Source organism: Schistocerca cancellata, chromosome 3 (assembly GCF_023864275.1).
Source record: "Schistocerca cancellata isolate TAMUIC-IGC-003103 chromosome 3, iqSchCanc2.1, whole genome shotgun sequence".
NCBI classification, from domain to species: domain Eukaryota; kingdom Metazoa; phylum Arthropoda; class Insecta; order Orthoptera; family Acrididae; genus Schistocerca; species Schistocerca cancellata.
This window is the reverse complement of record NC_064628.1, coordinates 384,615,731-384,759,909: the sequence shown is the minus strand read 5'-3', so window position 1 is coordinate 384,759,909 and position 144,179 is coordinate 384,615,731. Positions and strand designations below refer to the sequence as shown.

The following is a 144,179-nucleotide window of genomic DNA, read 5'->3' as shown; positions in this document are numbered from 1 at the left end:
ACTTGCTCGTCAGCACTGTACTTGGTTCGGAATCGATACCGCGATTACGAAAATGTGCTCTTCTTGCATGGTGTGTGCCGAACAACAATCAGCACCACCGCAGAAATTCTTTGCATGGCCAAAAGCCACTTCCCCTTGGCAACGCTTACACATCGATTTTGCTGGTCCATTCTGGAATGCTCGATGGTTGGTTGTGGTAGATTCATTCAGTAATTTTCCTTTTGTTGTCCAGATGTCTCCTACGACGTCATCTGCCACCATCCAAGCGTTATCTGCTACCTTTTGCATTGAAGGTCTTCCACAGACTATTGTTTTCGACAATGGCCCACAATTCGTGTCCGCAGAATTTCAGTCCTTCTGCAAGGCCAATGGTATTCAACATCTGACGTCCGCACCGTTTTCGCAACAGTCCAACGATGCCGCTGAACGATTGATCAGGACTTTCAAACCACATATGTTGAAGTTGAAAGAGTCACATTCTCGGGAGGACGCGTTATTGCTCTTTTTGTCCTCGTATCGCTCTCAGCCCCGAGATGGTCGCTCGCCGGCTGAGTTGCTCCACGGTCGTCCTCATCGGACCTTGAGGTTTTTGCTACATCCTCCGCATCAGGTTTCTGTGCAGCGGTAGACACCTGCTTTTGCCCCAGGCGACGTTGTCTACTACCGCAACTATCGAGGTTCCCGGCGTTGGCTCGAAGGGCGCATTCTTCGCTGCCTCGGCCGCGCTATGTATCTGGTTTTGGGGGTCTCTGGTGAGGTGCGTCGGCATCTCAATCAGCTGCGCCTCTGTCGTCGCATGGGATCTGTCGCTCGCCGTCTGCTTTCAGCGACGGTGCCGTCCGGTCAGCACCCTGGGGACCCATCTACTGGCTCGCCTCATCCCCAGGTGTTACCAACGCTGCCTTCCATTTTGCCCCATGGCGACGCGCCGCCGCCGCCGCCGCCGCCGCCGCCTGTTCTCCCGCTGGCGACGCCCGCAGTGGACACGTCGCTGCAACCGCCGGGCGCCTCCCTGGGTCACGCGCCGCCGATCGCTTCCCGTGACCAGTTGTCCTCCGACATGGAACTCTTGCCCGCTCCGGACCAATTGTCGTCTTCGCCCGTCGGGTGCCCCGGCCCGATGGAGGTCGACCCTTCGGCCCCTCCTGTCTCTCTACGGGCGCATACACCGCATGTTGGCGTGCACCCTGGAGCAGGTTTTCAGGCGTTTCCTAGCTCCCCGCGGTCCGAATGGCAGGGTGCGGGTGGCACAGCCTCGCCTGTTGTTAGGCTCCCCACCTCGTCGCATACGTCAACATGGGGTCCTCCCCACGGCGGGCGGAAGGCTTATGCCACAACCGTCCGCCGATTTGCGGGGGAGGAATGTGGTGTCACCGCCAGACACCACACTTGCTAGGTGGTAGCCTTTAAATCGGCCGGGGTCCGTTAGTATACGTCGGACCCGCGTGTCGCCACTATCAGTGATTGCAGACCGAGCGCCGCCACACGGCAGGTCTAGAGAGACTTCCTAGCACTCGCCCCAGTTGTACAACCGACTTTGCTAGCGATGGTTCACTGACAAAATACGCTCTCATTTGCCGAGACGATAGTTAGCATAGCCTTCAGCTACGTCATTTGCTACGACCTAGCAAGGCGCCATTACCAGTTACTATTGATACTGTAATCATGTACCGCCAAGAGCGACGCTCATCATTAATGGATTAAAGTTAAGTATTCCACCAGCTACGTCCTTTTTTCTAAAGTCTAATTTCCTTGTCCTGTTTCAGACCTCGCGCCCGCCTGCGTGAGCTAAAACGCGTGCCTTTCGGCTTCCTCTAATAATACGGTGTTGGCTCTCCTGCCAACCCACAACAAACACTGTGGCTGGGTGGCGCAGTGGTTAACGCGTCTGTCAGTTTAGCAGGAGATCCCAGGTTCGAATCACGGTCTGGCACACATTTTCACTTGTCGCCGCTGATGCCACACAAAGTCCTGATGCAACTGATGTCAATAATCCTTTCCCTTTCAATTCCTTTCTCTATTCTCCTTCAGTTTATAGAAAAGTACCAAATCAAATAAATAACCTACAGCCAAAGATTTATGATTTTAGCAGTGGTGCCCAGTGATCATGTGCTAATGCGCTACAACACACTAAAAATATTGCACTAAGATTATAAGATTTCCAATGCAAGCTGTAAATGTCACTAAAATTGCACCACTTCTCGTCGAATGCGAGCTGGAAATGCACTAAAATTACGACAGTTCTCTTTAGATGAGTGCTGGTCTGCAGATAACATGGACGAAAACGTGTTTTGTAACGCTGTCTCAAATGGTTCAAATGGCTCTGAGCACTATGGGGCTTACCTTCTGAGATCATCAGTCCCCTAGATCTTAGACCTACTTAAACCTAGCTGACATGACACACATCCATTCCCGAGGCAGGATTCGAAACTGCGACCGTAACGGTCGCACGGTTCCAGACTGAAGCGCCTAGAACCACTCGGCCACTCCGGCAGGCTAACGCTGTCTCCGTGATAACTAGAAACCAGTGTCAAATTCTGAGATGATGGTAAGACACAGTGCGATCAACTCGGAGAAGGGACGCAGCTGTCTGTTTTCGGCTGTGCGTGCTCTAATGTGACATCATCTTTGCGGGCACCGAAGATGCTACGTTGCTCACAGCACCAGGTCAGTATTGAGCAAACGTGGAGTCTGAGGGATTTTACAGAAACAGCTGCCATAGTCCAGTGGTCAAGTGCATGAATGGCAATTCTTCAGGTAGGATTTGATTCCTGCTGCAACCATCATTTTTTAAAATTTTATTCTTCGCAACACTAAACTATTAACTATAAAATTTAACCCTTTGACTGTTACAGACATGCTCTCTACATTCTGTGCTGAAAGCAACTTTGTCGTCGCTGTACTGATCGCCCAATGCTGTCACCTGTGCTGAGAAGCTACGTTCCAGTGGATATGAAATACTTACCATTCGATTTTAAGGAAACTATTCGGTGAAAAAATATGATTTTTTATCATCTTACAGTCTGATATCTTTCTTCGATAAAGGACTGAATTTGTCATATCTTTCATAATTACTATGCTGCATCAAGTTAAGTAAAGCATAGCACAAAATTTTCAAGAGTTTGTAGAGGTGGAAAGCCATTGCGGTAACTTTGTGGACGGCTGGTTTTAGCCGCACTTTGAGAGTTTAAAATTTAAATAAGGTATAGAAGTTTATTTAAAACTGAGAGCAGAACAATATCTCATTACGGTGTCCAGTAAGTGGTTTTATACACTGAAGAGCCAAAGAAACTGGTACTCCTGCCTAATATCGTGTAAGGCCCCCAACAGAATGCAGTAGTGCTGCAACATGGCATGGACTGGACTAATGTCTGAAGTAGTGCTGGAGGGAACTGACACCATGAAACCTCCAGGGTTGTCCATAAATCCACAAGAGTACGAGGGAGTGGAGATCTTTCCTGATCAGCATGTTGCAAGGCATCCCAGTCATGCTCAGCCGACCGGAGTGGCCGTGCGGTTCTAGGCGCTACAAAAAATGGTTCAAATGGCTCTGAGCACTATGGGACTTAACATCTGAGGTCATCAGTCCCCTAGAACTACTTAAACCTAGCTAACCTAAGGACATCACACACATCCATGCCCGAGGCAGGATTCGAACCTGTGACCGTAGCGGTCGTGCGGTTCCAGATTGAAGCGCCTAGAACCGCTCGGCCACACCGGCTGGAGCCGAGCGACCACCACGGTCGCAGGTTGGAATCCTGCCTCGGGCATGGATGTGTGTGATGTCCTTAGGTTAGTTAGGTTTAATTAGTTCTAAGCTCTAGGCGACTAATGACCTCAGATGTTAAGTCGCATAGTGCTCAGAGCCATTTGAACCATTTGAGACATGCTCAATAATGCTCATGTGTGGGGAGTTTGGCGGCTAGCGGAAGTGTTTAAACTCAGAGGAGTGTTCCTGGAGCCACTCTGTAGCAATTCTGGACGTGTAGGGGTCGCATGTCCCGCTGGCATTGCCCAAGCTGTCGGAAAGCACTGTGGACATGAATGGATTCAGATAATCACGAACGTGTCACCAGTCAGAGTCGTATCTACATGTATCATGGGTCCCATATCACTCCATCTGCACGCGCCCCACACCGTGACAGAGCCTCCAACAGCTTGAACAGGCCCCTGCTGACATGCAGGGTCCATCGATTCATGTGGTTGTCTCTATACCTGTACACTTCCATCCGCTCGACGCAATTTGAAACCAGACTCGTCAGACCAGGCAACATGTTTCCAGCCATCAACAGTCCAACGTCGATGTTGAAGAGCCCAGGCGAGGAGTAAAGCTTTATGTCGTGTAGTCATCAATGGTACACGAGTGGGCCTTCGGCTCCGAAAGCCCATACCGATGATGTTTCGTTGAATGGTTCTCACGCTGACATTTCTTGATGGCCCATCATTGAAATCTGCTACAATTTGTGGAAGGGTTGCACTTCTGCAACGTTGAACGATTCTCTTCAGTCGCCGTTGGTTTGCAGGATCTTTTTCCGGTCGCATCGATGTCGGAGATTTAATGTTTTACCGAATTCCTGATATTCACGGTACATCCCTGGAATGGTCGTATGGGAAAATCTCCACTTGTCTTCCTCGGAGATGCTGTGTCCCATCGCTCGTGCGCCGACTATGACACCATATTCAAAATCACTTAAATCCTGATAACCTGCCAATGTGGCAGCATTAACCCACCTAACAACTGCGCCAGACACTTGTACAATATAGGCACTGCCGACCGGAGCGCCGTACTCTGCCGCCTGTTCACGTATCTTGCCTATACCAGTTCCTTTGGCGCTTCAGTGTATACCCGGCAGACGACCACGTTGTGATGCGCCATTTCCATTCCTGTCCACCGCGAATCATACCGTCACAACAATCGTCATGTTTTCAAGATTTTGGAACGAGGTTTTATGCAAATGATAGCGCACAAAGAGGCAAGTATGCTATATGATAAATAGTCGGAGATTTTTTATTCAGCGAGATATGGTACGAACGCAAGCACTGCAGTGAGCGTGTCTGCAGGATGGGATGTGTAAACACGTCAGTAGTACTTAAGTTCTCTGAAGATTTGCGCTTAGAGTATGATGGGCTTTCGAGCAGTGGTTCATGTTTGAGTGCCAAATCCCAGCGGTAGAGTGCACGGACTGCCAATTCATTAGCTTGAGTTTGATTCGTGCAACTACCATTGCGGTTTCTTTCTTTTTTCATTATTCCTCGCAATGTTAAACGAGTATTATCAAAATTTAAATATATTCAAACTGTCCAATTTATATAAGCAAAATTAATATACTCCATTTCGTTGCGATAACTACCCTTATAATTTAAATAGCTGTAGGCCACCAACTATAGCACATTTTTTTTAAATTTTGCAGAAGCCACCATTGCGTTTTAGTACCTGTATGAAATGCGTAGCAAGGAAAGAAAGATTACATGTTAGCAAACTGCAGGAATTACTAATACGCTATGATAAAATGAAATGAAGCTCCCAATCGACGGAGTGATAAAACTACTACACGTATATGCAGTCCCATTAAGAAGGATGAGAAGATGAAGAGCTCCATCTGAGTAATGTTGCTTTCCTAGGTAACTAAAAGATCACCCTCCCGGCTCCGACAGCACTACCTGTGCACATCTTCATAAACCTCAAATGACTATTGGTGTACAAAATCACATCAACAAACTATACCTTCAAAATTCGAGTACTGGTTAATAAACGTCAGACGCCAGTTTTAAGTAGTGGATTGTGTTGATTCCTTTTCATTTGCTGAAGGGGTACCTTATTTACCGTTTGGCCACGGATGAGTACTTGGCGGCAGCCACACATTGAGTAATGTTGTACAGCAGCCTTCATTTAGTCGATTTCACAATCACTACTGCACCTAAGCACCACATTTGAGCATGAACCTCTCTACAGTGAGCTTTCACGAAGCTCTGCTCACCGGTACGGTGCAAGAAACAATGCTACCGCTATTGAATGACGTCATCTCTCAAATTTTTCGTAGTTAACAGCGTAAGCGAGCAGTGGTACAAGAATGCGGTTTACTTGGAGTTTTGTGCCTAGTAAATAGAGAGAAAAATGACTGATATTCGTTAAGTATTTTGTACATCGTAAATGAATTAAAACTGAAAATGAAAGTGAGGGACTCGAGAAATAAACTACCCGCAATGACGTGTCAAAGAAAAGGGTTAATCAGACTCAAATATCTCTTTTTAAAAACCGACTAATTGAAGTCGTAGAGAAAAACCAGACCTAGCTAGTACTTAAGATGCCTTCAGGTGCATTGATGGAAAGGATGGTAGTCACCTGGTCAATACTTATGATGTCTGAATTTAATTGAATCAATGGCGTCCTAAGAAATATTATAATTTCAAGACTGATGTAGATAGTATAAAGAGAACATTTCGATGGGACTTCCTGTCGTTATATCCATGCTTGGTTCATTGATGCCATACGCTCATTTACATTTTTTCTAATGCCGTTAAAGGTGCACTTTTTAAGGTTTGTGTGTCTACTATGCAATGCAATCATCAAGGCGCATTCATAAGCTGGCCATTTACAAATTTCAAAAAGTTTAACGTATCTGCAAAAATGCGTATGACTGCTGAATGGCATAAAGTAATTTTGTTAATGTTGTGATAAGCAAAGAATTACTCGTCGATCAGAATCTTATGAAACTGGTTCAAACTAACAGCGCATCGTTGAAATCAGTTGTTTCTTTCATATTGCTCTGTCCAGTTACACGGCTTGCTTTTAACAGAAAAACCTATTTCAAATGCTGTTTTTGATTATTTATTGCAGTTTCGAGTATAGACGAGTGAAAAAACAGTGCAGAAACAAATTGAAAGTGCCACCCATATTTCTCATAGAACCCGCTGTGTCGTCCGAACAAGACACAGCCAGAGCAAAACTACCACAGGCACAAAGATGCGAGCTGGTGACAGTGCCATAGGGACTCGCCACTTCTTCGAGCTCCTCCAGGGCCTCGGGCAGCGCTGAGGATGAAGATATCGACTTCGCCTTGACCAATTGCCAGCCGAGTACAGTCCACCAATGACCGGATAATGGACAGAAACCCACAAATAGATTGGAATTAAGATTTTCAGTGTAACCATGAAAACATTGAACCAAGAAATGAAACATGCATTGATCCACAGTTTGTAGAACACGTAAAAACATATACAAGGTGAGTAGTATTTAAACCGACAAACTCTGGAAGGTTGTAGGGGACATCAAAACAAATATTTTTCCCTAGTGTCATTTTTTTCCTATAAGGAGTATTTAAATCGGTGGAAACTGCTGTCCACCAGTGTAGTAGTGCATTGTCTCTGTTTACTAATGCAGCGATACACCTGGAGTGAGTACACTCACATGCTTGGTGCGTACTACGTAGCGCACCACAACGGACGAGCTGCACAGCGGGTTTATCAGCAACAATATCCTAATCGCCATATCCCGCATCATGCGACCTTTGCTGCTGTGTACCAACGGCTGCGTGAGACCGGGTCATTTAGCAGATTACCTGGACCGGGACGCCGTCGCACGGTAAGAACGTTGCAATTTGAGGAAACTGTCTTGCAGCATGTGGAGCGGGATCCTTCAATCAGCACTCGTGCAATTGCACGTAACATGGAGACGAATCAGACGAATGTAAGAACAGCCCTTCGAGAGCAATTGTTACGTCCATTTCACTTACAGCGTGTCCACAACCTGGAACCAACTGATTATCCACCCAGAGCACAGTTTTCGCAGTGGTACCTGGGACTCTGTGAAATGCATCCTACATTTCCATCCTCTGTGTTGTTTACCGATGAAGTAACGTTCGGTCGTGATGGAGTCTTCGACATGCACAATTCGCATGTTTGGAGTGAGGATAACCCACATGCCACAGTTACTAGCGCTCATCAAGTGCGGTTCTTCGTTAATGTGTGGGTCAGTGTTGTTGGGGACTGTTTAACTGGGTCGTATCTGCTACCTAGGCCATTAAATGCAGGCACTATTACAAATTTCTCACCAGAGCATTGGCAGAATTGCTGGAAAACGTCCCGTTCCCTAAAAGACAACGCATGTGGTTCCAACATGATGGGGCGCCGGCACATTTCAGTCGTCGTGTGCGTCGATTCCTGGACCGACAGTTTCCAGAAACGTGGATTGGCAGAGATGGTCCTGTACCATGGCCTGCTCGATCCCCCCCAGATGTGTCCCCTCTGGACTTTTTTGTTGGTTTAATTAATTAGTCGCTAAAGAAATCATCCTCTACCGGTTTAAATACTCCTCATAGGAAAAAATGACATTATGGAAAAATATTTGTTTTGATGTCCCCTACAACCTCCCAGAGTTTGTCGGTGTAAATACTTTTCACCCTGTAGAAAAATATACCAGAAGATAATAGCAAAGGCGAAGCAGCTATTTAATGACAGTGTAATCAAGAAGTCTGATAACAAATCTAAACTATATGGAAAATTGTAAAAAATGAAACTAATAGTATTCGTGAAGATGAAGAAATAGCACTCAAGAACAGTGAAAACCATAACATAGACAAAAATAAAATAGCATATTACATTAATGCCACTTTTTAAATGTATCACACACACTAAATTTAAATTACAAAAAAATAATAGACATTCCAAGGGTTGATTGTAACATTAACATACCCCCAGCAAATGAACAAGACGTAATTAGGATGATTAGGAGCCTGAAGCCTAAAACGGTAGCAGGTGTAGATGAAGTACATATTTATAATGGCTGCAGTGCAGATTGCAAAACCAATAGCTCACATTGCAAATTTATCATTTAGTGGAGGTGTGTTTCCTCAGCAGCTAAAGCTCTCAAAAGTGATACTAGTCTTTAGAAATGGAGACAGAAATGAAACAAAAAACTACTGTCCCATATCACTTCTTTCTACTTTCTCCAAAATATTTTAGAAACTAATGAAATTAAGAGTCACTAGTTACCTCAACAAAAATATACTTTAAAACTGCAATCAACATGGTTTTCATGCAAAACACAGCACAGAAGCTATAGTTGCAGACTGCATTCAAGAAATTATAAAAAATCTGGAAAACAACAAAAGTGTAATAGGAATGAATTTAGATCTGCCCAAAGCATCTTATTCTGTCTGCCATGAAATCCTCCTTGATAAGTTGGAAGCAATAGGTATTAGAGGAACAGCAAAAATGTGGTTTCAGTCTTATCTCAAGAACACATCTCATATCATAGAGCTCACCACTGTTAGTCTGAATCAAAAAATAAGGCTAGTTTCAAAAGCAAAAGAAGTAACCATAGGTGTCCCACAGGGAAGCACCTTAGGCCCACTCTTTCTTCTCTGTGTGAATGATTTGCATTTACCACAGGTTAAAGGAAAACTTGTGTTGTTTGCTGATGATGTTGTTGTTGTTGTCTTCAGTCCTGAGACTGGTTTGATGCACGTCTCCATGCTACTCTATCCTGTGCAAACTTTTTCATCTCCCAGTACTTACTGCAACCTACATCCTTCTGAATCTGTTTAGTGTATTCATCTCTTGGTCTCCCTCTACGATTTTTACCCTCCACCCTGCCCTCCAATGCTAAATTTGTGATCCCGTGATGCCTCAGAACATGTCCTACCAACTGGTCCCTTCTTCTTGTCAAGTTGTACCAAAAATTCCTCTTCTCCCCAATTCTATTCAATACCTCCTCATCAGTTATGTGATCTACCCATCTAAACTTCAGCATTCTTCTGCAGCACCACATTTCGAAAGCTTCTATTCTCTTCTTGTCCAAACTATTTAGCGTCCATGTTTCACTTCCATACATGGCTACACTCCATACAAATAATTTCAGAAACGACTTCCTGACACTTAAATCTATACTCGATGTTAACAAATTTCTCTTCTTCAGAAACGCTTTCCTTGCCATTGCCAGTCTACATTTTATATCCTCTCTATTTCGACCATCATCAGTTATTTTGCTCCCCAAATAGCAAAACTCCTTTACTATTTTAAGTGTCTCATTTCCTAATCTAATTCCCTCAGCATCACCCGACTTAATTCCACTACATTCCATTATCCTCGTTTTGCTTTAGTTGATGTTCATCTTATATCCTCCTTTCAAGACACTATCCATTCCGTTCAACTGCTCCTCCAAGTCCTTTGCTGTCTCTGTCAGAATTACAATGTCATCGGCGAACCTTAAAGTTTTAATTTCTTCTCCATGGACTTTAATACCTACTCCGAATTTTTTCTTTTGTTTCCTTTACTGCTTGCTCAATATACAGATTGAATAACATCGGGGACAGGTTACAACCCTGTCTCACTCCCTTCCCAACCACTGCTTCCCTTTCATGCCCCTCGACTCTTATAACTTCCATCTGGCTTTTGTACAAATTGTAAAAAGCCCTTCGCTCCCTGTATTTTACCACTGCCACCTTTAGAATTTGAGAGAGAGTATTCCAGTCAACATTGTCAAAAGCTTTTTCTAAGTCCACAAACGCTAGAAATGTAGGTTTGCCTTTCCTTAATCTATTTTCCAAGATAAGTCGTAGGGTTAGTATTGCCTCACGTGTTCCAAAATTTCTGCGGAATCCAAACTGATCTTCGCCGAGGTCGGCTTCTAACAGTTTTTCCATTCGTATGTAAAGAATTCGCGTTAGTATTTTGCAGCTGTGACTTATTAAACTGATAGTTCTGTAATTTTCACATCTGTCAACACCTGCTTTCTTTGGGATTAGAATTATTATATTCTTCTTGAAGTCTGAGGGTATTTCGCCTGTCTCATACATCTTGCTCACCAGATGATAGAGTTTTGTCAGGACTGGCTCTCCCAAGGTCGTCAGTAGTTCCAATGGAATGTTGTTTACTCCCGGGGCCTTGTTTCGACTCAGGTCTTTCAGTGCTCTGTCAAACTCTTCACGCAGTATCGTATCTCCCATTTCATCTTCATCTACATTCTCTTCCATTTCCATAATATTGCCCTCAAGTACATCGCCCTTGTATAGTCCCTTTATATACTCCTTCCACCTTTCTGCTTTCCCTTCTTTGCTTAGAACTGGGTTTCCATCTGAGCTCTTGATATTCATACAAGTGGTTCTCTTTTCTCCAAAGGTCTCTTTAATTTTCCTGCTGGCCGCGGTGGTCTAGCGGTTCTGGCGCTGCAGTCCAGAACCGCGGGACTGCTATGGTCGCAGGTTCGAATCCTGCCTCGGGCATGGGTGTGTGTGATGTCCTTAGGTTAGTTAGGTTTAAGTAGTTCTAAGTTCTAGGGGACTTATGACCTAAGATGTTGAGTCCCATAGTACTCAGAGCCATTTGAACCATTTTTTTTTTTTTTTAATTTTCCTTCAGGCAGTATCTATCTTACCCCTAGTGCGATAAGCCTCTACATCCTTACATTTGTCCTCTAGCCATCCCTGCTTAGCCATTTTGCACTTCCTGTCGATCTTATTTTTGAGACGTTTGTATTCCCTTTTGCCTGCTTCATTTACTGCGTTTTTATATTTTCTCCTTTCATCAATTTAATTCAATATTTCTTCTGTTACCCAAGGATTTCTACTAGCCCTCGTCTTTTTACCTACTTGATCCTCTGCTGCCTTCACTACTTCATCCCTCTGAGCTACCCATTCTTCTTCTACTGTATTTCTTTCCCCCATTCCTGTCAATTGTTCCCTTATGCTCTCCCTGAAACTCTGTACAACCGCTGGTTCTTTCAGTTTATCCAGGTCCCATCTCCTTAAATTCCTACCTTTTTGCAGTTTCTTCAGTTTTAATCTACAGTTCATAACCAATAGATTGTGGTCAGAGTCCACATCTGCCCCTGTAAATGTCTTACAATTTAAAACCTGGTTCCTAAATCTCTGTCTTACCATTATATAATCTATCTGATACCTTCCAGTATCTCCAGGATTCTTCCATGTATGCAACCTTCTTTTATGATTCTTGAACCAAGTGTTAGCTATGATTAAGTTATGCTCCGTGCAAAATTCTACCAGACGGCTTCCTCTTTCATTTCTCTCCCCCAATCCATATTCACCCACTATGTTTCCTTCTCTCCCTTTTCCTACTCTCGAAGTCCAGTCACCCATGACTATTAAATTTTCGTCTCCCTTCACTACCTGAATAATTTCTTTTATCTCATCATACATTTCATCAATTTCTTCATCATCTGCAGAGCTAGTTGGCATATAAACTTGTACTAATGTAGTAGGCATGGGATTCGTGTCTATCTTGGCCACAATAATGCGTTCACTATGCTGTTTGTAGTAGCTTAGCCGTACTCCTGTTTTTTTATTCATTATTAAACCTACTCCTGCATTACCCCTATTTGATTTTGTATTTATAACCCTGTATTCACCTGACCAAAAGTCTTGTTCCTCCTGCCACCGAACTTCACTAATTCCCACTATATCTAACTTCAACCTATCCATTTCCCTTTTTAAATTTTCTAACCTACCTGCCCGATTAAGGGATCTGACATCCCACGCTCCGATCTGTAGAACGCCAGTTTTCTTTCTCCTGATAACGACGTCCTCTTGAGGAGTCTCCGCCCGGAGATCCGAATGGGGGACTATTTTACCTCCGGAATATTTTACCCAAAGGACGCCATCATCATTTAACCATATAGTAAAGCTGCATGCCCTCGGGAAAAATTGCGGCTGTAGTTTCCCCTTGCTTTCAGCCGTTCGCAGTACCAGCACAGCAAGGCCGTTTTGGTTAGTGTTGCAAGGCCAGATCAGTCAATCATCCAGACTGTTGCCCCTACAACTACTGAAAAGGCTGCTGCCCCTCTTCAGGAACCACACGTTTGTCTGGCCTCTCAACAGATACCCCTCTGTTGAGGTTGCACCTACGGTACGGCCATCTGCATCGCTGAGGCTCGCAAGCCTCCACACCAACGGCAAGGTCCATGGTTCATGGGGGTAGGTTGCTGATGATACAAACCTAATAGTGAGTGACGTAAAAAGCTCATTACATATTACTTCAAATAACACCTTGAAAAGTACTGAGGCTTTGTTCTGTGCTAACAAACTTTCACTAAATGCAAAGAAAACAAATTACCTGCAGTTTGGTAAAATAATTCACGATGATGACATTACTCTAGGCTTGGATGATAGTCAAATAGAGAGAATGCAGTTTGCAAAAGTACTGGGTCTCCATATAGATGAAGCTTTTAACTGAAAGAAACCTTGTTGGATACCTTTCACACAAACTTAATTCAGCCTGCTTTGCCTTGAGAGTTATTGCAAAGAACTTCTGAGGGCATCAGAATGGCATACTTTGGATATTTTCTTTGTGTTGCTTCATATGGGTTAAAGTTCTGGGCCAGCTCAAAATCTAATTTAAAAGAAATTGTTACCCTACAAAAACGGCCTGTTCAAATAATTACACACAGCTCACTGTAGACCACTGTTCCAGAAACTAGGAATTCTCACTATACATACTCAGTTGTGTACTTGCAACCAAAGCGAACCTACGCAATCTCCACACAAATGCAGACTGTCACAATTTTAACACTAGGAACAAGAATGGTCTGCATGTAGAATATACAAAAAGAACACGAACTCAGAAGCATGTAAGCTATGTTGGAGTTAACCTTCACGCGCTCGCGCGGGCGGTGAAGTGACCGCCTTTTTGCAATTTCGCGCCATACTTACTCCACAAAGGTAACGAGGCGGCGGGAGAGTCATGTATTCTCTAGTTGCACCTTTTGCCGACAGATGCTGCACAAAGTTCGTCCAAGTCGCACCTCTGCCTCTCAGGACAAGTTCAAATAGGTCCGAACACGTTCGGCGGTCAGTTTACCGCCTTGCGAGCGCTTACGGCACTTACAAACACGGTCAGTTTACCGCCTTACTAGCGCTTACGGCACTTACAAAAACGGTCAGTTACCGCCTTGCGAGTGCTTACTAGACTTTGTTCTACTCGTCTACTTCGGAATGTAAGTATTTCTTTTTGTAATTCCCCTATAATTCCTCAATTTTATAGACTCTTCCAGTTGTGCATTACTTTCTATAAATTTTGCCATTCACAAATTCTGTTTTTCTTTCTACTTTAGCACTTCGTCATTCTAAGAAATTTCTGTTGGCAAAAGTAACAATTATTTTTATTTTTTAAAGGGAACGACGAAACATACATAGAATCTTGGCTGAATTGGAGAGAGAGGAAGCAGAGGGGAAAGGCCATGAGGAATCCCTAGAAGATGACGTTTTCGATGACCCAGATTATGAACAGGAAGGGACTCTACCAGGTCCTAGAGGACAAGCCAGACAATGTGAAACTCGACTGGAAAGTTTTCAGTGTACAATAACTCCCGAAATGAAAGAAGGGATCGTAAGGTACACGAATATTTTTATTGAAAGGAAAAAATTGGCACGACAAGCACTGGCAGAAGGAAGCAGTAACACTGAAGTACGTGAAAGGGATTATAAGCCGACAACAACGGCTGAAATGCTAGCATTGTTTGGTGCTCTGTTTTTGATTGCGGTCAAAAGAGGAAACCGTGCGAATTTCTCTGAATATTTCAATAGCAATGGAACAGGTCTGACAATTTTGCGAGCCAATTTCAGCCTAAATAGATTAGGATTTTTGCTACGAGCTATAAGATCTGATGACCTAAACACGAGACTGGAACGTCAAGCAACGGACGAACTTGCTCCTATACGAGAAATTTTGTCTTCTTTCATTGCTAACAGCCAAAAATCATTCAGTTTAGAGGAATTTGTCACTGTTGATGGGATGTTGATTGCGTTTAGAGGACGATGTTCATTCATCCAGTACATGTCTCAAAAACCAGCCAAATACGGGTTAAAAATGTATGCATTGTGTGATGCACGCACTTTTTATACATATAATTTAGAAGTGTACTACGAAAACAAGTGCCAGGCCCTAACGTACTCTCCAACAAACCATACGACTTGGTCGCTAGATTGGTTGAATGCATAGAAGGAAGAAATAGAAATGTAACAACTGATAATTATTTTTCAAGTTCCCCGTTGGCTGAATACCTCCTTAGCAAAGACCTCACTTTTTTAGGTACAATGAGAAAAAATAAAAAGGAAATTCCCCAGAATTTGTGACAGTAAATGGAAATGCAGTGGCACAAGACTACATGTTCGGTTGTCAAGATGACAAAACATTGATTTCTAAGATTACAAAAAAAAAAAAAAGGAAAGCTGTAGTAGTGCTCTCCACAATGCATGATACAGACATCATTGATGAAGATACCAAAAAACCTGTACAAATCATAGACTATAATTCAACCAAAGGTGGAGTTGATACTGTAGACCTCATGTGCTCCACAATTTCAACATAAAGAAGAACACAAAGGTGGCTTGCATGTATATTTTTCCGCTTACTTGACTTGGCAGGAATAAATTCGTTACGCATTTTTCAATTGAACACAGGTAATACGAAAGAAAAAACGAGAAGACAATTCTTACATGCGTTATCTTTGGAACTGGTGAGCGAAAACCTGAAAGAAAGAGCTAAATTGAAGCATTTACCGAAAGATTTGTTAGTAGTTTTGGAAAATTACAGAGAGAGTGACGTAGTTTATCCAGCTGTATCAACCCTTACAAGGAGAGGAATATGTTATTTGTGTGGCTCAAAAAGGAATATAAAAACAAAGCGAGAATACGGTGAATGTAGAAGAAACTTCTGCCTACGACATTCAACCACGACAGTTACGTGCAATAATTGTTGTCAGCCTCAAAACGAAAATGAAATCGATACAGACTGATCAGCATTTTTCATCTGACAGAAATGTTTGTAACGTTTTCAATCAAAAATTCTTTTTTCAAAGCAAAATTAGCTTTTCTTGTGACGAGTTAAGACAGTGAATAATTCTAGTCTCAAGTGTTACATTATATAGTCCCAAAACATGACAATTAAAGAAATGATCTTATATTTCATTTAGGTATTTGTCTTCCTTTTTGTATTCCATTGTATATTTTATTGTTAAATAAATAATTTTGATTACAAATGTGTTTGCAATATTTTGTGAGATATCCTATGTCGATATTTTATGGAAATATGATCTTTAAAAACGGAAAACCTCAAGAGATTAATGAAAACTCAAAGGGCGGTCGGCCGACCGCCCGCGCGAGCGCTCGGGTGACTATTTCTAGCGCGAGCGCGTGAAGGTTAAACTTCATAATGCTCTACCACAACACATTAAAGATTTAAAAGGTATTATAAAATTTAGATTATGACTTAAAAATACTTACTTGAAAAATGTTACTATTCAGTAAATGAATTTTATGAAGATCAAGGTAAAGAAATGGAAAACTAATCATCACAATAAATGTAATGGACTTGTTTGTTAAAAGTTTTGAGATGCCTTTATTTTGTTTATGAATTATATATTCCTTCAAAACTCCAACACTTTAGTCTTTATATTATTATTAATTATGATTAAAACTTGCAGCATCTTCAAATAGAATGTAAATTTACTGTTAATTTTATATAATCTCATTCCTGTAATATTGTTATTGTTATTGTTTATTGAGCACCCGTTTTATCATGTACAATGATATGGGATTTGTCATGTGTTACATACAGAAAAAATATGAATAACAACATATTATGTAAAAACTATCAGTGAACAATCTGAATTAAATATATGGGCAAAACAATTATAGCTTACATGATAAAAATTGGTAACAATATAGGACACAAATATGTTACATATATTCTGTGTATAATGGACAGCAACAAGAAACAATGATTATAACACTCTATATCGACAGATTAATTAATTTTTGTGTGTACATAAGAGTCTACCCCACGACACAAGTTTGTATATGAGTAACTTATAAGATAGGTGAAGGCACGCTATCTTTCTGAAGAATTCATATATTCACTAACACTGTAAAAACTATTACTGATTAACATTCTTTTGAGTTCACTTTTAAAACTGCTCAGCTGCTGAATTCTTTTTATTTTTATAGACCATAAAATTAATCACCACAAAAGAGGACGTACAATTATATGTTAATTGCTGTGAGAAGTTTTATATTTTGTATTTATTATGTTGCAGTTTATAGGAGTTTAGCCTATTATCTATAGTTTATTTTGTATGGATTCTATTTGTGGTAGTGATTAAATTTAACCTGATGTATCATTTGACAGAAGGTAAATTTACTGTTTTATTTTTGTATGCAATCAGTTTTTTACTGCATTTTTAACCTATTTTTGCTCATGACAAGTCCATAATCGCTTGTACGATGGAATGGATGCTAAATAAATAAATAAATAAATAGAAGAGCAACTCTCTCCTACTTGGTTATAGACCATCGTCCAGGGCTGACTTAGATAGGGACATTGTTTAGTGAACTTTTTTTTTTTTTTGCAGTTGTTGTAAACTGCATTTGTTATTTACTGTGAAGTTTACCTATGATTATTTGCATTCAGCCATTGAGGGCCTTTTTCGTGTTATGTTACAAGCAGTATTGCAGATTTCATTATTCAACAAGTCACAAAGATAAGTAAACATTTTAACTCATTTGTGTGACTTTGTTACTAAATTGTTGGAGTGTTGTGGAACCTTTGTTCTCCTATCCTACTACCTGACCCTGGGGCGTAGTTGTGCAATAGTGGTAGGAAGAAATTGTCTTAGCAGTGCACTGCACCAGAAACCGTTTCACAAACTCAGCCTTCCGTAATGACAATGGCAGCACGGCCTCCACAGCAGTAGCAAAAGGCCTTTACAAAACTGGCGACAAGGGTTTACAAAAGAATCCAAAATAATTTAGATTCTGAAACAAACTGTACAGTTTTATGTTATACACAAGCTGTGTATGAGCTGGAACAATATGTAGTTTCCCCATAAATCAATTTGAAAATCAATGTTAAACCTTGCAGTACTGTAGTGGTTCAGAAGTACAGAATGCAGGAAATGTTATCCATACATAATGTTTAGTGACAGGAAAAGCATAAGTGGAGAGAACAGAGCTTACAATGGGCAAACAAAAAATAGAATAATTGGTGGAAAAATGTAAAAAGAGGCATTACTATAATTATACTGCTAGCTCGTTTATAACATTGACCATCTAAAAAGTGCAGTGTACAAACCAAGATCAGAAAATAATGAGCAGATAACACTGCCCTCAAAATTTCTAAACCACATGTCTGGTGAAAATATTTTGCCCCTACTGATATGAAAATCTGTGAGGCTCAGTGTTAAACAACATAATGCAAACAATGATGCCTTAAGCTTTATGAGCAAACTCAGCTGTTATTTATTGCCCACTCTGCCATGTGACTGGGAAGTCTTGAAAGACACTGTGGGGTCAGATTATTGTTCATTCCGATCACTTTGACAGAAAACTTGTCTCCTAGATAACTGTGACAAGACTAATTGAGAATGTTGTCTTCACACCTCACTGGATGGATGGGGTAGGACTGGTTTTGGACAATAAAACAGCTCCCCCAACCATTTCACATAGAGCTGTCACTGCCCCTAGCAATAACAGCCTCCAACATAGTGGAATATGCATTCTCTCAGGCTATTGCTTTAAGACAGTCAACATAACAAAAATTTGGGCAACAGTCCACAAAAAAATGTTTCCCAAATCCAAACACTATGATAATATTCATGAAACAGTGCAAGGCATGAGAGTCATTCTGTGCTTCACTGGCATGCAGCACTACTGTGAAGTAGATTGTTAAAAAGTTTAGAAATGAAAAGTGTAGTCACAATAAAGGAGATAGAGCCACAAGCCGCATAGCAGGTTTTTCTTACAGAATTGTCCAGCCCATCTGTTACCTGTCAATCAATTGCACTTGATCCCACATTGAAGAATCACTTTCTTTGCAACCCTTTAACAAGGGAAGAATTTCAATGGCTAATCAAGGAAACCTCTAATCATGGACCTTTAATGAACATTACAAGACAAACATCAATGGGCAGTCCTCTGCCAAATATCACATACCACATAAATGTCCTGACACAGAAAATTCTCTATCATCAATATGGCTAAGCACATCAGACAAATCTCTTCGGCATACCAAGCATAGTCTAGATCATGCAATCAAGTTAACCCCCCCCCCCCCCCCCCAACTATTAAGCTGGCTCATACAAAATGGACTACCTGTATCACCTTTCAAATCACAAGTAGTTGCATTTATTCTCAGACGTGTAGAGATGCTGCTGGGAGATCGCAAAATATCAGTAACCTTAACTGCACAATTACTGGGACAAACCTACGGCTCATGACAGCAGAGATATGCTTCCAAGAATAAAATAAGTGATAACTGCTCTCCCTTTATTAGACAGTGCTCCCACCACAATGACCAATGGTGTGACCACAGCTGGAATATGATATGCTAGGCTTTTTTCAATAGACTCAAATCAGCACTCATCGTAATTAGATAAGACGCAGGGACTGTTGCACTGGTGTCTGTTTTGGAAACTACCTTGAACATGGAAAATCAAATCGGAGCAATGCTCCGCTCTTGGAAGCAACAAAATGCGTCTCATATTTGTTGCCTCCTCTTTACTCAAAAAATTATCTTTGCAGAGACTCCAGCCACAACTGTTTAGAAATTAACTAAGCTTTAAGAACTTCCTTGGACAATAAAATAAAATAATAATAATAATGTGCACTGCTGAATAGTAACATCTACTTAACAGAACACTTATGTACTACTCATTTGTTCTGACAAATCAGCACTTCAAAATACCTATTTTTCTGTTACTCACTTTATGCAATGGGTGAAACATAAAATATTACAAAATATTCAGGATAACTGTGTATATGTACTGACCAAGATATGTACCATTAAAATGTACACTAACAAATTGAAAATAACTGCTCAACAATATGTTCTTTTGTCCTGATCTCCATGAAGAATGGTCATTCTCCCTGCCTTAGAATCCATAAGTGTCTGTCCCCGAGGCAATCCCATCTTTCAGACTCTACAGTTCATCAGACCACTTGGACAAAACAGGTTGCTGACCATATCTGACTCATTAATTGTATCATCTGCACTTGGCAACCCAGACAATATGGAAGGACAATAATGTCTGTCTTGTGAACATAACATGAATGATATTCACATTTCAGCTGTATGGACTCCATTGCAGCAAAGCCTCCACAAAATGAGTATGTAGACCACCTCAAAAAAGGAACCAACACTCAGTGGACACTTAGCTCAATTTAATTTCAGTGCATCTATATTGACATTCTACAAGGCACCTGACAGTGTGTGACAGAAGGAACTTCTGGTACCACAAACTGATCCCCCCTTACTTGCTCCATTCAAGAATGATACTTGGGAAGAATGATTGTCAATAATCCTCTGTATTAGCTCTAAATCTTGTAAGTAGGCTTACTTGGGATAGTCTGTCTATCTTCAAGATACTTCCAGTTCAGTTCCTTCAGTATCTCTATGACAATCTCCCACGGATTAAACAAACCTGTAACCATTCATGCTGTCCTCCTCTGTATACAGTCAATATCCCCTGTTAGTCCCACCTGGTACAGGTCCACAAACTCGAGCAGTTTCCCAGAATGGGTTGCATGAGTGATTTGCAAGCAATCTCCTTTGTAAACTGAATGCATTTTCCTGGTATTCTACAATAAACTGAAATCTACCACATGCTTTACCCACTACTGAGACTATGTGATCTTTCTATTTGATATCTGTACGAAGTGTGGGTACTCATATATTTGTGGGAGTTGTTTTCACATTTCTGAACATTCAAAGCAAGTTGCCAGTCTTTGTACGACTTTGAAATATTATCAGGATCTGACTGAATATTTAAGCAGCTTCTTTCCAGACAGTACTTCACTATAGATAAATGTGTCATCTGCAAAAATTTTGAGGTTGCTGTTAATCGAGATAAGGGTGGTATTGTGGGCCCCTCCAGTTAATTTGCCCCCCCCCTCTCCCCCCCCCCCCCCCCCGACCCCTAAATATCTAATAAACAATGTGGTAACGTTCTGTTGGTGAATGCATAAGTTACTAGCACTAGTTCATAGTTTTGCCTGTAGAGTGCACCTAACGCAGTAGATAGTTTTGCCAGCAAACAGTGAGGTCATCGTCTTTTCACCACTAACAAAAACTTTGTGAGGTAGGCATTTGTAGCAATATTACTATAGTTATACCTATGAAAGTACTCATTATGATATTTTCCTTCTATTGCACATGTGTCAAATATTTATTATGTTCCAGTATTAATATTGTAATTTATGCTTAAACTTAGACGATGAGTCTACTCTACACCAAACCATTGCCGGTGTTGGTATTATGAGCCCCTTCTGTACTGGCAATAAGAGCCCTCAAAACAGTAGGGGCCCAACTATAATTACACAGAGCTTCTGTTCAATTTGTGTTGCCGATTCCCGTAAAGAGTTAATGTGTGGGTACAAAACAAAAATTAGAAACATGGGATAAACAAGACATAGTAACGGCTTTACAGGCACCATCACAGAAAAGACTGGGCCTAAAAAAGGGAGTAAAGTCGTTATCTGTACCTAGAGTAACCCTACAAAGGCTCTTTCATCTTGACTTGCTTCAGAGCAGCAGTTAGTTGAAAAATTGAAAGGAAGCCAATTTTGTCTGCTGATGTGGAAAGATAGACTTGTTAAATATTTAATTATAATAGAATCTAAATTCTATGGCTTCACAAGAGATGAGGTGCAGCATTTAGCCTTCCAGTTATGTGAGAAGAATGGAATCTCTCATCCATTTAGTAGTGAAGTTGCAGGACTGGTCTGGTTTAACAATTTTATTAATTGCCATAAAGATGTTTCTGTCTACCTTAAAACTCTCAGCAACTTCACTTTCTCTGTGGTAATGGTTCCACTAAGGAAGTGATAAACACATTTTTTAACATTCTGGAGGCTGACCTTGATAAACACAAGTATCTCACCTGATTGTATGTGGATGAAACAGGCAATCCATCGTGCACAGCAAGGTTCCTCAAGTGATTGGCCTTAGAGGCAGATGGCAGGTTGGTGCTTTAAGTGCTGCTGAAAGAGGAAGTCTCATTACTGTTGTGTGTTTTATGAGTGCTGAGGAACATTTATCCCACCACTGGTGATTTTCCTGAGGAAAAACATGGTTGAGATTTTAATTAAAGGGGCTCCACCTGGTGCCATTAGAAGATGCTGTCCGTTTGAATGAATTCAAGGAACTCTATTTACAGATTCAATCAAATACTTTATTAAGAAGTCCAAGCCCACAGCAGAAAGTCCTGTCCTCCTCATTCTTGATGGCCATAAAACACACACACCACACACATCACACACACACAAAATATTGAGGTTGTTGATCTCGCATGGGATAGTCACATTACCATCATAAGCCTTCCCTCATACAACCAATAAAATGCAATTCTTAGACAAGATATTTATGGGCTCATTGAAACACCACTACAGTGAAAATATTCGACAATGTATGCGCCACAATGAGAAGCCACTTGGGTGACATGACATTTCAGAACTGTTTGCAAGGGCTTACCTAATGTGTCAGATTGGAACAATTGCTGCCAGTGGCTTCAGAGTGACAAGAATTTAACCCTTCAACTGACTGGTTTTTGGTGAAGTCAGTTTTGTTTCCTCTGGGAGCAACATGGCATAGTTAGATCTACAAAGTTTCCAACACAACAGGGGAATGCTTTCTCCAAATGACAGAATTACTGTCGATTCTTCTGATGATATGAAATCCACAAATTCCACTGTCAGCACCTGACATAATTCCAACCAGAATATTTTGTCGTGAGCTAGGGATATAGAAGAATTGGTCCCTCTGGACACTCTGCATCAGTGAAAACGTAAAGTATCTGTTCACAGCAGACATTCAGTCCATTCCAACACCCAAACAAAGGCCCTGAGTCTGAAAATCTGCCTTAATAACATCATCTCTACATAAACCACTGTTAGTTACTGCAGAACAGAAGAGAGCAGAGAAAGAATGCAAGAAGAAATTCAAAGAAAAAACACAGAAGAGGAAACAAAATGACGTGAAAGAATGTAGGAAGGAGAGTGTAAGAGAAAGGATGTCTCCCATAAAAAAAAAGGAAGAGAAGAAGAAGGAGAGATTGTCACAGAGTCCTGCAAGAGAAAATTACTGCTGTCCCCCCAAAGATTCTAATGAGGAGTCATGTCATTCAGACAGATAGATAGGGGCGAGTCCAGTCCTGAAGCTGCATTTGGTGTCTGTGATGACACTGCTTGCCTCTTTTGTGATGCAATATATACAGAGTACTCTGGTGGCAAACTGTGGGTGCAGACATATGCTCTGTGAAATGTGGGCCCACAATGAGTGCACAACCAGTGCACTGGTTGTGAGACTGAACACTCGTGTGTGTGATTTCTGTAAGTCGATAAAGTGTTTTTCTAAACACTGAAGCTGTATAATCTCAAGAAACAGGATTTTTTAGATAAAATTAAATATGGTGACGATCTCCGAGTATGGATCGAACCCGAATTTCCCACTTATGGTGAGCACCTTACCATTTCTTCTTCTTCTTTTTTTCTTTTTCATGTTGTTCATTGTGCTTGGTCATAGTGGTGTCGCATAATATCCACTGAAGTTCATTGTTGATCCTTTCACTCAGTTTTTTTATTACAGAGACCAACTACGGTCACGCTAAGTTACCGTGCTGGCAACCATTTGGCTATCCGGGCACGACTCACGGCCACACTCAAACTTCCATATGTCGTCAACCATATGTCTATGACCTGTACTCACACACCCATTAAGTGAATTCCCATACAGATTAGATGTGCTTGAAAGTTGCATGCCCTGTATCAGCAGATAAATACGATATTGCAGCACCGGCGTTATTCTGATGACGGTGACTGCGGTGACCGCAGCCATTACTAAACACATCAGATGAATTTGCAGTTGCGAATAATGCCTGCCATCAGCTGTAGAATGGAATGACGACAATGAAAATTTGTGCCAGACCAGGACTTGAACCCAGATTTCCCACTTATCGCAAGCAGTCGCCTAACCATTTGGCTATTCGTGCACGACTCACGGCCAGACCCAAACTTCCATATGTCGTCAACCATACATCTACGATCCGTATTCGCATGTCCATTATGTGTAATCCTCTACAGATCAGACGTTGTGCTTGAAAGTCACATGCCCAGTATCGGCAGATAAATGCAATATTCACAATTGCGAATTCATCTGATGTGTTTAGTAATAGCTGTGGACACAACAGTGCATCGTCATCAGAATAACGCCAGTGCTGCAATATCATATTTATCTGCTGATACCAGGCACGCATCTTTCAAGCACAATGTCTGATCTGTACGGGAATACACATAATGGATGTGCAAGTACAGATCTTAGACGTATGGTGATGACATATCGGAGTTTGGGTCTGGCCATGAGTCATGCACGGATAGTCAAATGGTAAATGGGAAATCCGGGTTTGACTCCCAGTCCAACACAAATTTTCATTGTCTTCATTCCATTCTACAGCTGATGGTAGTCATTATTTGCAGTTGCGAATTCATCTTATGTGTTTAGTAATGGCTGTGATCGCCGCAGCGGATCGTCATCTGAATAATGCCGGCACTGCAATATCGCCTTCATCTATTGTCTGCAAGGTCAGTAACATAAAACATGAATAGCAAGGGTCTCCATACACTTCCTGATGCACACTTGAAGTTACTTCTACTTTTGATGATGACTCTCCATCCAAGATATGCTATGTCCCTACCAAAAATTCCTCAAACCAGTTACAAATTTCGATTGTTACCCCATGTGATCATACTTTTGACAATAAGTGTAGATGAGGTACTAAGCCATCTTCAGTTTCATTGCCAGTGTGGTCACTAAGTGACTGAATACATAATTTCAAACTGCTTACTGAATTAAACTGAAGAGGGTCTTTCCTGTTCCTTCCTCAAAACATACATCCACATCATCATCCTCAACTCTGAGTAATGACTGTTGAGTACTAAGAAATTTGTATCCAGTCACTGTTGCTGAGCAAAAATATTTTACTATCTTTTTAACAGTCCTTATAGTATCTCCAGTCATAGATGCTACCATAGCCTATGTTCACTGATATCCTTCTCGACATTAACTGAGTTAACTGATTCAACAAGTACAGGTTTTGCTGTTACTAGGAGGTCTGAGTCATTGTTTTCACAAGTTATCTGTCAACTCATACTAATTTTCGGACAAGACATTCAGAATAATGTCATGTGACTCTTGCAAGATAAAGTCTCCCTCCATTACAATAGCATGACCAATAAACTTATTCATGAAATTCTGCAAATATTCTCTGAAGCGCTCTGTAACTACAGTGGTCTGTAAAATGCTTAGTTTCACAGAGATTATTTCACACAAAGAATCTCTAATAGACTCACTAGAACTTATTGAATTCTTTACTGCAATAAATAGGTCACCACAACTGATGTCTAAACTATCCTTACAATAAATATTCCAATCTGAATTTAGGATTTCGTTGCTGTTTCCAGTTTCACTGTACATTTTGTTCCTAGTACTACCTGGACATTATTACCTAGTAAGTGATATTAATTCTGTAATTTACCATGGATCCTTCTGCAGTTTACTGATATCTTCTCTATTTCCAGTCTGCAGGGAAAAACATTCTTTGAGAATAATCTGCCTCATTTATCTTCGATTTTGGCAGATAGTTCATCAATTCCAAAGGGACGCACTGATTCCAAGATGTGTGCACCACATGTATCCCACTACGCTAGTATCCACTTCCTGTATGCAGTGCACACTTGACTTATTAAAGGTGCCCACAATTCTCCATGTGACAGTGGAGATCAAGACCATAACAGTGAGGCTGTTGGTACCATTGTTGCAACCAACTTGCTCTACCTCCCCCCCCCCCCCCTCCCAACAAGATCATAGTTTGCTTTCAGCAAGATACCTGACATGTGCAAAGCATCACATCTAGCAGGTAACTTCTGCAACAGACTAAGCCTCTACCTCTCACCCGTCATCCACCCTTCCTTCAATCTCCCCATCTTCCTCGCCACCTTTCTCCTCTCACTCACTCTACCTCACACAACCCCTAATAACCTGCACTCTCTCAAGAAGCTATGCTGACTGAATAACATTTGTTTAACTGAAGCTGACTGACTATCTTCAATAGTTTCATGTTCTCATTCTAAATTGTATCAAGACTACTTCATGTGTACACAGGGTATGGCAGTAAAAGAGGACAACATTTATTTTCGCAATACTATCATTTTATTTAAGAAGTCTTTGGCACAGATAAAGTATGTGTACATCTAACAGAAAACAACATCAAAAATACACAATTTTTCTAAGTCAAACTTCTAACATCCAGCAGCTAAGTTACTCACTGAAGAGATCATGAACCAAGAGAAATGGGAAAATACGCACATAACATTACAATTACACAATATATTTAATGATACATAGTAGGCAATTTTACGTTTTAAAAAAGCAGTCTCTCATTTTTCTTGCAGTTTAAATCATCGTCACACATATACAATAATCCATTTATACCCTACATAACACTGGAAAAAGTATTACAAATCTAAATTAACATCTTTAGAGCTCCTTCAGCATTACAAATCTGTTATTAAAAAATCTGGATTCTGATTCCAAAAACGAATTTTTTTAGTTGGATTCTCTTTACGCATCATAAAAAATGTTGTTCCTTAAACCTTTGATCTATATACAAAAGAAAAATAGTTATTTCCTCGTAAAACGACAAAATATTTCTATTCTCTCAATATAATCTGCACATTTTAAAATTTGCATAATATTACTGCCAGTTTCTTGTGAAATTAATGGCGGCACTGATAACACAGAAAAAAATAATCTAGTCACATTTTTCCCACATTACCATCTTCCCTAAATAACTTATATATTTGAAAAACTAATTTCGTAAGTCAGTCCTCAAAACTCATACAGGAAATATTTTTTGTGGCAGTCTTAATAGTCCACTATATATAGCAACAATCAGTCTTAGAACTACTTTGCAGCAAAGAATCTTGTCACGTGATGGAATGTTTGATTGTATTTGTAACAATACTTTAAAACTCTCACCGACAGTTACTGATACTGTCAGTGCTTTAATACAGCACAATCTGTGCTAAGGTACACGATATCATTCTTCCTTTTAACACCTTGTTCACATTATTTCATACTTCTCACTAAAATCTAAACATGTGTCAACATTATCAGACACAAGAAAAATTGTGCAAAGGTTTGGAATCACAGTTAGTTTCCATTTCTGAACAACTGTAAATGAAATTGCAAACAAAAGAAACAGTTTGTACAACTGAGTAAAAATTGTGCAAAGGTTTGGAATCACAGTTAGCTTCCATTTCTGAACAACTGTAAATGAAATTGCAAACAAAAGAAACAGTTTGTACAACTGAGTAGAAACAAAGTCAAGAAAATTACTTTTTGAGTCACTAAAAGCTAGTTTACACTTGAAACAAAGTAAAATTTTAAATTCTGCAACTATCCCTTTCTTTCAATCTTTCAACAAGATAATATGTAAAAAGGGAAAAAAATGGATACAATGTAAAAGGTGGTTAAGCTGGTAAATAGCTGCAACTATAATTAAAACAAAACAAAAAAATTAAATGACAAGGAATGTGGAAAACATGGGGAAAATATACATAGAAGAGAGGAAAGTAGTAAGAAAATATGCAGATAAAATCAAGAGACAAATAAATATAGCTGAGAGTGATACTATGAAAAGACATACAGAAATGAGTCAGTTTAAAATTATACAGCTGAAGGTAAACAGACCTAGGCAAAAAAAAAGATGAATTTGTGATGTTAATACTCAGACTGTCCACTGATTATTAAGATTTTCATCATTATAGAGAGCTAAGGGTGACATGGTAGTGAGGTCATTTAAATGTTGCTGTGTCTCTTAACTCTTAACTATTTAATTATGGTTGAACCACTACAGAATGTAAGCGGATATCTCATGTGAGTGTCTTTGGTGATCTATTTAATGTCAACAACATTGATTCTATTGGTAATGCAAGAGGATATTTTGCAAAAGACAATATCACACTGCTTTGAAACAATGAGAAGGAAGGGCAGGAGAGTAATGTCGCAGAAAATGATGTGAGAAGTTAACGTTGGAAATATGTTAAACAGTCCATCTTTTGCTGAATCATTCTGCACTGAGATAGAAGAGTCTCCCATTTTATTAGTGTAGTATTAACTCAAGCTATGATAGGATAAGAATTACAATTCAATCAATACGCCATGTTTTGCCCATGGGATCCGGTACCAAGAATGAAGAACATAATTATGTTCGTGATTTTAAGATACCCCTGACCTTACTGAATGTCAACTTTATCCTTATTTTAGACATAAATTAATACCAGAATGTTCACTTAGTATAAATTAGATAGAGCCGTATGTTTCATAGATAACAAAGACACTAATTCAAAGGACCTTTTCAATCTTTCTCTAAGGATAAACATGATCCACCACTCATAATGCTTATGATTAGTACTAGTGATGCTGAAAACAAAAACGGCATTGAGAGTGGTGTGAGGGGCAATGGTATACCCATGAGTCTTAGAAGTTGATGCTCTATACAGCACCAGCCACATTGTCAAGTGTCATCTGCATTATCAATGCCAACTCATATTAATCACGTCAGCTAAATAGCAAAGTACCAATGTGGAATGAATCATTAATGCCACTAGTAGATAATCTATGGGACTAAGTCTATGCTTCACAGACACATTGTTTTAGGATTTGATGCAACACTAATTCGTAATACCAGATACCATGCAGGAATTTCTCAGCTTATGGTGAAACATACTGCTGGTAATGGCTCACACTTACTAACAATAACTGTAGATCTTTAACAGGTTTGCCCCTACCAGCATTTGAGACTGTGTGTCAGGACATTCATGTAACAGGCAAAGTGAATGGTGGAAACCAATACTTAAGATTCTCTACTTATAGGTTAGTTGTTTTAATGTACCACAGGAAGTTTTGTTATAATTTTCACATGTTGGGTAAAGTGTTTTAGATTTGTTTACCTCTGTTTAATTACTGTGTAACAGTAGAAGTTAATTTGACAATACTGTCTGCAATTTTATAATATTATTGTTAAAAAATGAAACACTGATTTGTAGACTTGGGTTCATGCAGATTCAGTGAAGTAAATAAAAACAAATGTTATCAACATACTGTTACAGAAGGGAATTAACTTCCTTGAGGACTGCTGAAACATAATCAACCAGGACAGGGCTTACAGGCAAGCAGATGACTATAGAGAGAAAGGATTTCTAAATTTCCAAAATAGTTCCTTCCTCACAAGGAACAGGCAGATAAAAAACATGAAAAACTGTATAATGTGATGTGTAGAAAGTTGCTCCAAATACCTCATCAGGAGAGACATGAGATGCAGCACTTACCTCATTGACTTTAACAAAGTAATATTTATTTATACAAGATGCTAAGGAACAGGGGCATGAATGTTTCTCCCTAAAAATGGAAATCAAGTCAGGTGAAAGAACAATTTGCAATCTTCTGCTAGCGCATCATGCAAATTAGATTAGAAATTTTAACTGTGGGCAAAGTGCGCAACCTAAAACCTGAAAAGAGGGACTTCCACAGATGAAGGAGATCCATTTAGAATTCAGTAAGTTCCTCAGAAATGTTATCATGACCTATAACAGCCTATAAAGTAATTACACTGGGTGAGAAGTATGGAAATTATTTATGCATACTGTAAGCAAACTGTAGTCAACAAACACCAGTCATCTATCTTTTTTTCTTTATGCATCTTCATATAAATCTTTCACGCACTACCATGTTATTATTGAAGTCTGATAATACTGCAACATGGTTAGAATAAACATCTCTCCCAATGCATTGAGCTATGAAGGCCTATGCTGAAATATGACTCAAATAAACAACCTTGCCACAGCAACAGCTACTAAAAGCTGACTTCTTCCCATACTTCACAGTATGTCTCATAACCATCTGAACCTGTGCAGCAAAAAGCTAAGAGGCTGACTAATACACTGTGTCTGAGCAGTCCATTTATTTCACAGTTTGGGTTAATTATGAGTAGTAAATAACATAATCTACACAGTTAGCCATTAGCACCATAAAACAACATATAGTTTTGATAATGGTGGGGAGCACTGCAGTTAATTTACTGGGCTGTTCAAATGAAGCTGCATTAAAAAGAAGTAGAGAATATATGACAGCAAAGAGACAGCTAAACAGCACAGATGATAAGGCACCCAAATGTTAAAAATCTATATAATGATGATTATGATTATATATACACACCTAAAAATAATCCAGCAATACAAAATATGCAACAAACAGCCTCTGCTGCATAATTCAGAGTGCCTTATGAGGAGAGAGAGAGAGAGAGAGAGAGAGAGTATAATTTCCTAAATAATTCTATGCTGACAGTTTGAGATATAACGGATGCAACAAGAATGAAGGAGAGAGGAACAACTGGAATAACAATTGGTGGGGAATGTTTGAGGGGGGGGGGGGGGGGGGCAAATCACACACAGTTTGACATGAATAATAATCCCTAGAGTGCAGTACTTAAAATGAGGAAGTAAGGGAGAATTACACTACCTACTGAAAGGGATGAATAGTCTTCTAAGTACAGAATACGTACTGAAATTAAGATGGATGAAAGTACTAAGAAGCAGCACAAATTAGATTCGCAACAAACTTTCAATCAAAATTTTGGATCACGAATAGAAAAAGTAAAAGAATTCTGATGTCTTAGGAGCAAGTAATACATGATGGATGAAGCAATGAGGACATAAGAAGCTAACTAGCACAGGCAAAGAGAGCATTCCTTGGCAAAATATGTCTACTGGTACAAAACAATGGCCTTAATTTGAAACAGAAATATTCGACAAAGTACGTCAGAAACACACCACTGTATCGATGTGAATCATGGAATGTCAGTAAACAGGAAGAGAAGAGAATCTAAGCATTTGAGATGTTAAGGATGGAGTGATCAGAAACGAGGTAGGTTTTCCACGGAATTGAGGGAAAAGCAACATGCAGAAAACACCAACAGAATAGATAGAATGATACGACATGTATTAAGACTCCAGGAAATAATTTCCATGGAACTGGAGGTAGTAGCGGAGGCCAAAAATTATAGGAAAAGGCAGAGATTGGAATACACACAACAAATAACTGAGAATGTGGCTTGTAAGTGTTATTTTGAGATGGAGAAACTGACACGGGAGAGGAAATCATGTTGGGCTACATCAAACCAGTCCAAAGATAGATAAAAAAGAGGAAGAAGCACTACACAAAGGAAAAAGGAGAGACAAGAATGAAAAATTTGCTAACAAGTATAAAATTATTCTAAAAACAGACATTATTAACACTGTTACTTTCATTAATTCCTCAAATATAAGACTTCATTACTAATGCCAATATTTCATAATTTATCACAATCAAAATCCAATTTAATTTGTCATGGCTTATTATTCAAGTAGTCACTGGCTTATTGGACAAGTAGTAAGCTAGGATTTCTTCAAAAAATTGACCATGTTTAACAAAAACGGAAACATCCAGAAAGTATAGATCACACATGAAAATGAAAAAGGATAGCATTATAAATATTTCTATTTACGAAATCTGGCAAAATTAATTTAAAATCAGAAAAAACAATAAAAAAATGTAAAAAGAAAACACAAAATGTGAGTGACAATACATCACTAGCAAGAATTTTAAAAACCAAAAGAAAGGAACTTTTATAACAAGAGCAAGAGATGAGCTCTAATGACAGAACTATGGTAAGATAAATAAATTTTAAAGAAAAGAGATAAATAAGAAAAGCTTAGAAGTGTAATATAGAGAGCTGAATGACAACCTTAAATTTTGTGGGTGATTCCATCTACAGATTTACGACCTGATCATGAGTCATAAAAACAGTATTTCTGTTAGTAAATTCTATACGGCCACCAGAGCTGGTGGGTAAGCAGTTATTACTTAAAGGAACACTGCACAAAGTCATTATCACAAAATCAGGTGTGGCACATTTCCTTGATACACCTGCATCTCTGAAACATGAGTACAGTACCAAGGAGTTTAAGGTACACACAGAAAGGTCTGTTGTACACTGTTGTCACGGGACAGCTATGCTGTTGAAAGCACCACTGTTTGGATGACTCAAATTGAAACTGCAGGGTGGCTACAGGATAATCATTTCAAGCGAAACTTTTCAGGCATTTCTACAATGAGTTACAACATTTCTGCATCCACACAGAGAGTCAACATTACCTAAAGTTACTCATCAGCTTTCGAATTATTTTCGTGACTTCTGGCTAGTTTTCAATGACAGGTTTCAAGTATTTCATTTTATAGCAGCAATGGAACTGCTTCAAACAGTTAATCACTGCACAAACAAAAATATGCGAGCATTACACATAGAAAGAATTTGTCTCAAAAATACATAGCTAGAAACACAGATTGTTACATGTATAAACATCTCTTCCTAAGGAGCTATCAAGTCACCTTTTAATTAATAATCAAAATTTTATGTACTGGAAGTCCTGCCATCTTATAAATGTTGTTTGGTACAGAATTTATGCATCAAAACTCTATGACAACACCAAAATGACTGCAATTTCAATTCAATTATAAAAATATACATACTGGTCTAGGCTACTGACCTGATATGTTATTCTATGTTCTTATAAATTTTGATGGACATTTTGTAATGTAACGCAATAATTCAATGAATGCGACATATTACTACGTTTTTAAAAAGAAAAAAATAGGTGTATATTACTTACAGAAAATACCAAAAACCAATAACTAATTATACTAAGCCCAGAAACTGTCACAAGGTTGCACATGTTTTCACAGCTGAAATGTTTCGGTCTTGGCAAATGGTCAAAGGCCAGTTTTAATTGTGCATTACATCACAATACCTAAGTACATAATGGGTTTCAGCCACACGTGTTTCAATACTCAATGGAGATCCTCTTATACAAAATGAGTAAATTGCAGTAGGCTAGGGTAATTGACTAGATTTTCTTTTATCAACAGAGATACTGAAATAAGTGCCCACATTTACACATTTGGGGGGAGGGGGATACAACTAATTACACCATCATAAATACCTGCTATACAGTAACTGCAACAATAATTGCATACACCATTGCTTAGAATGACAAAAGTCTTTATGGACCTACAGGCCACACACGACAGGTGTGATATGTCATTATTTGGACAATTTTTCGACAGGATAGAGCAGTCTGAAAATCGCATCAACGTATTCTCGGTCATGAAATCACGTGGCCAATTTCATCAACACAGGGAAGTTGCACTGCCACATTTACATACACAAATTTTGCTTTTTCCTCAGAACTCGCGAACACACAAGCAAACATTGTCCTTTATGTGTTGTCTTCTGCCTCATCATCTTTAGCAGACTTCAGATCGCGGGACAGTGGCTTAACACCGGCAGCTGATAGACGGTCATCCGAGTCGACAATTGACGGAGGAAGACTGACATCGGGAGGTGACAGGTGCTGTGGGGCCTTTATCTCAAAAGGAGCACCCGTGGCCTTCTCTGCTTCTACCGCAACATCTGTGTAGCTCCTCATGTGTTGGGGAGCCCCAGTTACACTGCTGATTCCCAACTCTGAGACAGATCTCAAATTAAAATCTCTTGTTACCATATCACTTGAGAATACAAGATTACTAGAGTTATCTGCTACCTTCCTTACTACTTCCTCTTCCATTTCTGGTGACTTTATACTCAAAATCTTGTTATCTTTTACAACAGATTCTCTGGACGGATCTTTCGGAACAGAGACATCCTCCACCACTGCAGGCTTTGCACTGTTTTCTGTCGCACTAAGTAATGTGGAAAAATTGTCCCTTTTGTTTGGAGCAATGTGAGGCAGATACATTGAAGACCCATTGTTTTCTGGCTGCTTTACACTGGCTTCTGCCAATACTGTGCCGCCTGACTGTTGAAGATGAGAGCTGGCTGCTTTCTCTGCAACGTCGCAGTTCCCTTCTTCAGCGGCTGCCTCCGTCTCCCGTTTCTCCCTAGCGTGTGCCTCTGCTACTTGCTCTTGTGGTGAGCCAGCTTCTTCTTGTGTCTGTTTTCCTGCACTGTCCTTTTTGCCTGATTTAACATTGCCCTTCAAGCGATCCAAAAGTACAGTGCCTGATGAAACTTCTGCAACACAAATTTAATGCCACACAATACAATACATCTGAAAGTTAAAGAGTCTCTTTAACAAAAGTGAACTAGTAATACATAACATAAAAAAACAGCTCTATTAATACAAATATAATGAAACAGCAAATTAGTTATTGTCTTACTACTTAGAAAGGAACCAGGGACGAGGGGGTAGGGGGTGGAGCAATGGTAATGCATTTAAATAGCATAAATATCATGAAGGTTAAGAGTTGTTCAAATGTTCTGCTTTATATCAAATATGGCAAATTTTCTTTGGAGTGTTAAGTTTTACACGAGTAAAGTGGAAGGCAAGTCATCATTTCTCATACATCATAAAATTCCAACACAATATCTGCATCATACATTTAGGTAACAGAAGTAATTGGATAGTAATATGCACTGTAGACATAGCGTTAGTAACCCATACACAAGGTATGAAAGGGCAGTGCACTGGCAGAGTTAGACGCATGGGGCATCCCATTTCAGAAATCGTTAAGGAATTCGAGGAGATACAAACAAAGTGTCAAGAGTGTGCCGAGAATACCAAATTTCGGGCATTAACTCTCACCACGGACAATGCAGTGACTGGCAGCCTTCACTTAATGACCGAGTTACGTACAGTTACGAGCACTAACAGACAAGCCACCTTGCATGAAATAATCACAAAAATCAACGTGGGATGTAAGATGAACATATTCATTAGGACAGTGCAGTGAAATCTGGCATTAATGGGCTATGGCAGCAGACAACCAACACATGTGCGTTTGCTAACAGCATGACATCACCTGCAATGCCTCTGCTGGGCTCGTGACCATACCAATTGACCCTAGATGACTGAAAAACTGTGGCCTGGTCAGATGAGTCCTGATTTCAGTTGGTAAGAGCTGAGGGAAGGGTTCAAGTGTGGTGCAGAACCCATGAAGCTATAGATCCGAGTTGTCAACAAGGCACTGTGCAATCTGGTGGTGGCTCCACAATGGAGTGGGCTGTGTTTACATGGAACGGACTGGGTCCTCTCGATGTTTGGCTACTTACAAACCATTTGCATCCATTCATCAACATCATGTAATTATGGATGACAATGCGCCATGTCCCCAGACCACAACTATTCATCACTTGTTTGAAGAACGTTCTCGACAATTTGAGTGAATGGTAAGGCCACCAAGATTGTGAAACATGAATCCCAGCAAACATTTATGGTAATTAATTGAGAGGTCAGTTCGTGCACATTATGCTGCAATGGCAACACTTTCACAATTGTGGATGGCTATTGAGGCAACATAGCTCAATATTTCTGCTACATTGAGATGCTGCGCTATGTCAGGCAAAAGCAGATTCAACAAGATATTAGGAGGTATCCCACAACTTTTGTCACCTCTGTGCTTATTATCTCCTATTTTCAACTGGTCTCATTCACAGGGTGTCAGTTAAGCAAATACAAAACATCAATGATAGTGCTATGTAGATGTACGATATGCACCCCAAAAATACAATACAATACTGTTTTGCAAGAAGTAAGTATGTTCATCAATTCAGACAGGACCGAACTAATGCTGGAAACACACACTGCCTCAGTATGTGGAGGCAATTGTGCTTTCAACCACAGTTGCAATCCACATAAAAATGCTCAAAGTGTGGTTTCACTATGCGTCCAGATTTTAAAGATGTTATCAGTGGGTGGAGACCAAACCATTAACATTAGTAGTGTGGAAACAGTTAAACTAGGTTCAAACATGCATTCCCAATATCTTTAACAATTGCCATAAATCAAGCTACTCGTCCAGAATATGAGTGAGGCTGATGAAGATGTTACAGTAGTATGCCATGAATTTGGGAATGTAGCCTAAGCAAAATGACACATGAGGAATTTGATAAGGTAATATAAATGTGAAACAGATCAATAATTAGGCATCTGGGGATGGCAGCATGTTTCCGAAACATGCAGGTGATGACATAATTAGTAAATACTGACTGATATGGTAGACTCTTTTCATTAATCTTTACCATGTGACTATTAAATACAAAACATTATCAAATGAAACAAAAACTTCAGTCAGTCTACAAATTCTTCCTTTTGTATCACATTGCCAGTTTTCTGTTGCTGGTCTTAATCCTTACTAGTTCATCTTCAAAGAGTTACAGTATTTACGTGTGGAATACACTTCACACAATGTGGCACTGTGGACAGAAACATTGCTGTGTGGATAGAAATCACATCTGTGCTGCACTGGACGTGGTTTTAACAAGCACATACCATTATAATCATCATCCTAAACACTGAAATACAGGTAAAGTAGGCTCAAGCTTACCAATTTGTATTTTCTAGAACTCATGGCAAGCAGGTTACTAATTTTCTTCTAAGAAATTATTTGCAAAATGACGTACATGTCATTTGACATAGCACATTACCCAAAGCGAGCTTTTATGGCTCCACAATACAAAGCTAGTTACTCTAAAGTAGATACCCTAAAATATCCAAAATACCAGCTGAAATTGAAATGCTGCTTTTTGTTCACTGATCGTACAAACGTGGGGGAAGGAGCGTCTATTTTCGTCAAAATTCACAGCTATTTATTTGTTTCTAAATGATTAGACACACAAATTTGAAAGATTGTCATGCTAAATGAGTGAAGACAAAGGCTTAGTTCTTTGAAATTAGCAGTTTAAAAAGTGCTGAGTGGGAACTTGTTGCCTGAAATGTTTGCTCTGCAACAACTTCAACATCTTTTTGTCCCAAAACGGCCTTTGTTTTTTCATCTGGCTGTGTTTAAGCTTTCAAAAATGATTGTTCTTTTAAAAAGCAGCACCATTTTCCTGGCAGTGAATTGAATGCATCTCTGATTTAAGGTGTTTCTGAACAATATTTGTTATATCCCGCTCAATTCAATGATTACAAAATCTGCAAACTATTAATTTCAACATTTCATTGTCATTCATAGACATGTGACTCGTGCTTGACCATGCTACAGACAGGAACTGACTGCATGGTAACTCTATTTTGATGTTATGGGAAGAACTTAGGCACAGTGAAAAAATGTTACAGATTCTGTTTTCCAATCACCATGGTGCAGAGAGTGGGCACTATAAGCTATAGTGGCAGATGGCTGAGAGTGTAAGCAAACTTGAATTTTGACTGACACACGGAAGATAAGCAGTGCAGGGAAACAAGTCACAAGGATTGCCGATCTCTTCTGGTGTTGTAATGGTTGTAAATTTGTGACGGATTGGGATTAATCGCTTAACTTATTTCAAAATAAGAACAGAAAACAGCATGCAATGCCCAACATAAAGCATTCGGGAACAGCGGCTGCACAACTGCTACTAGAGGTTAGCAGATTATTGTTGAACAATGTAGTTCAAGCCCAACCTTTAGTGGTATTCGATCCAACTGCAGTTCAAAACATACACCACATATTTTGCCACATAAAAAGTGTTCCCATTGTAACATCTTTTGAGTTTTAGCTAAAGACAAACATACGTGTTTTTTGTAAGCGGCATACTATGTTGCATTATGCAGTCTGTATCTTAAATAGACCATTCAACCGGCATGGCAGAAGCATTGCACCAGATCACTGAGTACATTAAGATGTTGTTGCATTTGTACACTTTTTTTTTTTATACAAACTGTTTATAATGCACATTATCTTTCCAAATTGGGCTTCGCCACATGATGTACAATACCAGAACTGGAAACTGGTTAAATTTTCGATATTTATATGCAGAAAATAAAGCCATTTCAAACTATATCTAATAAAATAGTTCATCTGGATACAATTTGTTGTGAAATAGTGAGTATTACATAATTTCACGTTTTCGCATTTTGAGGCAAGCTCTCTTACTGAGTCCCCCTTGGAATCTTTCCAAATTTAATACTTTCCTTCTGATAATATTTGTTTCTGGGTCTTATGTTTTAATGTTGCGTTATTTCTAAATATTTTTCAGGATCTTGTTAATTTATTTTCTCCCCGAGATACTGGAAGAACTCTTCTGTCAGCCTAATGTCATTCACACTGCATAAAATATCCAAAAAATATCAGTGTAGAAAATGACAGATTGCTACTTACCATGAACAAGACATGTTAAGTTGCAGAATGGCACAATTTAAAAACACTTGCACAACTTTTGGCAACAGCCTTCATCACCAAAAGAGAAACCATTCATACATACAAGCAACCACACTTCGCATACACATGACTGCTAACTCTGGAAGCTTGAGCCAGAATGCAAATATTACGTGTGATGCAAGCAACAATCTGGAGGGGTTGGGACGGGGAAGGGTAGTGGTGTGTGTGTGTGTGTGTGTGTGTGTGTGTGTGTGTGTGTGTGTGTGTGTGTGTGTGTGTGTGAGTGTGTGTGTGGAGTGGGGGGGCTGTGTGGCAGTGACTTCATCCCCTCTGTCCTATCTTCTCCTCACCACCCTCTTCGTTTGCCGCCCTCTGTCAATGCACACTCACCCGCCTTTCCCTGCTCCTCTCCTTTTTTTCCCCATCTCCCTGCACCACAACCTCATGAAACTGCATGTGCTAGCATTATAGCCCTCACAAAAAGAGAGCAAAAGTGGATTCCAGAAGTTACAGATAGGGGGAGATTGAACAATGAACAATTTAAAAGGAGCTCTACAAACAACTGAATCTTACGGTCCCACTACAACCATTCATAGCTTATCTGCACACCGTGGCAACACACCATAGGGGAAAAAACTACAACCTAACAATTTTACAATATTCCAATGCACCTGGGAGAAGCATCATAAAATGAAGGCTGCCTGGTGCCACTACGATGAGGAAAGTGCTGTCACTTTTCACTGGGAGTGGTCCTGCAATCAGCTGACTGGTAAACATTGGTAATGCATGACACAAATGCATTCAGAGGTGCTATGTAAATTTATCTCTCACCTGCACCACACAGTTATTTAATTTAGAGGAGTATCTGAAGTTTCAGGCAGAGGTGCTATGTACAATTTATCTCTTACCTGCACCACGCAGTTATTTAATTTAGAGGAGTATCTGAAGTTTCAGGCAGTCCTCCTTCAGAAGTGCTCTATCCAAAAGCTGAAATATTTCTAGCATTCTCTTTCACTGTGCCTGTATGTGGTGAGTAGCACCCTACCCTTTCTGTATTATTGTTATTCCATCCTGTACTTTCCGGTTTTTACTTAAGGAGTCAAAATTTTAAAGCTTTTTTTTGAGAGCAGAAAGTTAAGAATATATTAAAAAGTTAAGAACGCAAAATTTCCTCATGGTTAAGAGCCATGGAACTGGAACACTCAAACCTTATGTGTGAACTACTGAGTGGGTTTAATTATTAGCTGACAGCTATAACCTGCTCACCTGCTGCATTCTTCTGGACGCCGCTATCGGCAGGCACAGGTCGCACCCCCTTCCTGCTGTACACAATGTCTGCCAAAGACGGCACCTGCACTCCCCCTGGATGCGCACTTGGAATCTGGAGTGACTTCTCCTCCTCGTTACGTTTCGCTGCTCCAGCGCTTCCCTGTTTCTGTCCTTCACCCTGTGCCTTTGCCACAACTACTTTCGATTTAGTCTCTAGACTTTTTTGATTTGCTGTGTTTTGATTGACAGCTCCTGCCTGTGCAATTCCACTTTCTGCTGCTATCTGTTTTGATGCATTTATAGCACTGGCTTGCGAGGGCTTAACAACATTGAGAGCCTGCTGGTTTGGGCTTTTCACTGATTCTGCTGGCAGTGGGTTTGCTATGGATTGTGCAGCTTTATTGTTTAATTCTACTTCATGCAAAGTACGTTTCACACCAACATCTACAGGTTTCACCATATTTGACTGAGCATTAGATTCCTTAATTGTTTCATCTGCAGATAGCTTACTCTTTTTACTTAGTTTTTCAGTAATATTCTTGGTTTGATCTTTTGGAGAGTTACCTTCGCCCTGCAAGAGAAAGTACAATCAGATATTAGCCATAAACTACATCAAAAGTAAATTCTTTTGAGAAAACTACAAAATTATCAGACATAATCGTTGACTAGTATTTACCATCAGGAGGCAATATTTCAGTATTTCCAATAGGCACAAACACAAAGTCTTTAAAAAGCAGAGAGAGAGAGAGAGAGAGAGAGGGAGAGAGAGAGAGAGAGAGAGAGAGAGAGAGAGAGAAGGTTCTAACACACATACCTTAAGAGCTATATTCATCTTTACTACTATGAAACCAGTACACATAGCTCTTACAGAAAGCACTTTAGAGCTCATGTTTATGTTTACTGTTTTTTTCCCCCTTGTTTTGGTTCATACTACCACCTATCAAAAAATAGAAAGCAAACAGCTTGCTGCAAAAGAGGTGTGTTTCACAGCAACAAAGATAAACAAATGCTCATAGCTCTTTTAGAGCCCATGTTTACTGAACATTTTTTTCTTGTTCTGGTCCATACTACCAAGTCACAAAATGTGGAATACTTTCTTTTAACACCCTGTATAAATGTATGACACTGTCCTAGCTTTGGATCTGTATTTCGGCACTTTACCACTGGTCCACACAAATTACCACTATACTGATTTACAGTAGTGTTTATAATAACTGTACCCATTTAAATTGGAAATAGATTCACTAGTCTGAAAAAAATCTGCTGCGTCCTCATTTCTAGTAGAGAGCGACTGTTTTATCTCTCGCTGGTAGCTTAATATGTAGTTGACTGCACAGGTGATTTCTTTAAAACATTGGTAGCTATGCCTGTAACAGGTGAGGCTTGTTTACAGTGAACTTCTACTATCCATACAGCTTTACAGCAAACACTGCTATTTGCCATGTAGCTAATACAAATCTTTGCATTTAGCTGATAATATAATTTGTAAAAGGAATTCCTAATGAGGTAAGTTTTTTATTTCCTTCTGAATCAGTAGACGTTAACAATTTCTTGTTGTGTGTTAGACAGGAACCTAATTAGTACCTTTGCACTAGAGTAGAGAAGTCCACTCAGAAAATTAAACAGTCACAAGTCTGGTTTTATTATCAATAAAAAAATCCATCAACAAGCAATATTTAGGAAACACAACATCTTTAAAGAAGTTTCTGCACGATTTTCAGTTAGCTAATTTACAAAACATTCTTAATATTTGCTTCTACTGAATTGGCACTTTGTTTTAGATACACTGCCCCAAAAGATAATTTCATCAGGCAACAGGGAGCCTATACCTTCATATTTGGGTCAACTTCTAACAGCAAAACAGGCTGAAATGAACTTCTTGATTAGTTTATTTGTGTTGATTCTATTTTAACTTCTTCTCCAGCTGGACCGCAGGTATTTGTAGGCACAGTGGCTCCTTTAGTCTATGATCATTAACATTTACTTCCCAAGCTCGCACAACGTTTTTGCTTCTTTGAAGTTGCTCGTCTTTGTGAGATTTAGACTTAAAGTGTTTCCTGTGATGCAATTATAAGCTTATTCAGCCATCCCCTGAGATGTGTCTGGTGAGGGCGAGTTTGGAACCTTGATTAGTATGCTTGTGTCATCAGAAAACTTAACAGTTTTTGAACTGTCATTTAAAGTCACTGGAAAAGTAAGTTAAGAACAAGACTAGACCCAATACTGATACTTGAGAGACCCTAAATGCTACACACCACCATTCTTAGAATGATAATTACATTCCTGTGATACAAATACTATCTATCAAGGTGGTTTTGAATATGAAGGTAAGACCCAATTCATGCATGAGCATGTCATTTATGCCATAAAACTTTAGTCTGACAAGTAGAATTTTGTGATCCAAACAATCAAAGTCTTTGCCAAGGACAGAGAATATTTCAACAGGACTTTTTTTTCTCATTTAGTTCTACCACAACTTTATTTGTGGGGTCTAGTATGACCTTCTCTGCAAAGAAACTCCGTGTTCACTTATCGCCATATCCATCATTTTCGCATCCCTGTAGGGATCAAAAATGGGACTGAAATACAGTGCAACAATACCAGAACACAGATTTCAGAATTTCAGGCATCATCATATTATGAATCTTGTACAATCAATGAGTGACTCAACACACAATTTCAACCTGTTAACTGATATTGCTTATGATCAAATGAATAAATAAAATTCTTCTTTCAAACTCACCGAATGATGATTACATAATCAGCTTTAGATTGAAATTTCCTGGCAGATTAAAACAGTGTGCAGCACTTGGATTCATACCCATACCTTGTCTTTTTCAAATAATGCTGAGCTATCAATCAGCAGCATAATATCCCACACTCAAACTTTAAATATGCCTATTTCTCTTCCCAAGCTTCTCAGAAATTCTTCTGTATAGCTAATGGAACTAACACTCCTGGAAGAAATGAGAGCACAGAGAAACAGTTTAGCTACAGCCTAAGGGGTTATTTCTAGAATGAATCTTTATCCTGCAATTGACTCTACCATGAAAATTCAAAACTGTGCACTCAGAGCTGGGTTAAAAGTTTGTTCTGGATGCCTTTAGGTTAATTCTGATTAATACCTCCAATGTAGCACCTAGGGTTTGTGACATCAATATGAGATGTGCCAACAAAGTTACGAGACAGTGCACCTCCTACTGCACACTCATAGAATGAAGTTGGAATTGGAATGCAGTTCACCTTGATACCACCAGAACTGCATCACACTCTAGCATTGTCATCTTGGCTGACTTAAAAGTCAAGCAGGACATTGTAACCTCAAATTCCTTGAGCAATTAAGAAATAACAACTAACAATTTTTTTAATGTTAATGAAGGTGCTTTTTAACGGTAGAAACAGAATGAGAGTTTCACTCTGCAGTGGAGTGTGCACTGATATGAAACTTCCTAGCAGATTAAAACTGTGTGCCAGACTGAGACTCGAACTCGGGACCTTTGCCTTTTGCGGACAAGTTCTCTACCACCTGAGCTACCCAAGCATGACTCACGCCCTGTCCTCACAGCTTTACTTCCACCAGTACCTCGTCTCCTACTTTCCAAACTTCACAGAAGCTTTCCTGCGAACATTTCTGGAAACATCCCCCAGGCTGTGGCTAAGCCATGTCTCCGCAATATCCTTTCTTCTAGGAGTGCTAGTTCTGCAAGGTTCGCAGGTGAGCTTCTGTGAAGTTTGGAAAGTAGGAGACAAGGTACTGGCGGAAATAAAGCTGTGAGTATGGGTCGTGAGTCGTGCTTGGGTAGCTCAGGCTTGCACGCGAAAGGCAAAGGTCCCAAGTTCGAGTCTCGGTCTGGCACACAGTTTTAATCCTCCAGGAAGTTTCATATCAGCGCACACTCTGCTGCAGAGTGAAAATCTCATTCTGCATATGAGGTGTGATCAAAAAGTAGAGGTAATTTTTAATTTTGCAGGCTTTATACAACTGATTTTCATTTTTTTGTTTATGATAGTACACATGTTCCTGATTTAAGTTTGCATTTTCAGCTGTTTTGAATGTTTAGTTTATTGTTAACAGTAGAAAGGGTTATACATGTTTTCAACTGCTCAGCAAATTTTTACTTTCGAAAAAGGTGGACCGAAGAATTTGCATTAAATTTTGCTTGAAAAATGGAATAAAGTGCAGAATAGCATTCGAAATAGACTGTGGCTTTTGGCAAATCTACTATGAGTAAGACAAGAGTTTATGAGTGGTATTAATGTTTTAAGGACGGTTACAATGACACTGAAGACGACGACCACCCTGAACACCCTAGCACATAAATTACTGATGACAATGTGGAAAAAGTAAAGAAAATAGCTCTGGAAAATGACTGAATGAACATCAGAGAGGTTTCTGACTATGTCAGGATATCCTCTGGCTCATGTCAAGCAATTTTTTTCGCATGAAACATGTAGCATCAAAGTTTGATCTGAAAATGTTGAATTTTGAGCAAAAACGACATGGAATAGGCATCATTCAGAAATTGCTAAATGAAGATGACAAAATCAAGAACTCCTTTAGAAGGTTATAAGAGGTTACAAAACATGGTTATACAGGTATGACATTGAAACCAAGGCCCAATCATCCCAATGAAAACTGCTGAAGAGCCAAGACTAAAAAAATAAAAAATTGACAAGTTGGATCACATGTGAAGGTTCTTCCCACTGTTTTCTTCAATTATAAATGGATAGTGCATCATGAGTCCCCTGCCTTATGGTCATACAGCCAATAAGTAATAGTACCTGAAAGTTATGTGCCGTTTGCATGAAGCAGTCAGAAGAAAACTACTAAAATTGTGCCAAAACAACTCATTGAAATTTCATCACATAAACGCTCCTGCTCACACATCAATGCTCATTCATGATTTCTTGGCAAAAAACAAAACTGTTATGTTGCCTCAGCCCCCACATTCACTGGACACGCCCCCCCCCCCCCCCCCCTCTGTGACTTCTTTCTATTCCCAAAACAATACAACCATGAAAGGACATCGTTTTGCCACCACTGATGAGATAAATACAGAATCGCTGAAGGAGCTGAACACCTTAATGAAAAGTGAGTTCCACAAGTGCTTCCAAGATTAGAAAAAGTACTGGCACAAGTGTATTATAACTGAGAGGTTTATTTTGAAGGGGACAAAACTGATGTGATGCATAAATAAAGATTATGTAAGAGAAACAAAAATTCCGCTTACTTTTTCATCACACTTCACATGCAATAGTGTACAGATAGGAAAGAGAATATGTTGAAGGGGAAAAGAGTTAATTGTTACTTTGCTGGCAATAAATCACGCATCTGACACCAGTGTTGCTACTTGATCGGCATGCCCCACACACAGCAAACACCACTGGTACACACCGCGGCTTGCAGCTTCTCATGCTGCTGCTTCATCTCGTGTAGGATGTGCTTCTGCTCACGCAGCAGCTGCTCTTGTTCCTGCTTGTGGCGAGCCAATGTCTCCAGCAGCTCCGCCTCCTTCCGCTCCTTCTCCGAGTCAGCCTGCCTCTGCGCCTCCGCCAGCTCGCTGTCCTCCTTGCGGATGGCGTCCTCCGCCACTCGCTGCCGCTGTGGACTTTCCTCATGTTTATCCTGCACCTTGACTGCAGCTTCTGCCCGCACCTGCCCCTGTCCTGGGTCTCCAGCTACCGCTACTGCTTCTGCCTATAAATTGAAATTTGTTAACAAAAATGATTTACAATGAGAATCAACTACCAGCTCTTCAGAGCTAAGAAATGCCAAGACTTTACTACCTAGACTTTATGTTAATTTTTAAATGAAGACCACTGTGGAGAAATGGGCATAAGTCCAGGCAAATAAATTTTGCACTAGGTCTATTTCCAAGAAATTTGTCACAGAAATTAATACATCAATAACCTACTTTTAGTTTCGATAGTACACAGATATGTGAGTAATTGTACATCCTTTAGTTGTTATCTGAGCATTTTTATAATAAATATGAATCACGGTGGAAACTAGCTGAAATGATCCTATTCAGGAGCCAAAGAGGTAAAATCAAACTACATGAACAAAAACACATTTTCTTCATGATAGGGTATTAAATACCTATAAAAATATGAAAATAATTTATTTTCTTGCTTACCACAAATCGCTTAAAATTATTTTGTATTTTGAAAGTCTGGATGAGCTAAGTGTAGAGATGGTGAGGGCAGCAGGAAAGGTGGGGATACAATGGCTATATCGAGTAACGAAAATTGTGTGGAGAGAGATGATGATCGCACGAGACTGGAATAAGGGAATAATTGTCCTGATCTTCAAGAAGGGAAATAGAAAAGAGTGAAAGAACTATCGGGGGATAACATTGATGAGTCACTGTGCAAAGATTTTTGAGAAAATTTTGGAAGCACGAATTCGGACAAAATTAGGAGGGATGAGAGAAGTGCAACATGGCTTCAGAACAGGAAGGTCCAAGGTGGATCTAATTTTTGCTGTAAGACAACTGCACGAACAGCCCTATGAATATGGAATAGAGCTACTAATGACCTTCCTCGACATCAAAAAAGCATATGATAGTATACGTAGGATCAAAGTGTGGAGAGCCCTGGAGAACAGAGAAGTAGCAAAATAGATTATTTGGAGGATAAGGAAATGTACTACAGAAGTGTGAGCCATGTGAAAATGGGAGGACAGAGATCAGCTTAGATTGAACAGAAGAATGGTTGCAGCAGGGAAGTGCATTTTCACCATTACTCTTCATTGTAGTGATGGATGCTATAATGAGTACAGTAGCACAAGTAACTGGTGAAAGGAAGATGAAAGCTATGGTGTTTGCAGATGATCTGATGATTTGGGGGAATATGGAGGAGGAAGTACAAGAGCAGTTGGACATATAGGAATGAACAGTACAAGAATAACGGATGCAACAAGAATGAAGGAGAGAGGAACAACTGGAATAACAATTGGTGGGGAATGTTTGAGGAGAGTGGAGAGTTTCAAGTACTTAGGAAGCCTGATACAGGAGGATAGAAAAAACAACAGAGAAATAAACGAGCAGGTGAGAAAAGTAGAAGCATTTCGAAAGAGTGTCAGAAGCCTGATATGGAGCAAGGATGGACCCCAAATCAGTAAAAAGGTTATATACCGGTCATACTATGTCCCGATCCTGACATATGCACCTGAAACCTGGGTTATGAAATGAAGAAAGAAAAGCAAAGTACAAGCTAGTGAGATGAAATTCTTGAGGAACAGTATTGGATTGACAAAGATAGACAGGTTAAGAAATGAGAGGATCAGAGAGTTAATGGAGGAGATAGAGAAATCAAGGCTGATACGGTATGGACATGATACGCAAATGGAGGAGGATACATAAGATGAAACTGGAAGGAAAGGAAGACCGAGAGACAGATGGCCGAAAGGAATGGAGGACTGCGTCTAGAAGAAAAGAAAAGACTGGACTAAGGTGAAGATGGAGAGATGGCGGTAAGACAGAAGACGATGGAAAGGCCTATGTTCCAAACAGAGCTGGCCAGAGGCTGGAAACTGTCCAAGATGTTGAGTATTTTGAAAGTCACAATACATCATCATATAGTACTGAAGAGAATACATCATTTACATGGTGGTGGCACATAGTAGGTTTGGGCTTCGGAGGGGCAAATCTGTAAGTCAATGAACTTATCTTGAGAATCTGAATAATAAGCACTCTCTGTTGAGCCTAATAAAATGGCGGTAGCAATCACAAAACACTGGAAGTGTATGATTCTTACTTTGGTATGCATTCTGAGGAAGTAACATTCTCCTTCTTAGATTATTTCACCAGTTTCTTCCTGAGACTTCTGATTTTTTGTTGTCATTAGAGAAGCTATCTGTGGTCCAAAACAAAATAACAAACACAAAGTAACTGAGCATATCATTTAAGATTACACAATGGAAACTTCAGGTTGGAATATCAACTATATCAGGAAAAGGGAAGATTGCTAGTACCATACGGATGACCCATTGGGTTCCAGACAGTCACAACGAAAAGACTGTTACACATTATAGCTTTCTTGGACACATGAGATGTGCTTGCTCATGTGAATGTGTGTGTGTGTGTGTGTGTGTGTGTGTGTGTGTGTGTGTGTGTGTGTGTTTTCTTTGCTCAGGAAAGCACTGGCCAAAAGCTATACAGTGTAATAGTCTTTTTCACAGTGCCTCTATTGTGGCTAGCAACCTTATCCTTTTCCTACAATTGGGACAGAAATGAGAGTGAAACAGTTGCCTGTCTAACTATGTTCAGTTTGGCCAACTCAAATTAAAAAAGATTCCACTGCTGGTATGATGCTGTGTCACAGTTATGAACGTATGTCTTTATTCTTCCGTTTTGCCAGCACACATGTATTAAAACAGTCATATTATCTGTTACTTGACACTTTCATCGCTGAAGCATTTGTGCACTGTAATACACAGAACTTAAGCTCCACAAATGTAACATAAAAATAGTCTGACATATAAGTAGCCTCACCTCCTTTTTCTCTCCTGGTCTTCACACAGCCTTCTCACTACTTAAAATTTTGTATAATCTTGTCTTTTTCTGTGATGTTAACATAGTTATGTTTCATATTATAACAGAGTGCACATGTGGAGAAGAGAAAAACATTCCCAGATTCTTCCGGATTAAAAATACACTATATGCTGTGTGAAAGTACATTTTTTTCCATGTTAAATGACAATGTACTTTCCCTTGTAGCTGTAATACTTATCAATGCTAAAGGTTTGATACACCAGCACAGAACTTCTTGACACTTTAGGAAATTAAACCCATCAAAACCCAATGCAAACCCAGCAAAACCCAATGATTTTGGAAAGATCATTGTTGTGCAGCAACATGTACACCACATATTTTTGTATCATGAAAGTCTACATACGAATTCCACCGAATACAGCATGGTAGCTTCAGAAGCACTGAAATCGAAATTGCACTGTGTGATGCACTTTTGTCAGCCAGTTGTAGCTCAAGTCATGTGATCTCTCCAGCCAATGACAGCACATATTCATAATATAGGATGGTGCAGTCAGCCAATAGCAACATCACTGTTAAGTAGCGCGAACACAAAAATAGGAAAAGTTAATGGTTTAAATTAATATACAAACAGTAACATATAATATTGGTCTTTTTTTTTAAGCATGTGTTACCCTTTAAGATATATCAAAAACAAATGTGCCTGTATAATAAAGCATGTAAATTTCTGGTTAAGAATTACGAATTATTTAGGAACAAAGGAGATGACTCCCCGAAAGACTGAACCATTGCGTCATCAACAGATACCCTGTACCTGAACTGAATTATGATTCTGGGTAATTTTCATCATGAATGCATACAATGAGTATCTGATGGAGGAATATATCTACGACTACATAATACTTCGCAAGCCACTGTACAGTGCATGGCAGAGGATACTTTGTATCAATGCTAGTTGTTAGCCACTTGTGGCTTCAGCAATGGATAAACAATTTCTCATATACATCTGTAAAAAACCATAATCCACCTTATTCTGTGTCAGCAGAATCATTCTACAGTCCATCGCAATGTTAGCTCTTTCAATTTTCCCAACACCAGTCCACAAAAGATCATTTTCTTCTCTCCAACATTTCCCATCTAAGCTCACAGAGTATTTCCATAACAGTCTCATACAGACTGAATCGACCAGTAAAATATCCAGCAGCACTTCCCTGAACTGTTTCGATGTCTTCCTTTAATTCAACCTGGTGGGAACACAAACACTCTAGCAGTAGGCCTACTCAAGAATGGGTCACACAAGCAGTCTGTACATCACGTAGTTCCAGCTCAAGAGCTCACCCATGGGTGGCAGTCGGCAAAGCTATGCAAACAGTCGGTGGATGGGCAGTCAAACAGCCGAGCCATAGCCTATGTGACCGTACTAGCCTGGCAGGGGTGGCCAAGTGGCTCAAACATGTGCAGAATGTGCACAATAGGGTCACTTGGCCCTCTGGTGGGCTAACGAGCACCATGCCACATGGGCCGGCTTTGGAACAGCCTTCTTCATACACTTTCCTCGAACTATTCAAACAAACTGAAGTCCACAATTTACATTTCCTGCAATTCACTTTGTGTGTTCATTCTACCCTACATCATTTCGCAACATTACACACAGATAGTTACATAATGTGACTGACTCATGCAGTATGTGATAAATATTATATTTGAACAATAAGGAATGTTTCTCCTACCCATCCTATATGTATGATGAAAAGGAAAAAAGACAATGGCCATAAATATCAAGATTGCCTGGAAAGTAAAGATAAAAAGCACAGAAAATATTTCTGATGGATCATAGTTCCGCATTTATTTCATTTACGTTGTCAACTTAAAAAGCACTCAATCAGCACAGATGTCCATACATCATGTAAGAATTAGTACCTCCTTTTTTATGCCAACACCTTAAATGTGTCCTACTTGACTTCTCAACCAATTTTACAATCTTACCTCAAGATCACCACCACCACCACCACCACCACCACCATCATACGCAAAAGTTTTCCACCAACATCCTTCCTCAACATAATAAAAGATGCAATCTATTTGGTGTGTTATTTGGATTTCAGAATGGATGCACAAAATGTCCCACCCATACCATTGCAATTGATCATAAGTGGCACTATGGAGACAAAGTAAATAAAATCACGGTGCACAATTCCGTTGCCACAATCTGTTAGCAAAATGTCGCATTTTGGATTTTTTTGTGTAGAGCTCAAAGAATACAGTGGTCATTTTTCCTGTTGTTCAAAAATGTTCCTGCAATATTACTAAAAACATCACCACCATTCAATTCCATTTTTATGGATCCATACCTCAACTGGTAAAAACAGAACCCTTACAGGATCACTTTAAAAATCCATCTGCCTGCCCCCTTTACTGCCCCTTTTACTCAGGAACAGGTAGAGGTATAAGATATGGCCATTTATGTCAATTATCTTGATACTAGCAAACCTACTCATAAAACAACTATACTTAAACTATCTAATACATAATTTAATTTTTACGAAACCCTGAGTGAGTGTCCTACTTACACTTGTCCATTTCTATCTTTCTTTTCTTTTTTTTTTTACAAAACATGTCATGATTACAGCTTTGAGGAAGTGTAGTTATTTCAAAGGATCACGACTCTTCCCTTTGTTTTATGTGTGTGAGATATACTCTAAGACAAAAAAGAATGACACACCATCGAGGAATTATCCCAATGAGATGCAAACTGGTAGACATGATGTACGTGCAGAAAGGCAAATTAATACAATTTCAGGAAAGTTTGATGATTTAAGCAAGTCAATAACACTTTAGTCTACCTCTGGCCCTTATGCAAGCAGTTATCGACCTGAGATTGATTGACATCATTTTTGGATGTTCTCCTGAGAGACATCGTGCCAAATTGTTCGACTGGTTCATTAGATCATCAAAATCATGAGCTGGTGGGAAGGTCATGCCCATAACGCTGCAAACGTTTTCAACTGAGGAGAGATCCGGTGGCCTTACTGGCCAAGGTAGGGTTTGGCAGGTCCATAGAGAAGCAGTAGAAACTCTCCCCATGTACGGCCGGGTGTTATTTGCTGAAATGTAAGCCCAGGATGGCTTGTTATGAAGGGCAACAAAACAGGACACAGAATATTGTCAATATTCTGCTGTGCAGTAAGGGTGCCATGGATGACAGCCAAATTGGTCCTGCTATGAAAAGAAATGACACCCCAGACCAACACTCCTGGCTGTCGGGCTGGCATCCCTCTGCTGTCCAAGATATCTCCAGACACACTTTCAGCCTGGAATCTCACTGACTGGAGTACAATTGTGTTCAGTGATGAGCCCTGTTTAGACCTGAGCCCCAATGGCCAACAAAGACATTGCTCCATGTTCTGCCAATATAACACTGTCTTCAGTTCAACTTCAACACAACATTTTCTATATGATCGGTTCCATTCCTAATTGTATCTAACTGTAATCCCCAGACAGAATGTAAGTAATTTAAGAGTACTTGTGCTTTTCTGAGCTACGCAAATGGGAGATATCCTTGCTTCAACTTCTTACCCACACTACGCTTGTTTGCCCTCTTCTATGACTGTTGCTGTGTAGTTCAAGTTCATTACCGGGTAGTACTGACAGAGGACATTCAAAAAGCTCAACAATGAGCAGCTCATTACATGCTATTAGTACAAAAGGGAGAGTGTATCACGGATATGATAAGCATGTTGAGATGGTGTGGCCTTTCTTTCTGAGTGCACCACTCGGCTATATCGTTGCACATGACGCATCATCATGTGTTGGGATAGTTGCGATCTGGGTAGGTTGCAGATGGGATGGTGCACATATCACAAGATATGCTTACCCAAACACAGAATTTACATGTGAATTCTGGGACCACTTGACCTTCTGCCACCTCGAACACGTGACACTTCAAAGATAAGTGAGTGAGAGAGCCTATTTACTGCACAAAACATGTCAGTGTGTGCAGGATTACCGTTTATCGCGGGAAGGCAGGAGCTGTGTCAGACGACGACAAGTGTTTGCCAGTCGCACCTTGGAAGTTGTATTAAAAGGAAAAGAAGTGTCTGTGTATTATTCTGTGGTTTTTAGTACTGTGATTATTGTAAAAAAAGACAAACGAACAATTAACTGCTCAATGGAGTATGGCAGATGCCTAAAGTCATGTTCCCCTAATTCTTTTGAGCAATGTGTTGTAAAATTAACCACAGGTTATCTATTTTCTTCCTTCTTCAGTTTACTGCAATTTAATAATTTTAGAAAGTCAACATTTTATTTTAGTGTCCAACTTGATTCCTTGAATCAGGTGTCCATTTTGCAGTGTATAATATAAATTTTGTAATTTTTTTTTTTTGTATTTAATTTAATTTTGATAGTATAGTCATGAGTTAAAAAGTTGTTTAGCAATTTATTTATTTATTTATTTTCATGATTCTTTTTGCAATGAATGTTTTTACTGATTTTTTTAAAAGTAATCATCAACAAGGTGAGTAAGAATAGTTGTTTTTCACAGAGTCTTACGAAAGTCTGTTAAACTGAGTAGTTGTTCCACACTGAGTTGTTTCTATAACAACTTCTACTTTTTTTTTCAAATTTTTCCATTTCTATAACAACCTTCCTGCCTTTTTTAAAAGTATTATTAACATCTTTAAATGAGGTAGGTTATGCATGAGTGGGATGAAGACAACACTTGCACAAAAGTTGCCCAGTGCATATCCAATGTTTACTTCATCACCATCACTCATCACAACAAAACTACTGAATGCAAGCACAGCTGCGCATAACAGCTAGTCTGTAATAAAACCACTTTGCAGTAATAAGTGGATATCACATTTTAAAAGAGATTAGTCACAAAAGTTTACAAAGATATAGCAATTCAAAATTATAGCAGTACTGATCTTCGAGTCAGTTGTGCTGCGACCACCGTAAGCATCAGACACAATAGACTTGAAGGGTGGCCTACTTCAGAGTTGGATCAAATAACTGAAATGTTTAACTTCAGACAGTTCGGTCTTTAACACGTGTGCAAGTCCAGTGTATAATCTTGTATGGCTTTCTAGCAGTGCAATGATGATGACGATTCTGGGTGTTTTGTGATTTACCATGGATCAGTACAGGATGCAATGCAGAATAAAAATATTGTGCACAAAAAAGTAATATATTATGTACTGTAGAAAAACTGCTTATCAGTCAAAGACATACATGAAAGTCATTTGAGAACAACAACATGTCCCAGAACAACGAAACAGATGTCACACAGTAAGTGGCAAGAATAGGGTAACATGGCAGTTTCAGCAGAAAGTGTTGAGAAGTACATGCAATAACTGTGGTAGGTACCAGGAACATTAGATACAGCATACATTCTCCTCGCGGATCACACTCGCACAGTGATACCTGAACGCCCGAGGTATTATAACAAGTGTACAGACCTCTGATTAGTCAGTCTGCATCAGTCTGCATTAGTCTGTACCAGTCTGCATTAGTCTGTAGTCAAGTTTCAGTCTGGGCCTACTAAGATTATCATATTCCTGTACATAGCCATGAAGATAAATGAATACCATATTTACTCGAATGTAAGCCGCACTTTTCTTCCGGTTTTTGTAATCCAAAAAACCGCCTGCGGCTTAGAATCGAGTGCAAAGCAAGCGGAAGTTCTGAAAAATGTTGGTAGGTGCCGCCACAACTAACTTCTGCCGTCGAATATATGTAGCGCTACACAAGCATGCTTATTGGGCACAAAGATAAATACTGGCGCCAAAACCTTTTTTTTTTTCTCCGCCCCGAGTTTCGACCACTGCATTTTCATACATTGTCCAACGAAGTAAATACAAATTCCGTATTGTTCATCTTCGAATGTAGCAGAATTTCAATGTACTACGAAAATCCGATTGGCAAGACTGTTAGGGATGTTTGTCAATATGGCCAACTCTACGTTTTTTCCTACCCATGAGAAGAGATGGTTGCTAATAGGAACCTGATGAAATGTGAATCACATGCAGTATTCTCTTCACCATAAGAATAATACGAATATAAACATTTTGCCATGTATTCTTTCGTGTTCACTGCTCTCATTTAAATCCTGTCTGCCTAATAAACTACGAAACTAGAGTGAAACAACAGCAAACGCGGAAGAATATACGTATCGTATCATGTTTATATTCGTATTATTCTTATGCCTAATAGTGATATAGTCAGAAATGAAGCACGGCAACTGACTAGATTTTAAATATAAGATGACTAATTTCTGTGCAGAATTTGATGTACTAAAGAAGCGGCCGCAAAGATTTTCAAACGGAGAAATATTTGCGCCTAACTCTCGTTCAGAACATGTTCTATCATACGCAGTCTATTATTTGGTTCTTGTTGATCATTATCAAAGAAAGCAGCAGTGTAAGTAACAACAAATTGCAGTCTCTTGCCATTGTTTCGCTAATGAGACGATTCCTTTTTTTTTTTTTTTTTTTAAGCGACGGTAGCGCGCACAAAAGCAAGTCATGCCGCAAGCGGCAACAGGCCGTACACACGCACTATCAGAATGCGATAAACAATGCATGACACAGTACAGTAATGCATTTTCAGCTTAGAGTGACATAAACACCTATAACAAAGAAAACGGCACTTATCAGATCAAAGCAAAATAAGCAATCGATTCAAACCAGACGAAGCACGTGAAAAAGGAAGGGTACCCGTATAAATACGGACGGAGCGCCTGACGCATAGCAATGGCTACCTGGTAAAGCTTAACTGCTAAGCTTACGACTCGAACCAAACTGCTGTAGCTGTATCATCTTTCATTCTACCTAAATTGTGTCTCGTATTACAATGGACCAACTTTATTTCGATTTGGAGGTGCGGCCTAAAACTTTTCTCTCCCCTTGAATTTCGAGTCTCAAATTTCAGGTGCGGCTTAGATTCGGGAAATATTTTTTTTTCCTTTATTTCGAGTCTCATTTTTCAGGTGCGGCTTAGATTCGAGTGCGGCTTAGATTCGAGTAAATACGGTAGCCACTTTGTCAAGTATCAGAGATAAGTGAGAATAAGATTAACGTACCAAGACCAAAGGAACTTCAGATTGTCAATTGTAAACAGCATCCAGAACCAAGTTAAGTTATTTCTATTTTTTTTTATTTTTTAAATAAATGTGTGTGAAAATTAATCAATTTCTGCTTAAAGTTGGCCACCGTCAATCTGCTACTCTAAGCGTGCAAGTGGCATTTCTATCGTCTGACCTAACGGCAGAAGATAAACACGCCACGATAAGACCACGAGACATACTGCTGACACTCGCCTACTTCGCTAGAGCGACAAGTCAAATAATCTGATGGTGTGTGTACCGAAGGTCTTACAGTATGCACACCACACTATCGAAGACAGCTAGTTTTCACTGTGGTGAAACAATTGCATGAAATTCCAAACCACAATTTTCTCCTCCAAGTATCAAAATACTTTGTTTCCTTCCATTTACAGATGGTGAAAGATAATCATGATAAAATAAGACAGATCAGTATTCACACAGAATGATTTGAGTTGTTCTTATTCCTACACATTATTCAAAAGTGGAACGGTAAAGATATAGTTTAAAAGCGACTTTGTACGTCCTCTGCCAAGCATTTAAGTGCTAACTGCAAATAAACATGCATACTAATAAGGAATAATGAAAATTAGCCATGTCCTTCTCACAGGAACCAACCTGGCATTAGCCTAATGCAATTTAGTGAAGCCATGGAAAACCTTACTGGATAACTAATGTCTTTTGCCTGCCCAATAAAACAAGAGCATTATTGGGAGGCATCAAAGATTACCTCGGTTTGCGCAAGGCAGACCTATATCAGGTTATTCGTCAATGTGAAAAGACACATTGGAGAAACAGTGCACACCATCGAAGATCTTTGTTGAGAACACCAGAGGCACACATGACTTACATATCTCCTGCCCAGACTTCCAAATACTGGGATAACGTTATTAGAGAGGCCACAGAAATTCCCACCAGGGTTGATCTCATCAACTGAAATTGCGGCTATAATCTTAGCAAGGCTTGGGATCCAGCAATGAGTTTACTTAAGGAGACTGCCGACAAACAAAATGATCTGGCGACTACGGCTGTCAGAGCACCTGCATCAAAGCTACCACAGACACCAACACTACTGTGTCTGCGACTGCCGACACACAACTGTGGGCATGGGCTGCAGTGAGAACGTTTCACGAGAGGAGGGGGGGGGGGGGGGGGGGGGGGGGGGATATAAGTCGGTCGGTGCCCTCAGGAGCTCAAGGAGCTCAGTTCATCAGTGCACCTGACAATGGCGACAGTCTGATCCCCAAAATATTGTGCCTGTCGGACCCTGTGAATTGCCAGTACACCAGTGGACTGTTCGATCAGCAAATATGCAGGGAGAAACTGAAGAATCACATTTAAAATTTTGTTCTTTGAAATGTAAACTCAGTGTTTTACAACTGCATAACCTCACTCAGTGTAAATTTAAGGCATTTGGCTTATCCGCCAGCACGCAATACCTTTGGCGGTTCCTCAACTGCTGCTGCTGGTGCCACATCCATATGGACAGCTGCCACTGGCGCGGCTTCCTCTTTTGGCGCTCCAGCTGTCACTGCCTTCAGAGGTGCGGCAACCGGCACCTCTGCCGGTGCAGCAGGTGGCTCGACGGGCACCGGAGGCTCCTGGCGGGCTCCGGGCACTGGCAGCTCCCGGCGCACATCAGCTGCTGGAGGTCCCGCCTCGACAGCCGGCTGCTTCGCATCTGGAACCACCAGCTCCTCGGGAGGTTTCTTATTGTTGACAGCAGCTGCCAGATCCACAGCAGCCTGTGCCTTTGCCAGTGTGTCTGCCACCTCACCTGCAACTGATCAGAGTCATTGAAAACAACAAATATGTAACACACAATAGAACACAATTTTGCTAACCCTATACAGGAATCTATATTAAGTATTGATCAATTTGTTAGTGCTCCACTGCAAGTTAACTTTGCGGTGATGGATTTCATACATTGCAGAGCTTTAGGAAGTAATAAAATTTAATTGCGAGTAGCAGTTAGTTTTCTTTCTTAGTTACCAAGCTCAGCATTGAAATTTATGCTGTTTCTCTCTCTCTCTCTTTCTCAATGCAATGTCAGAAGACAGTGTTAATGATTGATGGTCACACATAATGCTATGATCTTGTCTTATTTACTGGCTATTAGAGTATGCTTGGAAGGAAAGTTTGTGACTAAGTATTACATTTCTGGTTCAATCTGTCCTATAATTGTGCCTGTCTGCAACCTGACATGTCTTTTTTACTGTAAGTAGCATTCTTACATTGCAGACAGAGAATTTTGTTATAGGTAATACAGACCACAAAGTTATTGCATGAGCTCTTCGAATGGCACTTCCATTGTACTATTAAATTGACTGGCAGACAAAAACACATCAAGGGTGCCCATCCGGCCTGTCCCTTAAGTACAAGGGGGCTTGTGGGACCTCCCAGAACATCCCCATCTGTTGACTTTAACTGGCTGACTGGCTGCCTGCCTGTCTGTCTGTCTTTCTGTCTTTGCTGGTGACCAAGGGCCCTCTTTTATATACACAATACAGACCCTTAAATTGAAATGTATTACACATCATCAATTATTTTGCACCTTCCAAATCTGTGATATACCACATACCTCATTATTTTTTGTATTCTTTCCAAACATGAGATGGCTTGCAAATTAATGAAACAATTTTCTGGAGTAGAGCAGACAAATATGACACTGAAATTTACAAAATTTCAAGCTTACAGAATAGAACATTTCTTCCTCTAGAGCTATGAGGTGAGATGAGAGGGATAATGTGTAAAATGTTGGAGAAAGATGCGAGAGACACAAAATTTGTGCAGAACTCTTATGTATTAGAGACATAAGGACAGTTTACAATGAAATGAAATCTGCCAATATCTCCCTCCACCGCCCCCTCCCCATTTCCTCTTCTATTACCTATTAGTATATTGTCAGTAACAATGAGAATGGAAGATTGGTGTCCCATCAATGAGGATGTCATTTACAGACTGGGCAAAACACTAGACTGGGGAATGATGGGGAAGGCAACCAGTAGTGTATCTTTCAAAGGAAGCATCCTGGCATTTGCTATATTCCGTTTATAGAAACCATGGAGAGCCAATATCTGGATGGCTGGGCAAGCCCTTGAAACACTCTCGTCCCAACAAGAGTCCCACATCTTAACCATTGTGCCTCCTAACTTGGGCACCATCAGTTTATTGCAGTCTAATATTTGTATAAAATTTTTCAGAGGCTAGACATGTTGAAATGCATCAGTCACTAAGAAAACGTGTATTACAAGAACACTTACACTCTAATTATGCTGATAAATAATATGCTAAACTACAGTAATCTTTTACTCATTGTGCAATTTCTTCTTTTGTAAAGTGGATTTCCTATCAAAAAATTTGGGTGTTTTTGGGTGTTTTATGTTGCTAATTATGTAGCTTAGTATTTTGTATCTGCTAGAGGATTTCCTTTCCATACCTCATGATTATCTCATCTCATCACATCATCTTTTCAATAGTTTTCAAAATGACTGAACATCGAAATTAATAATACACAGTTCAGTAATCAATTTTCATATAATCTTGTACTAGTCCTTATTCACAGTCTAGGAACATTTCCATGTACTTTAATCAGTGTAACTTGTTTTTACACCAAATATTGAAACAATTTTTTGTTAATTTTTTTTCAGTGTTATTGAAAATGACTGATACATCAAAATAAGTTACGTCAGTGAATTATTTTATGCAAGCATTTGATTCCAATAAATCTTATTGTTAACCATGATATACAATCTTGGTGTGTCTGCACTGTGCTTGAATCTGATCAGTAACTTAATTTTCCTAATCCACATGTCTCTGGTCCCCCTATGCCTTAAGTTCACACATTTTGGCAAGAATGCTGCATCCCACGTTGTAGTTCTTCTGTTCCCACACCTAAGGGGGTGCTAAAAAATGCATTACACTTCTATAAGGACTTGCACAGCAAAATGGCAACAAATGCTTGCAGAAGACAAGAAAATATGAAAGGACCAGGACTGTTCAGGGATTAAGTGAGAAAGACATTAATTATACTGACACAGGTGATACAGCAGACTAATGGGTAAAAGGGGGGCGGGGGATTTCCCTTTCATCCTCATTCACTGGTCCCCCTCTTTCTCTTTTAACTTCACTCTCTGGATAAGTTCCCAGCTTAAACCAACATGAGTTCCATTTCGAGAAAACTTCCTTTTCTTCTTCCATATGAAGGAACACTTGCTCCATAGTTTAATTTGAACTTAGTCACATCTGCTTAAGATTGTCTACATTTTATTATGTGTGATTGTAATGTTGACAGTATGACATTTTCAAGTACAATCAATTTGTGCTGTTGCACAGTGTAACTTTATGAGTTACCGGTGGTACAAACTATAGCTTATTACATTATATTTTACAAAACAAGAAAAACTACTAATATTACAGATATAATAGTTCCACACATTGTTGCTTGCATGCTCTCTGCTGGTAAGTTGATGTATTTCCAGCATTACTTTAATTGTTGCTTTATTTTGGAGTTTCTTTACAGACATTAATCCAAATTATGACACCCATTATTAGTCATGATCATCAAGTGCACAGGATAGATTTCTGAGCAGTCCACCGCACATAGTAACAACTTCAGAGGAGTATTGTAGAAAAACAGCATAGATCAAGAAATGCTGAAAGCCTGCAAAACAGGTGAGATGTTTATTAATCTGAAACCAACAATCACATCTCAATGAAACTCTTCAGGTGCATACTATTTGGCATAAGCAATCTAATCGTAGTGCACTGAAAGTAAACAAGCATGAGATACACTAACAAAACCATAAGGTTTTAGACTGAAACATCCCAGAGGGCTATGCGCTGATGACGCATCTATCCAGGCATGACTCACTAACTGCCCTCATAAATTCACTTCCATCAGTACATCTCTGCTACTTTCTAAACTTCACGGAAGCTCTCCTGCATTCCTTGCTGGACTAGCATTCCTGCAAGAAATGGCATTTTGGAGAAATACGTTGAGGGCCATCAGATCGCTCACTGGGGCAGATGCATGTTGTCAGCTACCCGCAAAGGGGCATTATTTTACTGCATTAAAGCCTCATTCTGTAGCATGCACACAGCCTTTCTCACTGATAATGGCACATCATTAAACCTTCATCTTTATCATTGTTCCGCTATTTACATCTAAGTGGTTGGCAGAATGTTTAGAGAACCACTTTCAGACTATTTCTCGGCCATTCCACTCTCAAACAATTCATTCCACTCTCAAACAATACACCTGAATCTTTCTGTGCAAATTTCAATTTCTCTTATTTTATTACAATGGGCATTTCTGCCTACAACAAAATCTTTTCCTATTCATATTGTAGGACTGTCGGTATTTTTAAAAATATCAGGAATCCGATAAATCAATATGTAAAAAAATATTATTATCGCCAACCGATGTATCGAAAAAGGTATCAATATATCAATATACTGACGGAAAAAATATCAACCTAACTGCCTACAGAAATATCACCTGCATATCTAAATATACTGCTGGTTTTAGAGCTGTATATTTAATTACTGATTTATAATCAGATATTCTGCACATCAACAAGCTAGCAGCCTGTGTCTCCCTCTCAGAGCAAGAATTGAAAGGGGAAACAATGCATGTCCACACTTGGCAATAACCACTTAGCTAACAATGGTAACTCCATGTACGTGGCACAGTAAAAGATGGGTCTGTCGTTAGGTTTTATCACATATCGAAATTGTCCGGAACACTTCATGTCGACTTCATTGTTTTTACATTTCTGCCATTGCCAGTGACCTAGCTGTTGTAGTGTCAAAATTGTGTACTTAAGCTAAATGTTGCAGTTTCTGTTGGTAGTGGTGAGTGCCGATTACGTCAGCATTTTGCCTCAAATCATTTAGATTTGAGTCCATCTTTTCAGTAGCTGTTTTTTAAAAATGTTAATGTGAAGAAACATTAAAAGCAGCTTTTTCTTTTTTTTCTTTTCCTTTTTTTTTTCTTTTTTTTAATGCAACTGGATTGCTATTTCTTCATACTGGAAATCTTGTTATTCTACTCACATGACATCCCCCCCCCCCTCCAAGTGCAATCAGACTTACTACTTTTGTGCCACATATACTGCACAGTCAAAAGAGAAAGATTGAGTGTGATGAGAAAGGTTGGGTGTGATGGAAGCTCAAAAAGTAGTACAACTTCTTTACACAGTAAAGTAAAATTATCTTCTATTACATCTTCAAATATTTATCACAAATTGTGAAAAAATATAATATAAAATAAAAATATCAGCACTCGATTTTTATCTAATTCTCAAGGTAAAGTTTGTGATTTTCATTTTGTGAAAAGATCTCATTGTAGTGAAAAATGCCTTTGTTTTAATAATTGTCACTTCAACTAGCATATCACATCTGTGACATTCTCTTCCCTACTTCAGAATAATAGAAAACAGGCTGCCCTTCTTTGAACTTTTCCAGTGTTCTTGGTCAGTTGTATACAGCAACGATCCCATACCATGCAGCAATACGCTAGCAGAGGAAGGGCAAGCAGTCTCTTTAGTAGATCTGTTGCAACTTCTAAGTGCACTGCAAACAAAAAAAAGTCTCTGGTTCACTTTTCCCCACAACATTTTCTATTTGATGGTTGCAACTGGATTATTCATAATTATAATCCCTGGGTATTTTGTTGAATCGACTACCTTTAAATTTGTAGTATTTATTGTGTAACCAAAATTTAATAGATTCTTTATAGTACTCATATGGAGGACCTCACACCTTTTATTGGTCAGTATTAATTGCCAGTTTTCACACCATGCAGATATCTAGTCTACATCATTTAGTAATTCATACTGATCTTCTGATGCGTTTGCTACACAGTAATGGACAGCAACATCTGAACACAATCTAAGAAGGCTGTTTAGATTGTCTTTCAAATCATTTATACAAATTAGAAACAGCAGACCGCCTATAAAGCTTTCTTAAAGAATGCCAGATATCACCTCTGTTTCACTTGATAACTTCCCATCAATTACTATGAATGGTGTCCTTTCTGATGGGAAACCATGATTCCAGTCACACAATACTCCACAGACACACAATTTGACAATAATTTAAAAATGACAGATCATGGGAAGAATCTACTGATTACTGATGTAAGCAACAACACTGATGCATTCAAGACGAAATTACATCTATCTGAAAGGCAGCTTGGTACAGGAAACACATTCTTTCCCGAATGACCTTCATCTCTAGACATTCTGTGTCATTTATCAACAAAACATAGCAACTTTGTCAGAGTCTGAGAAAGGTCAAGAACTGTGGTCTAGAAAACAAAATGAAATTATTTAGCACTATATTTTCAGTTAACCAGATGTTGTATACAGTATTTGGAAACGCAATTAGGAAGTGACAGATTTACAACACGTCACTCTGCTTAAGGACAGGTATTACGGCAGCACAAATCTGTTACAATGGTACTGTGATCTGCAATTAGAAGACTTTCCTAAGCTACACAAAAAAGTTGTTGATATGACGTCCATGTCTGTGTCAACATTTTGTTACGGCAATGTTTCTTGATCAGGGAAAAAAACTGCAGGGAGGCCCCATCGTCACAACCCAATACTGGAGAGTATTCAGGATCTTGCAGCAATGTCAGTTGTAAATAGCAATAATTGTTTTATAATTGTATATTTACCCTGTTCTGTGCTCATAGGCAGCACACCGCACCTGGTACACGCGGCGCTCGGGGCCACAGCACAACTACGACACCTGAGGATGGGCTTGTAACAGTCCGAAACTGGTCGCATGAAAATAAAGTAATTTACAACTGAAGCAGTATTTTCAACCTCTGCTATAATGCTCAGTTGCAGATGTTCTGCCAACAGGATTGTTTGCAACGTTAACTCATTAGCCACTATAGCCATGTCAGAAGTGTGCCCAAGGGCACTCAACTGAGGCTTATAAACCTGCAGGCTTCGGTCCAACTGCCTCACCACCTGAGTATGACCTGTCTGCCCATCCCTGCCCACCTCTATACAAATGCACTTGAGGCCTAGGGGCGTGTTAGCAGAATCAATCTTTGACCTGGCAGTGGAGTGTACATAGTTACACGACATTAAGGACGTGTCCTACATGAGCAACAGTCCTACGTGAGCGACAGAAGCGAGACAGCTTCAGGCGACAAAACACAACCGCAGATGTAGTTAAGGAAGTGTCCTATGTGAGTGACACCTGTATCGCTGCCTGTCTCCCGCTGCAACTGACAACGTTTGAATTCAAATGTGTTTGAATCTTGCCGCTGCAGCATGCGTGACAGAGAGCGACAGCCACATGTCTTTCGGCAAAGCAGTGGAGTGCATGCAACGGCAAATATGAATTACTTAACATCTGATTTTAAGAAAACTATTTGGTAAAAAAATTTGATTCTTCCTCAACCTATAGCTTGATATCTTTAAAAGAAAAAGGTCTGAATTTATTTTTGTTATTCGTCATAGTTACTGTGCTGCACGAAGTTGAGTACATGGCTGCACGAAATTTTTAAGAATTTGCAGAGGTAAAATCACACTGTGTAGACTTTCCATATAGTTCATTTAAGGCCATACGTTATTGCATATGAAATGTAACCAATATATATAAATTGTATTTAAAGTTTGAGACTGGAATGATATCACTTTTAATTCTTGAGGTATTGGTTGTTATATCCGCGGATGGGTTGCTTGCGGTGCATCCAAACCTTTCCTGCGCTTCTGGAATCAAGGGTCGTAAAAACTGTCGTATCTCATAAAAGGTTCAAGATATCAAAACGACGAATTTTGGAAATGACAGCACGCAGAAAGGACTATTTTATCATATGATTAACACTTGATACATTTTTGTAAATGCGTGAGCAGAGCGAAACAAGACTCCCTATAACTTACACCATGAGGTTTTGTCCAAATTTTCATAGTCAAACGAAGAGAGAGAAACAGGTAAACGGGGTATCAAAGTGACCAGCTTGAGGTCTAGTTTGGCATGAAAATATTTAACTGCTTGAAAGTAATCAGGGTAATTAATGAAAACTTAATTAATAAGCTGAGGAAAAATTGAAATATTTCACGAAAAGCTGCTGCCAAGCTATGTAAATGAAGTGTCAAAAATTTCATCTGTTCAGGACCTACCTATTTTGCACATAAAAAGATACATTGGTGCAGTATTTAAATGTCAAAAAGGCTTCCTTCTAATCAAGTACGTTAGGAAGGCAAACGAGGAGTCAGTAAGATCATGCTTTCTGAATAAAACTTGAAATTAAAAAATGAAAGAAATCAGTCAAATATTTTATGAAATGATTTGTGTAAAAGAACTAATTAGATTAGAGAAATGTTCTACGTGCCTTTGAATGATGCTCAAAACATGAACAAAAAATGAGTTGCACCAAAATTACAGACTATTTAGAGTAATTAAAACACTTAGCCTCAACAATGACTGCTGATGAATTACGTTCGCAACATCAAATATCTGTAAAATTTCATGGTTCATTGTAATTTATTAAGAATTAAATGTGTGTGATATACTGGGATTGGTGTGAAGATCAAGTTCTTTAGCAAGACCTAAAAAATATACTTAGTGATGCAGCGTAAACAGTATACATAAAACTTAGTATACAGAACTGTAACTGAGTCAGTAAAAAAGTAAGAATGACCCGGAATCGAACCCAGAAGCTTTTCCCAACACTTCTCATGAACTGCATACACTACCCCTACACCACAGCTAGCTTTCGTTCATTGGTAACAATCTGTGTACTTATATTTGTATTTAGCATAGTTAGCCATGTAGTAATCATTCCTCCGCATTTATTGGCTGTTAAAAGTTCTTGTTCATGTAAAAAAAAACATTCGTATTTAATGTATTGATGAGATAGTCAAATGCTCCTCTGCTCATTCATGTGTATTCGAAGAATTTGTCTGGTGATCTTTGTAGTTCATGATGAAATTCTCCATGGAGATTCTTCCCTTTGTAAATTTCATGCACGGCATTCCTTTTCACTTTATTTTCTTAAGTAAACCTAATTCTGTAGCCTAACTCTCCAGCTACAGTATTCTACAGGTTAGGGATGCCGATTTATAGAAACAGCTGGTTTGCTGTAAGCAGCCATCTTGTAGCGCGACACGGTCGCTCGCACGCAGTACGCCCAAGCTTTTCGCCCGATGCTGCTGCTTGTCGCTGGAGTGTCACGTATCCAGAAGTTGCTCACTTCTGTTGCTCACGTAGGACACAGCCTAAGACTCTGCCTCAACCAGTGATTTCTAGTAGTGGCAACAAAAAAATCTGTTGCAGTGATAAATAAGTCATTAAATTAAATGAATTTCCCAACAGATATCATTGAAACTTCTTGTGTGATCACTCTTTTGCTTCGAGTGAGAAGTAAACAACACAAACATAATTATTGGGTTCATCCAACAAAAAATCAAAGATTGTTGAAAGGGCAGACCTACTCTAAAAGAAACTCATTCATAAAACAATGTGTGTGCAACCACAGAATAAGTCATGCTCAAAGGCTGCTGGAATGTACTTTTGACATTTTGGCCAATAACTGGAACACCTTTCACCATCCAAACAAAGTTAGCAGATGACACTGCAAAATCATGTTGTGTAGTTCATAACTTTGTCAGGAGAAAAGATGGGAGTGTCTGCTGGAAGGAGTCTCTTGTCTTGGTTACAGGCTGACTTTTCAGGTACTGAAGTGAGAGACTATTTTGCAAATTACTTCAATTCACCTACGGCTTGGCACTACAACAGTCTCTAACCAGTGGGACATGAATTCATTCATTAGATAACAAATATAAAATAACAATGCTCTTAATAGCAACATATGAATTATTGTAACTATACATGTCTTCTTTATTTTGGGTTGCAATATTTTTTATAACAACAAATTTGTTTATTTATTTAAACTTACCTTTAGTTTTCTTATCTTTTGTTGTCAGTTCATTTCTGTTTTGAATCATTTGTGTACAACCTTGAGCCCACAGTTCATTCTTGAAATTAGTATCATTAAATTCTTTTAATTGTTTGTTGTAAAGATCTGGTCTCTTCTTAGTTTTAATAAGTAACTCCGTAGCAGTCACTGTTAATATATGTTCATCACATCCAGTAGATTCCTTGTCAGACATTTTAAAAAAGCAAAAATAGCGGAAAAATCAGGAAAGATGATGAACAAAACAGTACAAGCCAGCTTCAAGACATGACTAAATTATCACAAGTGGGTGATTGCCTGTGCCTGATCATGCGACTCATTCAGCAAAGTGATAGTCACATTGCAGCTAAAACAGGACATGTTGTAACTTTTTAATCACTAAGATTGCTTATCTGCAAGTGTGTGCACTTGCACTGGAAACAAAGACTTAGGTTATTATGACTGAAAAATTACACAACTAGAAATTGCTAGTGGAGAGCAAACCTAATTCTTGAAAAGATATGTGAAAAATTGGTGTTTCTGATCGTAATACAAGTTTCTAACAAAGTAGAGTACTTATTTCCACAGACCTGTAACCACTTTCAACCTGCACTGCATAACTGATATAACCAAAGACAACATACAGGTCCCAGTTCCAGAAGAAACTTGACAAAAGGAAGGGATCAGTTGATAGGACACATTCAGGGACATCAAAAACTCGTCAATTTAATAATGTAGGGGGAGGGGGAGGGAGGGAGGGAGGGAGGGAGGGAGAGTAGTAGTAGAGGGGTGGGGGACATGGGGACACAGGAAGACAAACTGTACAGAGATATCAAGGTACAAATACAGTAAAGAGGTTCAAATGGATGCAGGATGCATAAGTTATTCAAAAGTGAGAGATTTGCACATAGTGTAGTAGCGAGGAGAGCTATATCAAACCAGTCTTTAGACTGAACATCTCAGCAGCAGCAGCAACAAGGTTAGCAGCAGCCCTTATTAGTAAAAATCTTAGTGAGTTTCAGGAAAGATTAAAAATATAAATAAGTCATGTAAATTAGTATTAAAATAATAAAAACACAGAAATAAACTCACTATTTTTGTCCAGAAGCTTATTTTTGATAACTCCAGATTGTCCTTCATGAAGAAGTTTCCCTGACTCCAGTGGCACATCCAACTTGGTCGAAGCTGCCTCTGATGCTGAATACAATGTAGCATAGGTACCAAGGAAGAGAATAAGCACCCCTGTAAACAGTACTGCCTGAAAACCACAGCATCCACAATTAAAATCTGTGAAAGGCAAATCAGTCAAACATGTACCATCATCAAGTAATCTGCATCTCCCTTTACAATATGAAATCCAACAAAAGCTGAAATTGTTCAAGTGGGCACAGTTTTAGGATTCTGTTAAAATTTTTACAACTACTTGAGCGACCTTATTCGTGGAAACGGTGAGAGCAATGCTAACTAGCTGCTGTTATAGAAAGGGTGAATAACAGAACCACATTCGATCATTAAGGATTCAGTCAAAACCATATGACTGTTGTTTACTGATAACCAGAATTTCCAGTAATGATATTTTTACTTTTATTTAAGGAGACCACCACTTTTAATATGAGAAAAATGCCATTCATTCAAAGTAACAGTAGCCAGTTACCACTGTTCTCACAATAAGATGACATGCTTGTTGTAAATTATTTAATTGTTTCCCATACATCACACTGCATTCCCACCTTCCTCCCCTTTGTCTCCATCCCTTATTCCTGTTAATCACATTCACCAGCCTCTATATTTTTGTCCATATACCATAGTATTGTGAATCAGTGTTCACTTTATGCACTTTTTTTTCATTTTTATATTAATGTACTTTTAATCTTTAAATACAATTTAATATAAAAAAACTTTAACTAATATCTGATTATATTGTGTAGCACAATATGTTTAGGTCAGTCAAATAGTGGGATTAAGGAGTTATACCCATGTGTTTACAGTCTAAAACATACAGTACATCATTACATACTATTTCTTCTTTTCTAACCATACAACATTGAAGTATCACAATTTTGTGTTCCTCTTATGAATAAATAATCTTCAAATCATCCTATACCTTTGCAAATAATAGTCATCGTGCAGCTACAGGCTCTCATTGGTGTGTGGACTGTCTAGTCAGTCTTAAGTTGTCTGATAATGTCCAAGAAAGCTGAAATATACCTCACAATAAAATATAAATAGCTATTGTGGAACATCAATATCATGCATTTCAGTTTTTAATATAACTAAGTAATAATGGCATATTCTATTTGGAAACCATAGTTAGTCTCCCTGAAATTGGCATGCAGATTCTTTTCTCTTATACTTAGTAATTCAAAATTGATACCTCCATTTATGAAGATGATTATGTCATAACATATACTCAATGGTTGCTTTTACTGTAGTTCAAGCATTGCTGTTTTATATATTTAGATTTTCTTTTTCTGTTTTATGAATGACACATAAACATGGTGGCATTACAAACATAAGTTAAATTACAGCTGTGATGCAGCTTTAGTAGTCACCAGTAACAGTACAGCTATAAGAGAAAGGACAAATGGGAGACACATGACACTACATGCAAAAACAAGGGAGAAACTACACAAGAATCAAATGTTGTCAGTTGCTCAATACAAACAGAGAAATGTCCAAATTGAGGGCCTCACAAAAAGCATAAACGCTACTGCTTGTTTTTTGTTTGTAATACACCTAAGGAAGTTCTTGTGGTGAATGTTGGGCAGCAAATATAATGAATGCTAAGTAGCAGTATAAATACCTTAGGCTTCACTCAATGTTGCTACACAAAGAGGCTAAGCAGCTGACAAGTCTGTGACAACATGCAAAAGTACGTAAAATTTCACGTTTTGGCACAATGGGCTGGAAAAAGTGCCAGCTGTGCGAATAAGAGTTCGTTACAGAAGAGAGTCTGGCAGCTGCGTATCATCCTTCATCTTGTGGGCTCTTATCGATGGTCCTAGAAGCTTCTCTAAGATTCAGGAACACATGTGAAAGCGAGACTGCCTTCAAATAGCAACTGAGTTTGTTTTCAACTAGGGAGGGGGAAATGGAATATAAAATAAGTGCTTTCATGCATAGTACCAATAACGATACCAGAACAAGAGCAGTAGCAACAGCTAGTCGTCAGCAGTGAACAACAGTCATCATCAGAAGCCATTGCCACCATCGCAAAATGAAGTTTTGAGTGCTAACAAGTAACAACAGATTAAGTTCAGTCCATAGTGCTTGATATTGCTTGATATCCATCTATCCACAAGAGGAGGTGGAGATTCACACTTGCCTCTAAATATTATTTAGAATTACAAGGCTGAGTACATAGGTGCAAACATTATCTATAACATCACCATTTGATTAGAATAAGTGGAAAAGTTAACCTCATGACACTTGTTTCCAGAGAAGTCACAGAACTGTAAATCAGTTGCAAAAACAATAAATAGATTGCAGTTCTTAGCCGAACCGTGACTTGTGCATTCTATGAGCAATCAACCAGAGAAGAGTATATGTAAGGCAGAACAGAGCACTCAACAATATGCATTCAGGAATCATGGTAGGCAAGGGAACAGATAGCAACTCCCTTCTGATTAATTATGAAATTGCTTTTGCTACCCAACATTTTCATTCTTAAGTCTTTCCTAACCTTGTCATCAACAGTAGATGAGAAAACTTTCTCCTTCTCATTCATTACACTCTGCTTTGGTAGTTAAATCAGCCTAAAGCCGCTCAATCTTGACCTATATCAAGATGCAGTTAGGGTGATCACTACACCCCATAGGCAATACCAGTTGTTATGAAGGTTTCACTACTACAACAACTAATAATAATGAAATGAAATGAGCGTATGGCATTGTTGACCAGGAGGCCCCATGCGGGGGAGTTCGGCTGCCATATTGCAAGTCCTTTTTTTAGTTGACGCCACTTCGGCAACTTGCGGGTCAATGACGATGAAATGGTGATGAAGGACACACAACACCCAGTCCCTTGCCGGGAATCAAACCCAGGCCCCTGTGTGGACACTAATAATAATGATTTGGCATGGCTCTACAGCCTGGAGCAAATCTTTCTATTGAACGCCACTTTGGCGTCTTGCATGTCCTTAATCTATTCCGGTTATCCAACCGGGAAAAGAGGATCTACAGTTCAACATGGAATTCGAACCATATGTCATTTCTGGAGACTCTTCACATCATGGAGAGGTGAAGGTTACGTTAAAACACAGACCAAAAAATCTGTTGTCTGATCAGGATTCAATCCCATGACCTCTCCGTTTGCAGACAAGCACCTCAACACTAGACTTCCAGGTCAGACATTTCACTTACTGTTCTGCACACCGGACAGTGAGCAAGACGAATTAGTTATCACAGAGAACTGTCATCAAGGGACTGTGACATAGAACGGAGGTCACTGAATCCATGCTAGGAGGAGACTATAATGTTATGGTCAGATAGGGGTGTTCCAGACTCTTTAGACTGTCAACTGTTTATAATTGTCATTAATAGACAAATAGTGTATTTACAATCGAGAAAAATAAGCCTCATATCTGTCCGAGTGTGTGGTTTGGTATTTGAGGTGTTCCTTTCCTAGATCTGTATATTCCATGTTAGAAAACTAATGTTGAGAATTACATGCCTATGGCAGAAACACTGAATTCTGCCTATTGGCAGCAAACAAGACAATATGTATGAGGACTTCACACACAATGCTGCATTACCCCATTTAGCCTAACTGAGCACCTGAAATAAGTCAAGTTGACAGCCCTACAAGAAGGTTTTTTTTTAGACCCACTGGATTTTTCCCTTTCAGAATACCTTTCACAAAAATAATACTCCACAAAACATCATTTGAATCCACTGGCATCCAAGATTATGAAGGCTTGACAGCAAGTCTTCGAATGAAGCACTTGTGAAACTGAATTCTCAACATCCAGTGATATATGGCACTGTACAACACTATCGTTTATTTTGAGAGATGCATATGGGGCCTGAAGATGGCGTAGTGGAATGCCGATACTGGTAGTTGACAAAATTAAATAAAACAACATCTCAGTTACACGGCTATTGCAAAATTTCACTGATACTGACAATTAATCATAGCTCGTGTCATGAGGTCTCCCCAGCCAGTGACAGCAGATATCACTGTTAAGTAGTGCAAACACACAAATAGGAAAAGTTAATGGTTTAAATTAATATGCAAATAGTATGGCTACAAGCAAAGCTAAGATTTCACAAATAATATTGGTCCTTTTTACATGTGTTACCCTTTAGGATATATCAAACACAAATATGCTAGTAAAATTTTACATAATGACAGAAATGGCTGGTCTTCTGGGCCCAAAATTTTTCTAAGTGGCTGAGCCTCAAAGTGTTAAGTTTTGAATGGGAGGCAAACGATCTGCTATTTAAGAAAATCATCGGACCTTCTCACACATAATGTAATTCACCTTGTGTAAAAGGAAATTTACTTTGAAAGTAACACTTCTCAAACCATCATTTGCAATACTTCCCAACGACCTGTTAGAAACAAGTCCATGTGAACAGTTATCAGGGTGACAGAAAACAGGCGTTACTGTGCAAGCATAACTATGGTAATGTAGGAAGCCCGTGCTTGGTGTTTTCTCCGTTCATATGACTTTCGTCGCATTTTCGTTCGGAACTTTTTGTGTAGTGGGGCATCACGTGACCATGTGCAGCACTGCAGCATGTTGTTTGGAGGGGATTTACAGAGTTAGTGCACTTAGGGCACTTATTTTATCATATCCTATATGGATAAAGAATGCAAAATAAGAAAGCAGTCCTTGAATAATATTCATTTCGAAACTAGACTATACACCTCAAGGTACCTTAATATTTTCCCTTGTGGTGGCTTTAACATAGATCTTTTTTCATTCATGCTCTGCAGTACTGTTTTCTAACATTTCCTATCTGGTTTAAATCCACACAGCACTGCAAAAAGCTAGTAAGCACGAATACAAATTTCTTGCAAAAAAAAGAAAAATAAATAAATAAAACTGTTGTTTGTATATGCCAGAACTAAGAGCATTAAAAAATATAAGTTTTTCACGACTTTTTCAAATGGTATAAAAAACAACAAGGTTTCTGTGAAGCCAAGAAACTGCATAACTGGCAGTTTATATTCTAATACAGGGTAAATACACTCCTGGAAATTGAAATAAGAACACCGTGAATTCATTGTCCCAGGAAGGGGAAACTTTATTGACACATTCCTGGGGTCAGATACATCACATGATCACACTGACAGAACCACAGGCACATAGACACAGGCAACAGAGCATGCACAATGTCGGCACTAGTACAGTGTATATCCACCTTTCGCAGCAATGCAGGCTGCTATTCTCCCATGGAGACGATCGTAGAGATGCTGGATGTAGTCCTGTGGAACGGCTTGCCATGCCATTTCCACTTGGCGCCTCAGTTGGACCAGCGTTCGTGCTGGACGTGCAGACCGCGTGAGACGACGCTTCATCCAGTCCCAAACATGCTCAATGGGGGACAGATCCGGAGATCTTGCTGGCCAGGGTAGTTGACTTACACCTTCTAGAGCACGTTGGAAGCGGATGTGCATTGTCCTGTTGGAACAGCAAGTTCCCTTGCCGATCTAGGAATGGTAGAACGATGGGTTCAATGACGGTTTGGATGTACCGTGCACTATTCAGTGTCCCCTTGACGATCACCAGTGGTGTACGGCCAGTGTAGGAGATCGCTCCCCACACCATGATGCCGGGTGTTGGCCCTGTGTGCCTCGGTCGTATGCAGTCCTGATTGTGGCGCTCACCTGCACGGCGCCAAACACGCATACGACCATCATTGGCACCAAGGCAGAAGCGACTCTCATCGCTGAAGACGACACGTCTCCATTCGTCCCTCCATTCACGCCTGTCGCGACACCACTGGAGGCGGGCTGCAAGATGTTGGGGCGTGAGCGGAAGACGGCCTAACGGTGTGCGGGACCGTAGCCCAGCTTCATGGAGACGGTTGCGAATGGCCCTCGCCGATACCCCAGGAGCAACAGTGTCCCTAATTTGCTGGGAAGTGGCGGTGCGGTCCCCTACGGCACTGCGTAGGATCCTACGGTCTTGGCGTGCATCCGTGCGTCGCTGCGGTCCGGTCCCAGGTCGACGGGCACGTGCACCTTCCGCCGACCACTGGCGACAACAGCGATGTACTGTGGAGACCTCACGCCCCACGTGTTGAGCAATTCGGCGGTACGTCCACCCGGCCTCCCGCATGCCCACTATACGCCCTCGCTCAAAGTCCGTCAACTGCACATACGGTTCACGTCCACGCTGTCGCGGCATGCTACCAGTGTTAAAGACTGCGATGGAGCTCCGTATGCCACGGCAAACTGGCTGACACTGACGGTGGCGGTGCACAAATGCTGCGCAGCTAGCGCCATTCGACGGCCAACACCGCGGTTCCTGGTGTGTCCGCTGTGCCGTGCGTGTGATCATTGCTTGTACAGCCCTCTCGCAGTGTCCGGAGCAAGTATGGTGGGTCTGACACACCGGTGTCAATGTGTTCTTTTTTCCATTTCCAGGAGTGTATAAAGCCTTGTGGGGAGTTACAATGATACAACACAGTGTGCCGCCAGTCTATAATGTAACGAAGAATGACACACTGTACCGTATTTACTCTAATCTAAGCCGCACTCGAATCTAAGCCGCACCTGAAAAATGAGACTCGAAATCAAGGGAAAAAAATTTTCCCGAATCTAAGCCACACCTGAAATTTGAGACTCGAAATTCAAGGGAGAGAGAAGTTTTAGGCCACACCTCCAAATCGAAACAAAGTTGGTGCATTGTTATATGAGACACAATTTAGGTCGAATGAATGACGATACAGCTACAGTAGTTTGGTTCGAGTCGTAAGCTTAGCAGTTAAGCTTTACAGGTAGCTATTGCTATGCGTTAGGCTCTCCGTCCGTATTTATACGAGTACCCTTCCTTTTTCACGTGCTTCGTCTGGTTTGAATCGATTGCTTATTTTTCTTTGATCTGATAAGTGCTGTTCTCTTTGTTATAGGCGTTTACGTCACTCTAAGCTGAAAATGCGTTATTGTACTGTGTCATGCACTGTTTGTCGCATTCTGATAATGTGTGTTTACGACCTGTCGCCGCTCGCAGCATGGTTTGCTTTTGTGCGCGCTACCGCCGCTTACGATAAAAAAAAGAGAGGAATTGTCTCATTAGCGAAACAATGGCAAGCGACTGCTATTTGTTGTTACTTACACTGCTGCTTTCTTTGATAATGATCAATTGATCAACAAGAACCAAATAATAGACTGCGTATGATAGAAGATGTTCTGAACGAGAGTTTAGCTAAAATTTTTCGCCGTTAAAATCTTTGCAGACGCCTCTTTTGTACATTACATTCTGCACAGAAATTAGAGTCATCTTAGATTTAAAATCTAGTTAATTGCCATGCTTCATTTCTGACTGTATCAGTATTAGGCATAAGAATAATACGAAAATAAACATGACATGATATGTATATTCTTCCGCGTTTGCTGTTGTCTCACATTAGTTTCATAGTTTATTAGGCAGACAGGATTTAAATGAGATAGCAGAAAACACGAAAGAATACATGGCAAAATGTTTATATTCGTATTATTCTTATGGTGATGAGAATACTGCATGTGATTCACAATTCATAAATTTCCTATTAGCAACCGTCTCTTCTCACAGGTAGGAAAAAATTCAGAACGTGGAGTTGGCCATATTGACAAACATCCCAAACAGTCTTGCCAGTCCGATTTTCATAGTACATTGAAATGCTGCTACATTCGAAGATGAACAATACGGAATTTGTATTTACTTCGTTGGATAATGTATGAAAATGCAGTGGTCGAAACTCGGGGCGGAGAAAAAAAGCTCGTCTTCCACCTTTTTTTTAATTTATTTACTGACTCAGAGGTTTTGGCGCCAGTATTTATCTTTGTACCTGCAACGCATGCCTGTGTAGCGCTACATATGTTTGACGGCAGAAGTTAGTTGTGGCGGCACTTACCAACATTTTTCAGAAATTCCGCTTACTTTCCACTCGATTCTAAGCCGCAGGGGGTTTTTTGGATTACAAAAACCGGAAAAAAGTGCGGCTTAGATTCGAGTAAATACGGTAAGTTTAAGACTAAACAAGACAAATTCAGAAATAAAAACATTTGTGTTTCACGAAAGGTAGATTCGTAATACCAGTACTGTATTATGTCAGGCTTAGTTTCCTATTATGGCAGTATGCCATACATGCCACAAGATGAAAATGTGCACTTGAAATTCTACCAACAGTTGAAACATGCCAGTAGGTGGAATGAAGCACTTCGTTTCAAATAAATTGGCTGTCTGTGCAGAAAGGATTAATAAAAACCACAGTTCTTCAGCAAGCCAACAAAACTAACTTCATTGTTCTGCACGATGAGTAGCTTGAGGGCCAAAAATTTGGAAATAAAATAAAATCGTAAGACTGAAACTAACAACACATTTTAGTCCTCTGTAGTTAACAGCCACATTTCAAGTAGCCAGAAGAGGGAGAAGGCACTGCTCACACGTGACTTCAGCTCTGCGCTTTCTGTGAGCCCGCTGGCAACTGATCAAACAAAACTAATGTAAACAGCTGTGATATCACGCTCATCAAAAGCAGTTTGTTGTTATGAAGCACTGCATAGTTTTCGTCCTAAAGCCTCTGACACATTTTGCTGTAGGCAGATGCTTGAGTGTGCACTGTGTTTTGTTGTTGTAAATGACACACTTTCTTTGCAATTTAAGTTTTATTTTGGTGTTTTTCTCTTGTTTATGCTTTATTGTGACAATATCATTCTGCAGTAGTGGGCTTCTATAAAATTCTTTGTTAAAATATCAGTTTTTACCAGTCAACATTAAAAAAATTTAGCTGAAAACTGAAACAATGAAAAATTCTCCTGGATGAAAAAGTTCCCAGGTTTTCTCCCAGATTTCCCGGAGCATACACACCTGTCAATCCAGTCACAAATTTCACTTGATACGCGATATGATTGTATAAGGGCCGTTCAAAAAGAAACGAGCCAGAGGCATAATTACAGAAACCAGTACCTGTATGTTAGAAGTATTGACACTGGCTATTGAGACAATTGTCCCCCTGTGACACAAGGTGGTGAATGGTTGTCTCATTAAATTCCCAGGGCTGTGATGTTAACCAGTTCCGCACATACAGCTGGATGTAGTCATCCGAGGTGAATCATTTACCCCTCAAAGCCTTTTTCAGGGAACCAAAAATGACTTAATCACAGGGAGAGAGGTCCGGACTGTACAGAGGGTGGCTGAGAACCTCCTATTTGAATTTCTGCAGGAGTGCCACGACTGTGTTGGCCATACGAGGCTTTGCATTGTCATGGAGCAGAATGACCCCACAGGTGAGATTGCCCAGTCGTTTTGATTTGATCGCTTGGCGAAGGGTGGTCAAGGTTTGCAAGTAACGCTGGGCATTCACTGTTGTCCTGAGCTGCAGTAAGAGAATCACAAGGGGGCCAACTTAGTCAAAGAAGAACATCAGCATAACCTTTCCTGCAGTCGTGTGGATGGCCTTGGCTTTTGTTGGTGGTGGTGACCCTGGATGCTTCCACTGGAGACTTTGTCGTTTTGATTCTGGTTTGAAGTGATGACACAGGGTGTATACGGGGACAAGGAAAAAAAATTCCCGGATTATTCCCGGATTTCTCCCGAATATCCCGTTTAAAAAATATGCTTTTTCCCGGGCGAAAATACACTTTTTCTGTTCTAAGTGACAGTAGGTTTTCCGTAGATTTTCCCTCGGAACTGTAAAACTTATCAATCCTTTGAATGGTTAATGTTTTATACAATCGCATAGAACTTCCCGGAAAAAAAAGAAAAGACGGGGCAAATAAGTTTTGGAGAGAGAAAAAAAAGAGGAGAGAAGTTTTGGAAAGACCTTGGATTTGCAGCAAAATATACGTTGCATATTTTTGTATTACGAAAGTATAAATGCGAATTGCACCAAACACAGGGCGTTAGTTTCCGGAGCGTTGAAACTGAGGTTGCGATGTTCTTTTGTAAGCGAGTCATATCTCAAGCCACGAGATCTCGTCAGCCGATGACAGCAGCTATTCAGAGCGTATGACACGTGTTATAGTCATCCAATAGCAAGATCACTGGTTACATAGCGCTAACACGCAAGACGAAAAGTTAACGGTTTATGTTAATGTACACAGTACCGTATATCTACAAGAAAAGCTAAGCTTTCACATATAATGTTAGTCACTAAGATTAACATGCTACAACAGAACCTAAGCTTTCACATGTAATATTGATCTTTTTTTGCGTGTGTTATACTTTAAGACACATCACACAAATGTGCCAGAAAAATTTAAAATTATGACATAAATGTCTCGGCTCCAAATTCTTGTAAGTGGCTGGTCCTCAAACGGTTCAGTTTCGAACGCTCTGTGATTTAGATATCCATCCCACTTTCTCACACGTAACACAATTCATCTTGCGTAAAAAGAAATTTACTTTGAAAGTAACACTTTTCTAACTACCGTTCGTAATACTATCCGGAGACTGTTAGAAACAGGTTCGATTTACCAGTTGCCAGAGAGCGCCAGAAAACAGGCATTATTGTGCGTGTGTAACTGCAGTGGTGTAGGAAGCCCATATGTCCGTGAGTATAAAGCACTAAGAGAGCTTACATTACACCATAAAAGAAACCATGCATCAGAGGATACTCCAAAGAGCATCGGAATTTCGTAAACCATACTAAAATGCATAATTCAGCTTGAAGTGCAAATTGGCTTTTTCCAGATTCACAATGAAGTAGGTCCCATCTGATATTAAGCTTTTCGGTGTGGTTTTTGGGATGTAAATTTTCTTGGAGTACCAGTACACTACGATCTCATTTTTGGTTCTTTATTACGGCATAATGCCATATATAGCAGAGGATGATAACGTGCACTTGAAATTGCACTTGAAATTCAGCGAACAGTTGGAACTAGCCAATACTGTAGAATGAAACACTTCGTTTCAAATAAAATGATTGCCTCGGCGGAAAGAATAATAAAGCCGAATTTCTTTAGCAAACTTGCAAAAATAACTTCACTGTTCTGCAAATGCTTGACTGCTACTAACTTGGAAACAAAATAAAATCAGAAAACTGAAATTAATAATATATTTTTGCCCTCCGTAATTATGTGAATGTATTTTAATTCGCTTGATAGCTCCCGGCCACAGAAATCCGTTTTGTTTTCATTTGACATGGGATCTGTAGACGAAGAGAAGCAGCGAAATCACTTAACGTTAACACGGCTAACGTGGAGTTTAACCCCCTCCCCACTACAACTCAGACAACTATGTGCAAGCGTGAATCTGGCAGCTAGGGCGCGCAAGAAAAATTTTTCTCGTTTGCATCTGGCTGCTTGCTGCTACTACCGATACAGCTAACAGCCAAACTTCAAGTAGCGGGAGAAGGTACTGCTTAATATGCGAGTCAAATGCGCATGCGCAACAGACCGCTGGCAATTGGTCAAACAAACCTAATGTGAACTGTTGTGATGTCATGCTCATAGCAAGCAGTTTATTGTTACAAAGAATTACAGTCTGCGCCCTACGGCATTTGACATATTTTTGCTATTTGCAGACGCTTGTGCGTGCACGGTTTTTGTTGTTGTAAATTGCACATTTCCTTTGCCACTAAAGTTTTATTTTTTTCCCTCTCGTTTATATTTTATTGTTGCAGTATCATTCTCCAGTAGCAGGATATAATAACATTCTTTGCTAGAGAATCTATTCTGCAGTCAAAATTACAAAAATTTAACTGAAAGCTAAAACAATGAAAAATTCCTGGAATTCCGAAAATTTCCCGGGTTTTTCCCGGATTTCCCAGGTCGTATACACCCTGTGACACCATGACTCATCTCCAGCCAGCCCTTCTTGAGCATAGCGTTGCATATGATCAAGACAGTGGGCCGTTCAATATGTTTTCTGGTGTGGTTGAAGATTGTGGGGCACCCATTGGGCACACACATTGCACATGTGCAGTCGTTCCTTCATTATTGTGTGAACACTTCCGATGCTCAATCCAACCACGGCGGCTATGGTTTTCACTGTCACTTGACAGTCCTGGGTAATGAGTGCATCCACCAGCTGGACAATGTCATCGGTAAGAAAGTGTGGTGCTCCAGACCGTGTATCATCGACTAATGACACCCATCTTTCCCTGAAGCCCTTGTGCCACGCCTTGACCCTTGCAAGGGACATGCAGTGTTCACTGTACACTTGTAACATTCGTCAATGAATGTCTGTTCTTCCTACTCCTTCCGGTGTCAGAAAACGAACAACACCTCTTTGCTCTTCTGCTGACACCTCCATGTCACTGTTCGCAATGCAACTGGCAGCGTTGGACGATTGATGCACGTTGCTGCTAGCTCTGTATAGTCATGTGACATGCACACGTGCCCTCTGGTGACGAGCTGTGAACTTCCACACTAGTCAGAACCACACCTCATTTCACAAGCCATGATATTACCCTCCTGTCATCGGTTTGCACATTCCCGAGTCTGGCTCATTTCTTTTTGAATGCCCCTTATACTTTTAACAGTAAGCGTAGGTGTGGTACTGAGTCAAATGCTTTTCAAAAATAAATAACTACTGCATCTATATGACTGCCTCGATCCAAAACTTTCAGTACGTAATGTGAGGAAAGTGTGAGCTGGGTTTTACACATAGATGTTTTTGGAATTCATGTTAGTTGTCATGGAGAAGGTCATTCTGTTCGAGATGCCTCATTACATTTAAGCTCAGAATTTTTTCTAAGATTCTACAACAAATCGATGTCAAGGATACTGGACAGTAGTTTTGTGGCTCACTTCTGTTACTCTTCTTGCAAACGAGTGTGATCTGTGCTTTCTTCCAACTACTGGACAAGGTTTCTTGTTTGAGGGATCTATGACAGATTATAGTTTGAATAGGGGCTAACACAGCCACAAATTCAGTGTAGAATATGACAGGGATTCCATTGCAGGGTGTATATGACCCGGGACAACCAGGAAATCCGGGAAAAACCTGGGAATTTTTTCATTCGGGAGAAAACCGGGAGAAACCCGGGAATTTTTCGGAATTCCGGGAATTTTTCATTGTTTTAGCTTTCAGTTAAATTTTTGTAATTTTGACTGGTAAGAACTGATTCTTTAGCAAAGAATGTTACTGTATCCAGCTACTGGAGAATGATACTGCAACAATAAAATATAAACGAGAGGAAAAAAAAAACTTTATTAGCAAAGGAAATGCACCATTACCGTGCACGCACAAGCATCTGTAAATAGCAAAAATATGTCAAAGGCTGTAGGGCGAAGACAATAAACTGCTTGCTATTTGCGTGACATCACAACTGTTCAAATTAGGTTCGTTTGGCCAGTTGCCAACGGGCTCATGTGCATGCGCAATTGACTCGTGTATGAGCAGTACCTTCTCCCGCTTCCTGCTATGTGAAGTGTGGCTGTTAGCTGTATCGGAAGTAGCAGCAAGCAGCCAGATGCAAATGAGAAAAATTTTTCTCGCGCACCCTAGCTGCCAGATTCGCACATGCACAGAGTTGCCTGAGCTGTAATGGGGAGGGGTTAGTCTCCACGTGACCCATGTTTGCATTAAGTTATCTTCTGCCATGTATGGCATTATGCCATAATAAAGAACCAAAAATGAGATCGTACAGTACTGGTACTACAAGAAAATTTACATCCCAAAAGCCACACTGAACAGCTTAATATCAGAGACACCTACTTCATTGTGAATGTGGAAAAAACCAATGTGCACTTCAAGCCGAATTATGCATTTTAGTATGGTTTAAGAAATTCCAGTGCTCTGCGGAGTATCCTCTGATGCCCTGTTTCTTTTATGGTGTAATGTAAGCTCTCTTAGTGCTTTATACATATGAAAATGCGGGTTTCCTACACCACTACAGCTGCACACGCGCAATAATGCCCGTTTTCTGGTGCTTTATGGCAACTACTAAATCAAACCTATTTCTAACCATCTCCGGATAGTATTGTGAACAGTGGTTCAAAAAGCATTACTTTCAAAATAAATTTCTTTTCACGAAAGATGAATTACGTTATGTCTGGGAAAGTAGGATGAATTTCTAAATCACAGAGCGTTTAAAACTAAACACTTTCAGGACCAGCCACTTACAAGAATTTCGAGCCCAGGAGACCAGACACAAAAAAAGATCAATATTATATGTGAAAGCTTAGCTTCCATTGCAACTTGTTAATCTTAGAGACCAATATTATATGTGAAAGCTTAGCTTTTCTTGTAGCTATACTACGTATATTAATGTAAACCGTTAACTTTTACTCTTTGTGTGTTCACGCTACATAACCAGTGATCTTGTTATTGGCTGACTATAACACATCTCCTATGTTCTGAATATCTGTTGTCATAGGTTGGCGAGATCACATGGCATGAGATATGATTGAATTACAAAAGGACATCGCAATCACGGTTTCAATGCTCCAGAAACTAACGCGCTGTGTTTGGTGCAATCCGAATTTATACTTTCGTAATGCGAAAATATGCAACATATATGTTGCTGCAAATCAAAGGTCTTTCCAAAACTTCTCTTCTTTTTTTTTCATTAAAAGTCTTTCCAAAACTTCTCTCCCCTGTCTTTTCTTTTTTTTCCGGGAAGTTCTATGCAAGTGTATAAAACATTAACCATTCAAAGGATTGATAAGTTCTACCATTCCGAGGGAAAATCTATGGAAAACCTACTGTCACTCATCACAGAAAAAGTGTATTTTCACCTGGGAAAAAGCATATTTTTTAAATGGGATATCTGGGAAAAATCGGGGAATTTTTTTTCCTTGTCCCCATACACACCCTGCATGGGGTCCTGGAGCTTCAACTACACAAACACTTATTTCACTCACGTTTCTAGTGGTACAAGGATTAAATTGGGACAGTTCTCGTAAATTTTCCCTCGTAGGGATTATCTGAAAATAGGTTTAAGCATTTCAGCTTTTGCTTTGCTACCCTCAATTTCAGTTCCTGTCATTTTCTAGGGATTAGACACCAACTTTGGTGCCACTAGCCGTCTTTACATATTGACTGCCCACCACTAATAAAACTGCAATTTCCACAATTGATTTCTGGATGATTTAAGTCTCCACCAATGATTACAGTATGATTGGGAAACTTATAAGCAGTGAACTGAGGTTTTCTTTTTGGTCACATCAGGAGAAGAGTCTGATGGGCGATAGAAGGCTCCAGTTATTATTTTATGTCACACCTGATACTGGGTGTTGCCCAAACAATCTCATGTGCAGCTTCAGTTTCTTTCTCATCGGATCTGAGTGTCTTGTCTACTGAAACAATTTTCCTATTAGCATATCCTTTCAATATAGTTCATTTTTCCCCAAAAGTCTCACTGCTATCAATGTCAGGTTTCAACAAGCTTCCTGTGCTTTGGGTTATGTGAGCTTCCCTGCATTTCTGGAGCATTTTTAACTCTGGTACTTCATTGCGAATGCTTTGGCAGTTAACCAATAAGGGTTTAATACTCTCACCTCTTGGAAGCATTTCTTTCTATTTTACAGATACTTCTGTGTTTCCTACAACTATTGTTATCTGGATTGGATGCAGAGTCCCCTAATCTAAAAAATCCTTGTATGCACCTCACACACAGTCAGTTACCTAAGTAGCAGCCTCCGATGTGTACTGCACACCTGACCCATTTGTGGTGACCCTACCATTCTCAACCCTACGGTGCAACTCCAGGAAGTCACAGCCTAGATTGACACAGAACCTTCGTAGTCTCTGGTTCAGTCCTTCCCCTCGACTCAGAAACAAGAAGCCATGACAAGTTCTGGGTGTAATGCTACAAACTGTGAGCTTCATTAAATCTCCATGCAGAAAGTTCAACTTCTCAACCTTCTCCGCCAGTTGCTGGAATGACCCAACAATGACCTCGGAGACCAGACAACACGCATCATTTCTTCCAATGTGTGCCACAATCTGCAGCTGGTTGCACCCTGTTCCCTCAATGGCTGCTGGAATAGCCTCTTCAACATGTTGAATGAGGCCCCCAGGCATACACACTGAGTGCACTTGAGTTTCCTTTCCCGTCTCTTGCTGCCATTTCCATAAGGGATACCATTGTTCGTCCGAACTGCCGATGGTTAATAGACCCTTACCCTTTTGCATTTGTCTCCTCTTGACATCAGACAGAACAGGTGAAGTGAGTCCCACTGTCTCAGTTTCACTTAAAGAGGGCACCTCAAACTTGGTTAAGGGGATCGGTATAATACCCCAAATCCTCCCTACTCCCAATCCACCCTATTCAGGGCACCTAGGCCTACCACTGAAATGGTACTCACAGTAAAATGGATGAATAAAGACAGATTCTATACTTCCTGCAGCAGAGACAGGATCCACAGATGAGGATAGTACTTGAGGTACCTTTGGTAATCACAGGTACATGGTACTCAAGGTGATTTGCAGCCACATACAAATGTCAACCAACTCATCCCATGTTCAAGAACAGCATTCACTGTGAGGCTGCCTTTTGGCTCATGCAATGTACACACATCAGAAAAAGTTTTGCATCACCTCAGTTCGAGAGTTTTAGAACCTGTACAGAAAATTGGAACAGAGATCAACATAAACACCATTTCTGCCCTTTTTATTGCTCATGAAAACCACACATTGCATGTTGTACAATCATACAGTCAGGCCTTCAGAGGTGGTGGTCCGGATTGCTGTAAACACTGGTACCTCTGATACCCAGTAGCACATCCTCTAGCAATGGTGCATGCCTGTATTCGTTGTAGCATATTATCTACAAGTTCATCAAGGCCGTGTCGGTCCAGATTGTCCCACTAATCAATGGTGATTTTGCGTAGATCCCTCAGAGCGGTTAGTGGGTGACATCATCCATAAACAGCCCTTTTCAATCTATCCCAGCCACGTTCAATAGAGTTCATGTCTGGAGAACATGCTAGCCTCTCTAGTTGAGCGATGTTGTTATCCTGAAGGAAGTCATTCACAAGAAGTGCACGATGGGGGCGCAAACTGTCATCCATGAAGACAAATGCCTCACCAATATGCTGCCGATATGGTTGCACTATCGGTCGGAGTATGGCACTCATGTATCGTACAGCCATTATGGCACCTTCCAGGACCACCAGCAGCATACGTCGGCCTCGCATAATGCCACCCCAAAACAGCAGGGAACCTCCACCTTGCTGCACTCGCTGGACAGTGTGTCTACGGCATTCAGCCTGACTGGGTTGCCTCCAAACACGTCTCCGATGATTGTCTGGTTGAAGGCACGTGCGACACTCATCGGTGATGAGAATGTGATGCCAATCCTGAGCGGTCCATTCGGCATGTTGTTGGGCCCATCTGTACCACGCTGCATGGTGTCATGGGTGCAAAGACTGACGTCGCCATGGACGTCGGGAGTGAAGTTGCGCACACTGCAGCCTATTGCGCACAGTTTGAGTCGTAACACAACTTCCTTTTACCGCACGAAAAGCATTATTCAACATGGTGGTGTTGCTTTCAGAGTTCCTCTGAGGCATAATCCGTAGGTAGTGGTCATCCACTGCAGTAGTAGCCCTTGGGCGGCCTGAGCGAGGTGTCATCGACAGTTCCTGTCTCTCTGTATCTCCTCCGTGTCCGAACAACATCTCTTTGTTTCACTCCGAGATGCCTGAACATGTCCCTTGTTGAGACCCCTTCCTGGCACAAAGTAACAATGCGGACGCGATCGAACTGCGGTATTGACCATCTAGACATGGTTGAACTACAGACAACATGAGCCGTGTACCTCCTTCCTGGTGGAATGACTGCAACTGATCGGCTGTCAGATCCCCTCTGTCTAATAGGCGCTGCTCATGCATGGTTGTCTACATCTTTGGGCGGGTTTAGTGACATCTCTGAAAAGTCAAAGAGACTGTGTCTTGTGATACAATATCCACAGTCAATGTCTATCTTCATGAGTTCTGGGAACCGGGGTGATGCAAAACTTTTTTTGATGTATGTGTTGCAGGTCAATGAACATGTAACTTTGAACTAAGCTTACTGATTACCTTTTAATCCGTTCAGCTAAAAAATTACTAATTCCCTGTAAGAATTGAACTAAATACACAAAACATCTGTCAACTCAACAGAAAAACCTGTGGTACAAATTACTAGTTTCGTTAGTCAATCATGATAAATGATATATCTAAAAAAAAAAAAAGATCAATCATCAACATTAAAGAGCAACACAAATGAAGAAAAGAAGAAGAATAACACAAGAAAAAATCCACAGACAAAGTCACACACAGAAGCACAATATCTCTGCTTGCCATACAGCTAACTACTACAGATTAATCCACTCGTACATGCAACATAGGATTGAGTTTTGGAGTGGGGCATCTGCAGTTTAGGCTGATACAGTATACAGGCTCCAGAAGAGGGAAGTTAAGAGTAAATGCCACTGTATGCGAATATCAATTCTGTAGGGACCATACTACTGGTTATAATTCACTAACTGTGAACACTGTGCATGTTTGCAAAATAATTATGTTCATAAAAGAGAAAATAGCATAATGCACCATATAGCGGAGACACTGAGTTGCACATATGCATAACAAAATGACTGTCACAAATTAAGCTTTCAGCCGGTAAGGCCTTCATCAAAAATAGACCCCCCCCCCCCCCCCCACACACACACACACACAAGGGACTGCCACACTGTGGCAGTGCGGCTACAGTTGCCTGAGATTGCAGTTACGTGACTGTGGGTTGCGTATGCGTGAGTGTAGGCATGTTCGTGCACACACGCACTTTGTGTGTGTGTGTGTGTGTGTGTGTGTGTGTGTGTGTGTGTGTGTGTGTCTTCTATTTTTGATGAAGGCCTTATAGGCTGAAAGCTTTATTTATGACAGTCTTTTTGTTGTGACTATCTGCGACTCAGCATCTCCGCTAGATGGTGAGTGGCAACTTTCCTTTTCATAATATTGTTTGAAAATAGCATAATAGACATATTCATCATTACATCATTACGAGACATAAAGCAGTGATGATTAACACATGAGGAAAAAAAAAAAGAAAGAAGAAACTTTTTAGTGGAAGAAAGTTACTACAGGTTTCCGAATACTGTAAAGCGCTATATGGAAATATTTTTTTGGCTTTCATGGGCAAGCGTTTTAACATCTGAGCCATTCAGGCATGTCTCACAACCCACCCTTACAGCTTCACTTCTGTAATTATTATTCTGAAGACAAGTGGTAATATGTAAGTAATAGCATTTTGTGTGCATAATCAAATTTTGTTGGTATTAACATACCTGTGCTGCAAGTCTTTCACTGGAAGCCTTTGGTGAAACTCTGATGAAGGCAGCAGCAGGAAAGATCACGCAGATGAGAACACCTATTGTTGATCCAACAAGTCCCAACACAAGTTCTATGTTAGGGATAAGAAGTCCAACACCAAGTGACGCACCGACTAGAAAAATTGTGATCCATTTGAATCGATTTTCTGGAATATGACTGCTAGCACCCTCATGGTATACTATGGCCTACAAAACAGTGAAATTACAAGAGTATTACACAATATGAAAGAGCATTATTAAGTGAAAATAACATTACTTTGTTTCCTCCACACTTAAAATAGCCAATATCAACAATTAATATTGATGTAACAGTAACTATACACTTGCCCCATAGTTTCCATAACTTTCATAATACTATAAACAACACATAAAAGAAAAGAAGAGGAATGAACAACTGTCTTGTAAAACATGAGAAGAAAAACTTTAAAGAAATGTTGTATACCTGTGGTGAGTTGCAAACAGATATATGAATGTCAAAGGGAGGAATGTTAAGAGCTCACCCTCCTATTGATATCATGGCTTTTACAGATGACAGCACTAGCAAAGTGGAATAAAGATAGGAAAGGAAATCAGCTATAAATCATTTAAGGGACCCAATCCCACATTCCTATGAGGTGATTAAGAGAAATCATGAAAAACATAAATCTGAATGCATTGTGCAAATATTAAAAATTTCCTTCAACATGTATCAATACTTTAAATCCTAATCAAAGATGATGTCTGGCACATTTTAAAGTGTAATTTCAATCAGTAGCAATAGGTGGCTATTTTATAGATATATTCTACACCATACCTCCTAAATATATATGCAAACTATCAATTCTTGTATAAGATGTACATTAATTTCAGTGTGATGTTTATTACATATTCAAAATGTGCTGACGATTTCATTAAATATACCCTTTCATTCAGTAACATGTAGATGGTATACATTACACAGGAGGTTTCTCAAAACAATTCAATATTTAGAATTTGAAAAAAGGACTACTGAGTGGTGGGAGGAGGAGAGGGAGGAAAAGGGAGGGAGGGAGGGAGGGAGGGAGGGAGGAAGAAAGAGGGGTAGGGGGGAAGGCTATATGGTTATCACATACTGCAGATTACGAGAAGCTACTGCAATGTTACTGCACAGTATTGGAAAAACATCTGATTTTCATTCATTAATTATACAAATACTAACCCTGCGAAACAGTAAAGAGTAGAGGCTGGCACGGCAAGGGAAGATGACAAGTGGGAAGCTTACAGCCACTGACAGGACAAATCCCAATTTGAAAATCTCACTTGAAGTCGTAGGTGCAAAACTCATAAGTATGTTACCTGTAAGAAAAGGATAAAAAAATTCTTAAATGTACGTATCTTATGAAAAATAACATTACAGCTAGGACCTTCATACAGTTATAATGCGCATTTTAAAAAGTTTTAAGGTTTTGAAATTAAGTGCACATGAGTAGAAAACATTACAAACAGAATTCCTTTGTAAACAGTCTGTTGGTTCTAAATATTTATAAAATGGATAGAGAAAAACCTATTCATGAACTGATAGCAGATTAAAACATCTAGAGAGGCATAAAACTCTAGCTTTTGGGATCAGCAGCTCCTTTATCTGGCCAAAGAGACGAAGATGGTTAGAAGAAAACAGACTGATAAGGCTTAAGTATATAGCAAAAGTTGCCAAGAGCTGGTAGGTCAAGTTAAACTTACTGGACAAGCTGAAGGGGTACAATAAATAAATGTTTCTCTCCTATCCTCTGTGGTAATCCTCCTCTGACTCGGGGTCATGGGTGACTGAATCCTGTGACATTTCTTATATCCTTAAGCCTCACCAGTCTTTCTTCCTCTAACTCCTTCTTCTCTACTGCTAAAATAATAGTTTCCTGATTCCAAAAGATAGCAACTTTATGCCTTTCTGTAAGTTTCCAACTGCTACCACTTGGTGAGTAGCTTTGTCTCTTTCCACATCATAAACATTCACAATGTCTTTAATACTCAGAAGAACCACAAATTTACAAATGGTCAAAAAAAAAATAAAAAAATAATCTCACAAACTCACCTGTAAAATTCTGGGTACAAAATGCAACATATCCAAAGAAGCCAACACAAATGTATACTCCGGTGCACATATTGATGGCAGCCTTTATAACATCATTCATGCGGTCCAGTGAAGCATTATAAAGAGATTCATAAATTTCAAATAGTTGCCTGCAAGTGAAAGGCAAATATTTCTTTAGTGAGTAGTTGAGTGATGTATAACAAAATAAACAAACTCTGAGGTAAGCTTAAGTTATTTTGCAGAAACCATGTGAAAATGTTATTTAAGGCTTTTAAAATGTTTCATCTATGTTAAGTAGGGGAATTAAGCATACTTATTGATAGTTTGAAACACTACGAGTGCATCCTATATACTATCTCCACATCAGCATTTTGATACAAATACTGCCTTGGCTGCTATTTTTATTGTTGCTTCACTTATTTCATCAATACCTGATTGCATGAAAGAGGACAACTTAGAAAGAAATACATACAACATTAAAAACAAACTCCCAAAAACCATGCTACAAGAATGAAACACTGGACTTTAAAGCAGGAACATGAAGTAGCTTTTGGTTCATAGTAAGAATTTGTTTAAAAGTCGGATAAAGATATGAAGCAAGAGTCGTTAAAGCAGTTAGAAAGTAATTACTAAAAATTAGCTGACTAACCAGACAGGAATAAAAATAAAGGAAGGAGTAATGGTAACCATTCATCATATGGTTGAGGCAACAATCTGTCGACACGCCCATAACCATGATTTAAATTGTCACTAAGTTTTCAGACAGTGTCGTCCTTTAGAGCTAACAAACTAATGAAAATACAGATACACTGTCTCAACACTGCAGAAAGTGCTCATCAAACTCTAGTGACAGATGCTATGAGGTTGGTGTCGAGCATCAGGGAGAGATTTATTGTTAAAAGTTGGAGAATGTACACACCAAAAAGTAAAAAGTAGGAAGCAACATGCTAATTTCCCCTACAGACACATAATGGTCATGATGGTACAATCAGAGATGTCTGAGTTCACATGGATTTTTATCTGACGGTTAATCTTCAAGCAGACCATTTGTGAACATAACACGAGAGGGAGTAAATGACAGGATACAGTAAGTAGTCTCTGTCACATATCATAGGGCAAAACAACGTAACAGAGATGTAAATGTAGATCCTATTTCCGCAACCATTTCAGCTGGTGCCTGTTTTACTAACAAGGGGAACTCCTCATTTGCACCCCCTCATATTTAGTGGTAAGATGGCCCTGTGCACTTACGAGGTGCATTCAAGTTCTAAGGCCTCCGATTTTTTTTCTCCGGACTGGAAAGAGATAGAAACACGCACATTGTTTTAAAATGAGGCCGCATTCATTGTCAATACGTCCCAGAGATGGCAGCATTGTACGGCAGATGGAATTTTACCACCAGCGGCGAGAATGAGAACTGTTTTAAATACTTAAAATGGCGACATTTTCCTTACTTGAACAGCATGCAATCATTCGTTTTTTGAATTTGCGTGGTGTGAAACCAATTGAAATTCATTGACAGTTGAAGGAGACATGTGGTGATGGAGTTATGGATGTGTCGAAAGTGCGTTCGTGGGTGCGACAGTTTAATGAAGGCAGAACATTGTGAGACAACAAACCGAAACAACCTCGGGCTCGCACAAGCCAGTCTGACGACATGATCGAGAAAGTGGAGAGAATTGTTTTGGGGGATCGCCGAATGACTGTTGAACAGATCGCCTCCAGAGTTGGCATTTCTGTGAGTTCTGTGCACATAATTCTGCATGACGACCTGAAAATGCGAAGTGCTATCCAGGTGGGTGCCACGAATGCTGACGGACGACCACATGGCTGCCCATGTGGCATGTTGCCAAGCAATGTTGACGCACAATGACAGCATGAATGGGACTTTCTTTTTGTCGGTTGTGACAATGGATGAGACGTGGATGCCATTTTTCAATCCAGAAACAAAGCGCCAGTCAGTTCAATGGAAGCACACACATTCACCGCCACCAAAAAAATTTCGGGTAACCGCCAGTGCTGAAAAAATGATGGTGTCCATGTTCTGGGACAGCGAGAGCGTAATCCTTACCCATCGTGTTCCAAAGGGCACTACGGTAACAGGTGCATCCTATGAAAATGTTTTGAAGAACAAATTCCTTCCTGCACTGCAACAAAAAAGTCCGGGAAGGGCTGCGCGTGTGCTGTTTCACCAAGACAATGCACCCGCACATCGAGCTAACGTTACGCAACAGTTTCTTCATGATAACAACTTTGAAGTGATTCCTCGTGCTCCCTACTTACCTGACCTGGCTCCTAGTGACTTTTGGCTTTTTCCAACAATGAAAGACACTCTCCGTGGCCGCACATTCACCAGCCGTGCTGCTATTGCCTCAGCTACTTTTCAGTGGTCAAAACAAACTCCTAAAGAAGCCTTCGCCACTGCCATGGAATCATGGCGTCAGCGTTGTGAAAAATGTGTACGTCTGCAGGACGATTACGTCGAGAAGTAACGCCAGTTTCATCGATTTCGGGTGAGTAGTTAATTAGAAAAAAAATCGGAGGCCTTAGAACTTGAATGCACCTCGTAAGAAGTGCAATATCGACAGAAATTGAACATCAGTTGTGCCTTGGTTAAGTGGTTATGATGTTGGACTGTAAACTGGACGAGTTGTTTTCAAAACTCACTCGTGGTTTTTATTCATTAATTTTTCTTTAATTTTTTTTTTCCTCATAACATTACGAACTGTCTGTCCGGTCCCTGAAACATTTGTTCCCTTTCTGTAGTCTTGGCAGTGTTATACTGTACACTGATATATGAGCCATATGGTAAGAATAGATTACCATAACAAGTAAATGTGATAAATAGGGAGAGCAAGTGAGATACCACCTAGACATGTCACGGAAATGAAAAAAACAAATACATGGGTGTGAACTCCATTACAACAAAGGAAATCAAGAGTCAAAACTTCCAAAATGGAGACCACCTTCAGAAACATTAAAAACTTATGTTTTGACACAGAAACTGTGTGATTGTGAAACTGTTGCATTCATTTGTTCCAGCTTATGTGGACGTGATCACATTCATACAAACACCTAAATTGGGCAAGAAATCATATCTCACTCACTTACCAGTCATACAAATTAGATGCAGTGATACGAGATTCCTATCATACGACACATGGACTGTCACTAATGCCATGTATGACACACCAGATGCATTTTCCAGAGAAGGATTTGGTTGCCTTGTCACCTAGCGTCATCAAATGTTTGTGGTTCCCATTTGAAAGCCACTTCCTTTCGGCTGTGATAGAGTAGTTGTGCAGAAACAACTGTCATTATAGGTTCCCACCTTACACCTCACTGTTGCAAACTGATGTTGCACTATGACACAGACACCAATTTCAATACAGCAAAAAAATGGCACGAGGGAGATCTGAACACAGCTAACCAAAAATCTGAATACAGAAAACAGTGGAGAAAAAAGAAGAAAGAACTGGCAAGAGGGAGGTTTGAACATGGCTCGCCGTTTCGCAGTCCAACACCGTGACCACTTAACCAAGACGCCATTGCTGTTTCCGGCTGCTCTACAGTGCACTTGCAGTTCTTGGACAGTTCACTGTTTCTATTTTGCTTTTTTGTTCACAGTCCAGTACATCTTCTTCCTGTATCCATGCTTGATCTGAGTTCAGTTTTTGGCAGGCTGTCCACTGGGCTCTCTTGGCACTAAATCCCACAGAGGTGCAACAGGGAGTTTCCCTTGTGAGAATAGACTGCAGCTGTGGCTGTTACAATGGTAGGCACATTATACTGATAGGAACCCCAGAAGATGGTCCAGAGCTGAGGTATAAACTTAACTGTACACAACCTCCCCACTCCATCCTTTCAACAAAAGAACACTAAAGATAACATTAATTGAGGAATTTCAAATTTAATTCAGGACTTCAAGAATTCTACAAGTTTTTCATACAATATTTTTGAAGCTTTTATAAGAACACAATATGCGTAACTGTTTGACTGCAAATGATCTAAGAAACAGAACACAGCAAGATTTTTAAATATGGATACAAAGTGAACTCACTCACGTTTGGCAGGACAGTGCCATGGAGAATATAGGAATGCACTGCATGATCCCAGATGGCCGCCAGAGATGGACTTTCTCCATCCAGTCTCCAGCCAATAAGTGAGGCAGTGCTTCAACAACAACCTATAGTAACAATTAAATGGCTAAGTAATAGGTAACTACAGGTAGTAAACACTGAGCATAAGTTACAGTAATTGCATACGTAATATAATGGAAGGGCAAATTTGGCAGACCCATAGGAAAATATGGTTCTCAGAAAGACTCAGCAAGGATTCATTTCACACCACTTCTTTCACATATTCTATCTAGCAAACAACAGACTTAGGTGTATGCCTTTATTCAGTCCTTGAGGGAATTCCAAAAGGCATCTCACACAATACCATACTGTTGGCTGATAAAAAAGACGTGAACATCTAAAGTAACACAGTAGATACATAAATAGCTTGAAAACCTTAAGACTAACTGAATGCAGTAGTTTCTGCTACACTGCCTGACAGAGAAAGTGAAGCAACGAGAAGACATTATCTGATGTCACTGTAACTTCATACACATATGCACCATCGGCCGGTAAGTAAATGATTTGCAGTCCACCAGGACTGGCAGACAAGCACAAGAGTTCATTAGTGTTATTTGTGTTTAGTGTTGTTACCAGGCCTGGAAGGGTTTATAAGTGGCATGAACAGCATCAGATAGTCAGTGATCACTGTGAAGGACACGGAAATGCCACATACGCGTGTGAGACAGCACTTCTTAGCAACTGACACAAGTTTGAAAGAGGCCTCATTGTGGGTCTCCATTTGGCTGGCTTGTTGAATCATGCAATATTCAATATTCAGATTTGGAAAGTGTTTGGATGTAACAGTGTGCTAATGGCAACATGAGGGCAGGCACACTTCTCATCTGCATTCCGGTCAACCACGTCTGACCACCATAAGGGAGGATAGCCACACTGTGCACCGAGCACATTGTAACCACTTCACATCTGCACCTACTATCGGATTCCCTGATACATTCTGTGTCATTCTGCACCATTGGTTGGACACAAGAAACAGTCAGACTAAGAAATTACTGTCCCACGCATAGGCTGCCATTAACACTGCAACGCACCAGCTGCATTTGGAGCAGTGCTGTGACCAGGAAGCACAGACTGCTTATTAATAGCGTCACACTGTTTTCAATTAATTGCAGTTCTGTACTATCCTGGATGACCATCGTCAGCAGGTGTGGCAGCAAGCTGGGGAGATGTCTCACTCTTCCAACATTTAGGAGGGACACAACAATTTTACTCTTGGTGTCATGGTATGGGGAGTCATTGGGTTTAACTTCATGGCGGGTAGTGACACAGGGAACTCTGATAGTACAATGGCAAGTAATGGACATCATAATATGCTGTCTTTCATGGTGCCATATTTTGAACTGTCTGCATGATGTTGAGGTAATCCCATGGCCAGCACAATCCCCACATCTGTCCCCAACAGAATATGTGTGGGACCAGCTTGTGCATAACTCTGCTGCAGCGTCAGTATCCAGGATGTCAACATCCAGTTACAGTTGTGGTCAAGCTTGCCTCCGAAGAGGAAACAACAGCTTTATGAGATGCTTCCCAAACAAATCAGTTGATGCATCCAGGCCAGAGGGGGTGCAACATCATACTAGTAAGTGGGCTCATACTGCCAAGTTCTTTGTTAATTTGACCCGATTTTGTTATCACTGAAATAATGTCACATACTCTCTTAAACTGTGAAATTCCTTTTGTTTTCTCCTCCCCTTCTGGGTGCTTCACTTTTCTGTCAGGCAGTGTAGATGGCCAACAATCAAAGGAACTAAAAATAGAATTAAAAAGCAAGGATGGAGTTTAACATCGTTTTGACAATGGGTTTTTTGAGTTCAAGTACAAGCTCGGATTAGAAAAGGAAACTGACCATGTACTTTTAAAGGGACCATTCAATATTTGCCTTAAGCAATCTAGGGAAACTAGAGAATACCAAATCAGAGTGGCTGGATGAGGATTTTAACTGCCATCCTCTCAAATACAAGTCCTATATCTTCTCACGGCATCATCTCCAACAGTAACCTAAGTGAGCACTACTTAAATGTAAAAAGTCCAGTAATGCACTGAATCTACACACATGGTTTATAAGACAGTGGCAGTTGTACTCACAGATTTTTCAGTAATGATGCTGCTTTCTACTGGAGAGTGTCATCACTGGATGATTATATAGAACAACATAAACAGCTTTTTTACTTCATATTAAACAGCAGCTGTTTTTAATGTGGAAAAATGCAAGTTATGGTCCATAAACAATAGAGCAAACTTGATAGTAACCAACTGCTAAATTAGTGGTAAATTTTGGGAATCTATCACATTGTTTAAACATTTTGAAATGACTAAATGAAGTGGTATGAAGCAGAAAGAACATGTAAAATCAGTAGTAGGTAAAGCAAACAGAAGACACAGATTTGAAGGAAGCCTCCTGGGAAAAGAGCCACATCTGTAAACAAAACTTCATACATGACACTAGTGCGGAAAATTACAGAACACTGCTCTAGCCTTTCTAGTCCGCAGCAAACAGGTATGACAGCATATGAACAAATTCAGGATCAAAACACATCACCAATATAGAGGTGTAACAGAGATGCTCAGAGAACTTAAACAGAAATTTTTAAACACTTTCACACAAACCAAATGAGCAAATTTACAAAACAGTGACAGTGATACAAGATAAACAGTGCAACAAATTTTCTATTTGCGTAAAATGTCACACAAAGGAACCTTCTGACTACGTAATCATTACCTGAATGCAGTATATAGATATTTTTTCCCTTCCTAAAACTACATACAGGACAAAGCAGAGAGTGGCTACTCTTGGTACGATGTACCTTCCTCCAAGCACAGCACAGCAACTGGCTACATAAATCCTCAGCAAGCCATTATACAGCTCATACTGGAAGCATGAGAAAACTTTGTTACAAAGCATCATGTTGTAGCTGTTCTGTTTCAATGTACATGTCAACACATTCACTTCCGTGTGACACCACTCTTTGTTTGCAGCCCCCTCCAGGTAGCTTGGTGAGATTTACAATGAATGTGAGCCCCTGAATCATTCACACACAGACAGGAATGTGATTCATCTTAGCAGATAACACTTGGGGTGCCCTTCATGGGCTGCTGTTGGTGGCTTTTCATCATCTGCAAACTTTCTGTGGGAAGGAGGAAACATGTATCTCTCCATTGCATATGAAACAAATTCCTCCACAGTATTAATTGAGAAACAGGATGGGAGGCATCAGTGCTGAAGCCTGCAGGCATTTTTAACTCAAAGGGACAACAGTTTTCAGTGCTCTCTCAAATTCTGTTCACAGTATCATATCTTCCATATCACCTTCACCCACTTCCTCTCCCATTCTATAATACTGCCTTCAACTTCATTTCCCTTATATTGCCCTTCTATACATTCCTTCCACATTTCAGCTTTCCCTTCTTTGCTCAGTACTGGTTTGCCATCTGAGCTCTTGATATTACTTAAGCTGCTGCTCTTTTCTCCACAGGCTTCTCCAGTGTTCCTATAGGCGATGTCTACCTTTACTCTAGTTATGAATCCTTTTACAGCCTTGGATTCTCCTCTAGTGATTCCCGTTTAGCCTTTTTGCTCTTTCATCAATCTCGTTTTTTAGACATCTGCATTCCCTCTCACCTGCTTCACTTGCTACATTTTCATACTATCTCCTTTCATCAAATACATTCATTATCTCCTGTGTTATGTGACGATTTCTACTATGTCTTGTGTTGTTACGCATTTGATCCACTGCTGCCATCATATTTCATTTCTCAACTTTACCCATTCATATTCTGCTAGATTTTCTTCTGTTTCAGTCAAATGTTGCCTAGTGCTCCTTCTGAAACTCTCAATAACCTCTGTTCTTTTAACTTATCCAGGTCTGATTTCATTAATTTCCTACCTTTCTGCAATTTCTTAAGTTTTAACTTATATTTCAAAACCAATAATTTATGGTCAGAGTCCATATCTGTTCCTGGAAATGTCTTACAGTTTAAAATCTGGTTTCAAAATCTCTGTCTTACCACTGTAAAATCAATCTGAAACCTTCCAATGTCTTTAGATCTCTTCCGCGTGTGCAACCTTCTTACATGATTCTTGAACCCAGTGTTATCAATGATTAAATTATGTTCTGTGTAAAATTCTAACCCGTGGGTTCCACTTTCATTCCTTTCCCCGTCCATATTCACCTAAAGTTTTTCCTTCTCTTCCTTTTCCTACTATTGAATTCCAGTCCCCCATCATGATTACATTTTCGTCTCCCTGAACTATCTGTATAATTTCCTTCATCTCGTCACACATTCTTTCAATTTCTTGATCACCCACACACCTAGTTGGCATATAAACTTGCACTACTGTGGTCGATGTTGGCTTCATGTCTATCTTGGCTACAATAAAGTGTTCACTATGCTGTTCAGAGTAGCTTATTCGCACTCCTTTTTTCTAATTCATTATCAGACCTGCTACTGTGTTACCCCTGCACCAGAAGCCCTGTCCCCATGCCACCACTATTCTCACTATACCTAACTTCCACTTATCCACTTCCCTTATTATTGAGTCTTCTAGCTAGCCTACCCAATTAAGAAATCTACCATTACACACAGGAGGCTACTTTCGTTTTTCCTGATGACAACAGCGAATGCCATCAATGTCGTCATCTTTTAAACATGCAGTACAGCAGTATGTCCTCAGGAAAAAAACAATATCTGCAGTTTCCCCTTGCTTTCAGACTTTCACAATACCAACATAGCAAGGCCTTGTTAGCTGATGTTACAAGACCACATCAGTCAGTCATCTAGTCTGTTGCCTCTGTATCTGCTGAACAGGCCGCTGACCGTCTACAAGAACAATGGATTAGTCAGGCTTCTCCACAAGTACTCCTTTGTTGCGGATGCACCTACGATATGGTTATCTGTACAGATGAGGCACATAAGTTCCACCCCTCAGAAATGTCCATGGTTCGTGGAGGATGCAGCAATACAACATCCAAAATCCATTACTTAATTCACTAGAAGAGCTTCAGTATAATGGAAGTAATAGTTCTATTTTGCCACACTATTAGTTTACACTGCCACAAGGCATACAATACAGGCAATGGACAATGGTCTAGACTTCCTGTACAGTTGCCTCTCTCCACCCCATTCCAGGCAGAAAACAAGAACAAAAAGTTCAGCTTTGAAAAGCCAAGCAATTATGTTTTTTCTTCACACAGCTGAAATCCTCTGCAGCAATATTGTAAACAGTGCAATTCAAAAGCTCACCAAGACTCATCTCAGCACTTAAGGGTCTTCTTGAAATCACATGCCAAGTCATTTTTAATACAAACCTGCTTTCCTCTCCACCTATCAACACATAAAGCTGCTCTGCACACAGCATGGTTGGTTAAAGCATAGGATTACTGCCTACATCTTATTAGAACATTCTATGGATAACTGCCCCCACCCTCACTCCATGAACTATGGACCTTGGCATTGGTGGGGAAGCTTGCGTGCCTCAGCGATATAGAGAGCCATACTGTAGGTGCAACCACAACTGAGGGGTATCTGTTGAGAGGCCAGACAAGCGTGTGGTTCCTGAAGATAGATAGCAGTTTCTTCAGTAGTTGCAGGGGCAACGGTCTGTATGACTTATTGAACTGGCCTTGTAACATCAACCAAAACAGCACTGCTGTGCTGGTACTGTGAATGGTTCAAAGCATGGGGAAACTACAGCTGTAATTTCTCCTGAGGGCATGCAGCTTTACTGTATGGTTAAATGATGATAGTGTCCTCTTGGGTAAAATATTCCCAAGGTAAAATAGTCCCCCAATCGGATCTCCAGCCAGGGACTGCTCAGCAGGGCATCATTATCAGGAGAAACAAACTGGTGTTCTACAGATTGGAGTGTGGAATGTCAGATCCCTTAATCAAGCAGGTAGATTAGAAAATTTAAAAAGGGAAATGGATAAGTGAAAGCTAGATATAGTGGGAATTAGTGAAGTTTGGTGGCAGGAGGAACAAGACTTCCAGTCAGATGAATACAGGGTTATAAATACAAAATCAAATAAGGGTAATTCACGAGTAGGTTTAATAATGAATAAAAAATAGGAACACAGATAAGCTACTACAAACAGAATGGTGAACGCATTACTGTAGCCAAAACAGACACAAAGCCGATGCCTACCACAGCAGTACAAGTTTATATTCCAATTAGCTCCACAGATGATGAAGAGACTGAAGAAATGTATGGTGAGATAAAAGAAATTATTCTGATAGTTAAGGCACACAAACATTTAACAGTAATGGGGGACTGGAATTCAATAGCAGGAAAAGGAAGAGAAGGAAAAGTAGTAGGTGAATATGGACTGGGGGTAATGAATGAAAGATGAAGCCACCTGGTAGAATTTTGCACAGAGCATAACTTCATCATAGCTAACACTTGGTTTAAGAATCGTGAAGGAAGGCTGTATACATGGAAGAGACCTGGAGACCCCGGAAGGTTTCGAACTGGTTATATACTGGTAAGACAGAGATTTAGGAACCAGGTTTTAAATTGTAAGACATTTCCATGGGCAGAAAGGGACGCTGACCTCAATTTATTGGTTATGAACTGTAGATTAAAACTGAAGAAACTACAAAAAGATAGGAAGGAATTTAAGGAGATGGAACCTGGATAAACTGAAAGAACCAGAGGTTGTAGAGTGTTTCAGAGGGAGCATTGGGGAACAATTGACAAGAAAACGGAAAAGGAATACAGTAGAAGAAGAACAGGTAGCTTTGAGAGATGAAACAGTAAAGACAGCATAGGATCAAGTAGGTAACAGGACGAGGGCTAGTGGAAATCCTTGGGCAACACAAAAGATACTGAATTTTATTGATGAACAGAGAAAATATAAAAATGTAGTAAATGAAGCAGGTGAAAAGGAAAACAAATGTCTCAAAAATGAGTTCGACAGGAAGTGCAAAATGGCTAAGCTGGAATGGCTAGAGGAAAAATGTAAGGATGTAGAATCATATATCACAAGGGGTAACACAGATGCTGCCTATAGTATAATTAAAGAGACCATTGGAGAAAAGATAATCACCTGAATGAATATCAAGAGCTCAAATGGAAAACCAGCCCTAAGCAAAGATGGGAAAGGTGAAACATGGAAAGAATCTACAGAAGGGCAAGGTACTTGAGGGCAATATTATCCAAATGGAAGAGGTTGTAGATGAAGATGAAATAGGAGATATGACATTGCATGAAGAATTTGACAGAGCACTGAAAGACCTAAGTCAAAACAAGGCCCCAGGAGTAGACAACATTCCATTAGAACTACTGATAGCCTAAAACTCTTCCACCTGGTGAACAAGATTTATGAGACGGGCGAAATAACCTTAGACTTCAAGAAGAATGTAATAATTCCAGAGAAAGCAGGTGCTGACTAGTGTGAAAATTACCGAACTATCAGTTTCATAATTAATGGTTGAAAAATACTAACACAAATTCTTTACATACGAATGGAAAAACTGGTAGAAGCCGACTTTAGGGAAGATCAGTTTGTATTCCGTAGAAATGTAGGAACACGCAAGGCAATACTGACGTATGACTTATCGTAGAAGATAGGTTAAGGAAAGGTAAACCTACGTTTCTAGCATTTGCAGACTTAGAGAAGTCTTTTGACAATGTTGACAGGAATACTTTCTTTCATATTCTGAAGGTGGCAGGTGCAAAACACAGAAAGTGAAAGCTTATTTACAATTTATACAGAAATCAGATGGCTGTTATAAAAGTCGTTGGATACAAAAGGGAAGTAGTAGTTCAGGAGGGATTGAGACAGGGTTGAAGCCTATCCCCATTGATATTCAATTTGTATAATGAGCAAGCAGTGAAGGTAATAAGGGATAAGTAGGGATTAAAATCCAGGGAGAAGAAATAAAAACATTGAGGTTTGCTGATAACACTGTAATTCTGTCAGAGACAGCAAAGGACTTGGAAGAGCAGCTGAACGGAATGGGCAGTGTCTTGAAAGAAGGATATAAGATGAACACCAATAAAAGCAAAACAAGGACAATGGAATGTATTTGAATTAAATCAGGTGATGCTGAGGACATCTGACTAGGAAACGAGACACGTAACATAGTATATGAGTTTTGCTATTTGGGCAGCACAATAACTGGTGTTGCAAAAAGTAGAGATAATATAAACTGTAGATTGACAATGGTAAGATGGGTGTTTCCTTAGAAAAGAAATTTATTAACAACAAGTATAGATTTAATTGTTAGGAAGTTTTTTCTGAAGGCATTTGTCTCAAGTGTAGCAATCTGAAACATGGACAATAAAGCATTTAGACAAGAAGAGAACAGAAGTTTTTGAAGTGTGGTGCTACAGAAGAATGCTGAAGCTTCGATCGGTAGATCATGCAATGAATGAGGAGGTATTGAAGAGAGCTGTGGAGAAAAGAAATTTATGGCACAACTGGACTGAAAGATGGGTGATAGGATGCATGAAGGGATTACCAACTTGGTATTGGAGGGAAGTGTAGGGGGTAAAAGCTGCAGAGGGAGAGCAAGAGATGAATACAGTAAGCAGATTCAGAAGGATGGAAGTTGCAGTAGTTACTCGGAGACAAAGAGGCTTGCACAGGATAGAGTAGCATGGAGAACTGCATCAAACCAGTGTTTGGACTGAAGGCCACCAACACAACAACAACAACAACAACCTGGATAACTGAATTAAAAATAGTAAAAGGAGGATGTACCTTACTGTTTATTCAATAAGGCTATTCAGTTAACACATTAAGATAAATTACTTGGATGAAATTTCAAGACGGTAAAACATATGTGATTTGATCATTACTTAACATTAACATACCTTATTGTGCATGTCACTCACCTTCAAAACCAAACATACATAAAACCCAATTGTTGCCATGGAAATAGCTGAAAGACTGTCAACGTTTCTTAGCAGTCCAAGAGGCAGTACCACAAAGAGAGCCAGACCTGAGCACAGAAGCATAAAGATACAAACTGTTTTCAGTAGATTGAGCTGATGACAGCATGCTTGACTGTAAAGTGGAGTACCTGAATCATAAATATGATAACATGCACCAACATACTATATATTACTAACTAACTAATAATGTATGGAAAGTTCTGGTTGAGAATTATGAATTATTGAATAATAAAGGAGACAACTCACCGAAAGGCAGAAGCACTGTGTTGTTGATAGATACACAAACAAAAGGTACAGAGCTTTGCTACGTTTTGGAATGAACTTCCTTTTTCAAGCTTGTAGGGAAAACACACACACACACACACACACACACACACACACACACACACACACACATCTCCCTACATTGAGCTCAGTCAGCTGCCAGCTCTTTCTTGGCCCATGAGGAGTGTACTGGCATGAGGTGGGGGTGCAGGGTGGGGTGGAGTGGGGTGTGGGATGTAGACAGGCAGGGAGGGGGTAAGGGAGGGGGGGGGAAGTACCTAGCAGCTCGGGGGAATTGGGGAGCTGTCTGTGGGCTAGCTAGGGTTGCAAGTAGAGGGGGTAGATAGCAAGTTACCTTAGGTTTAGGCCAGGGAGGTTACGGCAGCGAAAGATATGGTGTGATGATAGCTCCGATCTGCGCAGACCAGAAAAGCTGGTGGTGGTCGGGAGGATCCAGATGGCACGGGTTGTGAAGCAGCCATTGAAATCTCACATGTTGTGCTCTGCTGCATGTTGAGCCACCAGATGATCCACCTAGTTTTTGGCAACAGTTTAGCAGTGGCCATTCATTCTAGTTGACAGCTGGTTGGTTGTCATACCAATGTAAAACAATGTTCAGAAGTTGCAGCAGAGCTGGTATATAACATGGCTGCTTTCACAGGTGGCCTGGGGTCTGATGGGGCAGGAAGTGCAGGTACTGTTGGTGACTGGTGGGTTTGATGTGGACCGAAATGTGGATGGAGCCATAGGGGAGTAGATCGACATCTAGGAAGGTGGCACGATAGGTGGACGAGGACCAGGTGAAATGAATAGGAGAGAAAGTGTTGAGATTGTGGAGGAATCAGGATAAGATGTCATCAATAAACCTGAAGCAGACCAGGGGTTTGGGGAAACTAGGAATGTTTTCTTCACGTGGCCCATGAAGAGGTTGGCGTAGGAGGGTGCCATGTGGGCGGCCATGGCTGTGCCACGAGCTTGTTTGTATACCTTCGCTTCAGAGGTGAAGTAGTTATGGGTTAGGATGTAGTTGGTTAGGTGCATGAGGAATGAAGTGGTGCGTTTGGAATCTGCAGGGCGTTGGGAGAGGTAATGTTCAATCACAGCAAGGTCATGGGCATGAGGGATGTTGGTGTATAAGGAGGTTGCATGAAGAGTGATGTGTAGGAAACGAGGAGGTAAGGGTGTGGCGGTTTTGGGGAGCCAGTGCAGGTGGTTGGTACCTTTAATGGCGGAGGCAAGGTTTGAACAATTGATTGTAGATGTTGGTCAACAAGGGATGAAATTCTTTCAATGCGGGCACAGTAACCAGCCACGATGGGGCACCCAGGATCGTTAGGTTTGTGGATTTTGGGGAGCATGTAGAAAATGGATGTGTGGGCTGTTGTTGGGGTGAGTAGGGAGATAGATTCAGGCTCTGGGAAGGACCTAACGATTTCAGCAGGTATTGGAGGTTATGTTAGACTCCTGGGAGGGGGTCACTTTGGCAGAGCTTGTAGGTGGAGGTGTCAAACAACCCCTCAGCTGGGTAATCCCTCCAGTTCATTACAACAGTGGTGGAACCTTTGTCTGCCGGGAGGATGATAAGGTCAGGATCCATTTTTACGTTGTGTAAGGCAGTCTTTTCTTCTGCTGAAAGGTTGTTGTTGTTGTTGGGGAGAGACCTGGGGAAGGATGGTGAGGCCAGGTTGGAAATCAGGAATTCCTGGAAGGTGAGCAGGGGATGGTTCTGAAGAAGTATGGGAGGGTCACAGTTGGGTGGTAGTAAGAGTTCGGACAGGAAGAGTTCAGTGTTAGGATTAGATTGGCTTTAGTTGGAGGGGTTGGTGGCAAAGAGGTGTAGTTCTTTCGTTAAGTCCAGCATGGTTAAATCTGCAAGTAGGGCTAAATGTGTGGCCTTTGGATAGAAATGAAACTGTCATGGGGCTGAAGATTTTGGTGGAGAGGTTAACAACAGCGTTCTGGGATTGTTTGGGTTCTGGATTTTGCGGAGTGTTGGTAGATGCTTTGGAGGATGTGGTAATTTGAAAAGGTCAGCTAGGCAGGGTCTCGGTGCTGTGAGGGGTTGATGAGGAGGAACACCTGGGGTTGGATGATGGTGTTCCAAGGTGGGAGTAGGATTTCAACAGCGTGAATAACATGTGGAGGTGGTGTTTAGAATGTTCTTCTAGATGTTGGAGTGTCAGGATTTCAATTTGGGCGATGAAGTATAGGTAGTGGGGATTGCATGGTAACAATATTTTGCAGATGGAGTGGAGGTGGTTCAAGGATGGCTGTGCTATGGAGATGTGTTTTTGTAGAATCAGGTTTGTGAGGGAATGGGACTGGTGGAATCTGAAAAGCTGAAGGTCATAGTGGAAGGAGAGGTGCAATCCAGAATTAGGGATTTTTATGGTTAGGCAATTGATGGGGGGGAATTGCATGACTCAGGCAGCATTTAAGGAACAGGATATTGGACAGGGTTTTGGCTAGGGGTAGGGAAACTTTTCTGAACTGATGCAGATAAATAGAGCAGGGGTCCACTGTGTTGGGGAAGAGGAGAGGGTGGGGTGGGGAGGGGGGGGGGAGGGGGATGGCACTGGGGAAGGAAATGGTGCTGATGTGGTGGGTAAAGGTTTCAAGCCATTGCAGGGGGAGCTGAATAACGTTGACAGGTGTAAGGAGTGAAAGAAATTGTGTTGGGGGCACAGGTCAGTATTGTGACAGGTATATCTGACCACACATTATACAGGGTGATTCAAAAAGAATACTACAACTTTAGGAATTTAAAACTCTGCAGCGACAAAAGGCAGAGCTAAGCACTATCTGTCGGCAAATTAAGGGAGCTATAAAGTTTCATTTAGTTGTACATTTGTTCGCTTGAGGCGCTGTTGACTAGGCGTCAGCGTCAGTTGATGCTAAGATGGCGACCGCTCAACAGAAAGCTTTTTGTGTTATTGAGTACGGCAGAAGTGAATCGACGACAGTTGTTCAGCGTGCGTTTCGAACGAAGTATGGTGTTAAACCTCGTGATAGGTGGTGTATTAAACGTTGGTATAAACAGTTTACAGAGAATGGGTGTTTGTGCAAAGGGAAAAGTTCTGGACAGCCGAGAACGAGTGATGAAAATGTAGCACGCATCCAGCAAGCATTTGTTCGCAGCCCAGGAAAATCGACTCGCAGAGCTAGCAGAGAGCTGCAAATTCCACTATCAACTGTACGGAGAGTCCTACGAAAAAGGTTAGTTATGAAACCTTATCGTCTGAAATTGGTTCAAGCACCTGAACGTCAACTACCCGAGGCAACGGATCGGCCGCCAGGCAGCCCGTGACAGAGCACTTCATCACTGGCCTCCAAGAAGCCCTGATCTTACCCCCTGCGATTTTTTCTTATGGGGGTATGTTAACGATATGGTGTTTCGGCCACCTCTCCCAGCCACCATTGATGATTTTAAACGAGAAATAACAGCAGCTATCCAAACTGTTACGCCTGATATGCTACAGAGAGTGTGGAACGAGTTGGAGTATCGGGTTGATATTGCTCGAGTGTCTGGAGGGGGCCATATTGAACATCTCTGAACTTGTTTTTGAGTGAAAAAAAACCTTTTTAAATACTCTTTGTAATGATGTATAACAGAAGGTTATATTATGTTTCTTTCATTAAATACACATTTTTAAAGTTGTGGTATTCTTTTTGAATCACCCTGTATATTGTCATGTGCGCAAAATAAATTCAATAGCACATGATTTATCGTCACACATAAGAGATAAAAAGAAAACAAGAACAGGCAGATTGGGAGTGATATGTGAGAGAGGGAAGGATTTTGTGTTGCTAGAACTGTGTGATGCTGTTATCGGGAGTCACATGGCACGTGGAGTTGTGTGTGTGGCTGTCGTAATGGGTTGTGTGCGTGGCTGTTATAATAAACACAACCATAACTGCAGGGTGTAACGAAAGTCATGTGCAACCACTTGTATTGTGGCAGTTACAGTGTGTGTCATAATGACAAGAGTGAAGAAATGTAAGAGAAAGAAATGGGCAGACAATAGAAGGCACCTAAATAAAGGAGACAGTAACAAAGGATGGACAACATGAGATTTGGATGGAAGTGAGCCACCAGGTGGTATAATAATGTACAGAAAGTTCTGGTTGAGAATAATGAATTATTTAAAAATAAAAGAGATGACTCACAGAAAGACACTAGTGTTGCATTGTCGGTATGTAGACAAACAAAAAGTACAGAGCACTGCTAAACTTTCAGAATGAAAAACACTTAGATGCACATACTTGTTTCCCCACATTGTGCTCAGTCAACTGCTAGTTCTTTCTTGGCCCACCATAAGCTTTTCTGAGCTGCACAGATGGGACCTATCCTTACAGCACAGCCTTCACTCCCATAACCTCCCTAACCTAAACCTATGATAACACACTGCCCCCCCCCCCCTCCCAAAATAGTGTGTGTGTGTGTGTGTGTGTGTGTGTGTGTGTGTGCGCATGCGCGCGTGCATGCTTGCTTTTCCTACAAGTTTGAAAACAGGAAGTTCATTCCAAAAGCCTCCTTTATTCTTAAATAATTCGTAACTAACTAACTAACACATTAATGCCCAAATAAGCTTCCATCAACAACATGGATAACTACTTGACGAAACATTATGTCTAGCATTTTCAATAAATAAACTGTAGATTTTAAGAACATATAGTAAAATTAGTCACTGCTGTTAGTTTCGTAGTATCATTTCAGGACTCTGTTTCTGGTTTGTTTTCTTGCTAATTCATCTTCTTGCATCTTTTCAACTACCGCTTGCCTCGATTCATCTCACCATCATCAAGGCTGCTTCGAGGCATGAAGAAGATACTACAAACACTCTAGAATTCACAAAGTGACAATCTGTAGGTAATCTACAGTTATCTCCCAGAAATAGTTTCCCAGTGACTTGGATTACAATAGCATACCATAATTATTTGTGAGTTTCATGGACCACAACTCTGACCTCTGGCTATGATGCGGAACATGTCATTTAATTTACAAATGTAATGCACTTTCTCGGTGAAAAACATGACAACATGTTGATCACACAATGTTTCTCAGAGTGTTCCAAACATTTGGAAACAGCTCAAGGCAAAGATAAAGTGTGTATGGTGGGTATATATGACCCTCAAACACCAGGGCTGAAAGTGTTGCACCAGCCATATGCGGCCATGTATTATTATTCTGTAAAAGAACACCTACAGACCGCAATCCATGTTGTTTCAATATGACTGCAAGTCAAATTGTTTCAATGTGACTGCAAGTCGAACTCCTAGTTGACACCTTTTCCTCCCTAAAGACAGTCAGCTCACCCGTATTCACAAATTTAAATAGTCGTGTTAGCTAAATGACAACGAGAAACTGAGTCAAAGGCTTTGCAGAATTCAAGAAACTAGTGTCAGCCTGTCTGTCAGTCTCAGTGTTATAACTTCAAGTTGAACAAATATATTTCAAGGAAGATGCAATATATGAAAGTCACAGATCAAGTAAACAGAGTAAGACGTGTACATTTTAACAGTCAAATCATAACTGAGTCCAAGTCTAGCGGCCGCTGGCTGGCTGGCCGCTTAGGTGGCGCGGCTGCTGCGTGGCTGGCAGACAGCGCCGCATGTAGAGGACGCGCGTAACTGTGCGGCGGCACTTTGAAAGATCAGCAAGTCACAACACTCAGCCACCTACTAGACACTTCGAATGGATGGAGGAAACTGCTCTGCATTACCACTGCTTACAGAATCAAAGCTGGTGCTTATAAAGGAGGTGCATAATCTCAAATGGAGTGCTGATACAGTCCCAATCACACTTTATCATAGTTTCCAAGGTTTGCTATGTTATAATCATTCCACTTCTGGATCCAGCAATATGCTGGAATTTCCTATAAGATTTGATAGATCAAGTGCACCATTCTGCAAAGCAACAGGTAAGCTTGACTCAATGGAAGTCATGTTCCAGATTTAGCGCAGCCAGTACAAAGCAAGCAAGATACGGCTGAAGCATGGAGGGAATATACAGGACAGATATACAGAGGAAAGGCACTTTATGATAACATTATGGAAAGAAAAAATGAAACACATGGGAGAATTTCACAAAACAATAAATGGTGTTAAGCTGAACCTGCAGAAGACAATATTCCTTCAGAATTATTATGATCCTTTGGACAATCAAACACTGCAAAACTCTTCCACCCAGTATGCAAGCTATATGTGAAATGAAACGCAAAAGATCCTCCAATTACAAGAAGAATGCTGTAACCCCAATACCAAAAAAGGCAGATACAGCAGGTATATTAACAAACCTTTAGTTTAGTAATTCATGAGTGTAAAATGGTAAACTGAATTATCTACAGAAGAACAATGAGGGAAGATCAGCTTCAGCTCCAGGGAAATGTAAGAATATATGAAGCAATAACCAATGAGTGAGGTGGCGCAGTGGTTAGACACTGGACTCGCATTCGGGAGGACGACGGTTCAATCCCGCGTCCGGCCAGCCTGATTTAGGTTTTTCGTGATTTCCCTAAATCGCTCCAGGCAAATGCCGGGATGGTTCCTTTCAAAGGGCATGGCCGACTTCCTTCCCTGTCCTTCCCTAATCCGATGAGACTGATGACCTCGCTGTCTGGTCTCCTCCCCCCCCCCACCCCCCCCAAAAAAAAAAAAAACAACAACAACAACAACAATGAAGCAATATCACTTACACTGAAATATAGGCAGAGAAAAAGTTAAACCCAAAATTATAGCATTTGTAGATCATGTTAAAGATTTTGGCATTGCTAACTGGAATACACTCTTTGGGTTACAATATTACCAAGGATAAAATACAGGCAGCAAAAGATTATTTACAATTTGTACAAAAATCAAACTGTATTTGTACAAGTCAAAGGACATGAAAAAGTGGTAGCGCTTGAGTATGGAGTGATATAGTTGTAGCCCAAACCCATGTCATCTAAAATATACAATGAGCAAGCAGTAAAGGGGTTAAAGAATAAATTTCAAAAACAAATTCAAGTTCATGGAGAAAAAATAAATACTTAGGTTTGCCACGAAATATGTAATTCTGTCAGAGACGGCAAAGAACTTGGAGATCCACTGAATGAAATGAATGGCATTTTGAAGAAAGAATGTGTGTGTGTGTGTGTGTGTGTGTGTGTGTGTGTGTGTGTGTGAGAGAGAGAGAGAGAGAGAGAGAGAGAGAGAGAGAGAGAGAGAGAGAGCTCTGCATGATAGGGGCTGCAGTGACCAAAATTAAAGTTCCTGTTTCAATTCTAAATCATATTTCTCCACTTAAGAGCCACTCATTCTTATGGTGCTCTTGTTGAAAACAACTCAATCAGTTTACTGGAGTAGGTAGTATACAGCACACCTGGTTAGTGCCAGTTTGGTGAAATCTCTTTGTGTCAGGAGCTGCTCAGTTTCACCAGGAATCGTCAGCAAATATTTTGTCATGTTCCCCATGACACAATCTATCACTCTTTGATGTTTCATGCAAAGACTTTGAAACATGTTGTACATACTCATATGTTAGGGAACATCTACACCTATACTCTGCAAACCACCATGAGGGGCATGGCAGAAGATACATCCCATTGTACCAGTTACTAGGATTTCTTCCTGATCCATTCACATAGGGAGCATGGGAAGAATAATTGTTTGAATGCCTGTGTGTGTGTGTGTGTGTGTGTGTGTGTGTGTGTGTGCAGTAATTATTCGTATCTTACCATCATGATCACTATGTGAGCAATACGAAGGAGGTTGTACGTATTCCTACAGTAATCATTTAAAGCCAGTTCTTAAAATTTTGTTAACAGACTTTCTTGGGATAGTTTATGTCTGCCTTAAAGAATCTTCCAGTTCAATTCCTCCAGTATCTCCATGACACTCTCCCATGGATTAAACCAGTCTGTGACCATTCGTGCCGCCCTTCTTTTTACATATTCAATATCCCCTGTTAGTCCTATCTGATATGGACCCCACACACTCAAAAAATATTCTAGAACCAGTTGAATGTGTGAATTGTAAGGATCTCCTTTGTATATTGACTGCAATTCCCCTGTATTCTACCAATAAACCGAAGTCTACCACCTGCTTCACTCACAACTGAACCTACGTGATCATTCCATTTCACATCCCTACAAAGTGTTACACCCATGTATTTGTATGAATTGGACGATTTCAACAGTAACTCATTGATATTACAGTCATAGGACACTAGGGTTTTTTTGTTTTGTGAAGTGCAAAATGTTATACTTCTGAACATTTAAAGCAAGTTGCCAATCTTTACACCACTTTGAAATCTTATCAAGATCTGACTGAATATTTATGTGGCTTCTTTCAGATATTACTTCATTATAGATAATAACTGCATCACGCACCATGCATTGTCTGCAAGGTCATTAACATACAAAATGAACAGCAAGGGTCCCAACACACTTGCTTGGGGCACACCCGAGGTTACATCTACATCTGATGATGATTCTCCATTCCAGATAATGTGTTGTGTCCTCCCTACCAAAAAGTCCTCAATCTAGTCACAAATTGCACTAGATATCTCATATGATCGTACTTTTGACAATATGTATAGGTGTGGTACTGTTTTAAATGCTTTTCGGAAATCAAGAATACAGCATCTATCTGATTACATTGATCCAAAGCTTTCAGTATGTCATGTGAGAAAACTGCGAATTTGCTTTCAGATGATCAATGTTTTCGAAATCCCAGCTGGTTGGCATTGAGAAGGTCATTCTGTTCAAGATACCTCATTATGTTTGAGTTCATTATATGCTCTAAGATTCTACAGCAAATCGATGTTTTGTGGATCACTTCTACTACCCTACTTGTAAGCCTGCCCAGCTAGCCACACGGTCTAACGCGCCGCTTCCTGAGTGGGAAGGCATGCAGCTTCCCAGCACGAATCTGCCCGGTGGATTAGGTTCGAGGTCCGGTGTGCCAGCCAGCCTGTGGATGGTTTTTAAGGTGGTTTTCCATCTACCTTGGCGAATGCAGCCTGGTTCCCCTTATTCCACCTCAGCTACACTATGTCAGCGATTGCCACGCAAACACTGTCTCCATGTATGCGTACATCATTATTCCTCTACCACGCAAACATTTGGGATTCTATTCGTCTGAATGAGACATTCCCACGGCGGTTCACTGGGGGCCGAACCGCACAATAACACTGGGTTCGGTGTGTGGAGGGGGTGTCCTGCTGTGGGCTTGTGAACCACTGAGGGCTACAGCAGGATGAAGCCTCTCTGTCATTTCTAGGTCTCCGGTTTGTTACACAATACAATACAATATATACACACACACACACACACACACACACACACACACACACACCTTCTTGTAGACAGGTGTGACCTGTGCCTTTTTCCAAGAACTGGGCATGGTTTTTGTTTGAGGGATCTACAATAGATTATAGTTAGAAGAGGGGCTAACTCAGCTGCAAATTCAGTAAAGAATCTCACAGGGATTACATTGGGGCCTGGAACTTCATTCAGTTTTAATGATTTCAGCTGTTTCTCAACACCGCTGACACTAACACTTATTTCATTCATCTTTTCAGCAGTATGGGGATTAAATTGTGGCAATTCTCCTGCCTTTTCCTTCATAAAGGAACATTGAAACAGAGTTAAACATTTCAGCTTTTGCATTGCTACCTTCAGTTTCAGTTTCTGTCTCATTCATTAGGGACTGGAAACTAATTTTGGTGTCGCTAACAGTCTTTATATAAGACCAGAGTTTCTTTGGGTTCTGTGAAAGGTCACTTGACAACATTGTGCTACAGTAGTCATTGAAGGCATCACACATCGCTCTCTTGACAGCAAAATGTGTTTCATTCGGCATCTTTCTATCTATAGCTGTGGACTTTGTTTTACACCTATTATGCAGTAGTCTCTGTTTCTAAAAGTTTCATGTACATGCTAGTTTGGTGTGATGATCACCATCAAACCTGTCTTAAAAAGATGACGACAACCTATACATTTTTATGGTTGAACCACAACCACCACCACAACTAGGTGGGAAGCATCTTTAACATAGGTGTTTCTAGTAGCATGTGTCAGCAATTATTTGCAGCAGCTTGTGAGGAAACCTAAAGGTTAGGGTGCAACTCACAAATGCAAGAAGAGCCATATGCTGCATTCTGACGTGGAAAATCATATGTTGTACTCACTCACTCGTACACACACACACACACACACACACACACACACACACACACACACACACAGAGACATCAAAGCAATCCAGAGGCAGGCTGCTAGATTTGTTACTGATAGGTTCAAATGACATCTAAGTGTTACAGAGATGCTTCGAGAATTCAAATGGGAATCCCTGGAGGGAAGGCGATGTTGTTTTCAAGAAACATTACTGATAAAATTTAGAAAACCAATGTTTGAAGCTGACTGATGAACAAATCTAGTGCCGCCAACATACGTCACGCATAAAGACCACAAAGATAAGATAACAAGAAATTTTTGCTCATACAGAGGCATGCAGACAGTAATTTTTCTCCTGCTCTATTTGTGTGTGGAACAGGAAAGAAAATGACAAGTAGCGGTACAGGGTATCCTCTGCCACACACCATATGGGGCCTGTGGAGTAACTATGTAGATGTAGAATAGTTAAGTGCGTAAAGTGAAGCAAATAATCACACTGAAGCAAAGTTATGCCATCTGAACAGACAAACAAAAGAAATTTTCTCGTATATAATGCAGAATTGTTCAGAATATGTTGGCTGTAAGCTATGCTATGACACAAAGTAATTAATGTTAACTTGTCTTTTGAGGTGTGATTACTTACCAACAAGAACAGAGGACCTCAGTCTGGATGAGTCATCAACTCCTAGTGTCTTTGCAACAATTGCAGGTCCCAAGTCACCAACCACCACAAAGAAAGCAATACATGTGCCCATCAGAAAACCTATAATGCAGAGCTCAACCAAAAATTTTCCTGTGGGTCCATATGCGTGGAAGGCTGAAAAAAGTCAATGTCAAAGAACAGATATATTTTGGCGACATTGAAAAAATAGCGAAGAAACATAATGTCATAACATACGTAAAACTAGTTTATTATTTACTGATAAAACCATAGCTACCACTGACTTTTATCCCCCAAGAAAAAATTAAAGTAACTCAGATAATAGAACATATATTGTATCATATTCACTCTGGTTCATTTATATACGGGGGTTATTAAAAAAAGGCAGTGCAAAAGTAAGCTGATTTAATTTGTACATGACCTAAAACATATACTTGATAGAAGACCTTCATGAGTTTGTCATATGTATAATGTGTAATAACTGATGAAACAATCAAACAGATATAGAGGTGCCACATAGGATCACACAGCAGATGTCTGCATGGTAATTTACTTCTTACTGGATGTGTCCCATCACACTGTAAGCACACCACATACACTCACACTTAACTGTAGCAGGCTGATGTACCTTTTCTTTCTCCAATGGCAGCTGCTCAGCTGATACGAGTCTTGGACATTGATGTTTTGTGGAATGACAACACAAGCTTTGGAGTTCAGCACATATTAGCATTGTAAGAGGAGAGTCAGCACTGTGCATATTGTGTTAGATATGTGATACTCGTATCACTAGAGTAGCAAGTGTCACACAATATTTCCATTTTGGTGAAGATTAATTCCCTACTAATACATTGTGAAGTGTAAAGTATTGCAACTGCATAAAGGAGATTTTATTGGAATTATTTTAAGATTTTGTTGAAATACATGTAGTAAATGATATTAAAGCAGATTGTTGAGCATAGAACATTGTGACCATGACAAATTTCATATCAATTAATCTGAAATAGCAGCTACACTGACACATTTGCATACTACCAGTAATGGATTAAACTGATGTGGAAGAGAGATGTCATTTTAAAACAAAGTGTGTGACATGTTTTGGAAAAAGTAAAATTGTTTTTTGTACAATGAACCTGGAATAATCAAATTCAGCTCACACTTTCTTTCATTTCAGTCTTCTAGTAATATAGTCCGATGTTTTATTCTGGGGTTTTTAAGCATAATCCTGTTTGTCTATGGCACATGATACTTTGTTAGACATTATTACCCATAACGGATGTAAGCTCTCTTTATCAACAAATAACCCAACTCGTAACTTTTGATAAACAGTATGTCATTTCTGGGATGGGGCATACAATATCACCAGTTATCTCCTCCATTTTGCATGAGAAACAATTTTTCAATTTATCTATAGCTTGTAGTAAAGACAAGACAAACAATATCACTGACAGCTCCTAACAAAAAGAAATTGCTTGGTGTTCAATCAGATAATGGTACAAGTCAGAACAGCACTGGGGCATCCACCACTGCTGACAGGGGTAATCCACTGCTCTAGAAGGCATGAATTCAGGTTTCATGCACCTTAAATAAGCAAATGGATAAGCTTACACGGAATGACTTGAGGAATAAACGCTGTCGCAGAAAGGGATGAAGATTACAGTTTACAATCTAGTCTATGATAAGATCATTATATTTATTGTGTTTCACTTTGGAGACACGAACTAGCAGTCAACTAGCAATCAACACGATATATTAATTTAAGGTATGCATGGAACATATAGGCCTACTTACCTAAAAATTCGAAGTTCCTCCTCCTGGCCATTATTGCTGCTTTAAGGAGGTAGTGACAAGCGTAACGTGACAGCATACTACTTAGCAGAAGCATAACTATTGACAAAATTATTCCGCACTGCAAAGAAAAGAATTGCCATTTTATTTCATTTTTCATTTTGGGAGGTAATAGTTTTCCACAAACTGATTAAATGTCTCACCTGTTTGAAACAGAAAGGCATTGCTAGGACACTAACGCCAATAATGCTGTTGGCTAGCGTCATCGTTATGCCCATACTGGAAGTCATTTTTAATATCTTTTTGAGAATCCCACAACTATTTAATACAACTTTAACAATAAACTTCCTCGTAGATACGCACAAGCAAGATTTTTGACAGCTTGGGGGTTATGTGTACAGTTCTCATTCAAACTTCTATTTGGAATATCACAGTTACAATGACCAGCCGGCCTCACTTATGGTTTCACATAATGCACTGGGAAAAAAGTATACAAAAACGTTGCCACATCACAAATTGCAAGCAATACAATACGAAGAAGGTCACAACACGTTCTGCTACTCTGTCATTTCGTTGTGTTGTGGTCGGAGTACCAACAAATGCATAAACAAATATACTTTAACTGGCATCTTACTACTCTTAATCCGAGCTCCACGCCACCCCGTCTCGCATTAACCCCATCCGTTGCCATGACAATTTCATTAGGCTGTCTGCAACAAGTTACCATTCGTATTTTGTTTCAACCGATGAGTGGCTTGAATTTGGTGCGTATTGTGTCTACAGCGTTGGCTGCCGTGAGTATGTCCGGGAGTTGCAGTCATTTGCACAATTTAAAGCGATAAACAAAAAACGTACCGATTTAGCTTTAATCGGTGGGTGTGAAACGGTTTATATTATCATTATCGTACATATTAACTTACAAATCCTGTCAGTAATGACAACTACGTTGTTATTGCGCGTAATTTTTTATTTATCATTTGAGTCAATAAAATTCGGCGAAAATTCAATGTATCTACAGGTTATGTGTACATCACTCTTGACAATGGAAACACACCAACAGTTCAGGTAATATGCCGAACGTGTATATATTGTTGCTTATTCGCTTTGTAGAATATTGATCAGTAAATGTTTTCTTGAATCAACTAGTTATTAGCTGATGTATTTGATTATACGGACGTAATTTGCACACCCCCCCCCCCCCCCCCCCCCCGTGGTATGCGTATTGCAATATTTATACAAATTGTAATTTTCACTTGTACCAAATTCATATGTAACAACACGCAACGGGATTTCTGGGATCAATTAAATTCACATCAAATCAGAATATTTGCTTATGCCAAAATGTAACAGGGCACACACTTTTTATTGATTTTTTTTGCCACTTTTGTGTTTTTAACTTTGCTGTGACAAGAGATGATTTAGAATTTTTGAAGGTTTAAAGTTGGATTAAAGTACTATTGGTACTGTATTGACGGAAGATATATTTTGCTGTCGTTTACCAACCGGTAGTTTTCGCATTAGGTCTGTGTACTTCTACAAAATTGTTATATAGTCTTTTTGACATCAACCTGAGAAATGTCTGCTGTATATGCGGATTAGATTACTGGTAGATTCAGTAAAATGCTCGAGAAAATTAACTGTTACCTTGGTAAGCCATCCACCATGGTAGTAAAAACACTGTAACCAGTTCTCACCCTAGTCACCTGCAGATTTTAAGCCTGAATATTCAGTGCCTTAGAAATAAATCACTAGAATGTGAGGTAGCAATGAACGGTGCTAACATTGATTGCATGTACATCATGGAGCATTGGTGCAGAAGTTTTGAACTAAGTATCATTAACATTCATCCATATACATTAGCAAGTCAGTATTGTAGAAAAAATGACAAAAACGGAGGTGTATGTATCTTCATCAAATCAAGTATCAGGTACAAAAGAGTGTGTGAAGCTGAATCATTGAGTGTGGAAAATCATTTTGAAGCAGCAGCTATACAGTTGTATGACATACAGGATAAAGTCATAGTCATAGCAATATACAGTCTACCTAATGGGGATACAGCCTTATTCATTGATCTATTAGAAACACTGCTTAACATTCATTATTTTAAAAGAGCCACTGTAGTTGTCTGTGGGGATTTCAGCATAAATCTTATGAATGAAAGTAGGCTAAAATCAGTTCCTAAATCTATTATGTAGTTTCAGTCTGTTTCCACACATATACAAACCTACAAGAATAACCTATAATACACACAGTCTTATCGGTAATATATTTTCTAATATACGATCCACAGAAGTAGAAGTAACAAATACTGATTTGGGATTATCAGACCATAATGCTCTTATCCTCATAATTCCTTGAGTGCCACTGCAAGGAAAAAAAGTGTACTTCATGTATAAAAGAAAATTTTCCTCTGAAAACTGTGTAGAATTTACAAATATCCTAACTAGTGAGTCCTGGGGGGAAATGCTATCCCTAACAAACACGAATGATGAATATAACACTTTTTCTTCAATTTTCATGGGATATTTTGAAATGTTCATTCCAAAGAAGCTGTCAAGAATCACGTCACAATAAAAAGCCAAGTGCTTGGATCACAGCTGGAATCAAAACTTCTTGTGGAACTCTAAAGTAAATTAAAAATTGAATACATCTATAGAGCCACAGTTCATAGAAAATGTTAAGAATTACAAGAGGGTATATTGAAAAGTAATTGCCAAGACAAAATTTATAAGTAATGACAACTTAATAAGACAGTCTTATAACAAACCGAAAGCCATATGGGGTATTGTGAAGACTGAAACAGGAAAGAGATGTGAAGACCAGGATATCATTCTCAGAAACACAGAAAATGTCAATATTAGAAAACAAGATTTGCCAAATTACATCAACAATTATTTCATAAATGCAACAGCTTCATTAATTTCCAAAAGCTGCTCGTAGCATGAGGATAGATCCAATAGATGAACATGAAATGTTCAGAGTAATAAAAAGCTTGAAACTTAAAATGTCAGCAGGAGTAGATGAGGTACCTGTTTATATCATAACAATGACAGCTGCACAAATCACAAATGCCGTGGCATACATAGCTATCTTATCATTTAGTGAAGGAGCGTTACTGGAAAGGTGGAAAGGATGAAAATGTCAAAAGTGAAGCCATTATTCAAAAACAGCAACAAACATAAGTTAGAAAACTATCAGCCAATATCCCTCTTTCCAGCATTTTCCAAAATAATAGAAAGTTAATGAAACACAGAATCAGCAAATATCTAAATGACCATAAGTTACTAAATAGAAATCAGCATGGCTTCCAGGCAAGCAAAAATACAGAAACAGTACTAATGTGCTACACTGAAGAAATAATCAAAAATCTAGAAAAATACAAGAGCATAGTAGAAGTAAATTTAGATCCCTCCAAAGCATTGTCAATCATGGCATTCTTTTAGAAAAACTGGAAGCATTGGGTATTCTTGGGGCAGGGAAAAAGTGGTTTGAAGCATACCTACAAAACAGAACACAGATTGTGGGAATGATGTCAGATTACTCCAAACACAAAATAAATTTAGTATCAGGTGCAAAAAAAAAAAAAAAAAAGTGGAAATAGGAGTGCCACAAGGCAGTATTCTAGGTCCCCTATTGATCCTTGTCTATATAAATGACTTTCACACCTCAGATGGAGCAGCAAAGGCCATACTGTTCACAGATGACACTAGTCTGATAAGAGGTGCACCAAAGCAAATGCTGCAAACAACTACTGATCAAGTAATAAAGAATGTCCACACTTGGTTCAGTGCAAACCTGTTGACATTAAATGCAAATAAAACAAATTATATGCAGTTTGGGAAAAAATATGTCAAAATGTAAATCTTAATCTGTTGTTGGGTGACAAGGCTATAGACAGAGTGGCATCAACAAAATTTCTGGGGATTCATGTAGATGAAAATCTTAATTTTTTCTGCTCTTAAAATTATTGCAAATGTTTTTACTGCAGAGGATGCCAGGATGGCATATTTTGGCTATCTTCAGTCTCTTGCAACCTACAGAATAATATTTTGGGGTTCCACCACTTGCCATCTAAAACAAATCTTTCTGTTACAGAAGAGGGCTTTACAAATAATAACACACAGTCATCCACAGAAACAATGCAAACCCTTATTCAACAAGTTTAACGTTCTAAAAATACCATAAACATGTTTCAATTGTTAGGGCTCACGTTGCAGATTTTCAGACAAATGCCAACTTGCATAACTACAATACTCGAAATAGAACAGCACTCCATACTCAGCGAACAAAAAGCACACACACACAAGGGCATGTGAGCCACATTGGTACAAAACTCTACAACTTACTGCCAGCCAACATCATAAAGCTAGAAGATGAAAACAAATTTAAAGTAGAATTTAAAGATTTTCTACTTGAACAGTGTTTTTACTCAGTAAATGACTATTTAGACCAATAAATAATTCCGATAATGTTTATATTAAGGCAAAATTGAAAAACTGTCTTTCATCCCTCAAAGTTTCTGTTAATTTTATATATCTTATGGACAGCTGCTGAGTGTGGTAAAATCTGTACTGAAATGTTGTAGTGAATATAAGGGCTTCCTGTTTAGGGAAGACAAAAGTAAAGCCTTTAGGGCAAACAGACTATGCAGTTACAATACTTTTAGTATACATGTATAAAAAGTTGTATTACTGTGTCTTGTATGAGGGTAATCTCAAAAGGTCTATGTACTTATAAAAAAAATAGGAGACGTTACTTTTGGGATTACCCTTGTATGACCAAGTATTATTCTTTGTACTTTTTTTGTACAATTTTGTATGTATTATTCTTTGTACTACTTAATGTAAAAAAATTGTATGCTCCTTTTGCTCAAATTGTTTCCCAAAATTTACATGAACTTTTGGACAACACCCATACAATATTTATTGTCTACAGATGGATAAATAAAGAAATAAATAAAATATTTAACCACCCATGCCCTTTGCATGGTTCAATGTGGTGTGGTTTATTAGTAGTAGTGTCACTATTGAAGTTTGGCAAGAGGCACCCGACCATTTGAGTAAATGACTTCTTGATGAACACCTACACAATCAGAAACGTGTTTAATGATCAAACTGTAGAACCTTGGTGAATCTATAGTTTTTATTGTTTATTTAGTTTTTGTGTAGATGTAATTTTTGTGAAGAAAACTATGTCTTGATAGGGGTAAGAGAGGGGAGGAAGGTTAACAGAATTTTTTGCTGAATACACATTAGTCATTGCAAACACGATTTTTGAGAATTTCTTGAGAAGGAAAGTACATGGAAGATGCCAGGGGATGTGGCAAGATATGAGATGTCATTTTGATAAAATAAAGATTTAGAAATGAAGTTCAACATTGCAAGAGCTAACTGGGTGTTGACATTGATAGCAACCCTAAATTAGTAATAATGAAGTTCCAGTTGAAGTTAAAGACAAAGCAGCTGAAATGTTCGAAACTATACAAGTTGGAAGGAAGCATAAATTCACCCTATTTGGGAAGCATACGTCACAAAAGATAGAGTGATGTTGCAAGGAATTATTGGTGTTGAGGATCAATGGAAAAGTCTTGTGAGAGCTATTGTAAATGCTGCTGAAAAAGTAAGCTTACTAATATTAAAGCACAAAATTTGCATCACAATTTTATAATAAACTGATGCCAATGGAATACGTGAGCCATATGACATTTATTGATAATGATGTGGTATACTTTTAATTCCATGCAGTGTTTTGCTGCTTTATTTGTTCCTGCTTACCAACAGCTAGAAGCTTCTCTGTTGGTTCTCTTGCACACATTAAAAACTTGGTTTTAATCTCTCTAGTTTCTTAGCAGCTTTAGAAACCTGCTTGTGTAGTTTAATGTGCAGCATCAGCTTGCCAGACAGGGAGGTGAACCAATCCTGCATTGAGAACGTGCAGCGGATTGATGGCGGCTAGTATTGACCACTGACCGGCTGGAATGTGGCTTCTAGGTAGTTTTGTATGCATGTTTCGGCAAATGCTGAGCTGGTCCTACGTCCCTGCTACAGAAAATACAGTAAACAACCAGTTAAAAATATGACAAAACACAAAACAAAGTTTACATGATTCACAGGCTGATGGTGCACAGGCTGTGATGGCAAGCCACAAAGTTAAATTAAATAAATACACTCCTGGAAATGGAAAAAAGAACACATTGACACCGGTGTGTCAGACCCACCATACTTGCTCCGGACACTGCGAGAGGGCTGTACAAGCAATGATCACACGCACGGCACAGCGGACACACCAGGAACCGCGGTGTTGGCCGTCGAATGGCGCTAGCTGCGCAGCATTTGTGCACCGCCGCCGTCAGTGTCAGCCAGTTTGCCGTGGCATACGGAGCTCCATCGCAGTCTTTAACACTGGTAGCATGCCGCGACAGCGTGGACGTGAACCGTATGTGCAGTTGACGGACTTTGAGCGAGGGCGTATAGTGGGCATGCGGGAGGCCGGGTGGATGTACCGCCGAATTGCTCAACACGTGGGGCATGAGGTCTCCACAGTACATCGATGTTGTCGCCAGTGGTCGGCGGAAGGTGCACGTGCCCGTCGACCTGGGACCGGACCGCAGCGACGCACGGATGCACACCAAGACCGTAGGATCCTACGCAGTGCCGTAGGGGACCGCACCGCCACTTCCCAGCAAATTAGGGACACTGTTGCTCCTGGGGTATCGGCGAGGGCCATTCGCAACCGTCTCCATGAAGCTGGGCTACGGTCCCGCACACCGTTAGGCCGTCTTCCGCTCACGCCCCAACATCGTGCAGCCCACCTCCAGTGGTGTCGCGACAGGCGTGAATGGAGGGACGAATGGAGACGTGTCGTCTTCAGCAATGAGAGTCGCTTCTGCCTTGGTGCCAATGATGGTCGTATGCATGTTTGGCGCCGTGCAGGTGAGCGCCACAATCAGGACTGCATACGACCGAGGCACACAGGGCCAACACCCGGCATCATGGTGTGGGGAGCCATCTCCTACACTGGCCGTACACCACTAGTGATCGTCGAGGGGACACTGAATAGTGCACGGTACATCCAAACCGTCATCGAACCCATCGTTCTACCATTCCTAGACCGGCAAGGGAACTTGCTGTTCCAACAGGACAATGCACGTCCGCATGTATCCCGTGCCACCCAACGTGCTCTAGAAGGTGTAAGTCAACTACCCTGGCCAGCAAGATCTCCGGATCTGTCCCCCATTGAGCATGTTTGGGACTGGATGAAGCGTTGTCTCACGCGGTCTGCACGTCCAGCACGAACGCTGGTCCAACTGAGGCGCCAGGTGGAAATGGCATGGCAAGCCGTTCCACAGGACTACATCCAGCATCTCTACGATCGTCTCCATGGGAGAATAGCAGCCTGCATTGCTGCGAAAGGTGGATATACACTGTACTAGTGCCGACATTGTGCATGCTCTGTTGCCTGTGTCTATGTGCCTGTGGTTCTGTCAGTGTGATCATGTGATGTATCTGACCCCAGGAATGTGTCAATAAAGTTTCCCCTTCCTGGGACAATGAATTCACGGTGTTCTTATTTCAATTTCCAGGAGTGTATTCCCAATCACGAAAACTTTTGACCACGTATGACAGAATAAATGCTAGGACAGGGAGAACAACTGTAGAATTTAATGCAAACAGGTTTATGCTGAATGCAATTTAACAGAGAGTTCATCAGATCTGCTGTGGCACACTGTGTCTGTGTGCTTTAATGTGTATCAGTTTCAAACGTTTGTATCTCATCTCATAGGAAACAGTAGTACAACTGTAATTAGTAGATGAATTATGAAAATCAGAATTCAGAACTCCCAACAGCTGAACAGATTATTTTGCTCCTTTGGCTGATCACGTACGCAACCACAATTTCATTGAATGTTACCAAGACATAATGGGTTCACATTTGGGAAGAGCAGTGGTCAAATCCCTATCTAGCCATCCAGATTTAGAGTTCCCCTGGTTTACGTAAGCCCTGCAACACATTCTGGGAAGGTATCTGTCTGAATGGCTGTGGATGGTTTGTTGCCTCATCATTGTCGAATCTGAACTTGAACTCAACCTCTAATGTCCTTCTCACCAAACTTGACTTTAAGCAGTAATCTTCCTTACTTCTCTAGTTGAGTTAGTGATCCCTGTGTAGTTAAGAGGTTCTTCCACAGCATATTGGCCAAGTTAAAGCAGGCCATGGTTCAGACATTGAACTAGTATCTGAAAGGTACACAGCTAATCACACCGTCCAGCCATCGCAATGTAGGTTTACCATTGTTGTCGTGGCCAACGGCCTTGCCACAGTGGTAACCCCAGTTCCCATCAGATCACACGAAATTAAGTGCTGTCAGGCCGAGCTTGCTTTTCTGTGGGTGGCCACCTCGGTCTGTCGAGCGCTGTTAAGTGGTGTGCACCCAGACCACGCGAGGCCAATTGAGGAACTACTTGATTGAGAAGTAGCAGCTCTAGTCACAAAGACTGACAACAGCCGGAAGAGCAGTGTGCTGCCATGCCCCTCCATATCTTCTTTGAGTAATGCCTATCGGCTGAGGGCTGAGGATGACACAGCAGCCGGTTGGTTCCGTTGGGCCTTGGAGGCCTGTGTGGACAGAGAGAGAGAGTGAGTGAGTGAGTGATGGAACAAGGAGGGAGGAAGAAGGAGAGATTATTGTCCTAAATCTTCATTGGTAAATTATTTTGGAATTGGCGCTTTATCAAGAGTTTCCACAAGCTTGCCTGATTAAGATAGTGCTTGATCACTGATTTTACTTTAATTGAAAAGATAACTTTTCCAGTTTTATATATATATATATATATATATATATATATATATATATATATATATATATATAAAAAGAAAGATGATGTGACTTACCAAATGAAAGTGCTGGCAGGTCGACAGACACACAAACGAACACAAACATACACACAAAATTCAAGCTTTCGCAACAAACTGTTGCCTCATCAGGAAAGAGGGAAGGAGAGGGAAAGACGAAAGGATGTGGGTTTTAAGGGAGAGGGTAAGGAGTCATTCCAGTCCCGGGAGCGGAAAGACTTACCTTATGGGAAAAAAAGGACGGGTATACACTCGCACACACACACATATCCATCCACACATATACAGACACAAGCAGACATATTTATATATATCCCTGTGTGTGTGTGTGTGTGTGTGTGTGTAAAGCCAAAACTGGTTACTTGCAGGTAGACTTAAAGGTGCCCAAGCCTGTGAATTCTACAGTTTCTTTAGATGATAGGGTTACCATTCTCCTCCTAAGGTCAAAGCGGCCTCATGATCTGTGACTCACTTAATTTTGACATGATTAATTCCTGTTTTAAAAAAAGAAGAAGAAGAATGCAGATGAAGGGAAATTGCAGAAACATTTCATTCTCAGTTGAAATATGTTTTCACTGATTTAATTGTTTCTGTCAGGACTTCAATTTTTATTAATCAGTACATTTTGAGAAAAGAAAACAAAACCGTACTGATACAGAATGTAGTCAGATTCTTTTTTGGCTGAAAATCTTGCCAGTTTCTAGCTTCACATTAACAAACAAGTTATTAAACTATTAGAACTTGTGACATTTCACCTTCACTGGTGTGTTATAAAATCATGATTATTAAAGCCATTTGAAAATTCTGTACTGGTCACATATGTAAGACCCATACCAAATAGGACTATCAGGGGATGTAGAATGTGTAAAAAGAAGAACAACACATACAGTTACAGGTTTGTTTGACCGATGTGAGAATGTCATGGAGATTTTTGAAAAACTTGAACTGGTAGACGCAAAGCCTACTTAAAGTGTTTCAAGGACCACCATTAAATGAAGAATCTAGAAATATATCGTAACCTACTATGGATCACTCCTGTGAGGGCTGTGAAAACTGCACTAGACTACTTGCAACATGCACAATGACATCATTTAAGTTGTCATTCTTCCTGCTCTCCACATATGAATGGAATGGGAAGAAGCACTGTTAAGTGAGACAGTGGAAAGTACCGCCCATTGTGCATTTCACAGTGGTTTACAGAGTATAGGTGTAGTTATAGATGCAAGAATCTGAATTAGATTATTGTTATTGTTATTATTATTATTATTATTATTATTATTGCTACTGCTATTATTTTATACTTGGGTTAATTTTAAAATTCGTAAACTCTGTACATGTGAATTCAAGATACAGGAAACAGTTTTAGCCTGAAAAATCCCAAAGTTTTTGGGAAATTTTAAATGTTTCTCACTTTAAGCAATGAATCATTAATGTGTTTACTAATTTTGTTGTTGAATTTAGTTGTCTTACTTTCCCTAGCACCATCATTCTGTTGCTCCTGATTCAGTTTCTATAATGTGCATTCCAATCTCTTACCTTTTTATATGTACATTTTACAAAATTCACAACCATGTATTTATCTGCACTAATTTTTTGCATGTTTTTCTGTTGCAGACATTTTTCCCTGTAGATGGCCTCATCCTGTTCTGTAATACATAGAATGGTAGCATTCGCAAATGCCTCTGTGTATTAATTATGTGGGTTTGCCTGGATATTTCTTAATGCCAATGGTAGGCACAGTAATAGAAGTGTGGCAGACTCCATAATTTATTTCCTGTAGATTTACTATACAAATGCCTTCATACTCAGAGGCTCTTATTAAGGTAAATGATCACAGGAAGTGCTGTACTGCTTCAACAGGAAACTGAAGTTAAATGGCTCCATTTGGTGATGAAGGAAGTGCTGCTTCAGCATGATTTCATGCCAGTACAGTCATTTGGAGGTGTTGCATTATGAACTGCTGTTGCTACCCCCTATTCCCCTGACCTTGTTCTCATGAAATTTGATTGATTCCAAACATTAACAATGTGGTCATTGCCAAAACATAAGTCTATTCTAGATCCCTTGATATTTCCTGTTTCTTTAAGGGAACGAGGTTAAAAGTGATCGGGGTTTGGGAAAATATATACCTGTAAAATGGGACTGTGTTGAAAAATAATTTGTTTATGATGGAAATTGCATCTTCATTCCTAACACAGATACTTACTGAACCACCCTCATGTATCATCCATGGCATACTTCTGTTCTCTGATACCTTTTGGAAACATCAAACCACATTTAGTCTCTTTGATGCACATATTGCATTATGTAGCATGCATCATACCCCCATTTTTTTTTTAGTTGGCTGCATTTACAACATAAATTCAAGATATGTTTCCAAACATCGTAGATAAATTTGATTTCTTTTAAAATAATTTATTTATTGCAGTAATGAATACTGGTACATATTTTTTATCTGTATCTTAACATCCGAGGTTTACAGAAATTAATCTAACAGTTGTGATAGAGAAGGCAAATCATTCTCCATTTGCAGCTATCACTCTCTTCCTTATCATAGTCAGTTGATTATTAGCAATATTATTTTGCCAAAGAAAATATTAACGATCTCTGTAATTGCGGTGCACACAAATTACGAATTGTCTATTACGAATTGTCTTTTTAGACTCTTTCCATGACACTGTTGATGGTGTTGATGTTGGGAAGTTATTTAGAGGGACACTCCAAAGACCACATTAACTTACAAATTGCAATATGACATTTAATTCTGGAAATAACTCATTTTCTTATCATTTGCATAGCTTGTATGTCCACATCCATACAGCTTGCATGTAAACACCAACACCATCCTAGAAACAGGAAATTAAAAAAGAGTTCTGCTGCCATTACAGGTTGAATTATGCCCACACTGCCCACATTGTTGCATGTTACAGTCCTTTACCAGTTTGTACATAGTTGAAACCTCGATCCTTGCACCTAATGCTTATTGCAGAAACCTGTAGGTATCACAGTATAAATAGTTTATGAGTAAAAATTACTACTCACATGATACTAAGAGTGTTAAAAAAGTTTTGTACAGTCGTCTCTAATTTTTTATTTTTTGCAGAAGGAGGATTTAATTTTTTGTGAACATACTTGGAACATTTAACTATACATTTATCCTACTCAATGTAGCCTCCATCAGCTGTGATGCATCTGGCCCAACATTCTTTCCATGATGTAAATGCACTTTGGTAAAATCCTGGGGATTGGCTTTTACAGTATCGCTTGACACAGGAAATAAGGTCTTTCTCTCAATCAAATGTTTATCACACAGGTGGGCCTTCAGATGACCAAAGAGGTAAAAATCAGATGGAGCCAAGTCCGGACTGTAGAGAGGATGGGGTTTGGCGTTGTCACGGTGCAGTCTGATGAGCTGACCCTGAAGCTGTGGTCTGTGGGTCTTAATGGCACGTCACAGCTTGTCCAGTGACAAACAGTAATGGTCCTGGTTAATTGTGGAGCCAGATTACAAAAAGTCAATGAAAATGACACCACACTGATCCTAGAAGGAGGAGGCCATCACCTTTCGGCTTGCTGTTCATGAAAGTCTTCATTTCTTCTTCCGAGGGGAACCTGGATGACGCCACTCCATGGATTGGGTTTTGCTCTCAGGTTTGGACAAAAACAACCATGTTTCATCCTGGGTAATGATGCCATCAAAACATCGCCAGTCTTGAAGAGGAACTCCATCATTGACCATTGTTGCAACCTGACAATCACTTCATGGCCCGTTGTGGCTTACCTGTAAATAAAAGAAAATACTTTTGTATACCAACTTATAGCTAAATGTTCCAAGTGTGTTCACAAAAAATTTCATTCTCTTGCTGCCAAAAATAAAAAAAATTAGAGACGACTGTGCAAAACTTTTTGAATGTCCTTTGTACTAGAGGCACTGAGTCATCAATTGGAATTTAAACAAGATGGAAAACTCTGATAGCTTTAAGACGAAATTTTGTTTAAGTTTGGGGGGGGGGGGGGAGGAGAGATCCACCATCCCTGCTCTACATGTAATTTGACATGATCACAAATAATCTGTCGGTATTGAATGACTCGTGAATAAAGTAGCAAGGGCACAGAGTGATCTGAACTGGAATCAGTAGCCATGATGTGCACTGTTTGTCATGCTTGCTTAGTTTGTCACTAATAAATCAAGTCTTGTCATTGGTTAACATGGAATGAGTGAAGCACAGTTCACAGGGTAAACATTCCTATCTGATATTAAAATTCATGTCTGGTGAATATATAAGCAAGTTAAGTGCCCTACTGTTTCTTCCTTTGTCCATTTTATGAGAAAGAACATTTCAAAGACTGGAAGCTGACAAACATTGTATCTCCCATCTTACAGTCACTTGGATGAATAGTAAGGGCCAGCTCTTGTGGTGTTATTCCAGGGTGTCTACGACCCGGGACAACCGGGAAATCCGGGAAAAACCCGAGAATTTTTTCATCCGGGAGAAAATCGGGAAAAACCCGGGAATTTTTCGGAATTCCGGGAATTTTTCATTGTGTTAGCTTTCAGTTAAATTTTTGTAATTTTGACTGCAGAATTGATTCTCTAGCAAAGAATGTTATTGTATCCTGCTACTGGAGAATGATACTGCAGCAAGAAAATATAAACGAGAGGGAAAAAATAAAACTTTAGTGGCAAAGGAAATGTGCAATTTACAACAACAAAACACCGTGCACGCACAAGCGTCTGCAAATAGCAAAAATATGTCAAAGACCGTAGGGTGCAGACTGTAATTCTTCGTAACAATAAACGGCTTGCCATGAGAATGACGTCACAACTGTTCACATTAGGTTCGTTTGACCAATTGCCAGCGGTCTGTTGCGCATGCGCATTTGACTCGCGTATAAGCAGTACCTTCTCCCGCTACTTGAAGTTTGGCTGTTAGCTGTATCGGTAGTAGCAGCAAGCAGCCAGATGCAAACGAGAAAAATTTTTCTCCCGCGCCCTAGCTGCCAGATTCACGCTTGCACAGAGTTGTAGTGGGGAGGGGGTTCTCCACGTGACCCGTGTTTACGTTAAGTGATTTCGCTGCTTCTCTTCGTGTACAGCTCCAACATCAAATGAAAACAAAACGGATTTCTGTGGCCGGAAGTTATCAAGTGAATTAAAATACATTCATATAATTACGGATGGCAAAAATATATTATATATATATATATAAGTTATCAAGTGAATTAAAGTACATTCATATAATTACGGAGGGCAAAAATATATTATTAATTTCAGTTTTCTGATTTTATTTTATTTCCAAGTTTGTAGCAGTCAAGCATTAATCGCATTGCAGAACAGTGAAGTTAATTTTGCAAGTTTGCTAAAGAAATTTAATCTTTCTGCTGAGGCAGTCATTTTATTTGAAACGAAGTGTTTCATTCTACAGTATTGCCTAGTTCCAAGCGAAGCTAATTTCAAGTGCACGTTATCATCATCTGCCATATATGGCATTATGCCAAAATAAAGAACCAAAAATGAGATCGCAGAGTACTGGTACTCCAAGAAAATTTACATCCCAAAAACCACACTGACAAGCTTAATATACACGAACATGCGGGCTTCCTACACCAATACAGTTGCACACGCTGCCTGTTTTTCTGGCGCTCTCTGGCAACTGGTAAATCGAACCTATTTCTAACAGTCTCCGGATAGTATTGCAAATGGTGGTTAGAAAAGCGTTACTTTCAAAGTAAATTTCTTTTTACGTGTGAGAAAGTGGGATGGATCTCTAAATCACAGAGCATTCGAAACTGAACAGTTTGAGGACCAGCCACTTAAAAGAATTTCGAGCCGAGACATTTATGTCAGAATTTTAAATTTACTGGCACATTTGTGTGATGTATCTTAAAGTATAACACACGCAAAAATAAAAAATAAAATCAATATTACATGTGAAAACTTAGCTTCTGTTGTAGCGTGTTAATCTTATAGACCAAAATTATATGTGAAAGCTTAGCTTTTCTTGTAGATATACGGTACTGTGTACATTAATGTAAACCGTTAACTTTTCCTCTTGCGTGTTCGCGCTATGTGACCAGTGATCTTGTTATTGGCTGCCTATAACACGTGTCCTATGCTCTGAATAGCTGCTGTCATCGGCTGGCGAGATCTCGTGGCTTGAGATATGACTCGCTTACAAAAGGACATCGCAACCTCGGTTTCAACGCTCCGGAAACTAACGCGCTGTGATTGGTGCAATTCGAATTTATACTTTCGTAATACGAAAATATGCAGCGTATATGTTGCTGCAAATCAAAGGTCTTTCCAAAACTTCTCTGCCCCGTCTTCTTTTTTTTTCCGGGAAGTTCTGCACGATTGTATAAAACGTTAACCGTTCAAAGGATTGATAAGTTATACAGTTCCGAGGGAAAATCTACGGAAAACCTACTGTCACTTAGCACAGAAAAAGCGTATTTTCGCCTGGGAGAAAGCATGTTTTTTAAACGGGATTTCCGGGAGAAATCCGGGAATAATCCGGGAATTTTTTTTCCTTGTCCCTGTATACACCCTGTATTCACATTGTCATGATTTGGCATCTGAATCTCTTGTAAAAATCCTTACATTTTTCTATTCTATTAATAAATCTTAATTTCACAGTGTTTTGAATAAAAATAAAGATATCTTACACTGAAGCACCAAAGAAACTGGTATAGGCAAGAATACTCAAATACACAGATATGTAAACGGGCAAAATATGACGCTGTGGTCGGTAACTCCTGTATAAGACAAGTGTCTGGCATAGTTGTTAGATCACATACTGCTGCTGCAATGGCAGGTTATCAAGATTTAAGTGAGTTGGAACATGGTGTTATAGTCGGCACAGGAGCGATGGGACACACCATCTGCAAGGTAGTGATCAAGTGGGGATTTTCCCGTACAACCATTCCACAAGTGTGTCGTGAATATCAGGAATCCAGTAAAGCATCAAATCTCCGACATCGCTGTGGACAGAAGAAGATCCTGCAAGAATGGGACCGATAACGACTGAAGAGAATTGTTCAATGTGACAGAAGTGTAACCCTTCCACAAATTGCTGCAGATATCAGTGCTGGACCATCAACAAGTGTCAGTGTGCAAACCATTCAACGAAACATCATCAATACGAGCTTTCAGAGTCAAAGGCCCTCCGTGTACCCTTGATGACTGCATGACACAAAGCTTTGCATCTTGCCTGGGCCAGTCAACACTGACACTGGACTGTTGACGACTGGAAATATGTTGCCTGATCGTACAAGTCTTGTTTCAAATTGTATCAAGCAGATGGACGTGTACAGGTGTGAAGACAACCTCATGAATCCATGGACCCTGCATGTCAGCAGGGGACTGCTTAAGCTGGTGGAGACTCTGTAATGGTTTGGGGCACATGCAGTTGGAGTGATATGGGACCTCTGATACATCTAGATTCAACTCTGATAGATGACACTTACATAAGCAAGCTGTCTGATCACCTGCATCCATTCATGTCCATTGTGCATTCCGATGGACCTGGCCAGTTCCAGCAGGACAGTGTGACACCCCACACATCCAGAATTGTTATAGAATGTCTCCAGCAACATTCTTCTGAGTACAAACAGTTCCACTGTCCACCAAAATCCCCAGACATGAACAGTATTGAGCATATTGGGTTGCTTTCCAACATGCTGTTCAGAAGAGATCTCCACCTCCTCGTACTCTTACAGATTTATGGACAGCCCTACAGGATTCATGGTGTCAATTCCCTCCAGCACTACTTCAGACATTAGCAGAGTCCATGCCATGTTGTGTTGTGGCACTTCTGCATCCTCGCAGGGGCCCTACACAGTATTAGGCAGCTGTACCAGTTTCTTTGGCTCTTCAGTGTATATTGGGTTAATAAACTAATGCAAGCCTGTTCAACACAGTAAGTAATGTAAAAGATGGAACTAAAATTTGAATCCACAATGCAAATAAAACGTATTACACCCTGCCAAAAATCTTTAAAAGCAGAAATACCTATCAGCAAACCCAAATGTGCACCTATGTTACTTATACCACCAGTTCTAACACATACGTGTGAAAACTGGACTCGACAAAAAGATGAGGTCTTTGGGATGTTAGAGAGGAAAATGATCTACAACATATGTAAGTAGTTAAATGCTGTGTCAGTGTAGAATGGCGAAACTGGAAGGAAAAAAAGAACCTAACATTGTAGCAAAGCAATTTAGTACATCCTACCCTACCTTCACCTAATCATATCCTATTTTGTATATGTATATGTACGATGTCTGTTCGAAACATTCCAGAACATTCATAATTTTGTGCCAATGGTGTGTTGGAGCAAAATGCAGTTGGCATCCCTGCACATACCTGTGTTTAATGTGTAACTACTGTAAGTTTCATTGTTGTATGCCTGTTAGTTACTGTTCAGTGCTCTTTTGAGTAGAATATTGTATCACACAGTTTGCGAATTTTGAGATTGCAGAGTTAAGAGGAGCATTGTGTCTGCATTAAATTTTGCATGAAACTCAAGGAAACCTGTACATACACACACCAAATGATGCAGGAAGCCGACGGTGTTGAGTGCTTATACCATACTCGATGTTACGAATCGTTCATGTGGTTTAAAAATGGCCGGACAAAAGCTAAAGATTATTCTTCAGGATGCCCTTCAACATGTACCGACAATGCTTGTAACAGGAACATCAATGAAATTGCGTGCGTCAATTGAAGATGGACTCTCTGAGATATTGCAGGAGAATGTAACATTTCAGTTGGGTTATGTCATGAAATCCTGACACAGCATCTTGGAATGCATCGTATTACTGTCAGGTTCCTCCCATGGCTCGTGAGTCAAGACCAGAAAGACCTTTGCCTTGCAGTCTGCGAAGAGCTTTTGGATCCCGCAAATGAGAACGAGATGTTCCTTAAGAGAATCATAACTGGTGATGAGACATGGGTCTACAGTTGTGGTGAAACCGAGGTTCAGCATCCACAATGGGTTGGGAAAGGTTTTCCAAGACCAAGAAAAGCTTGTCACATCAGGTCAAATGTCAAAGCCATGCTGATAATTTTCATTGGCTTTGAAGAACTTGTTCATCATGAATTCATACCACAGGGACAAACTGGTAATTGCTGGTACTATTGGGTCGTGTTGCAGTGCTAGCAACAAAATATGAGAAGGAAACAGCCTGAAATGTGACAAGACAATTCACTGCTCTTGCATCACAATAACGCACCCACACATTGGTGCGCGACTATTGCACAAAAAACGAAATCACTGTGCGCCTCATCCTCCGTACTCTCCAGACCTGGCCTGTGCAGAACTTTTCTTTATTTCTAAAGTTGAAAGTTCTTTTGAAAGGACAAAGATTTGCAACGATAAACGGGATAAAAGAAAATCTGCACATGCCGCTTCACATGCTCCAACAAGAGCATGCCAAGATTACTTCAGGAAGTGGAAACAGCATTGGGCACAGTGTATCATTTGTGGAGGAGAGTATTTCGAAGGAGACCATGTTCAACGAATAAAAAGTAAGCCTAGGAAAATGTTGTGTGCGAAGTTCTGAAATTTTTTGAACAGACCTCGCATGCATCTGCTATTTCTGTTATGTATTAAATGTGTGCTATATTGTTGTGCCAAATGGTTGAACGACAAATAAATAAATAAAATAAACAGATTCATCAAGACAGTGCTAGAAGAATACTCACCACAGGTAGGCCAAGAATAAGAAGAATTTTAGATAATGTGGACGAGAACAAAAATATTTGAAAGTTACTTTTTAGGAAGGCTATTGTAATAATATTCAACTTGTGCTAAAATATTGTTAAGGCAGCAGCAAATCGCTTACAAGTCTTTTATGTATTTTATGATAGAAATAGCAATAAAGTTAAGAAGTGGAAGAGTTCTGAGATAAAACAGTTCCAGGAAGGTAGTGAAGAAAACAGTCAGCAGAAGAGAGGAGACAAAAAAGTGAACAGATATAATGGAATATAGGAGAAGGCATAAAGATAACTTAGCAGCTTACAGGTGGCCCTTGGCTTGCCTGTAACAAAAAATAGGAAAACAAGAATAAGAATGTACAGAAAATAATATAATGTGATTGCAACACAAAATCTTGCATGAATGGAATGTGACTGTAAAATTCCAATGAATACTGTCCTCAGTTTGCTTCAATTATTCCAATGGAAATAGTATTTTAGTCCAAGTTCATTGTCATTCACTGCAAAAAAAAAAAAAAATAAATAAATAAAATAAAATAAGAATGAACTGTGCCCTCACCACCATTTTTATCTTTTAGAACAGAAGAACTGTACAATCATCTGATGAGGATTGGCATTTGGCAGAAGCCACTCCCATTGAGTTTATAGACTACAGTCAGTTTTAACGTGCTTACCAACACACGTGACACTGTTTGGTCTCTAGCTAAAACAGTTTCATAATGTAGAAATGTGTTATGTCTGGTGCTGGTTTTGTTTAGAAGCATGTTAGACACTTTTAATGCCAAAAGAATGCTTTTCTTGTAGCATAAAAATGTTGTCCCAAGCTAACTTAAAACTAGAGATCTCAGCAGGATATCACAGCTACAGCTGTAATTTGCAAATCTCTCTGTCAGAAACTACTGCAGTGTGTTTGTACAAAATGGTGCTGTATCTTCATGAAATAGCTGAAATACTTAAAAGATTGTAGAAAAACTTTTTTCAGATAATATTACCTCATCCAGTCTCCCCTGTGAAACTGACAACTTGATTTCAGCATGAATTTGTAGTGACACATGAACATTTATGCCAGACCAGGATATTGTGTCTTCATTGATTTCAACTTGATTCATTTTATCGCAGTGCATTTAATTCATTTCATGAACTTTGCAGTTTGTTTGTACCAATGCTGATCAGCACTTTAAATATGGTTGTGATTTTGAATGCACCAAATTTGGTGTATTTAAGTATATGAGGCATGTTAAGAAAGTAAGTATACTGTGACCATAATGGGATGTGGTTTTTATTGTTGGCGACACTAGTGTTAGAGGCAGTTTCTATGATCTGAGCAAACAGTACAGGAGCAATAGTAAGTAAACTCATAGTTTACAGTGAATGTGCTACAAACAGAATGAGTGTGTTTAAATGGTGTATCGAGTTTAGTGGAGGTAGAACAAATGTTCATGATGAAGAGAGGAGTGAAAGACGTTCCATTTTGACTGATGCGGAAAAAAAAGGAAACTGTTTGTGAAGATTGTTGTTTAACATTGGATGAAATTTCTGCGATGTTTACACAATTCTCCAGAATTCTTTTGTATGAGACACTAACAGAAATGCTGTTTAACTGGAAACTATGCACAAGATGGGTCCCGTAACAGCTGACAGAGCAGCACAAGAAAACTCAAGTCGGTAGCGCCAGTGCATTTCCTGAGCGACTTGAATTGGAAAGTGAGGATTTTCTGAGCTGTGTTGTGACTGGAGATGAAATGTCGGCAGCTTGTGAGACCCTAAAAAACTCGAAAGCAGAATTCAAAACGAAAGGATGGGAATACTGATGAGGGGAGTGTGCTTAGTGGACAACGACTGTCATCACACAGCCTTAGCTACCAAGTTGCTCTTGGAATCATTTGGGTGGGATGTTTTGATTCACCCCCATATTCCCATGACTTTGCACCTTCAGATTATCTTTTCACCTTCCTGAAGGCATACAAATGAAATGAAATTTTCAGCCAACAAGCAGGTGCTGAAGGAGGTTCGAAAAAGGAGGAAGCAGCTGCCAGGAGAGTTTATTGAGGAGGGCATAAAGAAGCAATAACACTCTTACTGGCATTCACTTGCGTGTGCTACACTGTTTCCAAACAACGGAACTTACAAGCTTGTCACAAGGAAGCCAAGTACAACACTACCACTGCAATTTGCCTAAATACGACTTAAACGCACAGTGTGTATTACCCTCTGGAAGGAATTTTAAAAGTTTGACCGTGTGTTGCCTAACAGACAGAGGGAATCGAACATGAAGTTCGTAATAGTAGCAGTTGGTAGACAACAGAAAGACTAAAATTTTGTAAGTTTTACTGTAACAGAATTCCGGTAAATAAATATAAAACGGTCGCTAGTCTAATTAGGCATAATAATGTGGAAACATCATTTTTAATTAATCTAACTTTACGCTTGCAAAAGTAACTTTCATGAATCCTTTCTTAATCAAGTGCAATGAACTCCTACAATAACCAGATGAACTACACAGTGGGTAGCAGTAGATATCAACAGCATAGTTAAGCAATCACAGAAATGGAAAAGAGACTTTATCCCTGTTAACCACAATTTCACTTCTACCGTTCACTAATTTGGAACATAAATTGTTCCCTAGGGCATACACAAGACTAAGTGGCATCTGGTAAGAATTAAAGTTTGACTAACACATGTATACTCTTTTAAACAATCACTTCTAATTTCTTTTGCTAGAAAACAACTATTCAGTTTGTTTTCTTCCTGATATAAAAGAATGAAACTGTCCCTTCTTAATATAAGCAAACTATACACACTTTTTAGAAATATTTTGCATTATGATAGAAGCTGAATTACTGCCCCACTTAAGATCATTTACCTTGCAAAGTTTTAACATTATTTGCACGGACAAGACTCTCTACAACTTCAGAAACGACTTCAGGTAAAAGTTCAGCTTCAAATAGCATCAAAACCAAATGCTTTATAACATCACTTGGGAAGCAAGTGATTTTCACTGATAGCTTTTATACCATTGAACATTAAAACTTTGATATTTGTAAGATAGAAGGAAATCAAAACACTTTGGAGATTTTTATAAATTCATCAGTAAGTGTCTCTGTTGATTTTAATGATACCAACAATCTGATTATCCACATTTATATATTTTTGCATTCAAAAATTAGGCATAAGCAAATAACACAGATTATTATCAGTTTTCACACACAGGATACTCGGTGTTTAGTAATTTTTCAGGAGAAGACTCTGTTAAGTACAATGAAAGGAGTAAATTCATGGTTCGAACACAAAGTCCAGCAGTATTTGAATTATTATTGCAAATTAAATCCCACAAACACTCTGGTTCATACTGTTATACAGTTCTAACCTCTCGAATCTGATGGATTGGTGGCGAGCACGTGGCGGTTACCTGGTCTCTCCTTTGGCAGTAATATGCTCTCTTTAGTTCTTCTGGGTGACGTGAATATCATTTTTATAGAGCCATTTCCAATGTGAGAGCGCCATTTTACAGCCACAATTACACCCGAGGCCATTCCATCTCAAATTAGATACTGAACACCTCGCTCGGCACCTGCGCTCTTGACTGATCAGCTGCTGGCTACTGACTGCCTACTGTGCTCTCTCGCTTACCACCCAGATTGAGTGCCATTTCCACCTTCTAGCTCGCGCCACACCTCTTCTGTAGCAGGGGGGAATCACTATGTCTTTTATATTATACAATACAAAATCCCTAAGTATGAACCAGTTTGTACATTGCAGATTTTCATACATAAACAAACATATTTAATAAAATTCCATTATTTAAGCACACAGTTATAATTCTACAAAACATATTTCGCTAAACTCCACTTCCTTACAGTAATGCAAAGACATTAAGCAGTAAAGAGTAAACACTTTACACTTCACATAATAAATTACACTGTATAAACTACTCACTATCGATTATGGTGTTACAAAGCTTATGGCACAGCTTACTATATGCATTGAATGGCATTGTGATTATGTGGAAAATAGTCAACAGGTGTATCTACATCTCCATAGGTACTCTGCAAGTCACCATACAGTGCATAGTACAGGGTACCTTTACCACTACTAGTCATTTTCTTTCCTGTTCCACTTGCAGGTAGAACAAGGGAAATAATTTCTCATATCTTATCTTCTTGGCACTTTCACGCAACGTATGTTGTCGACAGTAGAATCATTTGGCAGTCAGTTTCAAAACCGGAATCTCTAAATTTTCTCAATAGTGTTTCCAGAAAACATTGTCTTCCCTTCAGGATTCCTATTTGAGTACTTGAAGCATCTCTGTAACACTTACGTGTTGTTCAAATCTATCAGTAACAAATATAGCAGCCCACCTCTGAATTGCTTCAATGTCTTCCTGCAATCTGACCTGGTAAGGATCTCAAACACTCGAGCAGTACTCAAGAATAGGTCGCACCAGCTTCCTATATGTGGTCTCCTTTACAGGTGAACCTCTCTTCCCTAAAATTCTTTCCAATAAACTGAAGTCCAACATTCGCGTTCCCTACGACAGTACTCACATGCTCGTTCCATTTCATATCACTTTGAAACATTACACTCAGATATTTAAATGAGTTGACAGTGTCAAGCAGGACAGTAGTAATGCTATACCCGAACATTATAGCTTGTTCTTCATACTCTTCCGCATTAACTCAGGTTTTTCCACATTTAGAGCTAGCTGATATTCATCATAACAACTGGAAATTTTGTCTTAAGTTGTCTTGTATTTTCCTGCAGTCACTCAACTTTGACATCTTACTATACATCACAACATCATGAGCAAACAACCGTAGATTGCTGCCCATCCTGTCTGCAAAATCATTTATGTACATACAGAACAACGGCAGTCATATCGCACTTCCCTGGGGCACTTCTGATGATACCCTTGTCTCTGATGAACACTCGCCATTGAGAACAACGTACTGGGTTCTATTGTTTAAGAAGTCTTTGAGCCACTCACATATCTGTGAACTTATTCTATGTGTAAATCTAGAAATATTGAAATCTGTCTGTTGACCTTCACTCATAGTTTGTGGTATATCATGTGAGAATAGGGCGATGCTTTTTTAAACTATGCTGATTTCAGGACATGAGCTACAGTAGCCTGTAATTTTTTTTTTTTTCAAATGCACTTTTCCTAAAAAAATATAAACATCTAACTTACTGTTTGAACATGCACCACACATAGAAATTTTAGTGATTTAACATAAATGAAGACAGAAGCAGGGGAACGAAATTATAATGAACATGCATGGCCTCCAAAAGCTTACGTCTTAAGTATCTCAGACTCAGCTGTGGGTTATAAAATTGGGTAGATAATTTTATTTGCTCACAAGTCTGGTTGTTGCATTGGTGGTGAATGACATTTGTTTATCACATGATTATATTAAATCCATAGCATTATTATACAGCAATTTACCACTTACTGGATTAAAATAAATTCATTTCCATAGGATATGTGAAATGTGTATTTTTTTCCTCATTGCACACTGTTTTCAAATCATTTGAGATCTTGAATATTCTTCAGGTATTCTGCTGGGTAGCATTGTTCAGAAGGCACAATATTTTGGCAAGCTGACTTCTTGCCCTCTTCAGGCATTCTTGATGTTTGCCATCAGAAACACCTGAAGATGGCAAGACATTGGCTTGCCAAAATATCACACTTTCTGGACAATGCCAACCGGCTGAATACCTTGTAAATATTCAAAATGTGCCCATGTTTGTAAGATCTTAAATAGCACATTTATGGTTTGATGTATAGGAGACATGTCAAGTTGTACAGTAAGAACGTTTTTAGGAGGAATACAAAAGTTTACATTATTGAAAAATACTCGAATACTTGACTATAGTTTTCAAGACCCAAATGAAATATATAATTCACTTGTTCAAACTGACTGGCTTAGAAAGAAATGGAATGGATGTTAAGAGTATCCGGGTGACGCTACAAATAAAATAATGAGTCTACCACATAATATTGCAAGCACATAGGCAGGGTGTGATTGTGACATGATCGGAAGACATATCAGGAATGTAGAGATCTTGCAGCCACAGAACAGGATTTGTGCTATGACGTATTTACTATCTGGTAGTGTATGCATGACTTGTGAAGTTGGTATTGGTAAGATGAACAGTCTCAGGATTTCAAACATAGAGTGTTAAATGACTGTGGAGTCAACTAATAGAGGGTAGGTACTGAACTTGATGAGGTACTTGTTAAACTCTCTTATCAGTTACGTGAAAGAGATTATGTCTCTCCCATCAACAGTTCAGTATAAATCTTAGGAACAATGGACTGTGGTATAAAAAATATATACAACAGAATATGTATTGCGCTCACATATGAAGTTTTCAACTCTTCAGTAAGGAACAACATGGCTTTCACAAGAAGCAGTCTGTCAAATACAGCTTTCTCTTCTTGTTTTAAGTAGTCTTTAATATTCCAATAGCTTTCACACTAAGACCGTAGGTCTATTTTCAACTCTCATATATCCTGCATAATGGCTATATTGTTGTGGTCTTCAGTCCTGAGACTGGTTTGATGCAGCTCTCCATGCTACTCTATCCTGTGCAAGCTTCTTCATCACCCAGTACCTACTGCAACCTACATCCTTCTGAATCTGCTTAGTGTATTCATCTCTTGGTCTCCCCCTACGATTTTTACCCTCCACGCTGCCCTCCAATACTAAATTGGTGATCCCTTGATGCCTCAGAACATGTCCTACTAACCGATCCCTTCTTCTGGTCAAGTTGTGCTACAAACTTCTCTTCTCCCCAATCCTATTCAATACTTCCTTATTAGTTATGTGATCTACCCATCTAATCTTCAGCATTCTTCTGTAGCACCACATTTCGAAAGCTTCTATTCTCTTCTTGTCCAGACTATGTACCGTCCATGTTTCACTTCCATACATGGCTACACTCCATACAAATACTTTCAGAAATGACTTCCTGACACTTAAATCTATACTCGACGTTAACAAATTTCTCTTCTTCAGAAACGCTTTCCTTGCCATTGCCAGTCTACATTTTATATCCTCTCTACTTCGACCATCATCAGTTATTTTGCTCTCCAAATAGCAAAACTCCTTTACTACTTTAAGTGTCTCATTTCCTAATCTAATTCCCTCAGCATCACCCGACTTAATTCGACTACATTCCATTATCCTCGTTTTGCTTTTGTTGATGTTCATCTTATATCCTCCTTTCAAGACACTGTCCATTCCGTTCAACTGCACTTCCAGGTTCTTTGCTGTCTCTGACAGAATTACAATGTCATCGGCAAACCTCAAGGTTTTTATTTCTTCTCCATGGATTTTAATACCTACTCCGAATTTTTCTTTTGTTTCCTTTACTGCTTGCTCGATATACAGATTGAATAACATCGGGGAGAGGCTACAACCCTGTCTTACTCCCTTCCCAACCACTGCTTCCCTTTCATGTCCCTCGACTCTTATAACTGCCATCTGGTTTCTGTACAAATTGTAAATAGCCTTTCGCTCCCTGTATTTTACCCCTGCCATCTTTAGAATTTGAAAGAGAGTATTCCAGTCAACATTGTCAAAAGCTTTTTCTAAGTCTACAAATGCTAGAAATGTAGGTTTGCCTTTCCTTAATCTTTCTTCTAAGATAAGTCGTAAGGTCAGTATTGCCTCACGTGTTCCAGTATTTCTACGGAATCCAAACTGATCTTCCCCGAGGTCGGCTGTAAAGAATTCGTGTTAGTATTTTGCAGCTGTGACTTATTAAACTGATTGTTCGGTAATTTTCACATCTGTCAACACCTGCTTTCTTTGGGATTGGAATTATTATATTCTTCTTGAAGTCTGAGGGTATTTCGCCTGTTTCATACCTCTTGCTCACCAGATGGTAGAGTTTTGTCAGGACTGGCACTCCCAAGGTCGTCAGTAGTTCCAATGGAATGTTGTCTACTCCGGGGGCCTTGTTTCGACTCAGGTCTTTCAGTGCTCTGTCAAACTCTTCACGCAGTATCGTATCTCCCATTTCATCTTCATCTACATCCTCTTCCATTTCCATAATATTGTCCTCAAGTACATCGCCCTTGTATAGACCCTCTGTATACTCCTTCCACCTTTCTGCTTTCCCTTCTTTGCTTGGAACTGGGTTTCCATCTGAGCTCTTGATGTTCATACAAGTGGTTCTCTTATCTCCAAAGGTCTCTTTAATTTTCCTGTAGGCAGTATCTATCTTACCCCTAGTGAAATAAGCCTCTACATCCTTACATTTGTCCTCTAGCCATCCCTGCTTAGCCACTTTTGCACTTCCTGTCGATCTCATTTTTGAGACGTTTGTATTCCTTTTTGCCTGCTTCATTAACTGCATTTTTATATTTTCTCCTTTCATCAATTAAATTCAATATTTCTTCTGTTACCCAAGGATTTCTAAGAGCCCTGGTCTTTTTACCTACTTTATCCTCTGCTGCCTTCACTACTTCATCCCTCAAAGCTACCCATTCTTCTTCTACTGTATTTCTTTCCCCCCATTCCTGTCAATTGTTCCCTTATGCTCTCCCTAAAACTCTGTACAACCTCTGGTTCTTTCAGTTTATCCAGGTCCCATCTCCTTAAATTCCCACCTTTTTGCAGTTTCTTCAGTTTTAATCTACAGGTCATAACCAATAGATTGTGGTCAGAGTCCACATCTGCCCCTGGAAATGTCTTACAATTTAAAACCTGGTTCCTAAATCTCTGTCTTTCCATTATATAATCTATCTGATACCTTTTAGTATCTCCAGGGTTCTTCCATGTATACAACCTTCTATCATGATTCTTAAACCAAGTGTTAGCTATAATTAAGTTGTGCTCTGTGCAAAATTCTACCAGGCGGCTTCCTCTTTCATTTCTTAGCCCCAATCCATATTCACCTACTACGTTTCCTTCTCTCCCTTTTCCTACACTCGAATTCCAGTCACCCATGACTATCAAATTTTCGTCTCCCTTCACTATCTGAATAATTTCTTTTATATCATCATACATTTCTTCAATTTCTTCGTCATCTGCAGAGCTAGTTGGCATATAAACTTGTACTACTGTAGTAGGCGTGGGCTTCGTGTCTATCTTGGCCACAATAATGCGTTCACTATGCTGTTTGTAGTAGCTTACCCGCATTCCTATTTTCCTATTCATTATTAAACCTACTTCTGCATTGCCCCTATTTGACTTTGTGTTTATAACCCTGTAGTCACCTGACCAGTAGTCTTGTTCCTCCTGCCACCGAACTTCACTAATTCCCACTATATCTAACTTTAACCTATCCCTTTCCCTTTTCAAATTTTCTAACCTACCTGCCCGATTAAGGGATCTGACATTCCACGCTCCGATCCGTAGGACGCCAGTTTTCTTTCTCCTGATAACGACATCCTCTTGAGTAGTCCCCGCCCGGAGATCCGAATGGGGGACTATTTTACCTCCGGAATATTTTACCCAAGAGGACGCCATCATTCATTTAATCATACAGTAAAGCTGCATGCCCTCGGGAAAAATTACGGCCGTAGTTTCCCCTTGCTTTCAGCCGTTCGCAGTACCAGCACAGCAATGCCGTTTTGGTTATTGTTACAAGGCCAGATCAGTCATTCATCCAGACTGTTGCCCTTGCAACTACTGAAAAGGCTGCTGCCCCTCTTCAGGAACCACACATTTGTCTGGCCTCTCAACAGATACCCCTCCTTTGTGGTTGTACCTACGGTACGGCCATCTGTATCGCTGAGGCACGCAAGCCTCCCCACCAACGGCAAGGTCCATGGTTCATGGGGGGGAATGGCTGTAATATACTTTAATTTACTTAGAGCTAAACAGCCAATTTTTTTAAATACAGCATACCAACAGAATATAGTGCAGTAAACTTAAGAATAGTTTGATAAGAAATGGACCCTGGAATCTAAGGAAGTTTGTGTTATTGAGAACTTCCCCAACCACAGAATTCCATTCATGGATTTTTATTGTGGCATTGCATGCTACAAATTTGAATTTTATTGGGCATAATATGTATAGCCTAGCATTTTTCTGCACACCTTATCTGTGGAGCAACTCACACTATCAGTGTATTGTAACACTGAAATTCAGGTTGACATGGCATGTACTCAATACCAGAAAACACACTTTTCCATTTATGTCAGTATCAGACAGTCTCTTCCAAAGTGTACTGTCATATATCTGAACAGTGCAAACAACAGATTCATGTTATTTTACGTCATTCTTGGGGGGGGGGGGGTAAATCACTTCAGAAATCTGTTAATAACATATCACTAAAGAAAAGTTCTGTATACACTGAAATGGACTGATACTGCAGAGAAAGGTATGTCTTTCACTTATTACAATATTGTAATAAAAAGGAAATCTGAAGCAGAGTTATAGCATTTTGCAATTTGTATGCATAATCTGAATAAGTGTGTGTACTAAAGTTTAAAAAAAATGGAGACAAAGATGAAGACTTGTACCATATTCCACAACAGTTATTGATAGGCTTACTGTTCGGAGGTATTTTATTGGTATAGACTGTCTATTCAATAATTATGAGCAATTAAAATATTGTGTAGAGTACGAAACCTATTCAGAGATTTTGGAACTGCTCTATTCATTAACCATTGCATTTACTCTACGCCTTATTGTATTTACAACTAATAATAGGAATCACTTTATGGTGAACTTGAGTTTACAGAACAACAGCATAAGATTTCGTCCATATTTCACTTTTGTGAATGGCATTCAGAGTCTGTTAGATTTGTGTTATGGTCTTCAATTAGCTGTCAGCAAGCTCTAAAGCCAGAAATGGGGGATAGTTGCAGTCTTGAAAGAAAGTAAATCACAATTATCTATATTTAGTCACTCATACAATTTAACCAAAGTGTCGTTGCTAAGATGAAAAGTAATGTATTTTACTGACTATAAGGTGCTATGGTCTATAAGATGCACTGTAATTTTTAAGCAATTTTTTTAAATAACATTTTTATTATTAGATTGCAAAACCAGACTAAAAAAAATTCTTAGCTTATAAAATCGAACTTTCTTTAAAAATCCCTGAAAATCACCATCATAACTTTCTCCTCGTCCTCCTCCTCCTCCTCTTCATTGTCATCATTGTCCTTTTCATGTATGAGATGGTCTTCACTGCCATCAGGAGAGTTACCTATGCCACACTTGAAAGATTTAACTGTAATGTCTTCTCTAATTTTTCAAATGACTACTA

The 144,179-nt window shown here is 39.8% G+C and overlaps 1 protein-coding gene and 1 long non-coding RNA gene across 2 annotated transcripts; one reads left to right on the top strand and one right to left on the bottom strand.

Moving 5' to 3' along the window:
- Nucleotides 1-33,374: 33,374 nt before the first annotated feature.
- LOC126176322 (putative sodium-coupled neutral amino acid transporter 10) lies at nt 33,375-114,825 on the bottom strand. The gene is made up of 13 exons (XM_049923472.1): nt 114,586-114,825; nt 114,386-114,503; nt 112,580-112,753; nt 101,456-101,562; nt 92,545-92,666; nt 88,481-88,629; nt 87,611-87,747; nt 86,389-86,619; nt 67,112-67,277; nt 56,538-56,881; nt 45,053-45,202; nt 39,502-40,075; nt 33,375-34,168 (listed from the first exon to the last, which is right to left on the bottom strand). The coding sequence occupies exons 1-13, from the start codon at nt 114,670-114,672 to the stop codon at nt 33,375-33,377; spliced, it is 3,153 nt and encodes a 1,050-aa protein (XP_049779429.1). The 5' UTR covers nt 114,673-114,825.
- A 379-nt stretch (nt 114,826-115,204) lies between these two features.
- Nucleotides 115,205-127,656, top strand: LOC126175089 (uncharacterized). Its single transcript, XR_007535521.1, has 3 exons — nt 115,205-115,447; nt 124,850-124,965; nt 126,339-127,656. It is a non-coding gene; the product is annotated as an uncharacterized LOC126175089 (long non-coding RNA).
- Nucleotides 127,657-144,179: the final 16,523 nt, after the last annotated feature.

Coding starts and splice junctions, on each gene's coding strand:
- LOC126176322 (XM_049923472.1), bottom strand. CDS start 114,672: ATGACTTCCAGTATGGGCATAACGATGACGCTAGCCAACAGCATTATT. Junction 86,620..87,610: donor ACTCTTTACTGTTTCGCAGG/GTTAGTATTTGT, acceptor ACTGTTTTGTAG/GCCATAGTATACCATGAGGG. Junction 67,278..86,388: donor GTGAAAGACTTGCAGCACAG/GTATGTTAATAC, acceptor TGTGGTTTTCAG/GCAGTACTGTTTACAGGGGT.